The following is a 144,179-nucleotide window of genomic DNA, read 5'->3' as shown; positions in this document are numbered from 1 at the left end:
TTTTCAGTGGGCAGTTAAAGACCCCAACACATCCAAGATATTTGCACTGAACTGAAACCAGTAATATTCGCAGTGAAGACTTAATTACACAACTAAAATAAACCATTAACCCTTCTCCTGTCTTGCATGCCTGACATTTTTTTATTCCCCTTCTTAAGCATCTCCTTTTCCTCTTTATAAGATCCCTGACTTCCACCATTCTACTTCAGAACCATAAGGCTGTCTTTAAATGGAGAAGTCTTCTTTTAAGTGAAGACCAGACTTCTGGTAACTTGTTTAGTTCAGTGTTCTGGGTTTCATTATTATAAGCTTTCGAGTAAACCAATTTTCATTGTTATTCTCTCAGTGTTGTGTAATTTGAGTATATGGGTCTTCGACATTATGAAGTAGACACATACACACTGACTGATCAAATATTCAATAGCTGTGAACAACAAAACAGTTACCGGGGTCATCTTCCTAAAGTTTAAGCAGGATATCAAAAATAGTAGAGCAAGTTTGCCTACTGTTCAGACTCTCATGTTGTTTTATTTTCTGAAGTTGTATAATTATTTGAAAACTATATTTGATACTAGAACATTCAGAGTGGTAGAATCAAACAACACAACTCAGACAGGGTCCAACAGATGTCAATATTTATCTCACTTTCCAGTTTTATAAACAAATTTCCCTGGGAGCTGCAAATATAAACTGTATCCATTATAGTGATAATATTGTCTTCACTCAGTCCAATACCTGCCCTTACTGAACTAAGATATGCTGGGAGACTTTAAGGCTGTATATAAAGAATTGGATTAACAATAATAAACAGCACAAAAATTAGCAGAAAACCACCACAATACTGTTGGAACATCCCAAAAACTAAAACAAATGTTCACAAACTTTCTTTTATTCAATCAGTCCTCCTGGAGCACAATTCTTAAATTCATCAATCAAAACCAACAACAGAGAACATGACTGTATTAGTTTAAACTCACATAAATGTTTTTCTGTGACATTAAGAGATATACACTACTGCTCAACACATTTGCATTCAAAGTTTTTCACAACAGATATTGTCTCCAGTTATAAAATGTATGATAATAGTTTATTTTGCAATAATGTAGTGAGCAGCAGAATATAATCAAAGTGTATATAAATGTCAAAGCAGCATACTTAAAAGGCATATATCAGTATAGATAATAGTCAAATAACTGTAAAAAAAGTAATCCAACAATATGTGGACAAGTCTTGAACCCAAATTCAAAGTGGGAGCTCTATTCTAATTACTACTGTTCAATAACTTTCATCTTGTAGCTGTACCCACCCACTCATCCTCGATTCCCTGGGCTTGTGTGAAGGATGCCAGTTCAGCTAATTAGAATTTTGTAAATAATCCTACATCATTTGTAGATATTAACATGATCCACAGGCTTGCCTTACAAATGTAAGAAAACTATATGTTATGAGTAAACTATATGTTATGTGCTGAGCTTCAAAAATGTAACCACAGTGCACTCTGCTGGAGAAGAGCAAAAATGTATATGGACTGTATGCCTGTGCAAATGTACGTTTTCATAGCAGAAGTTGGGACATACGAAGTTAACTTGCAAACTCTGAGAAAATAAAGAATTTTATGAGGATGTTTACCAGAAGTAGACGACAGAATGTCTTCAGCCTGAAATTCATTCTATTGTTTTAGATAGAGATAATTATAGGTTTCAAGGGTAAAAATATTTAACAGTTTTATGATTCCCAGTTCCAGGCAAGCTTCTAAGAGATAATTATTCTTGAGACTGAGGAGCAAACTTTTAGGTTTCTGTTGCCCTGGGAACTATAGGCACAGGTGACGAGAATGATGTAATCTGAGATAACCCAGCCAAAATGTTTGATAATAATTTGAGAATTATCTCAGGGAGAAAGTCAGTGCATTTTTGTATTTTGTTCTGGACCTGTAAAATTCTCATCTATATCTGCCTGGCTTTGTAAGTAAGACATTTTGGGCATAGTATCCCTTAGAGATAGATAGGAATATAGCAAGAGAAGTCTAGATGATTTCTATATTTATGTGAGGCTGTTTTGCAATGTTATTTTAAAATATTTCCTGTGATTCTGAACTCTGTAGTCACTGTGTTGAGTTAATGAGTATTGTCTTGTGCTTTTATTATTGATTACTAAATATATTTAAACCTTTTAATTGTGGCTGGTTTGTGTAGAGAAACATAAGCTCTTAGTGTACTTGCATATATATTTGGTGATACCGTACAAGCCATTTCTAAATAGCTTTCAAGTCATAGTCACAGTTACCATTTGGATAATAGTAACATTACACAGTAAGATTGGGTACCCTTTGGTAAGGGCTTTATAGCAGCTGATAAGGGTGTTTGGTGGCAGGTAGCACTACTGTATAGTCTGGCCAGAAGGAGGCATAGCTAGTGAGCCTGAGCCAGCCTTCCCCAGTAGTATCTGTGTGTTTGTATATAAATCAAATCTCAAAGTGTGTGTGTCAGCTACTTGGGCAGGGACACAAAGCACTGGTTGGACAGAGAGGATGCTGGAGGTTTTGGCTTGACCACTCAGCTGAGATCTTAATACTATAGCTGTGCCAGTGGGGAGTTTTACTGGGGATGTGGAGAGAGAGGGAGAAACCAGCTCCAGACTGACTGTAATATATATGTGTGCTCTTAAGGAAAATTGTACTTTGCTGTGTGTTTACTTGTCATCCTCCTAATGTGGGACCTAGGGTTAAATGTTTTAAATGCAATTAGTGGGGCCATGTAGCATATAGATGTCAACGGAGGCAAGGTGGGGAACAAAAGGTGGGAAAGCAAGTAAGTAGGAATGACAAAATGCCAACAGTAGGTTGTCTCAAGAGACCAGGGTACCAAACTACCATCTGGCAGTTGTCCTGATAGGGAATGATTTTGGTAATGCAGTACCATGTGTTCATGCAGTTACATGCAGTCAGGCTTTGAGAGAAGCATGTGTGTCTGGAAGCCTGGGGAGACCCAGAGAGACCACACACTTGCAGCCAGTACTGGTGAGGTGGTTACTTCAGGGAGGGAACTACCCTGTAGCACTGAGACTGAAGGTGAGCCACAGCTTCTTGTGGGTACTGATGGTCCCCTAGACAGAGTGACTGCAAGGGTAGAGGTGAGTAGTGGTACCCAGGCTGATAGTGAGGCACCACTGTCAGAGGACAGCAGACTTCCTGTGGAAGGGGAGCCAGTAAGGGTTAGAAAGAGAGAGTTGAAACAGGCTCAGCTCTCAGACCCTACATTACAAGGCCCGAGGCAGGTAGCTAGTGAGGTGCCTGATTCTCAAGGGAAGGGGGAATCTGTATACTGGGACAAAGGATTACTGTACAGAGAGTGGACCCCTGAGGGAGGGCTAGAGGGTGAGAGGATACAACAGTTGGTAGTGCCCAAAGCCTACCATTTGGCACTTCCAGCCATAGCCCATGATATTTCTTTTGCAGGTCATATGGGCATAAAAACATATAAAGAGACATATTGTGCAGACCTTTTACTGGCATGGGGTTTCCAGAGATGTAACAGGGTACTGTAGGACCTGTGAGCAGTGCCAAAAGGTAGGCAAGGCAGAAGAGAAGGTGAAAGCTCCTTTGATTCCTTTGCCTGTGATTGAGGAACCATTTCAGAGTGTCACTATGGATATTGTGGGGCCTCTGACAACCCCAGGTTCCACAGGGACAAAGTATATCCTATTGGTAGTAGATTATGCTTGATATACCATGAGGCAGTGGCTCTGTCCTCTACTGAGTCAGAAAAAGTGGCAAATGCTTTGTTAGAGATTTTTAGCATGGTAGGTTTCCCAAAAGAAATACTGACTGACAGAAGTGCGAATTCCACATCAGACCTGCTGGCTTGTCTGTAGAAGTACTGTGGGGTGAAGCACTTAAAGATCACCCCCTACAATCCCCCAACTAATGGCATTGTTGAGAGGTTAAACTCTCCACTCAAGACAATGCTACAGGCATTTGCAAACCATTTTAAGAGCGACTGGAACAAATATTTGCCCCATCTGTTATTTGCTTACAGAGCGGTTTCCCAGGAATCCACAGGTTTTTCACCCTTTGAGTTGCTGTATGGGCATGGGGCCTCTAGACTTAATCTGAGATGAGTGGGAGAGTGAGTGTTAAAGCCACAAGGAGTCTGCTGTGGCATATATCCTAAACCTCAGGACAAGGCTTAGGGAACTCATGGCCCTGGTCCAGGAGAACCTGGCAGAAGCCCAACAGCCGAAAAAGGTCTGGTATGACAGGAATGCTCGAGCTAGAGAGTATGCTGTAGGGAAGCAGGTAATGGTTCTTGTTCCTGTCAGACACAACAAACTGCAGACAGCTTGGGAGGGACCGTACAAGGTGGTAAGGAAGGTCAGTGATGTTGACTACATGGTAGAACTGCTAGGCAGGAGGCATGGGCACAAATTGTACCATGTTAACATGACGAAATCTTATCATGATAGGAAGACCCTTGTGCTGAGTATTTGCAGTGGATTGAAGGAGGTGTCTGAGGGAGATCTGTCTCAGACTGACACCTCAGTGGAAGGGGTAGCAATGTTCCAGCAGCTATCTCCTACCTAAGTTCGAGAAATCCGATCAGTGTTACAGGAGTTTGAGGACATGTACACTGTGAAACCAGGGTGTATTCATCTGGTGCAGCAAAGACCCCAAAGACCTATTAGGCAGGCCCTTTATAGGGTGCCTGAGAGGGCTAGAGTCTGAGAGAGGAGATACAGGAAATGTTGGAACTAGGGGTAATTTAGGAGTCCAGCAGTCCCTGGGCCTCCTCAGTGGTGCTGGTGCCAAAGAAGGATGGCAGCATCAGGTTCTCTGTGGGCTACAGGAAATTAGTCACACAGAGTAAGATGTTTACCCCATTCCTAGGACAGATGATGCCCTAGAGCAGCTGGGTGGGGCTAGGTATCTTACCACCATTGATCTTACCAACCGTTACAGGCAGGTGCCCTTGACTCCCAGTGCTAGAGAAAGGTCAGCCTCTGTGACTCCATTTGGCTTACATGAGTTCACAAAGATGCCCTTTGGGATAAAAAATGCCCCAGCAACTTTCAAGAGGTTGGTGGATTATATCCTAGTAGGAGCAGGAGATTTTGCCCTTGCTTACCTAGATGATATTACCATCTACAGCAATTCCTGGCAAGAGCATCTTCAGTATGTCAGGGAGGTGCTGAGCAGACTACAGAGGCCAGGGATGACCATTAAGCCCAGCAATTGAAAGGTTGGTATGGCAGATGTCTCCTACCTGGGACATAGAGTGGGAGTGGTAAGATCAGGCCAGAACCAGCCAAAGTGAAAGCCATTCAGGCATGTCCTGCACCTGTTACCAAAAAGCAGGTTAGGGCATTTTTAGGGACAGCAGGGTACTACAGAAAGTTTGCCCCCGGTTATATTACCATTGTTGCTACCCTCAAAGACCTGGCAAAGAAAAACAGGCCAGATAAGGTAGTGTGGACCCCAGCATGTGAACAGTCATTCCAGAAGCTTAAGGAAGCTTTGGGAGGACCCCCTGTGTTAGCCAGTCCAGATTACAGCAAAGAATTTGTTGTGCAGGTGGATGCTTCAACCATGGGGTTGGGGGCTGTACTTAGCCAGATTTCTTCAGAGGGAGAAGGGCACCCAGTGGTTTATCTCAGTTGTAGGCTCCAACCTAGGGAGGAATGCTATGCAGCTGTAGAAAGTAATGTCTAGCCATAGTATGGGCACTGCAGAAACTTCAGCCTTATTTTTATGGAAGAAAATTCACTGTAGTTACAGATCACAATCCCCTAACATGGTTACATTGAGCTAGCCAGCAAAATGCCAAGTTACAAAGGTGGAGTCTAGGACTGCAAGTATATGATATGTCAGTGCAGCACATCAGTGGGGTTAGCAATGCCAATGCAGATGGGCTCTCAAGACAGGGAATGTAGTAAGGTATTCCCAGATAGACTCAACCCTCTCAATCAACATTTCTCAAGGGTCACTTGGAAAAAATAGCTTGAGTTCTCAGGGGTGGTGAGAATTGTGAAGGCTGCCAGCCCAGCTAGTTAGAATTTTGTAAATAATCCTATGTCATTTGTAAATATTAGTAAGATCCACAGGCTTGCTTACAAATGTAAGAGAACTATATGTTATGACTAAACTATATGTTATGTGCTGAACTTCGAAAATGCAACTACAGTGCACTCTGCTGGAGAAGAGCAAAAATGTATAGGACTATATGCCTGTGCATATGTATGTTTTCATAGTAGAAGTCGGGACATATAGAGTTAACTTGCAAACTCTGGCAAAATAAATAAAGAATTTTACGAGTGTGTTTACCAGAACTAGAAGACAGAATGTCCGCAGCTCTAAATTCTTTCTGTTGTTTGAGACACAGATAAAAAGAAGTTATGTGCTCACCATAACAGTCCATGTTTGTTGTCCATGATCTTGCCTTCTTTCTTGCTGGTTGCGTTCTGAGCTGAAAATCGCCTCCAACTCAGTCGCATTCTAAAGCTCAAGAGCTTCCACTGCTTTTATTATTTATTATTAAATATATTTAATCCATTTAATTGTTTCTAGTTTGTGTAGAGATATATAAGCTATTAGAGTACTTACATATGTATTTGGTGATACCGTACAAGCCACTACTAAATAGCCTTCAAGTCTTAGTCAGAATTACCATTTGGATAATAATAACATTACACAGTAATATTGGACACCTTTTGGTAATGGTCTTATAGTAGTTGATAAGGGTGGTTGGTGGCAGGTGGTACTACTATATAGTCTTGGCAGAAGGAGGCATAGCTAGTGAGCCTGTGCCAGCCTTCCCGAGGAGTGTCTATGTGTTTGTATATAAATCAAATCTCAAAGTGTGTGTGTGTCAGCTACTTGGGGAGGGACATGAAGCACTGGTTGGTCAGAGAGGGTGCTAGAGGATTTGGCTTGACTACTCAGCTGAGATCTTAACCCTATAGCTGTGCCAGTGGGGAGTACTACTGGGGATCTGGAGAGAGGGAGAAACCAGCCCCAGACTGACTGTGATTTCTGTGTGCTCTTAAGGGAAATTGTACTTTACTATGTGTGTGCTTGCCATCCTCGCAATGTGTACGTCCCTCACTGGTGTTAGTGATGAGGATTGAGGCTCGTTGATTACTGAGCCAATGCAGGGGCATCACACCTTGTACCATCCAAACAAGATTTATTATTTCAGATGCCCAACTGTCTGTTCTCTATCTCTGGAAAATTCTCTACATTGCCTTGAGAAAGCACATCCTGTAGTTTTCCCTTAAGTTGTTATTTCTGAATGTCTCATGCTTAGCCTGAATGTTATCTCACCAAACTTTTCTGTTCTCTTGATCCGCCCTTTTAAAAATTTAAACTTTTTTTTTTATACAACTAAAATAAACCATTAACTCTTCTCCTGTCTTGCATGCCTGACATTTTCTTATTCCCCTTCTTAAGCATCTCTTTTTCCTCTTTATAAGATGCCTGACTTGCACCATTCTACTTCAGAACCATAAGGCTGTCTTTAAATGTAAAAGTCTTCTTTTAAGTGAAGACCAGACTTCTGGTAACTTGTTTAGTTCAGTGTTCTGGGTTTCATTATTTTAAGCTTTTGAGTAAACCAATTTTCACTGTTATTCTCTCAGTGTTGTGTAATTTGAGTATATGGGTCTTCGACATTATGAAGTAGACCCATATGTGTATATATATATATATATATATATATATATATATATATATATATATATATATATATATATATATATATATGTATGTATGTGTGTGTGTGTGTGTGTGTATATATACACATACACACTGACTGATCAAATATTTGATAGCTGTGAACAACAAATCAGTTACTGGGGTCATCTTCCTAAAGTTTAAGCAGGATATCAAAAATGGTAGACCAAGTAAGTCTACTGCACGGACTCTCATGTTGTTTTATTTTCTGAAGTTGTATAATGATTTGAAAACTATATTTGACACTAGAACATTCAGAGTGGTAGAATCAAACAACACAACTCAGACAGGGTCCTACAGAGGTCAATATTTATCTCACTTTCCAGTTTTATAAACAAATTTCTCTGGAAGCTGCAAATATAAACTGTATCCATTATAGTGACAATATTGTCTTCACTCAGTCCAATAAGTGCCCTTACTGAACTAAAGAAATACTGGGAGACTTTAAGGTTGTATATAAAGAATTGGATTAACAATAATAAACAGCACAAAATTAGCAGAAAACCACCACAATACTGTTGGAACATCCCAAAAACTAAAACAAATGTTCACAAACTTTCTTTTATTCAATCAGTCCTCCTGGAGCACAATTCTTAAATTCATCAATCAAAACCTACAACAGGGAACATGACTGCATTACTTTAAACTCACATAAATGGTTTTCTGTGACATCAAGAGATATACACTACTGCTCAACACATTTACGTTCAACATTTTTCACAACAGATATTGTCTCCAGTTATAAAATGGATGATAATAGTTTATTTTTCAATAATGTAGTGAGCAGCAGAATATAATCAAAGTGTATATAAATGTCAAAGCAGCATACTTAAAAGGCATATAGCAGTATAGATAATAGTCAAATAACTGTAAAAAAAGTAATCCAATATGTGGACAAGTCTTGAACCCAAATTCAAAGTGGGAGCTCTATTCTAATTACTACTGTTCAATAACTTTCATCTTGTAGCTGTACCCACCCACTCATCCTCGATTCCCTGGGCTTGTGTGATGGCTGCCAGCCCAGCTAGTTAGAATTTTGTAAATAATCATATGTCATTTGTAAATATTAATATGATCCATAGGCTTGCTTACAAATGTAAAGAGAACTATATGTTATGAGTAAACTATATGTTATGTGCTGAGCTTCAAAAATGTAACCACAGTGCACTCTGCTGGAGAAGAGGAAAAATGTATAGGACTATATGCCTGTGCAAATATATGTTTTCATAGTAGAAATTGGGACATACAGAGTTAACTTGCAAACTCTGGCAAAATAAATAATGAATTTTACGAGTGTGTTTACCAGAACTAGAAGACAGAATGTCTGTAGCTGTAAATTCTTTCTGTTGCTTGAGACACAGATAAAAAGAAGTTATGTGCTCACCATAAGATTCCATGTTTGTTGTCCATGATCTTGCCTTCTTTCTTGCTGGTTAGGTTCTGAGCCGAAACTCGCTCCAACTCGGTCATATTCTAAAGCTCAAGAGCTTCCACTGCTTTTATCATTTATTATTAAATATATTTAATCATTTTAATTGTTTCTGGTTTGTGTAGAGATATATAAGCTCTTAGAGTACTTACATATGTATTTGGTGATACTGTACAAGCCACTACTAAATAGCCTTCAAGTCTTAGTCAAAATTACCATTTGGATAATAATAACATTACACAATAATATTGGACACCTTTTGGTAATGGTCTTATAGTAGTTGATAAGGGTGGTTGGTGGCAGGTGGTACTACTATATAGTCTTGGCAGAAGGAGGCATAGCTAGTGAGCCTGTGCCAGCCTTCCCGAGGTGTGTCTGTGTGTTTGTATATAAATCAAATCTCAAAGTGTGTGTGTGTCAGCTACTTGGGGAGGAACATGAAGCACTGGTTGGTCAGAGAGGGTGCTAGAGGTTTTGGCTTGACCACTCAGCTGAGATCTTAACCCTATAGCTGTGCCAGTGGGGAGTACTATTGGGGATCTGAAGAGAGAGGGAGAAACCAGCCCCAGACTGACTGTGATCTCTGTGTGCTCTTAAGGGAAATTGTACTTTACTATGTGTGTGCTTGCCATCCTCACAATGTGTACGTCCCTCACTGGTGTTAGTGGTGAGGATTGAGGCTCGTTGATTACTGAGCCAATGCAGGGGCATCACACCTTGTACCATCCAAACAAGATTTATTATTTCAGATGCCCAACTGTCTGTTCTCTATCTCTGGAAAATTCTCTACATTGCCTTGAGAAAGCACATCCTGTAGTTTTCCCTTAAGTTGTTATTTCTGAATGTCTCATGCTTAGCCTGAATGTTATCTCACCAAACTTTTCTATTCTCTTGATCCGCCTTCACTTAAACTGTATGAAAAATGTGAAATATAAAATGAAGGTCCTTTATATGACTACAGTTTTAGACATATGTAAAGTCTATTGTACTATATTTATATGAAGTCTATTCTAGCTAATTCTGCTTATACTTAATGTACATTAAGTAAAAACTGATCTTACATAAACTGTAGTTCAGAAGACAAACGTACACCTGCAGAAACAACAGCAATGTTTATCTGTATAGATCACCATCCACACTTACTACATATGAAAGGCCATTCTCCAAATTAGCACCTTCTCTGTAGAATGATATTCCAGAGAATATCAGGAATCTCAAGCATTTCCTATCATTCAAGAAAACCATTGGAGTCCATCTTTTAAGTATAACAAATGTAATTGCTTTAGTAACATAAGCTAATAACAAATATGGTGTCCAGTAGTGGCAAGGTCACTCTAGCCATGCAACACTAAGCTGAAAATGTTAATCTTGGATCTTGGCTTCCTACCTCCCCCTCATTAGATGTACACACAAAAAAAGAAGAATTGTTGGCTTCCCACACCCATCTGCCTTTGCTTCTATTATAATCTGCTCCATATACAGTAGTTGACTCAATACAAAGAACTGCTACATGCAAGAAATTTACCCCCTTTTTTTCCATGTAATTGTATAGGGCAATGGAATAAAGTTCCCTAAAATATAAAGCAAAATAACGTCCTTACCCACTTCAAATGCAACCTAGATACATTGATGAAAAGCCATGAAATAATCCTGGTCTGAGCCCTCAAACCATCAATAAATGTAGAAAAAATTAGATAGTAGTTACTATGTGTTGTAGGGTACAGACAAAATAAGATTGTGAGGCTAGGCTACAAATTGTCTAGCAGATCAAAAGCCAAGGATGAGCCTATCAACTTAAATAAAAGCATCTGTCAGACTAGACACATTGCACTAATTAATAAGCCAATGGTATTGTTGAAAGGTCATGAGTATACCTTAATTCTGTAACTAGGTTCACGACAAACACTTTACAGTGAAAGATAAATATTCCTCTTCCTACATAGTGATGGTAACCAAGTACAGTTGCATAAGTAACAATATATGTTTGAATGATCATTGTTGTAGTAGCTGGATAAAATCATAGGTCTGGTCTCCAAACCCTTGATAGCTTTAATGCCAACTGAAATAGGGAGGCTAAGCCCAGAAAAGGTCAATATCCTCACTCTGGCAAACAAAAATCATGCAAAACATAAGGAGGGTGGAGGGAGGGAGCAGTTGCTACAGCAGTGATCATTCAAACATCTACTGTTATAGCTAAGTTCATTTACACAACTGTACCATGCTCAGCATTTGATCACTGTTGCAGTAGTCTTAGCTATATGGGTAGAATGCCATAGCGTATAAGGGTCAGATAAAGGAAGGAATAGGGTCCAAGAGACTCTGGAGAATGGTTCTGATAACACCTGCTCTTGACCTGGGAAAGGAATCAGGTTTGTAGCACTTTAGAAAAGTATGTACAATGGATTAAATTGGTGCGTCTAAAATACATCTACACTTCACCCCTTTCCAAAAAGATTACAGATGAAGCCAAGACTCTAGTAGAATGTGCATTGCCCCTGCTTGGAATTGACATGCTATGGGGAGAATAACAAAAGGATAGAACAAAGGACAACCATTTGGAAATGTTCGGTTATGATACAGGTTCATAGGTTCATAGGTTCATACTAGGCTATCTGCCCAAGGGCATTTATAAGCCTAGCCCATAGTTATTTGGCTTTCGCCACCCCTTTAGTTTGAAGAAAACTATGCCTATTATTTTGCTGTGCCTCTGTCAAGCAGTGACACTGAAGTAATCCCTGGGGTATATCTGCGATCTCCCATCCATTGGTCAAGATTCCTCTTGAACAAGGCCAGCGAGGTGCTTTGCCTCACATGTACCGGGATTTTGTTCCACAGCATAGGGAGTCTCTGGGTGATGAATCTGTCCCTCCAGCATGTTCTATTAATAACCGTGTCAAGGTTTAAGTCTCCCGCCCTTGTGGTTCTGAGGGATCTAGATTTTTTTGAGGTGAAGCATATTCACCAAATCTGGGTTTGACATGGCCTTATATGTCAGGCACAGGTCACCTCTGAGCAAGCGGTATGAGACTGAATAGAGCTGGAGTTCTTTCAGTCGGGCAGCATAAGACATCTTGTGAGACCCTTTATCCTTTTGGTGAGGAACTTTGGGGCCTTTCCAGCTGCTGCAGGTGTCGGGTCAGATATATTCGAATGGGGCATTGTACTCAATCATAGGTCTAATGAGTGATGAGTACAGGGGACAATGACCTCCTTGATCTAGATGTGAATCCCTTCATGATCAGGTGGGCAATGTAGAAGGTTTTCCTAACTACTTTAGCAACATGAGTGTCAAACGACAGGCTACTGTCAACCTGGGTCCCTAGATCCGTGATGACTTCTTCTGTGCTCAGTGGATTGCCACCTATATGGTAGCTATGGGTAACCTTGTTTTTCCCGAAGGGTATGACTATGCATTTCTTGGCATTTAACTTTAGGCCATGGCTCTGGCACCAGTTATCCGTTTCTGTGAGGCCCTTCTGAAGGATATCTGTGTCAGATGTGTTTTCGACTATGGTGCCCAGTTTGCAGTCATCTGCAAACTTTGTCAGCCATAACCCTCCTGCGTTTGCTTGTACTTCAGAAAAGTAGATGCCGAACAAGAGTGGACCCAGGACTGAGCCCTGTGGGACACCACTTGTGACAGGCTTTGAGTCTGACATGGCTCCAGCAACTCTGACCCTGTGTGTTCTGTCACTTAGCCAGTTTGCAACCCATCTTGTGATGTATGGGTTTACATTCAAGCTGATGAGTTTTTCGATGATACCTGAGTGGGGTATTGTGTCGAAGGCCTTTGCCAGGTCAAGGTAGGCTGTATGGACTGCCTTTCCCTCATCAATGGCCTTGGTGACTGTCTCGAAAAAGTCAACCAAGTTTAAAAGGCATGATCTGCCTTTGACAAAGCCAAACTGGGTTGGATCCAAAGTCTGCAAGTTCCCTATGTCTTTATTTATGAGTTCCATTATGATCCTCTCCAGGTTGTCCTTTTTTCTTGACTTCAAAAGAAATGAATAACTGACCAGAGTTACTGAAGGTTTTAGTCCTCTTAAGATTATATCTAAGTGCTCTGTGTAAAGCCAGTGTATGAAGAATTGGGTTTCCTCCATTTTTAGGTTCTGGAAATAAGACAAGGAGATGAATAGCATGGCTTAAAGAAAGCTCAGATACCACATTATGCATAAATGAAGGATTAACTTTCAAAGAAACCCTATCGTTGTGAAAAATTAGATAAAGTTAACCTGCCACGAGAGCTTGTAACTCAGGCACTCGTATTACAAAAGTCAGTACAACAATAAAGCTGTTTTCCATATTAAGATCCTCAGGTCTGCTTGATAAGCTGGTTCATATGGAGTAAAAGTTAGTTTTTTTCAAAACAAAATTAATAGTCCAAGGAGGAACCACTTGTTTTCTTGGTGGACAGATATGCAGAACCCCTTTTAAAAACATCTTGACATGGAAATGCATTGACAGAGGAGGATCCCTGGGCAGAAGTGTTAAAATGGAAAACAAATAAACAGTGATACAGGAGTAAGAAAGGCTGAGGAATAATAATGCACATGAATATGGTCAAACCAGAGAAATACTAGCGTTAATAGGGCCATGGTTCTAAGTATGGCACCAACTAGAAAATCTTTTCCATTTGTTGATAAAGTATTTCCAAATAGCAGATTTCTTTGCTTCCTTTAATATTTTCTGCACATCTTTAAGAAAAAAAATATGCCTAAAAGTATGTCTCTCCCTGGCCTCCACTGAAAATTGGCTTTGTTCCAAGTCATACTTTTCTGGTAAACAAATGTTAAATAAATAAACAAATAAAGTAAATAAAAGGTATAACAACTGTATCATCTAGGCAGCTAGTTGAGGTTATTTGAAGTTGGGGTGTATCAAACACCCCTGGTATTGTGTGAGCAGGTCAGGTATGTAAGGAAACGTGATATCTGCCCTGGCTATTTCCAAGAGAAGGATGAACCACTTTTGCCTGAGCTAGAAGGGAGTCATCTCAATGATCTTTGTAGAGTCTTTCTGAATCTTTAGAATGACCCTGGATTTCAATGGAAATGGTGGAAAGGCATACATGAACATTTCTGTCCTAGAAAATGAGAACACATCTGTTTTCCAGGCCTGCTTCCAAGGAGTCCTGGACTAGAAATTTAATAGTTGATGGTTATGACTGGAGGTGAGTAGATCTGTCTGAGGTATTCCCCACAGCTGGATCAAGTCCTAGAAGACTCCCTGATTCAGTTTCCTTTTATGAAGGTCTGTCCTGGTACTGGTCAGACTGTCTGCTACAATGTTTTGCTCAGATGGACTGTACAACACCTGTAGAGTGAGATAGTGCTGAATAGTTACATCCCAGGATGCCCCCATGTGTTTAAGTACCACATCAGTGCATGACAATAGATGTCAGAGAGACTTGTGTGCATTTGTACCTGCCAACATCTCTTGTGTGTTTTGATTTTTTGTACCAAAGACCCTGCACTTTTACCCTCTGAAGAAACAGATCTCAAGTAAAGTCTGAGGCACATATTCTTACAGACTGTAATGGAGCTGTAATTGAAAAAGAATGGGAGACCTAGAGTAAAATAAAACTGATCTCTCCACAAAAGCAGTATCCTTTTTAGATGTCCCTATTTGAAATGTCGGGGGGGGGTACTGATATTAGGACATTACAGATTTTAGGTACCACTGGATGTTTTTCATGTAGACTCAGGCTAGAGGAATCATTAGTATCATAGATGCCACGAATCCAAAAATCCTGAGAAATTCCATTGCTGAAGTTCTTGACTGAGTGGAAAACTCAGGGATAGGACAAGATACAGATTTACTTTTTCCTGTGTAAGAAAATCTCTTTGGACTAAGGTATCTAGATATCCCAGGCATACACTCCTATAGGAAGGAGTCTAAGAAGACTTTTAAATGTTTTCTGCAAACCCACTCTGCAAGATAGATCACATTTATAAGATGACAGACTCCTGATAGTTTGAAAAACACCCTAAAATACAAGCAATGAATCTAAATAAGGAAAAGACTGACTACCGTGCAATTTGCAATAGGCTATGACTGGAGTGCAATGGTTTCTGAAAACCCTTGGAGTAGTAATAACCCAAAGGGGAATGCCAAAAACTCCACACACAGAGAACCTTAAAATGCTTGAAATCGGAAGCTATAGGAATATCATAAACACCTTTTAAGTCTTGAGTTGCAAAAAACTGATGATGATGATGTGAAGGGGGGGTTATCATTAATTAATAATTAATAATTTATTTTTATATTTTGAGATGTCCTTGTGATTTGTTTTATATTGAGGAAAGCAAACATAAATTTAAAACAAGATTGTAGGAACATATTAGATGTATTGAACATGGGAAGATGGAGAGTCCTATTGCCCAAAATTTTGAAGCTTTTCATAATTCTGATTTTTCTGTTTGCAAGCCTCAATTTAAGAAAAGGTTTGTAATTTTATTAATGATGAGACCTTTAAAAATAAATTATTGTATAAAGAATTCATGCACATTTTAAAATTTGGTACTCTGTCCCCTAGTGAATTGAACAAAGAAGTTAATTGGAGTGCTTTATGTTAATTTGCTTGATTATGTAATTATTTGATTGTTTGATTTTTTTGTATTTATACAGTTGTTTTTTAACTGGTTTTTACTCCTGAAAGCCTTGTTGGCCAAGGCACTAGAGTGGTGCAATAAATGTCTTTGGTCTGTATTGCTGGTCTAGTGTTTATTTTATTTTATTTCTATTTTTGTGGTTGCATCTGTAATAAAAACTTTCTCCAATGCTGGAAGAACAGAAATAGTGTGAGGAATTTCTAGTTGTAATAAATGATAACATTTTCTCAAACAATCTGGAATGTCTTCATATTCCTAGTGAAACATCTAGTTCATCCTAGATATGGTTTTAGAAAAATAAAATTATTCCAAGGGACAGTCAGAAGAAATACTCTCCTCAGAATCAGTTACCTATGGAGAAAAAAAACAGACGTAGTTTCTTCACAACCATTTCCCTGTTTATCACACTTGGAATCTTTGGAAAATAAAGAATTCATTTTTCTTTGACTAGAAAATCCAGACAGAGAAGGGTTAACAGTCTAAACTTTGCCTAATAAATCATCCCTGTCTAACATTAACATAGACAGGAGAAGAAATGCTTTAACTTTCTGCTTCTTTTTAGCAGAAATCTCCAACAAAGTAGGGATATCACCCTGGTGAATGGGCATCCCAGTCTGGCTAGGAAGAGTAGCATTCCTCACTCTTTACTCTGACAACAACAAAAGTGGTTCTCATGCCTGCCAAGAACACTCCAACAGCAGCAGAGAATATGTCTGACCACCAGTCCATGAAGGCTAAGGGACTACATCAGAGGAAACCAAATAAGAGTATGGATGTTCTGAGGAAACGGGAATGGACACTCAGAATCATCCATCTATGGCTGGGGCAAAGTAGTAGCCTGTTGAAAGGGCAAAAGCTGTCTGGAATTTTTCTTCATTTTGTGGCAAAAGGATAGGAGAACCAAGGAACCAGTAAGCTGTTCCATAGTAGAGCTAAGAATGAAGGTTGAAGTCCAAGTATAAATGACATCAGTAGCAGTCAGTAAAAAAGGATTAAAATGTAGTATTTTCACTTCAGAATCAATATAACAAGTACTACATACACCTACCCCGGTCCAGGAACACACTTTATAGAAAGAATTTACTCACAAAAATTAAGAGTAAACATAAAAATAACAAGTTTAGAATGAAAGTAATATAAGAATCATTGTCTTCCATCAGATAGAAAAGTTGCAATGGTCCAACAAAAATTTAAATTCCAAGCATAAAACAAACACGTTTACACCAGAAAGTACAATTTTAGTCATACAATAAATTGTGGCAGTTTTTTTTAGCCAAACGTTGATCCACAAAAACCTCAAGAAGGGTGTTATTGAACAGTAGGAGAGTTCTGAAGGGCTGCAGACCCAGACTGGATGATTTTATTTAGCTCTATTTGAGTTCTCAAAGGTCTGAGTGTATGGAAGGTACCCCAAAGCTTAACAAGCAGGCTGGATGTTACATACTATGCAAGATATAGCCCATATAGCTAAGAATACTGCAGCAGTGATCAAATAATGAACGTCACAGATTTCCAGGCGACCATTTCTTAGTGATCTTCACCAATAATACATGGATTGACTCTACTGACGCTGTTCAGGTCCTGTTTGTTGCTAAATTTCCTTCAGTGTGCTCTGTTCCTGATGTTGCATTACCACAGAATTTCTTTAAAAGCAGTTTTGACACTGTCCATACATTATTAATGACATTAAAGAAAGTCTGACACTGTCTGTCCATTACTAATGACATCAAACGTCATTTACTAATAAAACTGTCAATCTTAATTAGCATTAAGGGCCTTTCCAATTCTGTGGCCTACTTCCTACAAGGCTGCACTTGTAGCAACAAACACAGAGAAACTGTACACAGTGCAAAATATAACCTTGGCATCTCCATGAACAAAGATTTAAAGCTTGGACACCACCTTGCTATTTGCCAGAGTAAGTCATCTGAAAGTCTAACATTCTATAACAAAGTTTATCTGAGACAAGAGGGTAAAAGCAGCTCAGGTAAAAGTAGGGCCATGTCAGAGTTATGGTTGGACACTGAAAACATAACCAAATAATTATAACATGACTTTAATCTTTTACATCCAATAACTGCTTTAAAACTTAAAAGAGTAAATAACTTGCCGTGCCAGAACTCTTGCCTGTGCAGTATCTTAACATGGTATGCATTAGGCCAGTATTTAAGGTTATCAGACTACAATAAGCCTGACATTTCTCAGTGCAGCAAAACATTTGGTGTCTTTTCAGTGTCTTTTATATGCCTCTTATATGTCTAATGTTTGGAGTTCTTTCAATGCTTTAGGCACTGAATCATTTTTTATACATTATAAAAACACTGAAAAGCTAGTTATGTTAAGTATAAAAGTCTAAATCTGCCAAAAGCTTTATCCTTTGGAATTGAGAGGGCACATAAATCCTTGGATTCACACTCAGGAAAAGGAAACACTCCTCTCTTATCAGTAATAGTAAAATGTATATCAAACATAGACAAAGATCAAATATTAAAAGCAAATGCTTAAGGTATTAAAACGAACCTATTAATTGCAGGACTTAAAATGCATCTACCAGATGGAATTAAAATCTATGACAGTCTAGAAGAAGCAATTGAATTTGTTCAAAAGAAAGATATTATCAGCTCCACAGAAGAAATACATTTAAATGCCACATCCTTAATGAGGTAAACAGAAAATGATACATGGAAAACAAACAACAAATCAAAGAGCCTCAAAAATAAATGATTTAAATGAAATATATTATTTTTGGTTCTGTTACAGTTAAATCATTCTAAAGTGCACTGAATTTGCATTCACATACATTACAATGGTCTTTGTAAGTATGAAATCCACTTATTACTGAATATAATTGTAACAAATCTAATTAAAATTGCATGAATAATTTTAGTGAAGGATACATTATATGTTTCATGTGTATTACCCCATCTCTTTTTCCCTTTTCCCTGAGTGTTTCTTCTTTGTATCTGTCATTTTCTGTCCGAAAAATAATACTAAATTAGAATGTTAATATTAAGTTAATAGTAGTAATAGAAACATCTTAGATGTCTTAATGGCTGCATCATTTATAACTGGATTGACAAAACAGTTCCTTATGAGTTATTCAGTGCTTATGGGAGTAACATCACTAATTTGACACAAGTAGATACTTTTCATTAGAGCCAAAATGCATTAAATAACTTAAATGAAAAATTTCACAAATAAGATAATGATATAAGAGTGAAGAGACGCTGGAAAAATAATGGTGTGATTGATAATAAGACACATTCAAGCTCTTAACTTAGGCTTTGTAAAACAGCTTGGTTTTCTGTTAAAACAAAACATGTTATATTGAAAATGATAAACGAGACAATCCCATGTTTTCAGAAGGCTATTTATAGAAAATACTTACTTCTTGATTTATTATAGCGCGGACACTTGTGGCTTAGTGAAGCTGTGCTTGGCAAATGTAATGTCATGACATCATTCAGTAAGATACAGGAGATACAAATAAAAACATTAAACGTCAATCGTACTCTTATGTTGGTAGTATGCACAGTTTTACTTAACTTTTAAAAGAAGATTCACATAAAATAGCTAACTAAACAATATCAGTCCATATTTAATCCAGTTAGCAATGGAATTGCAAATACTAATAAAACAGAGAAAGTTAAATAAATAATTCCTGTTTTTCTTTATACTGACCTACTGGACATATTTTACATACTTACACTGCTTATTAAGATATTTGAGCATTGTCTGAGGCATCTGCACATTAGATGACAACATAGAACAATAGAGTTCTGACATCTTAGAACATAAATGTTTAGTTGAAAAATTATTTATAAGTTGTCCTCAGTATTGGCATATGTCAACTAACTGGAAAATCTTAAATTATAAATTGAGCGGACAGATGATCCGCTGTGGCGACCCCTAAATGGGAAAAAGTTGAAAGAAGAAGAAGAAGTAAGTGGAAAAATAGTTATGAATCAAAATAAGTTGAAAAATACAGGATTACTTGGTAACTAAGAGGATTCCTTACTATGAGCATTACTGGAATTTAAATTTTAATACAGTTAATGTCAAGGAAAATAGTTTAGGGCATATATAATACTGATTACCAGTATTCATCTGGAAAGTAACAAACAGAAACACTGTAGCTTTCAATATTATCAAACCACAACAAGCAGAAGTAGCTATATTTAAAATATCTTTTAAAATAATATTGTTCTTGCCTAGAAAAGTAATTTGCATATATTGAATGACTGAGACTCAAGCAAAGTAATTTCAGTTTATACTTGAAATATATCAATGCTCGTTAAAAATAAATAAATGAACATAAATAAAAGTAAAGAGGAAAAATGTAGTATTGATGATTTCAATATAATTCTTTAAAACTATGAAGTAATGAAACAAAACACAACCCTAATCTAATAAGACAAAGGGCTAGTTTCGGTAAAGCCTACATTGATCGCACATAGTAGCATACTGATTTGTATTCAGTAAGGGACTCTACGGAGAGGAGAGCCATGCAAACAATGTAAACATTGTGACATGCTAATTACATTATAAACAGCTGAACTGTATGCTAATCAAACCAATCCAAGATGGAGGAGCTATTTAACAAGCTTTAAAGCAATTGTGTAAACTCAGTGTAGGGTTTGGCCTATAATTCCAAACCCTATTGGAATACAACTACAGAAACTGCACTGGTGGGACAGAATATTAGGCAATGCTGTTCTTCTACATGTGTATGTGCAACAGGATCAAGTCTATGCTGCTGCTGATAGACCTTGGCCAAGAAGGATAAGGCTACTTAGACCCTATTAAATGTTTATTGTCTGCATGAGGAAGAAATAGTAGAGCACTACAAGGTGGATGCAGACATACTACAGAAACCCTGCAACCTCTGTTGTCCTCAGTTAAGAACAAGGGCAAATGGGGAAAATCAATACCTGTGGAGACTAAGGTATGTGTAGCACTAGAATGTCAGCTACAGGAACCTTCCAGTGACCAAGAGGGGACATGCTGAGGGTGTCACAGACATCAGCATCCAGGATACCACATCAATTCCTGAATGCTATGTCGCAACATGCCATTGATTGCATACATTTTCTCCTTATCCCCAAGGACAGAGCTGCAACTATGCAGGATTTCTACCCCATAGAACACTTCCCTAAAGTCTTGGGTGCCACAGAATGCACACACATTGAGATCAAAGCACCACCCATGTAACAGGAAATGGTCTATACAAACAGAAGGACTTTCACTCCATTAACTGCCAGGTCATGTGCAAGGCTAAGGGAATCTTCTGAATGTGTGTGCTGACAATCCTGGTGGTTACCATGACTCCCATATCTGGCACAATTGTCAGCTGTACCAGAAATTTTCCTGTGGCAATATCCCACAAGGTCATTTACTGGGGGAAGGAGGGTATGCACTTGAACCATGGCAGATGACGCCCATCAGAAATGAACATATGCACACTGAAGAATGATATAAGGAGGCACATGTTTAAACAAGAAATATCATAGTGCATGTGTCGGGCTGCTGAAGTCATGGTTCTGATGCATAGATACATCTGGGGGCCCTGCAGTATGATCCCAGTACCTGTGCTGAAATTCTCCCTGTGTGTGCCATCCTTCACAATATTATACTGAGAAAACTGCTTTAACAAGAACACCAAGGGGAAGGGGCACACATCTCACCACTACTAGCAAGGTAACCATAGCCACACATAGATGAGGACTCAGAGAGGGATCCACCAGCTGCTGTGGGTGTAGGTAGAAGTAGACATGCATAATATGCCCTTACCCTGGCCAAGAGTCAATGGATAGCACAAATGCTGGCCACCTAAGGGGTACAACTTATATCCTATGCACATACATACAGTAATATTGTTGCCAGTCAAGGATCACAACCTTTACTTACCCATCTAATGACTTTGTACTGCTAGCATCACACAGAGTCAGCCTAGAATTAAAACAGTTGTAACTGCAGGATTATCAAGGTAAGTGTTGAACCTGGAACAGGAAAATAAATGGGTAGAACCACAAATGAATGGCAGATCCTTGCATACTGTTACTTGCTAATGTATCTAAGTAGAAGGCATATGAGTTTTACAGCAATGACATCAATATGTGACAGGACTTTCTTAGATCAAGAGAAGCTTGCTTTTTGTCAACTAATAGGCCTCATGCCTCAAAGATACAAACAATACAATGAACTGGAAGAAAGCAGTCCAATTTTCAAAATAGCATAACAAACACACATATATATATTAAGCACTCAGTCAGCTATGCACCCTATGCATCAGAAAAAAGACAGATATATCCCTGAATCTAAAAGACAGAAACAAGGAGATGGCACAGTTGTCATCATTTGCACAGGGTGTTGTTTGGGGACACAGGAGGCCAAGGCTTACACAAAAGTTAGTGAGTGCATGTGAGAAAGAAAAACAGGCAGGCAGAAATTTAATTAATTATCAAATGGCCATTGAGATAGAATGAGCTGCAAGCCTCACAGATGACCCATGTATCTGTTGGTCATGGTGTGTGTGTGTGTGTGTGTGTGTGCATGTGTGTGTGTGTGTGTGTGTGTGTGTGTGTGTGTGTGTGTGTGTGTGTGTGTGTGTGTGTGTGTGTGTGTGTGTGCCTGCATGGGCAATCAAGGTGAAAATATGTGTGAGTGTCTGCAAGAATGCAGTTAAGTTTTGTGCTAGCTGTACAGCCTGGCATGTCAGACAGGTGTGAGCCCTGCATAGCAGACGTAACAGTTTATTGTCATCACCCCAACTGTGAGAACTGACAATGCCAAGAGTTGCACTGGCATATCCATGCCCATACCCAAATGCGACTGAGATCTGCTGGATGAGTTGTCCTCACAAGTACACCCAGGACAACGACCTCTTGGCCTACCATGTCTGAGTGTAGACGTCTCAACCACTGATGCAGCAGTGAAAGTAGTGACACGATGGGAGTGGGATCAAGCATGGCACATTGGCTAACACAAGATGATGATGCTCACCTATAGCCTCATGGATGCTGTCCCCCTCCCAGCAGGTATCACAGACACTACCCATCCCTTTGTGTCACTCATCTCATCCATTGAATCAGCCACATGGCGGAGGCAGTCAAGCACATCAGCCTGTGCCACATCTACAGCCCTAAGTATTTCCTCAGAGGCTGTAGTGGAACATGCCCATGCATCCATGATGGCCATAAACTTATGCTGAGTGGCAAATAATGATACACCAGGATCAGGTGGAGGGTGGAGAGCAGGCCTCATGTGAGCACTTGTAATAACCCTCCAGTGTGGCACCTTGCCCAAACTTTGGCTATGGCCTGAGTCAACTGGTACTGAAGCCACAGCAACCAAACTACCCTGATCAAGTGTCTCACCCTCTACTTGTCCAATATCTGTGGGCTTAGTGGAAAAGGTATGTGTAGGGGTACTGACTGTGTCTGACAGAAATCTAGGGGTGGCTGAATGTCAACCTCAGCATCACCTTCAACTTCTCCACTCCCATGACTGTGCCTCTGTTTGGCCACCATCATCATCATAGCCTAATGATACCTTGACATCAGGTGCTAAGAGTCCAACATTTCTGCTGTTAGGATGACCTGTGTTAATAAACAACAAACACAAGAGCAAAATTAATACTACACTAAATATTGAAACAATTTATATGATAAACTGACACTATCCCACTATTGCAGATGGTACAGTAATACAGACACTCATTACCCCCACCTCACACATACAGATAAATGCATGTATCTCATGAATGGTTATCAATAAGCAAAATAACATTTGGTTACCATGTGCAGATGGCTCCACACTTTGTAGGGAGGATGGTCCTGGAAAAAATGAAGCAAGAGATGGATGCAGATTAAATATCACAATGGGAATATCACAGGGGAACAGTGAATACATAACAGCCTATATGTCCTGTAAGAATAGTTGTAACAGAAACTTGGCTGACATCTCCACCCACAGCCCATGTGTAATGAACAATTGTCATATAAGTCATATTAATAGGTGCAGAAAAAAATCACCCCAGGAAGTATTACTCAAATTATATATTTTACTATACAAGCAAATCTAGAACTTGCCATATGTAAGTTTACCTGGAAGTTGATCCTGGGTCATAGTTGTCCTCCCAGACAGATCAACACCAACATCAAGCACATGTTCGTATGCAGTTTCCACTGAGCTATCTGGACCTCTGTCAGTGGACAGGAACTCTTCATTTGGTGTTAGTGAGGGCTCAGTAGCAAACCCCCATAGCCATCTATTCCCAGGCAACTGCAAGTGCTCTCTTCCAGGCTCATGCAATCTTATCTGTGGCCCAATGATACACCTTATCATAATTATTGCAACAGAGGAAAAGTCAGACTTTTGCCTTTGTGCTTGCATTAAATACTGCGTTCTGTAGATAGCTAGGTAGGCATTCTAATCTCACAGCTGTCAACATTTCTGGGTGTGGGTGGGTTAGTGTTTAGTTAGCTGTCACTGTGGAGACAGTTTTACAGCAGAGTATGAGACACTCTTCTTATAATCTTCTCAATAAACACCAATGATATCATCCTCTATAAAGTGCACTCTGACACTATTTAAGTCAAACTTGTGCTGTAGTACTAATGTTAAATATGGTGTTCTCCAGCTTTAATAGCTAGATAGTTAGGGGTTCTACTATCACAGCAGTTAATCTGAGTGCGTGTTCATACAAATAATATTTTGGAGAAGATTTTACACTGAGATGTGACTCCACATCTATGTCAGACACCCCTCCAAATATCTTCTCAGCATACAATGATGCCATAAATTTCTACAAAGTGTACCATGACAGCAGTAAAGCCAGACATATGTGGTGGTACTAGTCTTAGAAGCTGGTTTCTTATTGAATCTAGCTTCTATACCTACACAGGTTTAATGTTCAAATCTGACCTCAGTCAACTGCTGCATGTGTTGTTGGTGGCATATTATGGTCATTGTATGATCTTTTGAATCGATTTTCATTTGTCTCCCACTCTGGTGAACCTTGAACATAGCTCCAAGAATAAAACATTCCCTTTTTCACTCTGTCCATATAACATCCTTTCAGCAGAAGACTAAAGGATGTCATCATCTCAAAGATGCATACACACATCATAAAGCAAAGTCATTCCATGAACCTCTGCAAGCCAGCTGTAGACATTTGGATGTGGAATTGCTAACTCTGTTCTGGGGTGGTACATAAGCCTCATATGGATAGAGCCAGAATGTAATACAATTAAACACTTTGACGGAAATGCATATACCCTTTTCATCTTCAATCATATAGATATAGCAATTGTTGTTTAAATGCCATAATAATGGCTAGAATTTTATGTGATGTTGGCCATTACCCTAGTAATGTCCTATGACCCTATACACATTGCACATGTCAATGTCGCTGTTATCCACATGTGCTACGTTGAGGTGTGGGCACTTCGTAGTGCTACAGCAGTGTATTCCAATCAGTCATTTGAGGTAATGTATCAACAGCTGCTGCTGTCATTTGATTACATGTTCCTTCCATAATAGCTAGATTAATATACCTCATGACAACTGTTGACATGGCATGATGCTATGTATATTGTTGCCTTATTAAAGCATGTATTTTTATACTAGAGTATACCAACATTCTACTCAGTTCTCATTCAATCATCACAGTGACACTTGCAGTATGGCACAAGTGTGGATGCATATACTTACCATGATTAAATACTTTGTGAGATTCATTAATATGACATCATACTGATTACATGGGCACAAATTACTTTTTCAGCCATATATGTACGTAAATCAAACCAGCTGCTTTACTGAACATCTATCGGTTTTCATTGAGAAACACCTTAGGCATGTATTGAATAATAATATCTTTGTGTTACGAGATTCCAAACAATTTCTTATTGAACTTTATGAATGTATTAAGCAGCAAAGCTCTGTAAATGATTGCCTGTTTGTCACATTTGATGTCCAATCCCTTTTTACAGTTATTCCGAATGGACTTGGACTTACGTATGTCTCTGCATATCTTAGACAATATAGTGACTATTCAGAAATTATGATTGACTTGATTGTTCATTTTCTAGAACTGGTTCTTGAAAATAACATCTTTATGTTGAAGGATGTTATTTATAGACAATGTGATGGCATAGCTATAGGCACACCATGTGCGAATAGCTACGCCAATATGTTTGTAGCATACTGGGAAGAGCACGTATTATTTCAGGAGGTGTTATTTAAGGAACATGTAGTTTTTTATCGACGGTTTGTGTACGACCTTTTTCTTTTATGGAAGGGGACGTCAACATAGTTGACATCTATGTACACCATCATGAATGATTTAACTACTTGTCTCAAATTTACTATGCAACACTCCAACCATAAAATTGAGTTTTTAGATCATTATATTGAGAGGTTACCCAGTGGCCTCATAAATACAGGTGTCTATTGAAAGGCATGTCATTGCAACATGTTACTTTTGAGATCTAGTATGCACCCACCCTTCATATTTAGAAATATTATGAAAGGACAGGCCATTGGGGCCTCTAGATTAAATCCTATGGATAGTGGGTTCATGAATGATTTGGAGAGTTTAAGGAACAGATTATTAGTTAGAGGGTATGAAATAGGAGAGGTGAATCACTATTTGGAAGAAGCATATAAGTTATGCTCAACAGTAGCAATGCCATACTTTGGACCTGTTTGTGCTAGTAATGGAGTCATAGAAAAAAGGATTGAGCCTCATGTAAGGTTTTCTACGTTTTTCTCATCTGACCATTTGAGGTCAGGGAGATTGTTAATAAATATTGGAGTGTCTTGCAAATTATTGAAGGTCTTAAACAGATAGTTGGGGATGTACCACATTTTTTGTTTAAGAACAAAAGTAACTTAAAAAGGCTATTATGTTACCCTAAGCCTGATAGACTTCCTAATAAGACAGGGTGTACAAAACTTTGTGGTCAATGTAGTTTTTGCTCGCTCATCGATGGCAGTACACAGTTTTTTCACCCAGATCCACACAAGACATTTTATATGAGAGCTGATGCGAATTGCATGACTGCACATGTAGTATATTTAGCTGTCTGTAAGATCTGTTCCTCCTTCTATGTGGGCAAGACCAACCGCCCACTTCGAGTTAGGATGAGAGAACATAGATATCATATCAGGAAGGGTACGTTACATAATGCTCTAGCTAAACATGTTATCCAGCATGGTATTGACCATGAATTTTTATTCAGGGTGCTAGAAGTTATCACCCCAGATAAGAGGGGTGGTGACATTATGTCATATACTGAAGGTAAAGAAAGTGGCTGGATTATTTTATTGAGAGCTGACAGAGGATCAGGTCTCAATGAAAGGGCATCAATTAAACCTAATCTGAGACAGCATAGACACATAAAATAATTTATATACTCTATGTATATATGGTTGTCCTATTAATATACTGTTTTTATATTCATATATATATATTTTTTTATATTCTCTTTCTGCATTTATATTTTATGTACTTTGGTGTTTATGTAAATGTTTTGTGTCATATTGATATGCATTTATTCTCATTTTTCTGTCTTTTAGGTTTATGAGAGTTATTTATTATAATTTTTATCTATAGGCATTGTCTTTTTAAATGGATTGGTAGGTTTAATTTAATTCATTTACCTTGATTGGTTAATTAATTTTACATCATATATATTTTTAATATGGATCTGATGAAGCTAATGTAGTGAAAGTGCTCATCCGTTTACAATTGAATAAACTTTTGTGGATTTTACCAATATTGATTGGACTCTACTTGTGGATTTTACTATCTGGATATTCTTGAATTTTTGTATACTGGCTTGAGTCCTTACTTCTGCTCTTGTTCCGCTTGTACATTTGTACACATCTCTTACATTTTTCAGCCATATGTTGTAATGCTGTTATGTACACAAATATATAAGTGGTTCAGATTCACTTTTAACCTTGATGAATTCATTGTATGCACAATTGTGTTGCTGTTCACAAGGATTATTCAGGTGCTGCCGAGCAGAATTGTGTGACTGTCAGTATTTGTGTCAGTAACTGTTCAACATGAGCCACATCCACTTCATTTGTAATGTGTCCATATATGGTATCAGGGCACTCACAAACAATAGTCGATGTAATTGCGTGACATAGGTAGGATTGTATGGGTGCTGTCACAAATCATTGTTTAAATAGTTATGAAATATTATGGGGAATACACAACTAAAGTGCAGAGTTGTTTATGGATGGCACCACCCATACTCAACTTAGGAAATAGACAATCTGCTAGTTGACAGATTTGGATCAAATGTCACCCCCCCCCCGTACACACCGAACATCACCCAAAGTATGTAAGCAAACATTACTCAGCTTATTTTCTGAAGACAGCAGCTCATCTGTGCAGTCTCTAATTCTAAAAACACAACACAGCACAGCATCAATGAGCCCTGGCAATATACCATGTAAGCCTTTTCAATAACTTAAAACCTGGTCTAGAAGACACAGATGGATCCCTACATAACCAAAGCCTCCAGACAGGCTATGTTCTGACTGAAGAGTATACATTAATAGACTTTCATCTGAGCAAGGGGGGGGACCATCGCCTGACCCAGGGAATTACAGACCCCAAATCCTGACTCACCTCATCTGTAAGGCAATCAAAGGCATTATTATGGACCTTATCAAAAAGGACACAGGCAATCACCCCACTGTATACCCAACCCATTTTTGATTTGTTAAGGATACATTCATGTCTGTTAAATCTGTCTGACTTCAAGAAGGTTGCCAACGACATGGATGGGGGAAAGACTGTGTATCCTGCCTAATTAGACCTGGTCAAGGTGTTTGACACAAATCCACAGTCAGGTATTACAGAGAAACTGTCTCAACTGGTCATAAAGACATACGTCACCAGGTGGGTAGCAAAATGGATCACTGACAGGGCACAAACTGTCAAACTGCATGAACTGAACACTAGCAAGAGGCCAGTGACCAGGGCCGTACCACAGGGTTCTGCACTAAGCCCTTTCCTGTTCAGTATTTACTTCTCAGAAGCCAAGGCAAACTTAGACAGCCTTTGTTTTTCCAACTTGGTAGACGACTGCAAAATATGGACAATCATTGAATCCCCAAACACTATTGATGTACTGCGGAAAGTATTAATTAACATAAATGATTGAACTTAGAGCTATGGAAACACACTAAATGAGCACAAAAACATAATTATTCCTTTTTGGAAAGCAAATACTCCAGCTAATTACAATATAGGCATCACCCCCCCATGAGTACGCCCAGTGTACATGATCTAGGTAGTCAGTTAGTAATCTGAACTTCGAATAACATGTGTCCACAGTAGTAACAAATCCCTTGTATGTGGCACAATTCATAAGCATGGGCAGGCCATCCACAAAATACATTAATATGCCATTGTACCTGGCCCTCATCATACCAATAAATGAGTACAGTGCACCCTTTTGCATGTACCTCACCACACATCTGCAACAGCTAGAGCAACCTCAGAGCTTTTCTACAATGAAGATACATAGTGTAAACATCAAATCATATGCAGAAAGACTAAAAGACTATCACTTTATTGTATCTCCAACAGACTACTAAGGGTTGATCTGTGTTTGGCCTATAGGCTACCATCCAATCTGGCCCAGATGGAAATGTTATACATTGTTAAAGCAAACTGCATTTGGGTTATTCATTCCAAGGATGTTAATTTAGCCTCTGACATAATAAATCATGTTGGAAAGATAGATACATCTTACAGATACTACCCCTTCTCTGCATCATGCTTGCCATTCATGTAAAGAAGGGCTTTCCTGACCCTCTTCAAGTGCACGCTAGATCAATGGATGGTTAATCATGATTGTTTTCTTGTTTTTGTGCCCATGTCCCTCATGGATAGAGGCAGTTGGCATTATATAACATAGCATAAGCACATACCTGTGTGAACATTCTTCACACAGCTATTGAAAATTGTGTAACTCATGTTAAATATAGCTAGGCTTTTATAGGATCTTGAAACTTTAGCCTAGTACTCTCCTATGCATCTATAAACCTATGAAGTATAAATTGTATCGTAGGTACAGCTATAGTGTGACTGTACAGCATCATGGACATGGCAGTACATCATGGCATACAACTATTTAATAGTTTGCATGAACACACATATATATATATATATATATATATATATATATATATATATATATATATATATCTACATGTCAGGATTTCATGGTGGAATAACATTTTCCATGACAATGTCAGAGTGACAGTGACTGCATTCATTTTAGCTCTGGTGATTACTGTGGCTTTCCACATAATCCCACAGAGCAAGTTTTACTGTAGGTAAACAAGTCTTAATGTTTTATATGCCTTTATGTCACTTTACACAGTTTCCTGGCAGGCAACTATGTTGCTGGCCATGAAACCTCACTTGTATTCATGTAAGCCCTATGTGCAGCATGCATATGTGAATAGCATTCCTGCTTATCAAGCAAACATGTAAACTCCATGTAGGCAGTGCTATAAGCCTACACAGATTTTTATTGAATTCTAGGGTAAGACTTAATGAATTATACATACTACTTCTAGCTATAAAGGTTAGAAAATATTATTAAAAATTGCAACAAATAATATGTGGTATCTTTTTAGAAAACAATATAATAATGTCAAAAAATAGTATTAAATCTAATTAATACTCTGACTAAATAAACATATATAAATATGCTAATTGTACTGTTGAATGCACTATTTTATATAAGTAGAATTTAGCATGATAGAGGTAGCAGAGGAGTTATGAACACCACAATGTCACACAAAGATGAAAAACAATTAAGCTGTGATTAACACTCCCTACCTGTACCTATAATTTTATAGTTTACATCAAAAGAAGTACCTTACAGCAGAAGGAAATTTGCACTTTTGAACTTGTCTATAACTTTCTTTAATTCATACTAGCTTATTGGATAAATGTTTAATTTACAAAGCTGAATCAGTTACATATATTATATACTTGTGTGTTTTATATATATGTGTATATATATATATATATATATATATATATATATATATATATATATATATCTGTAGTGAATTACTTATATGCATGGAATTGTATAACAGAGCTGTATAATTCTGAGTAAAATCATATATGTGCAAAGATAATATTCTCAATCTGGCTATACCAAATCTACAGATTTCTCTAACAAGAGTTATCCTCTTTCATGATCACTATGGATAAACATATTCATTATGAATTACAAAGTTTGCTACTCGGGCATTTTCATTCATTGATGCAAGATGGTAAAAGATGATGAAGATGAGTTGAGGTTTATGGAAGATAAAGGATAGATAACTGTGAAACTTGAATAAAGAAAATAGTAGAATGGACATGCTGTAATGGCAGAGATGATTAAGAGGGTAGAATAATATCTGAGGGTTACTGATAATAAGAACTAGTGTATTCAAGGGACCTCAAAATATAAAACCAGAGCATAATGTAAAGGCAATGCATGTATCATATGAATGTAAAATAGTTTTCCAGCTTTAGCAATACCAAAGAAACCCATTAAGTAAAATATTGTGAAATATGTGCTTATATAATAAGTAAATGGGATACTTACAAAGGAAAGGTTACTAATATACCAGTCAATAACAATTAATACATATATTATTAAATATATAGCATTGTTGCAAATCATATTATATTTATTTAAATGTATAATTTTACTCTTTATAGTTATGGATTTGTTGCATTAGAAAACCATATGAGAAGGAGACAGCATAAATATTAATGTTAACTACAAAAAGTCAACTGTTAAGTTTGATTGTTAGATAGTGGAGATTTTCTATTTATTAAATGCAAGATAATATTTACAGTATTTAAAGATAATATAATTAAACTAATAATAATTCAAAATATGTTACAGTAAAAAACACAAGGTATTAGTTTAGATCAGTAAATACTGGGTGTACAGATAATTTGTCTGTGGTTTAGATAGATTAGAAACTTTGTATCCATAGATTAGCAATGTTATAAATATAATGAGTTTATTTTATTTTAGAGGTTTACTTTTAAAGTTAAGTAGTAGTATTAATGGATTAGTATCAAGAAAGGAAGATAAAATAATTTCATGGAGAGGCAATGATACAAACTCTGTAATAAATATGATATATTCCCTAACAGCAAAAGTTGAAATTAGCGAAGATCTCAAATTTGTCATATTTATTAATAACCTTGTAAAGCAAAGGTATGAGTTCTTTAAAGTTAATAAAAATGAATGTTAATTGATTAAATAGTGGTAATAGAAAAAAGCATTACAAAAATAGTGAAAAACAAATAAAGACAATGCTCCCTTTCTCCAAGAAACTCATGAAACTTGTTTAATAAAAGAAAATACACCCTTAAATAGTGTAGAATATAATATTTTAATTGCACCTAGTTTTGAAAAAAGAAGAAGAGTTACTGCCATTCTTTGGAAACAAGTAGAAGTGATGCCCAAGGTATTAGACATTTTTTTGTGATCATAAGGGAATGTTTTTAGCAGTAGTCATTCAAAATACTAACATGATTTATACACCAGCTATCTCCTACTGGATTCCTTATTTTGGTTCAAGTATGGTCAAAAATTATTTGGAAATATTATAAAATTTGTGGAAAGGTAGTCTCATTATAGTAGGAGCTTTTAATAGCATCTTGGAGAAACAAGATCCAAGCAGTGAAAAAAAATTAAAATTACTAGCATTTGCAAAAGTTTTTAATAAATGGATAATTAATAATAATTTAATACACTTAGTTGCAACTGCAGGAAATGATTCCTTTTCTTATACTCATTATTCATATGTGCATGGAGCTCGAACTTGTATTGACAAACTTTCTTTCTCTATATATAGATAGATAGATCTCATAAGATTTTAATAATAATGTTGAAGCATTTAAAAAATATTCTATGCTCATTATCTGAGCGCAATGCCATAAGTATAAATCTAAAAACGGAGCCTGTAAACTTTTAATTATTAAATAGAATACCAGCCTACATAATAAGTTTAAAAGATTTTAAAACCTCCTCTTGAAGAAATTAGAAACGTTCTTGAGTTTAATGATAATAATGAAGTCAATAAAGTGTTTTTATTGTATACATTAAAAGTCAACATAAGAGATAAAATGGGTAAATGGTCATATAATAAAATTAAATAATGTGACAACTCAATATTCAAGATAAATTGCATAATGCTAGATTAGAACAACAAAATAAAATGTTAATAAATAAAGAAATAATAAAGTCATTGACAAGACAGTATCAAAATATATTATATCATAAAGTTGAAATAACATTGGGAAAATATCAAAAATATATAATTATGCTATGTATCCTAAAAAATAAGAATAGACTAGCAAATAGAAGGAACAGAGAAGGTCAGAAAAAGAAATTGATAATGCCAGTAAATAAAACGAAAACATCAGACATTGTTGAAATGTTATCTATATTTAAAAAATACTATGAAGATTTAAATAAAGATGAAAAGGATATACAAATGTAAAATTACTTAAAAATATGAATAAGCATTTAAATGAAGAACATATAGAAAGAATATAAATTGTCAAAGAAGCAATAAAAAAGCAAACCTGGTAAATCTACATGATTATGTGATTTAAATGCTGAAATTTCCTAAGCATTTTAAATATCCCAAAACTCCAAAATAATCCATCCTTCATAGACATTTATTTTAATTTCTCTTACTAATAAACATAGAAGATAAAATGATTAGTCTCATCATATAGGTGAATTTATATGTGATCATAAAGGAATGTTTTCAGCAGTAGTCATTCAAAATGCCATTATATATACGTAAAAGTATATGTATATAAAATCTTTATTATAAACTATTTACAATACTATCCACTAGATTAGAAGACATCATGAATGGATTTATTAACAAGGATCAAACAGGATTCATAATACATTGATAACCCTTTGATAACAACAAAAAAGTAATAGTTATTGATTTAGCAAAACATTTAAAGAATACAATGCATTAATTAACTTAGACATTGAAAGAACATTTGATTCAGTGAACTGGATTATTTTATTCAAAACCCTACCACTTTTTGGCTTCCCAAAATCTATATCTATATCTATATCTCTCTATCTATATCACATATATACACACACACACACACACACACACACACACACACACACACACACACACACACACACACACACACACACACAGACAGTGGATATAAAAAGTTTACACACCTCTGTTAAAATGCCAGGTTTTTGTGATATAATAAAAATGAGACCACAATAAATCATTTCAAAACATTTCCCACCTTTAATGTGACCTATAACCTGTACAATTCAATTGAAAAACAAACAAATCTTTTCGGAAAAAAATATAAAAAATAAAAAATGTACAATACTCTGGTTGCACAGCCTTAAACTAATACGTGGTTGTGTGTGCATACCCTTAAACTAATACTTTGTTGAAGCACCTTTTGATTTAATTACAACATTCAGTCTTTTTGGGTAAGAGTCTGTCAACATGGTACATCTTGATTTGACAATGTTTGCCCACTCTTCCTTGCAAAAGTGCTCCAAATCTGTCATATTGTGAGGGCATCACTTGTGCACAGTCCTCTTCAGGTCAATGCACAGGTTTTCTATTGGATTTAGGTCTGGGCTTTAGCTGGGCCATTCCAAAACTTTAATTTTCTTCTGGTGAAGCCATTCTTTTGTTGATTTGGATGTATGCTTGGTGTTATTGTCATGTTGAAAGGTGAAATTCCTTTTCATCTTCATCTTTCTAGCAGACGCCTGAAGGTTTTGGGCCAAAAGTGACTGGTATTTGGAACTGTTCATAATTCCCTCCACCTTGACTAAAGCCCCAGTTACAGCTGAAGAAAAGTAACCCCAAAGCATGATACTGCCACCACCATGCTTCATCCTGGAGATGGTGTTCTTTCGGTGATGCAAAGTGTTGTTTTTGCACCAACCATACCTTTTGGAATTGTGGCAAAAAAGTTCAACCTTGGTCTCATCAGACCATAACACATTTTCCCACATGCTTTTGGGAGACTTGATGTATTGTTTTGCAAATTTTAGCCAGGCCTGGGTATTTTTCTGTGTAAGAAAAGACTTCCTTCTTGCAAACCTACCACATAGTCCAGACATATGTAGAATACGGAAGACTTTTGTCACATGTAGTACACAACCAGTACTTGCCAGAAATTCCTGCAGTTCCTTCAGTGTTGCTGTAGGTCTTTTGGCAGCCTCCCTGACCAGTTTTCATCTTGACTTTTCATCAATTTTGGAGGGACAGACAGTTCTTTGCAACATCACTGTTGTCTCATATTTTCTACACTTTTTGATGACTGTCTTCACTGTGTTCCATGGTATATCCAATAATGTGGAAATTTTTTTGTACCCTTCTCCTGATACCTTTCAAAAAATTAGATCCCTTTGATGCTTTGTAAGCTCTCTGTAAACCATGGCTTTTGTTGTAGCAGGCAACTGAGTAAATGTCAGGAAAATCCTACTAGGACATCTGAACTTTATTTGGGGTTAATCAGAGTCTCTTTAGTTGATGGCAGGTGTGTACACAGGAAGACGGAATGCTGTAATTAAATCAAAAGATGCTTCTACAAAGTATTAGTTTAAGGGTGTGAACACACAACAAAGTATTAGTTAAAGGGTGTGCACACTTATGCAACCAAAATATTGTACATTTTTTATTTTTTATATTTTTCCCCTAAAAAATTTGTTTTTCAATTGAACTGTATAGAGTATAGGTCACATTAAAGGTGGTAAAATTCTGAAATGATTTATTGTGGTCTCAGTTTTTTTATATCATAAATCCTGGCATTTTATATCCACTGTATATATATATATATATATATATATATATATATATATATATATATATATATATATATATATATATATATATATATATATATATATATATACATACTAAAGCTTTTATCAAAATTGGATTGTTTATTTCTCAAGACTTCAAAATTAACAAAGGAACAAGACAGGGTTGTGGGTTATCTCCTTTGCTTTTAAATCTAGTAATACAAATATTTGCTAATAGCATTAGACTAAATACAACTATGGAAGGTGCTGTTGATAATGAACATTTTTAGTCTAAGATACAAATGTTTGCAACTGATATTCTATTATTGTTAGGAAATATTAATAATTCAATTGATAAACTTAATAAAGAGGCTAAACAGTTTAAGCTAGTCTTAAAACTGGAATAAATTTAATAATAATGAAATTGAGATCACCTTAATATACCAACAAGTAAATCCTATTGCTAAAATTAGTATAAATTTGACTGGAAGAAAAAGTACTTTCTTAGGAATAATAATAATACAGGCAGATCTTAATCAAATTATTAATACTAATCTCTCTAAAAGTATTGAAGGGATAATGTATTAAATACAGCAATAAAATATCCTCTTCTTCACTTTTGAAGAGAGACGTATACTTAGAAAAATTGTTATATTACCTAAATACTGTAAATATTGCAGGCAATAATTATACAACCACATAAAGTATTAGTTAAAAAAAGTTAGAAAAATCATTAATTTAAATCAAGACCTAGCACTGCATACATGAATCACATTAGATTATGGGAATATGGAGGAATAACTTTCATTGATATAGAATCCTGTGCTTTATCAACAGTTATGAATATGATCTCATTCTGGTTGAACGCTTATTACTCAAGTCACTGGAAAACCTTACAGGAAGATATACTATTAAAGTCAATTTATGATTCAAATAAATATGAAATTTTTAATAATTTTATATGGTTATTGAAAAACTTATTAGAATGTAACTTAAAGATGAATTAGAGTTTATTTATATGATGCTAGCATTACTTTAGAAAGTACATATTTAAATCCCTCTAAGCAAAAAAAATGCATTTACACTGGTGAGTTAATAAAATCAAGATTTACTTAATATGATTATACTAAAAATAAGACTATATTATACAGGAATGAGTGTTTAGGCAAAGGAATAATAATATCAGTTGACCAGTTGTTAAGAAAGTATAATTTGAATTATTCTTTTAGGTCAATAGTTCACTCCATACAAGGGAATGAAAATATAATTTACATTATTTAAATGAAGATGAGAAAAACAAAATTCCAAATTATATGAATATTTTTTTTATTTATTTGAGGTGAAATTATATCTAAAAGGGACTTTCTAAACTTTACAAAATCATTATTAGTAGCAATAATAGTCTAGATAAAAATTTCTGGAGATTCATTGAATTGATAGGAGTACATGACTTGTTAGAAGAAAAAAATAAAAACATAATAGTGAAATCAGTAGAATTGACTTATGTAAGTCTATATTGGAACCACAAACTAATAACCCTAGATATTCATATCCCACCTCCACCCCCAGCACAAAAGACCACAGTGAGAAACTTCTCAAAAGCCGACTTTACACTCCTTAGGACTGAAATGGTATCCTTCAAGCCCCCTGGGCCAGTGGAAACCACAACCCACACTGCTGAATCCTTCACACATGCTTTCTACAGATATCTCCAAGAATGCATGGATCATGCAATCCCAAATAAAACCAAGACCCTTTCCACCAAAGGCAGGCATCCTATCTGGTGGACCCCAGCCATAAACAAACTTTATAACAAGAGAAGGAAGCTACTGCAAGACAGAGCAAAATCCCATAAAGGGAAGGCATCTCTGATCAGCACTAGCAAAAAAACTATGATCGCTCATAAAAGCATCAAAGGCCAACTTTGAGAGAAAAATCGCTAAGGACACTGAAGATAACCACAAGGCCTTCTTCAGTTATGTTAGAAACCTGGGCGGAAGCCCTCAGATATGCTCAGAGTTAGCTCATAATGGCAAGAAATACACTGAACCCACAGATATTGCCAACATACTGGCAGACAGGTTCAGTGCAAATTTCTCCCCTCCCTCACCCCCAAAAGATGAAGTATTTATCCCAGCTGAATGCAACCTCCCTGACATCTCAGATGTCCAGGTGAGAGCTGCTCTCAGCAAAGCTAAAAATACAGCATCTATGGGACCAGACGGTATCCCAGGTTGCGTGCTACGTGAACTCCTAGAGGAGCTAAACCCACACATAAGAATGCTGTTTAATCTTAGCCTTACTACAGGATATGTCCCTGAACACTGGCATACAGCAACAGTGGTCCCACTCCACAAAGGAGGCACCTCTACAGACCCTGGAAACTACCGCCCCATAAGCTTGACCAGCCTGGTCTGCAAAGCTATGGAAAGGATCATTATGGAACTCATAAACAAAGACATCGGGGACCTACAGACAATCGACCCTACCCAGTTTGGCTTTGTAAAAGGCAGATCCTGCCTTTTGAACCTGGTGGACTTTTTTGAAACAGTCACTAGAGCCATCAATGAATGCAAAGCAGTTTATACAGCCTACCTGGACCTGGCAAAAGCCTTCGACACAATACCCCACTTAGGTATCATAGACAAGCTCAACAGCTTAAATGTAAACCCGTATGTCACAAGATGGGTTGCAAACTGGCTAAAAGACAGAACCCACAAAGTCAGAATAGCTGGAGCTATGTCAGATTATAAGCCAATCACAAGTGGAGTCCCACAGGGCTCTGTCTTGGGACCCCTCTTGTTCGGCATTTATTTCTCAGATGTGCAGGCAAACATAGGGGGGTTGTGGCTGACAAAGTTCGCAGATGACTGCAAACTAGGTGCCATAGTCGATACACCAGCTGACACATGCATCCTTCAGAAGGGCCTTACAGAAACAGATGACTGGTGCCAGAGTCATGGCCTTAAACTAAATGCCAAAAAATGTATAGTCATCCCCTTTGGGAAAAACAAAGTACCCACAAATTACCACATAGGTGGTAATCCATTAAGTATGGAAAAAGTAATCAGAGACCTGGGGACCCAAGTTGACAGTGACCTCTCATTTGACGCCCAAAGTGGTTAGAAAGACCTTCTACCTTGCCCACCTTATCATGAAGGGATTCACATCCAGATCAAAAGGTGTCATTGTACCCCTATATTCCTCCCTTATCAGGCCTATGATTGAGTACAATGCCCCATTTGGTATGTACCTCACTCGGCACCTGCAGCAGCTGGAAAGACCCCAAACGTACCTCACCAAGAGGATCAAGGGTCTCCAACATATGTCATATGCTGTCAGACTAAAGAAGCTCCAGCTCTATTCAGTAGCATTCCACCTGCTCAGAGGTGATCTGTGCCTGATGTACAAGGCCATGTCCAATCTGGAATTAATGGACGTGCTCCACCTCAAAAAATCCAAATCCATCAGAGCCACGAGAGCTAAAGATCTAAACCTCTGCACAAATATGAATAGGACATGCTGGAGGGACAGATTCATAACCCAGAGGCTTCCCGCACTCTGGAACAGGATTCCAGTCCATGTTAGGAAGAGCCCCTCACTGACTCTCTTCAAGAGAAATCTTGACGAGTGGATGGGTGATCGTAGGTTTACCCCGGGGGTCATCTCTGTGTCATTACTAGACAGAGGCACAGTAAACTAAATTTATTTTGTACACTTTTGTATCACTACATGGGGTGGCGAAAGCCACGTACACTATGGCTAGGCTTATAAATGCCCTAGGGCAGATAGCCTAGTACTATACTATAAAACTATGAAACTAAACATCGTCACATGGAGATACATTAACAAAACTTTTATTACACCTTTTAAAGTATCAATATTCAGAAAAAACTGAGAACACATAATGTTGGAAATGCAATAGAATAATTAGAATTGACTGGATTCATATGGTTAAGGATTGTGAGAGGTTTTGTGGTTTCTGAGAAGAAGAAAATATATTTTTAAATGAATTTGGACAGATAACTGCAATCTCACAAGAGCAATAATTTCAGCAAATGCTCCAATTCCTTATGTAACCGGTATGTAATGTTTTGGAGTTTTCTTGCAGCAGCCAGAAAAAAAAATATCATCAGAAATGGAAATCCAAAGCAATGCCTCTTTTCAAAGATTTCTTGGACATAATCACTAATGTAGTAATGAAAAATAAACTAAGAAACTGAGGTCTTGAAATAACATAGTGAAAGCAAATTGTTGGTACAAATTGGAGATATTGACTGATAAATGTAATGGAAATTAATAATGAAGAAATACTTAACTGCTATTCATTGTGCTTGAACCTAGTTGTTATTTAAGATAAGAACTTTAGCAATATATTCCTTTCTTCTGAATAAATTATATATATTTAAATTAAAAAATCTTGGAGAAAATAGTGTGAAAATATTTAAAATTGCAGGAAAATTGAGGGCCTTGGTACACAACCCCACTATACTGTAACAGTTTATTATAATATATGCTGCAACTTGCAAATATCAGATAGTTTACTAGATGTGTTGCCATGTGTTGGTGTTTTCATTTTGAGATTTCTTTTTTTTTCATAACACCTCTTCAAGGCTGCTAAATGTCACAAGTAGTGCAACAGATAAGTATTAAGCATTCTTTTGGGTACCCCACATTTCATGGAATACGAAGGAAACTTACTCCTCTCTGCCTGCTCTGCTGTAAAATAAATTTTGTAAAGGAATTAGTAAACTACTGCCCCCCTCCTTTGCAATATATTTAGATGTACAATTTCATTATAAACTCTGTAAATGCAAATAACATAAATTGCCACAAATTGGGAAGAGAACATAACCTTCATGAAAATGATCATTAGTAAAGATGCAAAGCCAGTCACTTTGCAACTCCAAAATTGAAGACTCTGACAACAGAAGGAGCATACACCCTTCCCTTACAGATACTTTGTGCTGTAATGCCCACTTCCCATTAATTTCCTGTCACAGTACATAAATCACCAAATAAGATGGTGAGGTGCCACCACACTCAATTCAAAAGTAGCCAAAAGCCGCATAACATCTTGCCATTATCACTAAAGTTAAAACAAAGGAAGCATACACCTTTCGCAATATTTTACAGTCTCAAAGCACCCATCACTATAATTGTCAAATTCTGTACTCGATCCACCAGAAAATCCAGTTTAGTTACAAAGTGTTTATAGCACTGTTCATCCAAAAACCAAGTTTCATCTCACCACTTAAACATCTTTGTGGTGATGGAGACACAGAATAAAAAGCATTCCACAACCTTCTCCCTTGTTAATCTATCACACATTCAAAGTCATGCCATCTATATAAAACACTACACTATACTTCCTTGAAGAAATGGCTATTTAAAACTGAATCCATATAATATCACAAATAAATTAAAAACTTAACTAATATAATACTGTAAAGATTTCATTTTTAAAACACATGCTAAGGATATAGAATCCTTTACTCCATAGGGGCCAGTTGTGTTGGTGTTTAACTGCCACTGCAGTTCTTTTACCTCTAATATGATTTTTCGTGGTTCCCCCCCTTATCATCTACTTCAATAGCATCAATAGCAAAGAAACTAAATGCATGATCCCTGTATTCCTATATATATTTCCATAATGCATGATCCCAATATTTCTGTATATATTTCCATAATGTATGACACCTATATTCCTGGATATATTTCCATAATGCATGACACCTGCATTCCTGTATATATTTCCATAATGCATGACTCCCCTATTCCTGTATATATTTCCATAATGCATGACCCCTGCATTTCTGAATATGTTTCCATAATGCATGATCCCTGCATTCCTGTATATATTTCCATAATGCATGATCCCTGTATATACTTCCATATTGCACAATCCCTGTATTCCTGTATATATTTCCAAAATGCATGATCCCTGTATTCCAGTATATATTTCCATAATGCATGACCCCTGTATTCCTGTATATATTTCCATAATGCATGACCCTGTATTCCTGTATATATCTCCATAATGCATGACCCCTGTATTCCTGTATATATTTCCATAATGCATGACCCCTGTATTCTTGTATATTTTTCCATGATGCATTACCCCTGTATTCCTGTATATATTTCCATAATGCATGACCCCTGTATTCCTGTATATAGTTCCATAATGCATATAATGCATGACCCTGTATTCCTGTATATATTTCCATAATGCATGACCCTGTATTCCTGTATATATCTCCATAATGCATGATCCCTGTAGTCCTGTATATATCTCCATAATGCAAGACCCTTGTATTCCTGTATATATTTCCATAATGCATGACCCCTGCATCCCTGTATATATTTATATTTCCATAATGCATGATCCTTGCATTCCTGTATATATTCACTTCTTTTTCTCCTACTAGTACCTAACACTACCTCCTTCCAAACTCACCCCCCTTCTTCCCTACTCTTACCCCAAAACTTTCCTTTACTATTACAATCTCCTCACCAGTAGAATGTTCAAGAACTACTGCTGCGCTTTTATCTCTCCTTCACTGCTACCAAGAAACTTCCTTACTATCTCACGTTCTCTTTACTGTAAATACTATTTTTCCTGGTCTACCCTACTTCAATATACATAGCAAGTCAGTATTGTATATAATCTGTAATCAGTTTTATTATTGTATACTCGCTTTACATTGTTATGTATTTTTTGTGTACTTGCATATGTTTTTTTTTTTTAGCTTGTATATGTTTTGTAACTATGGAGCTTTTCTCCCCAGATCTCCACTGAAAAAGGGCCTCAACCCAGATGGGCCAACCCAGTCAACAAATGTCAAATAAATAAATAAATACATATTTCCATAATGTATTTGCTGATCATTCACCCTGATATCATGAGGTCAAAAATTATAAAAGGAAATTACACATTATTCTACTAACTCTGATGAAGCCCCAGTATGTAAGGGATGAAAGTGCTTAGTTTTTTATGTGCCTGTGATTTTGTATATATATATATATATATATATATATATATATATATATATATATATAGTAGCAGTCCCAAAAACAAGTCCCAAGACAACGGGTTAAGTGAGCAACTAATTTCCAATAAAATCCCTATGAACCAAGTAGAAGGCAGCTACAGCAAACAGTAATAGCCAGACGACTCCACTCTAAATGTAAAATGTTTAATAGGCGTAAGTGCTTTCATAACATTAGCTACTTCCTCAGATGCATAAAAACAACATATCAACATTTCATATAAATACATCAAGAGCATATAAGAAAACCAATCATATCTCACATATTTCCCTCCATTTTCTAAAAACCAAAAAAACAATTAAGGTTTAAAGAGACAACAGCTAAAACATCAGAAAAACATATTGTGAGAACTTCATACATTAAAAATCATTAATAAACTATTATGTCACATTGCATAACATAAAATACTGCATCTGAACATCATAGTGAACACATATGTTTTGTATATATAGCCCATGTGGTTTATCCTGTCTATACATAATAACTATTTTTTTTAATTTTCCTTCCCTTTAATATAGGTTTTTGAGGTGTTTGTACCCGGGGGAAATGAGTACTTAGGAACACTTGCATTTGGGAAATGTAATTATTGCACATTCATAGATGAGTCTAGATATTTCAGACACCCTGATACTGGATATCTATGGTATCTTAGGTGTAACGCTGACTGTAACAGGAAAAATGTGGTGCATATTGCCTATTGCACTACTTGTTTTAAATTTTACATAGTCAAAACAAACCATAGGTGAATGGAGAGAATTAGGGATCGGGACTACTGTACAAGGACCAAGCAGGAGTACAGGAGAGAATTAGGGATCGGGACTACTGTACAAGGACCAAGCAGGAGTATAGTGCCATAGCAAAACATACATTGGCTGAAAATGGGAGTCATCAATTTAAGTTCCAAGTTTTGCAAGTTTTACAGGATAATCCAAGAATAGGGGATATAACTAATAGAACTGAAACCTATGAGTTGAAATGGATCTTACTCATGAGAGCCCGTTGAATGACATGGTTCCTTTGAAACCTATATTAAAGGGAAGGAAAATTAAAAAAAATAGTTATTATGTATAGACAGGATAAACCACATGGGTTATATATACAAAAAATATGTGTTCACTATGATGTTCAGATGCAGTATTTTATGTTATGCAACATGACATAATAGTTTATTAATGATTTTTATGTATATGTTGATTAAGGCTCATGTGACTACACCAGATTGAGGAACGCTTTTTATTCTGCGAGTCTCCATCATGACAAGTGTGTTTATGTGATAAGATGAAACTCATTTTTTGGATGACCAGCGCTAGAAACATTTTGGAACTATGCTAAATTTTCTAGTGGTTCAAGTACAGAGTTTGACAATTATAGTAAAGTGTGCTTTTAGACTATGAAGTATTGTTACAGGTGTATGCTTCCTTTGTTTTAACTTTAATGATTATGGAGAGAAGTTATGTGGCTTTTGGGTTACCACTCAACTGAGTGTGGTGGCAATTCACCATATTATTTGGTGATTTATGTAGTATGGCAGTAATTATTGGGGAGTGGTCATTAGAACGCAAAGTACTGGTATGGGTTTAAGCTCCTTCTTTTGTCAAGATCATTAGTAGAGGTGTTAATGTCTGTTTATTTACATCTTTTCTTTACAGAAGTTATATTTCTAGTTCTGTTCAACAAGTGTCAGAACAAAGCCAGAGAGAACACATAGTCAGCTATGACTTCAGAGTGCCTTATCAGAAAGCAAGATACTTTTCTTTAAGTGCTTTTGTATATACAATAAAAAAATGATATCATCTTCCACTGTAAATATTTATGTACAAATACTTGTAACATGTTGTCAGTTACAGGACTAGCCAGTTGGAGGTATGAACCTTGGCTCTAAATGATTGTCACTATTGCAGTGACACCTAGATCCCATGTGCAAAAATAAGAAAAAGGATGTAGATGAATGGATGGACAGATGGATGAATGAATGCAGTTAGGTTACTTAAAGTTGCATGGATCTACTGAATTTAACTCCCTTAAACATATTCATTATTTTCAGCAAACAAATTTAAATCTACATTTAGAATTAAACATTCATAGCAAAGAAACTCAGCCATATAGACCAAAACCTAGTACTCACTGTCTCACTCAGGTAAATGGGAAAATTTCCACATCTTCTGACACTTTTTTGTTTAATTATCTTTGCACTGGAAGAGAAAGTTCTTTGAGTGAGTTTCAACTCAGGACTCGCGTACTCAAACTCTAAGATATGAAACCACGCACAGAATAAATAATTTGAAAATTGGCTTACTATGGCTCTCCTTACCATATACTGGAACATTTTGTTAAACTTTTGCTATCCATTTTAGATTTACTTGAATATATAAATTGTTTTAACATTTTTGGTTAAAATATAATATCATAAACTGATTTAAAAAAATACAGATTTTGTAAAGACAGCAAGATGCAAATTCCACAAAATAAGGAAAAATTGCAGGCAAATTTTTACATTATCCATGATCACGAGCAGAGTCTAAAAATAAACTTTACTTAGCAACTCTCATGCTAATGCAAACTCATCTTCTCAATGTAACTGTTGTGACTCACCTTTTAAAATCCTTCATTCATGTCAGTTAAGCCTGAAAATTTGGGTTGTTCTGAAAACTTTATTTAATTCTCATTTTCCATGCTTTGAAATTAATTTATTTTGCTTTATTTAATTAAAACTCTCTGTCTGTTATGCTACCTGGTAATAATGGTGTCACTAACCTTTGCTGTTGATATTTTATCAACCCACCTTCTCAAAGGATGATAAACCATAAATCGTACTGACAACACTAGTTTAAGTTATTGATTATCATCATTGAAAACTGATATTCCAAACCGTGCATACTGTTAGGAGTCAGCAGTCAGCATGCCCATTGTGAATGGATCATTACCAAGTAAAATAAGTCCAGGAAAAGGATTGGGGAAACAGGGTTTAATTTAACTGCTTGTGTTGCAGCTGCCCATAGAGCACAGTCTCACAGCCAGGAATCTGGGTGTCTGGCACCTTGCATTAACCGCAGCCATGCTTATACTCAACTGCATGCTCAAGCAAGGTGCAGCAGTCATTGAGAGGGAGTAGAGATACCACGTCGATGTGCAACAGAGTTCAAAAAAGGCAAGTGTGGCAACTGTGGGAAGGGTGTGGAAGTGAGTGGGAATTTGTCTAGGTTTAGGGACTGATTGGTGGATTTAAGGCTAGGATTAGAGTTAGGGAGCTTAGTTAGAGATTTAGGTTAGGGAGATAAAGAAAGTTTGAAGGTTAGGGAGTAAAGGAGAAATTTAAGTTTAAAAACAGTGTGGAGAAATAAGATTTAAGGAGCAATTATGATGTTAGATTTAAGAAGTGGTCATAGTATTTAGGATTAGGGCACAATCAGCGATTTAAGTTTAGGGAATAATCACAGTGGCATACCAGTTAGCATTGTCGCCTCACAGCAAGAGGTTCTCTGGATCGATTCTCAGCTGGCGTTCCTACTGTGTGAAGTCTGCATGTCCTCCCTGTGTTCTTGTGGGTTTCCTCTGGGTGCTCTGGTTTCCTCCCATGTTACAAAGACATGCGTCTGGAGATTTCTCTCCAGGCCTCTGCTGAAAATTGGTTTGTTCCAAGTTGGACTTTTCCCGTAAACAAATGTTAAATAAATAAATAAATAAATAATCAGTGAATTTAATGTTAGTGAGCATCAGGGAAATTTATGTTTTGGGGAAAAAGCAAAGGAATTTAGAGTTGGGAAGTAACCACGGAATTTAGGGTGATGGAGTGAGCAGGGAATTTATGGTTAGGGAATGATCACAGAATTTAGAGCCAGGGGGCAATTATGGAATTTATTTTAAGTTTGCAGTGATTGTGATTAGGCTTAGGGAGGGAGAGGATGTTTTAGGATTGTAGTTAGGGAGGGAGGTATGAGTATAGGGTTAAAGACTGGGTGGGAATTTTATGTCTAGAGGTAGGGTTAGGCTTATATACTGGTTTACCAGGATTAAACAAGATGGAGGTTGGGCACTTACCATTTCAAATGGCAGTGAATATGTCATCCTCAAGCTTATGACATATGAGCACTTATAGAAGACCTGGAGAATATCATAAATAGAAACTCCCAAGTCAAATAAAACGTATGGGTAACTAAGTAAAATAATGTAATAAATTACAGGAACATACTCCAATGCTTCCCACACCATAAATTCTGTAGCAGTTACTAAAATAGCACCAACCCAAAGTATCAGCAAACAAATTTTACAGAGTAATAATGATAATGTGATCATTACAGAGTAATAATGATAATGTGACCGTTACAGAGTAATAATGATAACATGACCGTTACAGAGTAATAATGATAATGTGACCGTTACAGAGTAATAATGATAATGTGACCGTTACAGAGTAATAATGATAATGTGACCGTTACAGAGTAATAATGATAACGTGACCGTTACAGAGTAATAATGATAATGTGACTGTTACAGAGTAATAATGATAACGTGACCGTTACAGAGTAATAATGATAATGTGACGGTTTCCTGTGTAGCAGCACAAATTAAACAACAGCAGTTTTCATTCTACAAAATGCACAAAAAGAGATATATAAAAGAAAAGTAAGAAATTTAAAGCAAACATCATTTATACAGAACCCTAACCTAAACAATACCCCACAATTTACAAAAAGCACATTCCAACATTAACTTTTGACAACTCTACCAAAAAAAACATACTCAAGAGGAAAGCAAATGTAACAAATGAATACACTATCAAAATAATGGTGAAATACTCCACTGTAAGTATTACAGTAGTGAAAATGAAGAAAACAAAATATAACTATATTGTGCTATCTCCTCTTGTATATGTTCTGTGGCTAGAGACTTAAAAAGGAGATAGGCCTACATAGAAGTATAGCAAGGGTGGGGCAAAGAGGGCAGTCTTCCTGGTGCACAGTGATAGGGAGCATGATTTGCAGATGGTGACTGGTCAGTTGTGCAGTGCCAGCACAAAAATTAATTCTGATACTACTTTTATTGACAAGGACTGTACTGCTTCCCTCAGCACTTTAATGTGTGGTAGAAGCTGCGCAAAGCCTCTACTTACAAATGTAGCAAGTAGTTTTCTACACTTTTTATAAGTACAAAAGACCCACTTCTTTCTCCTCAACATTTGAATGAAGGGTGGTAATGAATCTGAACCTAACTAAGGAGTGCTGGATTGAGGAACAAACTTTTTTTTATTTGATCCTCAATGTAACGTTGAGGGGTGCCACATCATAGGTTCATAGGTTCATAGGTAGGTACTAGGCTATCTGCCCAAGGGCCTAAGTAAGCCTAGCCAACAAGGTTTCCTGGCTTAAGCCACCCAAGAAAGTTATTTTCCTGTGCCCCTGTCGAGCAGAGCCCCAGAGGTGATCCCCGGGGTGAATTTCCTATTTCCAATCCAATCATCAAGATTTTTCTTGAAGAGGGCTAATGAGGAACTTTGCTTGACATAGATGGGTAGCTTGCTCTAGACTATGGGAAGTCTCTGGGATAGGAATCTATCCCTCCAGCATGCCCTGTTTATTGTGGTAACAACGTTTAGGTCCCTAGAGCATGTAGCTCAGAGGGATTGGGATTTCTTTAGGTGTAGCATGTCCAACAGCTCTAGGTTTGACATAACTTTATATGTTAGGCAGAGATCACCTCAGAGTGGGCAATATGCTATAGAGTAAAGCTGGAGTTTTTTGAGATGGTCAGTGTAGGGCATCTGTTTGTGGCCAGTAATCCTCCTTGTGAGGAGCTTCTGTGGCCTTTCCAGCTGCTGAGATGTCTTGTGAGGTACATACCAAAAGGGGTGTACTCTATAATGGGTCTAATGAGTGACGACTAGAAGGGAACAATGACCTTTTTCCTGGATGAGAAACCTTTTGTGATGAGGTGTGCCATGTAGAAGGATTTCCTGACTACTGTGGTGATGTGATTATCAAAGGAGAGACCACTATCCACCTGGGTCCCAAGGTCTCTTATCACACTTTCGGTGTTAAGTAGACTACCACCTATGTGGTAGCTCATGGGTACAGAGTTTTTACCAAAGGGGGGACAATGCACTTTTTAGCATTGAGCTTGAGGCCATGGCTCTGACTCCAGGCATCTGTCTCAGTGAGGCCCTTCTGTAGGATGTCCACATCATTTGGGGACTCAGCTATGGCTCCTAGTTTGCAGTCATCTGTGAACTTTGTTAGCCAGAGGCCTTCTGTGTTAGCTTGTACTTCAGAGAAGTAGATACCAAACAGGAGAGGTCCCAGGACTGAACCCTGTGGTACTCCACATGTCACTGATTTTAAGTCAGATTTGGAGTCTGCAATTTTTACAGTACGGGTTCTGTCAGTGAGCCAGTTGGCAACTCGTCTTGTGATGTAGGGATTTATACCTAGTTTAGTGAGTTTAGCTATAATTCCAGAATGGGGGATGGTGTCAAAAGCCTTGGTGAGGTCAAGATAGGCTGTGTGAACCACCTTGCCCTCGTCTACGGCTTTGGTGACTGCCTCAAAGAAGTCAATCAGGTTCAGAAGGCATGATCTGCCTTTCACAAACCTGAACTGGGTGGGGTCCAGAGTTTGAAAGTTACCAATGTCTTTCTTTATGAGTTCCATGATGATATATTCCATGGCCTTACAGACCAGGCTCATCAGGCTAATAGGGCAATAGTTCCCGGGATCAGTGGTGGCTCATGGAGTAGCACTGGGTGCTAGCAAGTAGCTGCACATCTGGTGTCAAGTGGATGCCACATCATGGAGTAGAAATGGTTGTTAGCAAGCAGCTGCACATCTGGTGCACAAAAATGAAGGGACAAAGAGCAAAAAACAGGCACCATAACTAAGAAACCATAAAATGATTCATTCTAAAAAAGGAATTAAACTTTGACCTAATTAGTGACAGTGAACTGGATTAAATGTTTAAAAACTTGCCACTGAGAAATTTTCATCTTTCAATCAGTAAACAAAGTTGAAGTCTAGCTACTCCAGTATACACATTTGTGCAGGAAACAGACAACCTGGAACTGCCCTAAACCTGGTAAAAGGTGTCTACAGTTAAACAGAATAAAAGGAAGAAAAAAGTTCACCATAGCACTTTTAGAAATAGCAGTAGAGCTACTAAAGATAAAAGCAGGCTTAGGGCATTTGCCATTTAGAGCAAGTGACAGCAAACAAGTATGTCATGATCTACATGCATGCAAACACTTTTTATACATTTCAAAGAAACTATCCAGAACACTATAGCCATACCAGACAAACTCAGATGTTTCATGCTTGAAAGCCCAAACAATTCCTTATATTATGCAAAAGTCCTCTACAATACCTTCAAAAACTGACACTTAATAGCACAGCACTGTTCCCACACAGACATCCACAACATAAATATTGATATACAATATAGCTAATGTGAATAAATTTTATACACAAAATGTTGTCTGAAATATGCATGGAAGGAAACCTACCCCAAACGTTTACATGCCACTCCTTCAAGCTACTGCAGTGACATTGTTTTCAGAATTATGAATGCAGGAAGGACAAATATGGCCTTTATAAAATACAGAAGTTATGGGAAAGAGTAGTAGAAGCTAGGCTAAGAAGGGAGGTGATGATTAGTGATCAGCAGTATGGTTTCACGCCAGGAAAGAGCACTACAGATGCAATGTTTGCTCTGAGAGTGTTGATGGAGAAGTACAGAGAAGGTCAGAAGGTGTTGCATTGTGTCTTTGTGGACTTGGAGAAAGCATATGACAGGGTGCCTAGAGAGGAGTTGTGGTATTGTATGAGGAAGTCAGGAGTGACAGAGAAGTATGTAAAGTGGTACAGGATATGTACAAGGGTAGTGTGACATTGGTGAGGACTGCAGTGGGAGTGACAGATACGTTTAAGGTGGAGGTGGGATTACATCAAGGATCAGCTCTGAGCCCTTTCTTATTTGCAGTGGTGATGGACAGGTTGACAGATGAGATCAGTCAGGAGGCCCCGTGGACTATGATGTTTGCAGATGACATTGTGATATGTAGTGAGAGTAGGGACCAGGTTGAGGAGACCCTGGAGAGGTGGAGATATGCTTTAGAGAGGAGAGTAATGAAGGTCAGCAGGGCTAAAACAGAATATATGTGTGTAAATGAGAGGGAGGGTAGAGGAATAGTGAGGATGCAGGGAGTAGAGGTGGTAAAGGTGGATGAGTTTAAGTACCTGGATCAACAGTTCAGAGTAATGGTGAGTGTGGAAGAGAGGTAAAGAAGAGAGTACAGGCAGGGTGGAATGGGTGGAGAAGAGAGTCAGGAGTGATTTGTGACAGACGGGTACCAGTAAGAGTGAAAGGGAAGGTCTACAAGAGGGTAGTGAGACCAGCTATTTTATATGGGTTGGAGACGGTAGCATTGACGAAAAGGCAGGAGTCAGAGCTGGATGTGGCAGAGTTAAAGATGTTAAGATTTGCACTGGGTGTGACTAGGATGGACAGGATTAGGAATCAGTATATTAGAGGGTCAGCTCAGGTTGGACAGTTTGGAGACAAAGCAAGAGAGGCGAGATTGCGTTGGTTTGGACATGTGCTGAGGAGGGATGCTGGGTATATTGGGAAAAGGATGCTAACGATGGAGCTGCCAGGTATGAGGAAAAGAGGAAGGCCTAAGATAAGGTTTATGGATGTGGTGAGAGAGGGCATGCAGGCGGTTGGTGTGAAAGAGCATGATGCAGAGGACAGGAAGAAATGGAAACAGATGATCCACTGTGGTGACCCCTAACAAGAACAGCTGAAAGAAGATGATGATAAAATACAGAAGCAAAACATCACTATGATCCTATAACTAGCCATTTTAAATTACTTCAGCACATGGCGAAACCTGAAAACCTAGGTGAACAAAATATTTAAAAAATGCAACATAAGACATATATAGAAAAATCAAACTTTAGAGTAAAAGTATATATCTACAGTATAAGCATAAAATAAATGCATATGTGTACATAAACCCAACATTTTATTACAGGTACTACATCAAGAAGAACATGACTCACCAAGTGAAGACCCAGAAAAACATAAATAACAGCAGAATATAAGCATACAATAAAAGAATAGATAAAAACAAGAAGAAAAAACAATTTTTTTCTCATAGGTTCATAGGTTCATACTAGGCTATCTGCCCTAGGGCATTTATAAGCCTAGCCAGAGTATGTTGCCACCCATTTTAAATTAATTTTGCTGTGCCCTTTTAAAGTTAGTATACTGTGCCTCTGTCTAACAGTGACACAGAAGTGATACCGATCTCCCATCCACTCATCAAGATTCCTCTTGAAGAGAGTCAATGAGGGACTCTGCCTAACCTGGACTGGGATTTTATTCCAGAGTGAAGGGAGCCTCTGGATTATGAATCTCATGTTACATTCACTTTTTAATGTATGTTATTCAAAAACAGGCACATAGTAATAAAATAAATACATAACTTCAACAAAATGTCAGAAAAAATTAATACATAAAACAAAATTAAAGCATGCACCTTTGTGCAATAAAGTGGAAGAGAGCACAACTAAACCCCAAAACCAAACAAAAATGAAAAACACATGTTATGACATGCTGCTGTACCCAGCAATGTATTATTGTTTAGTAAAGCTGCTATATCTATCTGTAGCAAATATCTGCTATGAACTTTTTGACAACCCTATCTTGATAACTTCTAGTACTGAAGTGAAACTTTGAAACATCCATCTAGTATATAGGTAAAACATAACATAATGCAATCTGCTTTCTATAAATGTTATGATATAATCAATAGTTGTACTTATCTGTGATTTTGTTTTTATGATATTGTGGCTCATGCCACTAATAGCATATTGAATGACAGCAAATGCTGAAATTGGTTGTTATAGCCACCTGAGATCTACTATGAGTCATAGAGTTACATGTGAATGACATTATAGCTAGACAAAAACAATTGGTCATAACCCTGTCCAGAGAAAAGAAAAATATTTTCCATAAGTCTAGCCTCATCACACCTCCCATGCATATCTATACCAACCCAAACGTTGCACAAACCTGAAGAAGGGAGATATATTCCAGAGAATTATTCCTGGCTCAGACCGAGAAACCATGCAGTAAGTTTTACTGGAAGACAATGGTGATGACTTCATTATCTCTAAGTTAAAATCACCCAGGTGACATCTCAGCCACTTTAAGCTTGATGAGGTGTGGAAAAGTTAGCTAATGCCAGGGGCCAGGAATAGTCATTCCTGTATTTTGTCATATAATTAAATTAAAAATAAATATTTGGATGATAGAAAGCATTCATAGGTTCATAGGTGTTTACTAGGCTAACGACCATAATCTAATTGCTAATATTTCCCATGCCTGTTGCTTGCATTGCATTCTTTGCTTCAGAGAATATTGAAGCAAATTAAACTGATATTAATACACTGATAAACTTAGGCCAGAATACACATGAATAATGCATGTATATATCTGACCATATTATCAATCACTCTACCATTTTCTTATTTACAATACTGACTCTGAAATATACATTTATCATACTTAAAACAAGTTGAGGTTTACGTAGGTGAACTCCCATACTTTACAGGCAGAGAACTTCAGAAGCCCTATTTTTACTTCACATTTATAAAACTTCACCCTGGAAATAGAAAAGAGAAGCAAAATGACCTTGTGAGAAGCTGGTAAAAGTTTTATGCTCCTTAACTTTGACTGTTTTATACTTTACTTCATTGACATTGTACCCTTCATCATTAATGTTTATTGAAATGGTTTGTGGCATTCAAAATTATTTTTCATTAAAAATATTTCTGAACTGAGGTAGCTTCTACTTTAAGTATCTTCCCACAGTAGTGCATTTTTGCATGTGTGTGTGTGTGTGTGTGTGTGTGTGTGTGTGTGTGTGTGTGTGTGTGTGTGTGTGTGTGTAAAACATCGCTGTACATTACCATAATTAAGACTTTGAACAGACTTCTATGATGCATTTTTGAATACAAATAATAAGGAACTGTGCATTTAGTTTTACTTAAACTCTATTAAGATGTTTATATGTGTTCCTTCTCACATGGTAATGTGTTGCATTTCTTTCAAGTACTTTTAAATGCCCTTTTCTGTCATTTTATTCAGTTGAGTTTAAGTTTGCAGCAATTGCTTGGTATCCAAATTTGTGCAGGGAAATATCCTGCTAGGCTGGCAAACCAAAATGTATTAGTTAATGTTGGAGTTAAACGCACTGTATATATAATTTCATTAATGCAATATACATTACTTTTCCACAATTAATACTTTTGTATCAGCTTTTTAATCTGTTGTAGACTCCATTTGTACTACATGCATTACTATTTTTTTCTGCAATTACAATATTTCAACAAGGTTTATGCAATACTAGTAAAAATAAAGCAGGTATACAGACCTGTTCCGCAAGTTCCTGGTGACCTTTTCTGATTGTGACAGGGAGGTTAGCTAGGATTCACAATGCACAACATTAATTTTCAAATAGGTCACTGCATGAGGGCACACATCAAAACACCTATACACACATATTAGGCATTGAAATGAGCTGGCATACTTAGCAAAGCATCACATAATTAAAGAATAACATAGTACAAATAAATCGCAGCACTAAGCAGATGTACGATTGGAGCAGCGTGATGATGTGCCATCTAGACCATGTCAATGTGCACTCATGCACACAATGTAGGACCACGCAGCTGTATTTCACACTCATATGGTACAAGGATGGCAATACAGCATCCACCAGATAGGCCAATTTGGGAGCAGATATCAGCATGTCAGATCAGTGCCATCATATAGATAGAAAGAAAATGAGGTATTTATGAAAATGGGAAAAGGTAGGACACCAAACAGATGGAAACTCACATTGGTAGTCATGTGGCATAAAAGATGGAGGTGAAGGAAATTATTTTTTTCATGGGGGAAAACCCCAATTGTAAGATATTCACAATAAGGGTAGGAGGGGAAGGTAGTAACAGACAGTTGTGAATGCGATAGAAAGAAAGGGAGAGAAAGGCAGGTAGGGAGATTGTGAACAACCATAAAACACAGATTCAGACAGATAAACATCAGCAAACACAATGGACAAGCACAGACATACACAACATGGAAAAGTAGTGAATAGGCATGTCGGACAAAGAATAAGGACTAGGGAATGAAACAATAGAGGGCAAACACCAGCATGGGGACTGGACACCATCCGGGTTTTGTTAAATGTCAGGCTAGTATAGGGATTAAAAAGCCCAGGCATCACTCATTTGGCTGGCTAATGTTATAGCATGGTTGCTGTCCTGATGGCTAGATGGGTGGGGCCTCTTGGTTACATACCTCCTGAACCCACTATAGAAGGCATTGCATGTTGCCAAGACTGACATCCTGTTGCTGCCATACCTTGCTAGCCTCTAATCACTACAAGTGATACTTGGCAGCCAGAGCATAACCCTCAAGACTGCTTTGAAAACAGCAGCCTTCACCCATCTTCTGAAAAGTGGCTACACAGGATACCAGTGACTTCTTTCAGGTCATGACCAGCAAGGGATCTGTCATCCCCTTGCTGAAAAGCAAGGTTGGTGGTCACTAGTAACATAGCACTAGAGGGATTGGCTGGTGCAGATCAGTATGAGTATGGCTTCATACTGACGACTGGACATGCAGAAGGATGAGACAACCGGAAAAGTTATTACAACTTATGCTACAAACACAATCACTGTCATTACATGCACCAGCACAGATATCATATACACCCTTCTACTGGGAGAGTTGGTCTTTTCCTTCTGCAGCTCCTGGCCATAATAAGCTGTTACTTCTCAAATTACAGAAAAAATGCACTCTTAGGTATTCATATGCAGTGACCTTACCCAATGAGCCAATGCATAAAATAAAAATAAATGTAAATCTGTTAAGACAGTAGAAGACAATAGCACCCCAAAGAGTCTGCCAGTATATGGCACTCTCTTATCTATGCCTAACATATCCTTACAGTATATAGAAGTATCTCTGTCTTTAACCTACTCTTACAGTCTATGGAAGTCTCTATCTCTCTCTGTTCCTTACCTGTCTTTACAGTATATCTCAGTCTCTCTCTGTCTTTGCCTAACCTATCCTTACATTATATGGCAGTCTTACTCTCTCTCTCTCTCTCTGTGCCTAATCTACCCATACAGTATATGTCAGTCTGTCTCTCCTTCTCTCTCTTTCTCTCTCTCTTGTCCCTAACCTACCCTTACAGTATTTGGCAGTGTCTCTCTCTCTCTCTCTTTGTCCCTAACCTATCCTTACAGTATAAAATAGTTTCTCTCTCTCTCTCTCCCCCCCTAACCTGTGCCTCCCAGGGTGATACCACCTCAGACCACTGTATGGATACTGTATGGAGGCTGGCAATCTTAGGAGAATGTATGATGCCAGTGGCATCACTCACCATCCCGGCATGTTTATGTCAGGTATACATTTAGTGGATTACGTCATCATGCTGGCCCAATAAACACTCCCTAAAGTTTATATTCGGAAAGGACAAGAAACTTGTGGTCTCCCTGGCATACCACACTGAGCTGTAGATTCACGGTGCCTGAAGTGACCATGGCCACTTATTCAGTGTTATTTGAGAAGGAAAATGGTACCCCATTTGCACAAATGCATGCTTGAGGATCATGTGGTGTACAATGTAGTGCTGAACTGAGGGAACACTGTATGTCCCTCATGCTGCATTGTGGAACACATGCTCACTTTCTGATCAATGACGCTCATCAGAATCAGAATATGGTATGCCCCATCAGGGTGGACACTCAGTGCTCCATAGCTCTTTATCTTCCCTGACACTGATCACATTAATCCTCAATACCACAAACCAACACCGTGGCTCCTGATATAAGTCTTGTTGTGGCAGTTTGACTCCTTCCATGGGAGCATATGAGCCTTGACTTCATATAACCTCCTATATTACATAGCTTTTGATACTACACCATCTCATAATGTTGCAGTCACCTGGCACTGTGTCTCACCCTACTCTAAAAATGATGATGACTATGTCCTGCCTACTCTCTAAAATATATGGCCAAGGTGATGTCTGATGCACATCACCATTGCCATGGTGATGTCTGATGCACATCACGGCCATTCTGTGCACTGCATTCCATAGCTTTGGTGAGATAACACATGCATCGTTTTGTGCTGTATCGTCTGTGTCAAGGCCCACAGTTGATATGCTGCTGCTGTATGCTTTTCCCCTGACACTCCATCTTACCCTTCTGTTGTTGGCATGACTGGTAAGGAAAGCCTTGCTAAGAAGTTCACCTCCTTCTTCATCTGTTTTATTCAATGCCATGTTGTGTAGCATGGATACACTACAAATATCTTGCTGCTGATGTTTGCATTGCACTGCACTGCAGTGGCCATCTTGATGTGTCTAGGTATTGGAATAATCCCTTCACTGGGCCGAAGACACACTCTGCTATTTTATGCATTTCTGTATGTGCCATTTGCCACATGCTCTACGGCTTGCAGATGGGGGTAATCAAACAGTGCTCTATGGCATATCTGACATCACCTGCAACACACAACAAACATTTAATATGTAGCCTGGTCCAAGTTTTCACAGTACCTGTATGTATAGACCTGACAAACAAGCATGTGTGTGAGACAACCAACTAGATGACCCCTGTAGGGAATCATTTAAATGAAACATTTGGCCTATTGGTCAGACTTGTGCCAGATATGTAAATTAGGAGAACTGCCTGGGTGATGCAGTAACAAATAATTCATAACATTTTTAGAATTACAGATCACCAGACAGTTATGTTAGTGGAATCCTTTCTTGTTAATATACTGCAGTCTCACTAGACAGGTGAGGACTTGATGGTCATTTGTGTATACTCTTGTTCACAGCACCTCAGAGGAACAGGTTATGTTCTAAAATGCTTAGGTTCATAAGTTAGTAAAAAGCTAGCTGTCCTTGTGGGCTATTTTTATACCTAGCCAAGTTCCCTTAAAGGGGAGAATTAAACACTGTAGCCTGTATTTATGAGCTAAATGCCTTAACCATTATACTAAACCCTGTTACTGGTTTTCTTTGTTGTTGTCACTGAGAACATGCTATGCTCCTCCACATTCTCCAAGTCCTTTAGCATAACATCAAGGAAGCGGTTCAGGATTCAGAAGATTGATACCTGCAATATCCCAATAGGTCACTGAAAGGTTCTTAGACAAAATATTAATGCCACATATTCCTAAGTATACACTTAGGTTCATAGGTTCATAGGTAGCTACTAGGCTATTGGCCCTAGGGCCTATATAAGCCTAGCCAATGGTACCCTGGCTTTTGCCACCCAAGAAAATTATTTTCCTGCGCCACTGTTGAGCAGAGCCACAGAAGTGATCCCCGGGGTGAATTTCCTATCTCCCATCCAATCATCAAGATTTTTCTTGAAAAGTGCTAATGAGGAGCTTTGTTTGATATAGATAGGTAGTTTGTTCCAGAGTATGGGAAGTCTCTGTGACAGGAATTTATCCCTCCAGCATGTTCTGTTTATTGTGGTGATGAGGTTTAGGTCCCTAGAGCGTGTAGCTCATAGGAATTGGGATTTGTTTAAGTTTATAAGTAATATGGTTCAACAAGGTTCCTTACAGTCCCCTGTGGACATAGAAATAGTCCACAGTATCTGGGTCTGTGAGCTGATATGTCAGGTGATGTCTGTGCCTCCTCTTATGGTTAGGATAATCTCTGTTTGCAGCATGGTGGTGACATGCTCCAGTGACGGCTGATAACACATGCCGCTGAGCGATTACTGCTACTGCAAATCCAGTCATTGTTCCTCTCCGTGTACACCCTGATTCTAAGTGTATAAAATGGGTATGCATCGCAGCCCACTGACCCCATTTAATTTATTTGTGAATAAGTCTATTGTTTTGGGTGTCATCATTTGGATATACCATCTGTCTAATTTGCATGTATTTCCTCATTGTCGTGGCATTATGCTCAGCACAATAGCAGTGCTCCAATCAATAACAACTTAACAAGCTATTATCAAATACAGCACACATATTCATTCTCAGAAACATTTAGTAATGTAACATAATGTGACTGCATTTGCACAGCAACACAGCACTGTTGTTATACTCAGATTCACTGAAACAAACTGTTCCATATTACAGTGCTTGCGTGATTCTTGATACATTTCACAACCATCACAGCCACATTTCATTGAATTTAACATCTCCTTTCATGTTACTTCACAGTTATTCATTAAACATTGGCATGTGATGCAAAACAAATTTATGCAATGCTGTTTTTCACTTGTTGGTGCAAGGATATTTTCCGAAAAATGTTAAGTGAAATATTTAATCTCTTTTAAATATTTCCATATTTCCTCACAGTTAGAACGTATGTTTTTATACTCAAGACAAATGTCTGCATTGTTATTCTCTTCTGACTTACATATTTATTGCATTTATGGAGTGAAGTTACCTTTTAGTTTTCTCCCATCGGTCTAAAAAATATTTGATATCAAGTACGTTTTCACTGGAAACTCCAACTATGTTATCTGCCCATTTGGAAGAATAAGAATTAACAAATGTATTTTATTTTTTATGATATTGTTAGACAGCTGCATCTTATGTCTGTATGCTAACTGACCTAAAATTCAATCTGCCCTAGAAAGGTCTGGGTTCCTTAAAAATGGCTAACGGCTACTTTTTATTGGTTTAGAGGATCAAAATCATGCGGAGTGCTTAAACATTAAACAATATTAATTGCACTGCCCGTGCCAGTCTTCTTTTTCAGTGCTGTAGACTTTATCTTATGTGGGAAATTGGGTTCTTGCTGACTCACTGGCAACAATTTCTGTGAAGAACAGTTAATTAAATAAAATACAATGAAAAACAACATTTTTTCTGCAGTCATGCAAACCATGGCCATGATGGTAAATGATAAAGGGCAGGATTCACGAAGGCTTGCACAGAGTGTAAGAGACGTGCAACACTCCATGCAAGCCTCGTGATCCAGGAAAAGCCCTAAGCTCCGTGTAAGAGACCAGCTAAAACGTCTCTTACACGGACTGGGCGTGGACATGCTAAATACCTCACTTGCATCCGAAAGGTATACAAATGAGGTATATTAGCGATCCACGAAGCAGAAACCAGTCCGTGTAGGAGACGTTTTAGCTGCAGAAATGTACTCAGTTGACAACTGAGTACATTTCTGCAAATTCCACAACGGAGCCATGTCAGCTCCAAAAAAAGGTTGCATATGACTCAGGCAGCATGCCAATGGCCAAATATGTGGCCATTGGCAATACAACCCGATGCCAAAATGATATAATTATTAAACCCAGCGCAGCCCCGCGCAAACGGGCTGCGCTGTATAAAAACATAAAAAAGAAGGTTATAAACCCACAAATGTGGGTTTCATGCAATACATGGAATGACAATGCAGGGACCAGCAGACCAAAACCAACATGGCCACCGTGTAGTGGTTGCTAAGGGGGGAAGCTGAGTCTAAGACATGTAACTAAGCATTAGTAGGCAATCTCATGTAAATGAGGGTTCGGATACTGAATCTCACAGTCACATAGAAAATGAGCACAGTCTGAGTAGTGTAAGAGATACATAAGGGGGAGGAATAGAGTAGGAGATAGGTGACATCACAGGGAGGAATGGTAGAAAGAAATGCAGTTCATTGGAGGCCAGTGTAACATGACAGATGACAGGCACAGATCATAGAAAGAGGTGTGCGACTAGATAAGTCATGGAAAGTCAAGAAATGGAAGGTGTACACTGTTACTTACACCAAAGTTTCTTGCTGGGTGTGCATGCGCACGTGTGCGCGCCATGAAGTGCGAGTAGGACAGTGTGCGCGCGTGTAAGGCAGTCTGAGCATGTGGGAGCATGTTGGGAGATGTTTAACACTGTTTGCGTGGGTGTGCGCGTGTGTAGGGCAGGTTGAGTATGTTAGAGGCTGTTGGCAGACGTGTAACAGTGTTTGCGCGGGTGTACGCGTGTTTTAAGCCAAATAAGTAGATTCTGAACCATGTAAGCACGTGTGCGCGCGTGTAAGCCACTGTGAGCGTGTTTCAGATAGTATGCACGTTGCTCCCCCCTGAGGAAACAGAGAGGAAAAAGGAAGCAACAGAATTAATAGGAAGCTAGCAGGGATAACTGCTGAAGCTAGCAGGTGAAAACAATTAGAAGCAGGCAATTACACAGGCAGAATAGTAGCCCAGCCCAGCACTTAAAACTCTGCAAACAGCAGTGCAGGATGTTTCTCTCAAGAGACACTGCAAGACAGGAGTAAGCTAATAGAAGTGAAAACTGAAAAAGCTTCACTCAGACCAGAAATGTTAGGGGCTGCCATAGCTGTCATAATGAGACATAGGCGACTTGCTGAGGGTGGTGACAATGCAGATGGTGCCAGACAACCCACAGTGAGGAGACGGAGAAGAGTGTACAGGCCCAGGGTCACCTACCACGGGTTACATGAGCTGGAGATAGTAGAGTGCTATAGAGTGGACAGAGAGCTCCTGCAGCAAATTGTTGAGCTGTGCAGGCCACGCCTCACACACAGAACCAACAGAGGGGAACCCATCCCAGTGGAAACCAAGGTATGTGTTGGCCTAAGAATACTAGCAACAGGTACCTTCCAGAGACCAACTGACGATATGATGGGGATATCACAGGCATCAGCCTCCAGGGTACTGCACCAGTTCCTGGATGCCATGTCAGCACATGTCGGTGATCATGTATAGTTCCCCAATGCCCGTGAGGTATTGGCCAGCAATATGCGTCTCTTCCAGCAAATAGCGGAATACACTGAGGTACTGGGTGCAATAGACTGCACACACATATGCATCAAAGCACCAGCCGGTGAGCGGGGTAGGGCCTACATTAACCACAAGGGCTTCCCCTCCATCAACTGCCAGGTCATGTGTGATGCCCAGGGCATAATAATGAATGTGTGTTCTGGCTGCCCTGGGAGTTATCACGATTCCCAAATCTGGCATTTGACGCAGCTGTACCAGACATTTGCCAATGGGGACATCCCACACAGACACCTAGTGGGGGATGCAGGTTATGCACTGGAGCCGTGGATGATGACTCCCATCAGAAACGCACACACACCTGAACAGGAACGCCATAATGAGGCACACGCACAAACACGTAATGTAATAGAGCGTGTGTTTGGGCTGCTCAAGTCACGGTTACGGTGTCTGAACACATCTGGTGGAGCCTTGCAGTACACACCAACTACATGTACCCAAATTGTCATGGTATGTGCTATGCTACATAATATGATCTTGTGAAAACAGTTGCAGCAGGACCAGCATAGGGCCGGGCCAAACAGCCCCTCACCATTGCCAAGGCCATCACAGGAAGAGCGTGACTCGGAGGAGGAACAACCTGAGCCTGCCCCAGTAGGCAGAAGGAGGCGTGCCCAGTATGCCCTGGCTTTGGCAAAGAGGCAATGCATGGCACATACACTGGCTCAGTAGGAACCCTGGGAATGATACCCCTCTCTGACTCACTCATATAGTAACAGGGATGCCTAACATGACACAACCTGCTCTCAAACATGCACAGGGAGTGTAGTATGTGCATCCAAAAGAGGCAGCCCTGCAGCACCACCTGAGGCATGATTGCCATGTGTTAAGCAATGTAACACCATCTAGTACATGCAAACATGAAGACCCTGCCTAACATCTCACCCTCACCAAGCATGATGCCACACTATGAAGACAAGAAGATCAAGTACAATAATTGGCTGAAGTAATGCAGTCAGTCAAAGGGGAGCCAATGTGTTTCAGGCTGGGAAGATATGTGGAGCTTGACATGATGCACCACCTGCTAGGGGTGGCGTGCACCTATCATGCCATGCCCCATGGATACCGGCAAAGGCTGTCAGTACCCACAGCATGCCCTGAATAGGTAAGTCTCAAAACACAAACCCACCTTCATAGGTTCTTCAAGGGATAGGAACCTAGATGTAATGCTACCCAATGACAGATGTATAAACAGCAAGATGTGTGCAGTGTAAACGCACACAGTAAGGAGAATGTAGGTACCAGTCCTGTAATAGAGAACTGGGCAAGGCTCACATCAGCAACCTAACACTACCAGGTCACACCTCATACTGTGCTGTTCAGCCGCAAAACATGGAACAAGCTACAAAAGGAGGGTGACTAGCAATAAATGGCAAGGATAACCACACCCCCATGTTGGTACCACAACAAGAAGCAGCATGGAATAGCCATGGTCAAATACCAATGGCTAAAACTGCCTCGAAGTATATAGCCTGCTGCAGACTACTGTCCTAATACCAGGAACAGCACCTGGCCTATGTCGGAATACATGAATATATCAAGCCCCCCAAACCACATTATATTGCTTGACTGAAAATACCCAGACATACACCGGTAGCATTGTACTAGCACCAACACAGTAGGAGAAAATTACCCAGATTCCATAAACCAAAATGCCCAGGAACAATGTACTACTCCCACAAGAGGGGTAAGCATACTGGATGTGATAATCAGCAACATGTGCACTGGATGGCAAGATGAGAAGTGTACCCCTCACTGGTAAGACCAGACCATAGAGTAATCACACTGGATATACACACCCTGACCCCAGTCCCTGGCCAGAATACCACAGTGAAAAACATGTGTAAAGTATAGGTTGCAGCCCTCAAAACCGATGTTGAATCCACAAAAGGCCCTGTGCAAGTGCAGAATATGGGACACACCACAGAACATGTTATACAGGCATTCCATGAACACAGCCAGGAATGCTTGGAGTATGCAATCACAAATAACAACAATACACAATGCCATACATGCAGGCATCTGGCATGCTGACCTCCAGCCATTACCAAACCATGCAAGAGAATGAGGAAGTTACCACATGATAGAGCAAACATAAAAAGGGAAGTAATCACTGACCAGTAGTATGGCAACAACATATGTCCACACATACAATCCACTAAGTCCAGCCACAACAAGTATAATCTGTGAATCCAGAGGCAATGTGACGCCAGTACCAAGTACACAGACAACCACAACACCCCCCAATAAATACAAACATATGTGATAGATGCATCCATGTATCCAAACCAGAGGTTGAGCTCCAACAACTCAGTACTGTCAACACTAGTCAGGAGGAGAAGGTAACCACATACACCACAAACCCAGTCCCACATAGACCTACCACAACTGTAAACCAAACACATAAACACAGACAAATATTCTCGGAGGCCTTAATTACAAACACACCACACCAACAGAAGCCTCCAAAGTAGATCACAAGCAACCACAACCTTCAAACATAGCACATGCAACGAATAGTACGCAAAGCTGGTGTGCCAAACAGTCACAGGCCAGAAGGAGAAACAACATGCCTGATACAGTCGTAATAGGTGTCTGTATAGGCAGACACACAGCTGTCCCACTCACCAGACTGAACAAGGGAAAGGGTAGAGTAAGCTGCTTGTAGGCTGCCACAAAATGCCACATAACACAAGTACGCAGGTCACCCCATGCTGGTGTGAATTACCTGAGATGTACCTCCCTGGTCAACATCAAAAGAGACATGGATGGTCCCTCTGTGTATGTACCCCAGGGCGGGATGACACCGGCTGTGTGCAGCATCCAACCCTCACCAAGAATGATGCCACAGTACAAACACAGAATGCTCATGTTTAACAGCTGGCACAGTTACAGCTGTCAGTCCAAGAGGGTCTAATGTGTGTCTGCTTGAGATGTCAAGCATGACAAGCCATGCTGCTGTTACAGGGATGGCTGTCAGCTGTTACCCGTGTGCGTCTGCATACTGGATAAGGCCTTTGCCACCTCCATAGAGCCATATGTAGGCAAGGCCAAAAAGACTACCCACCACCCTAGAAAACATAAGTGGTAGGAAACATAAGGGTAATGCTGACCAATGCCAGATGTGCAAACTGCAATATGCATGCCCCTGAGGCACTTCCCATTATGGAGAACATTGATGTCTGTCCAGTGACAGAAGCCTGCTGCAAGCCTAGTGATAGCACACCAGCACTACTAGGTTATACCACATATCATGTGTTATGGCCCCAACACCTGCACCAAAACATCAAAGGAGGGGAAGTATCCATATGCAGCACAGACACCCATATTGCCAGGTAACTGACAATGCACAAAGCAGCGGACACCACCCATGTGCACATAACTGTAGTCAAAACTGCTGTACAGTCTGTAGCATGCGACAGACAACACTCTCACACACAAGAACTCCACCCAGACATCCGAAGACACTGGACAGTATGAATGTCCTACCAAATACCAGACAAGGTACACACAAAGTACCACATAGGTGTCAAACCATTATGTATGCAAGGAGTAATCAGGGACCTAGGGACACAGGTCGACATTAATCTGTCATGTGACACCCACAATGCCAATGTGGCTATGAAGACTGTTGATACTGGACACCGTATCATGAAAGGATTCACATCAACATCAACAGAGGTCACTGTGCCGATGTACTGTTCCCTTATCAGACCCATAATCTAGTACAATGACTCATATGGGATGTACCGTATGTGACACCTGCAGCGGTTCGGAAGACCTCATAGTTACCCCACCAACAGGATAAAGGGTGTGAAATATATGTCATATGCTGCCTGGCTGTAGACACCCCAGCTGACTGCAGTCACACACTGCCTACACAGAGGCATTGTATGTCTGTTGTACAAGGCCATGTCCAACACAGGAGTAATGGACATGCTACACCACAGGAAATCAAAGCCATTGGAGCTGTGAGAGTCACAGATGTCAACCTCAACGCATAATTAAATAAGATTTGCTGGAGGGACAGATACATAACCCATAGGCTCCCCACACCCAGAAACAGGATCCCAATCCATGGTAGGCAGAGCCCCTCACTAACACCCCTCAACAGGAATATTGCCAAGTGGATGGATGACTGTACATGTATACTGGGGGTCCCCACTGTGTCACGACCAGACAGAGGCACAGTGAAGAACCTCATAAATGGCCATAATTGAACATAGCAAGGGGTGGCGAAAGACACACACACTCTAGCTAGGCTTACTAATGGCCTAGGGTGTCTAGCCTACTATGAACCCATGAACCTATGAAGATACAAAACGTACAGGACACTAAGGATAATCACAAGGCTTACCCAACTGATGGTAGGAACCATGTTGGGCATCCACAGATATGCTCTGAATCACACAGATATTACAAACAACATACCAAACACACACACATATTGCTAACATACAACCTGTCAGGTGCAGTGCAAACACCCCCTCCCGATGCAAAATACCTATCTGAGCAGATGGTCCCCTGACATTGCAGATGCTGAGGTAACAGCCATCATCTGCAAAGCAGAACACACAGCAGCAAAGGTATGTGATGGTGTCCTGTGCTGAGGCCAACATGGACCCCAAGAATAATGGAATGCCAAATCACACTACTGCCCAATGTCAGCCTTACCACAGGATATGTACCCAAAGAGCAGTGTACAACAACAGTGGTCCATCACAACAAAGGTGTTGCCTGAATGGATACTCCAAACTACCACCCCAGGATCCTGACAAGCTTGTTCTGCACAGCTATGGAAAGGATCAGTATGTACCAGACAGAAGGCTATTGTGGACCTACTGATACTGGACCCTACACACTGTGGCTGTTGTAACTGCAGAACCGGCCCCTAAACATGTCTGACCCATTTGAAGCAGTCATTAAGGTCATTGATGAGGGCTATGTGGTCCACACAGCGTAGCTGGACCGTGCACATGCTTCTAGACAATACCATATGTGTTCAGTATGGATATGTTCACCAGCTTAAATATACACCCCTATGTCAGTAGAGGGGTTGCAAAGCAGACCAAGGACAGAACTGACATGATCAGACATGCCGCATCCATGTCAGACTATAAAGCGGATATGAGTGGCATCCCACAAGGCCTGGTCTTGGCCCCCCCACCCCCGTTCTGTATACATGTCCCATAGGTATAGGCCAACATGGAAGGACTATGACTGAGCATGTATGCAGAGGAGTACAAACAGCCCACCATATCCGACCCCCAGCTGACACAAGCAACCCACAAAAGGGCCACCTACAAACAGACAACTGTAGCCATAGCCATGTCAGCAAGCTAATTGCAGAACTGTGTATAAACAACCACTGTGGATATACAGTAAGTGCCCACAAATTACCACACAGGTGTTAACCCATGAGGTACCTAACATGTAATGTGAGACCTGGGTACAAAAGGTGATAAATATCCTGCACTGGGCAAACATGTGGCTGTAGTGTTCGCAGAAACATGTACCATATACCCACCCAAACATGAAGGTTGGCAGATGTAGATAAGGGGAACTCACTGTAGCTCTGCAGCCATCCTCCATCAGCATCACAACTGACTACAATAGCCCCTGTGGGATATACTGCAGCAGACACCTCCATCAACTGTAAAGTCCACAACAGTACCCCACCAGGGGTAGCAAAGAGCATGAACAGATGCCATGTGTTGCCTGAGTAAACAAACTGCAGCCCCACACACCGCCATCCTTCCCAGCTACAGGAAAGCTGTGCCTGATGTATGAAGCCATGTCCAACCTGGAATGAATGAACATGTTGCACCTTGTACAATCTGAATGGCAATGAGCTATGCACATGAGAGACCTGAACCCCAGCACTGACATACATAGGACAAGCTGTACAGAATGATCCATAACACAGAAGGCACCCTCACACTTCAGTAAACTCCTGGTACAGGTCAGCCAGAGAGCCACATATCGACATCCCTCAAGAGGCATCCTGATGAGTGTATGGGAGATGGTAGGCTACCCTGGGTATCACTGTTATGTCAGAGGTAGACGGAGGCACAGTATACTAACCATGACATATGTAATGGCAAACTCCAGTTACAATGTGTGTCGAAGGACAAACACACCCTGTGACTAGCATCAGAAATGGCCTAGGGAACATCGCTAGTGTTTGCCAATGTCCACCCATGTTGTGGAATACACTAGCAATGTTGGACGAGCCTGGTGTAGGTAGTCCATATCTGAACATATTGCAACATGGTCATATGTGCACAACTGGCCCCTACACAGTCTGTTGTGCTCACTATGAAGATGTCAAGCAGTCATAGGACTAAAGCCCAGGATACTGTCCACCACAGTATAAGTACCGAACCAGTACACTATATGGTACTACAGTGTTAGGTCATTATGAAAGTATGTTGAGAACTGTCTGCAAAGTATCCCATGCAATCCCTGCAGGCACAGTATAATCCCTGTTGTGGCAGACATGAAGCAGTTGGCCAGTTAGTACACAACATGACACCCAACACACAATCATTAACGTGCGATATTGTCGAAGTTCACACACACACAAATATGTGGTGGACTTCAGAGTGCAACATATGGAAAGCTCACACTGGGCATGCTCGCACACTTTGATAAATGAGGCATATGTCAGACAACATGCCATGGAAAGGCTGAACTGGGCATGCTCACACACTTAGGCCATATCTCCGTTTAGCAGTTGGCCACACATATCTGGTATTTGTACGTGTCAGTCCAGGAACCAACCACAACACAGCAATCAGCCCAGTGCACACAGTAAATGACCACAGAGACATAAGTGATATAGTGGATCGCCGTCATATGCAAACATCTTCCACAGATAAACCAAAAAAGCATTGGTATCCACAAAACATCACCAGTAATCCAAGTCCAGCAGGGTGCCACAAGCCAAAGCACACCGAACGTACTTGGAGGGGATAAAGGTGCTAACCCAAGTATCGGAGGAACATTAACGGACTTAGGGGCTAGACCCAAAACCTCACTTGCTAAAACAGGTACTGTGCAAAACCATACAGTAACCACTTACGAGTGGTTAAGAAAGGATGTTAACTTTAAAATAGATGGACACAATCACCAAAATGTTGTTAATGGTGATTCTTATTCAGTGAAGATTGAAAAATTACATAAACTCATGCTACAGTATAGAATATGTATCATAGAAAATGCTTATTTGCATGAGTGTTTAGTTAAAGAAATAGTCCCGAAGGGACTACGCATTTGTAAATACCCGAATAATGTTCAGATTGGAACTGTTTTTATGAAAGTTTAGTTAAGGCTTTCAATAAATGTGGACTAGAGATTGTACAACTAATTATTGAGGAGAATGAAAGGAAAGTGAGTGCTTTAAATAAAGAAATCGAAGAAATTGATGTTTGTATTAGGAATGATTTAATTTTTAACATAAAGGAAGAGAAGGAGAAATATTTAAAAATAAGAAGGGATATTGATGTTAAATGTGATGAGGTGATGCAGCGTAAAATGAATAAGTTAAAAAGGGACATTCAAGAATATAATAATGACATTAGTTACCCTAAACCAGTGTTCAATAATTATTACAACATTAATAAAAACAAAAACAAAAATAAAAATTTAAATGATTATCAAAAAAATGATTCTAGGAAGAATATTGTAGATAGAGAAGAAGAATATTGGTATGATACAGAATTTCCACCTTTGGTAACTAAAGAAATGCAACAAGAACAATATCAAAATAGGAGGGGAAATTTTCAGAACCGGGGGGGGGAGAAGGGGAAGAGGGAGATTCTTCTTTTATTAGATACCCCCACCCCCACTATTCATAGTGTAGGCAATGATATACTAGAGGAAGAACATGAATGAATATATTTTCAAAGAAAGAGCTAAAAATAGTTTTCAAGGGTTTGCTATTTACAACTTCAGTAATGTATTGCTCACTAAAGAACATTTCAAGTTATTGAGTAAAGGACTAAAATATATACCGGAAAAAAAGGGAGATATTGCCAGAACTATAATGGATATAAAGTTGTTTACTAGGAATATTAATTTAACTATACTTGCATCTAGAATAGTATTTAATAAAGAATTGAAGGAAAATACTGATTTAGTAAGGAAATCTACATATAATCCTCCCTTACTTCCACAAATTAAAAACTTTAAGATGGTTATGGAAAAGGAAATAAGAAAAATGGACTATGGGAGTAAAGTTAGATACCATCAGAATCTAGATAGAGATGAAAAAGAAGTACTTAGGGAGCTCACTATGAATAAAACAGTGAGAGTCATGAAACCGGACAAAGGAGGAGGAATAGTGGTAATGGACAGAATACTCTACGAAGCAAAAATGTGTACTATTTTAAATGATGATAATAAATATAGTGTGGCCTCTAAATATGAAGTAGAGATGGCACATAAAAAAATAGAGGTATTAATTCAGGACTTATTGTTGGAAAAAGTTATTGATATCAAAACAGCTAATTATTTACAAGTAAAGAAACCAAGGGTAGCCACAATATTTGGCATACCCAAAATCCACAAGGACCAAGAACCCCCCCCCCTCAGACCCATTGTTTCTGCAGAGGGAGCAATGACAGTTCCATTGGCCAAATTTATTGACAAAAAGGCTAAACATATATGGGTAAAGAACCAAGTAATATTGAAAGACTCTTGGGATTTCCTTAGGGAACTTAAATCCCAAGTTTATAATGATGAAATCATTTTTATAACAATAGACATTATTGATCTATTCTCCTGCATCCCTCATTTAGAAGGGATGGATCTTTTTGAAGAGAGTATTTTTATGGATAAGGAGATGACACAGGAAGACAAGATAGCAACGGTCATTTTTATGGAAACTGTGTTGAAAAATAATTTTCTGATTTTCAATGGTGAATATTATAAACAGAAATCCGGAGTCTCTATGGGGGCTGCTTGTGCTCCCACATATGCTAATATTGTACTATCTATATGGGAAGAAAAATTCATTATAAATTCAAAGTATAAAGAAAACTGGGTACTTTACCACAGGTTTTTGGATGATATAGTGAATTTCTGGATAGGGGGTGAAAATAAATTCCTGGAATTTATGGAATACATGAGGACCACGACTAGTTTCTTGAAATTCACGTATGTTTTGAATAGAGAGGTCTTAAATTATTTGGATGTAGAAGTTTATAAATTTGAACACAACTTCGAAACAAAGGTGTATAGAAAGGCAACATATGTGAATTCTTTTCTACACTTTAATAGTGCACATCCCCTTCACAGTAAGAAAAATATAGTCAAAGGACAATTTGTGAGGGGATCTAGAATGACCAGTAGGAATGAAGATTTTATTATTGAAAGTGAGAAACTAGAAAATATGTTTTTGGAGAAAGGCTACCCTATAGAATTTATTAAGGACATTAGAAGTGAAGTGGAAAGGGGTAGAGAAGGTAGATTCCACCCCATTAAAGGGCTAGAAGAAATAAATAGTAATGATGACAAAGGGGAAGGAACTATTATGACAAGAGAAACCCTTCAAAGAAGACTGGTGTTAGAGTATAACTCCTTTAACAAGAGCATAAGGGGAATTCTAAATAGAGAATGGGAGAAATTTTCAGCATTCACGGATATGGAAGAGATTAGGAACATTGTACCTAAAATAGTATATAGAAATTCCCCAAATGTTCGGAATATGTTAGAAAGAATAGGGACCACTGAGAAAACAGGACCCAATCGACAGGTAGGGACATTTAAATGTGGAAGATGCTCACAATGTGCATTTATTATTAATAAAGGAGAAATATTTTTAGAATGTAGGAAAAGAAAGTTAACTAGTAACAACTATTACAGTTGTGAAACACAAAGAGTTGTTTATCTAGTAACATGTCAGAAATGTCAAGCATTCTATATTGGAAAAACCGAGAGATCACTAAAAAAGGGAGTGTATGAACGTACAAATGACATTTCAAAGGGAAGAGAGACTAATGCACTATTCAAGCATACTACGGTTTGTCAAGGAGCATCTTTTTTATTTTTTGTACTGGAACAGGTACATGTCGATATTAGGGGAGGTCCATGGGAAGATTTGTTGGAAAGTAAGGAGCTCTGGTGGCAGATACATCTGGAAGCAAACAGAAGTCCAGGTTTTAACGATCACTTATCTATAGGGGCCATACTGAGACTAAAATCAAACAAGATTTAACTACTAGTCATAGGTTGAGTTTTAACTTTAGATGGCACTATTGCACTTTTAATATTAAGTCACCATATACAGTATAATATATGGTGATTTATTATTACCTCTATTTTTTCTTTGATAGGTTTTCATCATGAAATGGTAACAAAAACACTGATGGTTAAAATACTGATGGTTTGAGTATAACCATCGGGAGGGCACTTTAGCACTTTAATTAATCAAGTATTTCTGAACTAAAAAGCTGCTATTTAGGTTTAATATATATATTTATATGGATTTTTTAATATTTTAGAACATATATATGCATGTTCATTGATTTATGGTTTTTAATTTGTGTGCATTTTGAAATGTTATTCCACCTAAGTTTTTATGTAATAATATTCATCGATTATTAATATATGGGCACTGAACGGTGACCTATGTCAAGATTTAAAGGTTTTGTTTACAAACGCTGCATATCACTAATTAGTCATGACAAATATTGGCAAATATATATTTCCCTTCTACATACAAATATACATTTGTTATTTTTAGAACAGTTTTTTTTTTTTTTTGATTAATATTTATAGAATATTTTAACATCTAATTGTTTATTTATTCATTCATTTACTGAGTTCTATTCATCAGAAGTTTTTAACAAAAAGTTTTTTAAGTGTTCAATGTGTTTAATGTTTAATATTAAGTAGCATCATGAATATTTAGATGCAATGGACAAGCTGATTTGATATTTTAAATTTTTATGAAGGTTTTTTATTGGTAACAGGAACTAATTGGAAACTTAAAAGGGTTTTTAAAAGGTTGTTGAGTTAAGTAATGTTGTCTGATGAAGTCTCACTTTGTGTGACGAAAACGCGAACGTGAATGTAGATTTGAAGAGCGTTAGCATGTTTTAGCGGTTTTTGTGAATACATGGTTACTAAATTCATCTCGCAGCATTAATTTCTATCTTTGTGGTGGAATCCTTTGGCTTGTGGCAACCTGCTGATCTTCCACAGATACACAAGTTGGTCATAGGAACAGGGAATGCTATGGCAATAAAGACCTGCAAACAGTAGAACAGCACAAAAAATATTGCGCATCCGACAATTGAACATATGGGTGTAGAGGTCAATACTAGGCTTCTTGCCCCAGGGAATGACAGCTCAGCCAGAGTGTGCTTGGCATCTGCATCCCCAGGATAGTAGGCTACTTTGCCACTGTAAAGTAGGTCACAGAAGGCAACATGTGAGGCTAGTGAGCTGTGCCTCTGTCAAGCAGGGGCACCGTGGAGGTCTCAGGGATTGAATGTGCTAAGCCACAGCCATGTTGTCGGTGTGTGCTGTGAGAAGGTTGCTGAGGATCTCTGACAGTAGGTGTCTGTCAATAACAGACTGAGGGGAGCCCTATCTGCATTCTCTGGACGATTCCACTGTCAACACTGTGTTGTAATGAGTATGTGTGAATGAAGTGCCGTGCTGGAACTGTCCGCAGATGTCCTCCCTCTGTGGGCTACAGCTCTGCAATGTATTAGGTCACTCTGTCTGTTGAACGCATATATGGCTGGTGTACAGCTGACAGGTGTCTTGTTGTGGAGCAGTCATGGGTATATGTGGGATAGCATGACCAATGCAAACTGTACACATGCTCATAGGATGCAATTGTCAAGGATTATGCTGAGTGGCCAGTATAGTCCTCCAGCATGGGTCCTCTGAAGTCATCCACCCCAGTCTACACAAGTGTAGAGTCTGCTTGTGCTAAACACAGTTTGTGTGCAGTGACAACCTTGCCTGGGGGTGGAGATGAGATATGGATGTCCAGGGAAATGTGGGTATGGTCAGATATCAACAATGGTGGTCTATCTCTGGTGTGGAACAGTGAGTACCCATGTTGCAGATGGACAGGTGCAATATGTATTCACCCATGTGGCTGTGGTGTGTGGTTCTGCCATAGCACATGGACCCACAAATTGTAGTGGCTGTAGGGTAAAGTGGTAGAGGCCTGAGTAGTTCTCACACACAATATGCCTGTACCTGATGTTAACAACTGGAATGGTGTATGTGAATACCTGCATATCCTGGCACTGTTCCCAAGGAAGCTAAGTGTGCGTCCTGGATGTGGGTGTGGTGTTCTGGACTGGTTGTGTTGTGTGTTACAGGTCCTGTGGTCCCAAAGCATGGTATAGAACATAACCTGCCAGTGCGATGTGCATATCTGACCCTGACGTAGGTGGCTGCAAATGCATATATATGCTATCCCCCACCTGACAGGTAGTACTACATCTACATACCTCTGTAAAAATAAAAATGTCAGCACTCTAGAAATACTACAGGTGCAGAACAGATGCCCAGTAATTCTGATAGCGTGCTCTGCTAATGTGTCTCCCCTCAAGTGTCATAATATAGTTAAGTAGGGGTTCAAATCCTGCAAACGCTCCGTGTGTGTGTGGGTGAGTGGGGTTTGTGTGTGTGAAAGGCTGTAAGAGGGAAATGTCCATTTTGGCAACTGGGAAAACACACTACAGGATGCACATTCCACTTACTAAACACTGATGATGTCAGCACCCTATAAGTACAGCAGGAGAAGAGCAGCCTCCCAGTAATGCGAATAGCGTGCTCTGCTAATGCGTCTGTCTCGAGTGTCATAACCTAGTTAGGTAGTGGTTTGAATCCTGCAAATGGCAAGTGTGTGTGTTTGGATGAGGGGGGTTAGTGTGTGTGTATGAATTTGTGTGAGGGAAATGTCCCTTTTGGCAACTGGGAGAACACACTACAGGATGCACACTCCCCTTTCTAAACACAGATGATGTCAGCACCCTATAAGTACAGCAGGAGAAGAGAAGCCTCCCAGTGATGCGAATAGCGCGCTCTGCTAATGCATCCGTCTTGAGTGTCATAACATAGTTAGGTAGTGGTTTGAATCTTGCAAATGGCAAGTGTGTGTTTTTGGATGAGGGGGGTTAGAGTGTGTGCAAATTTGTGTGAGGAAAATGTCCTTTTTGGCAACTGGGAGAACACACTACAGGATGCACACTCCCCTTTCTAAACACAGATGATGTCAGCATCCTATAAGTACAGCAGGAGAAAGGACACCTCCCAGTAATGCGAATAGCGCACTCTGCTAATGCATCCGTCTTGAGTGTCATAACATAGTTAGGTAGTGGTTTGAATCCTACAAATGGCAAATGTATGTGTTTGGATGAGGGGGGTTAGTATTTGTGTGAGGGAAATGTCCCTTTTGGCAACTGGGAGAACACACTACAGGATGCACACTCCCCTTTCTAAACACAGATGATGTCAGCACCCTATAAGTACAGCAGGAGAAGGGAAGCCTACCAGTAATGTGAATAGTGCAATCTGCTAATGCGTCTCTCCCGAGTATTGTAATGTAGTTAGATAGGAGTTTGAAACCTGTAAATGGCATGTGTGTGTGTTTGGATGTGGGGAGATTGTGTGTGTGCATTTCCGTACAAAAAACATGTTAATTTTGGCAATCAGGAGATCACACTACCTGATACACATTACCCTTTCAAAATACTGATGTTGTCAGCACCCTATAAGTACAGCCAGAGAAGAAAAACTATCTAGTAAACTGAATAGTGCGCTTTGCTAATGCGTTTCTCTCACATGTCATGACTTAGTTAGGTAGGAGAACGAATCCTGCAAATAGCAAATGTGCATGTGTGTGGGGGTAGTAGTGTGTGTAGATGCAAGTGCGAGAGAACACATCCTTTGGGCAAATACTACAATACACCAGATGCTGCATACTCCCCCAGTAAACACAGTGGATGTCACCACACTATCAGCACAGCCAAACAGGGCTAGTTGGCTAGTAATGCCAATAGTGTGCTCTGCTACTGTGTCTATTACCATTGTCAGAGTACAGATAGGTATGTTTTGGTAACCCACAACTGCCACGTGTGGTTGTGTCACACAGTATGACCTTGTGTGGGTCTTTGTACATAACAATGCATACCATTGCCTAAACCAGCAATGGCATTGCACACATGATGTATGTGTGACACATACACATAAATACCTGTGACCTGCAGTAGTTACCATGTCTGACACATGCCTCGAGTGGATAAATGGTATTTGAAATGTATACCAATATGACTGTGTCTTACTGTGCAGGGTCCGCACGTGGTATGTCTCTATACAGTGTGGGTGTCTATGGTGAAATACCTACAGCAGGGGATACACATCTGGTCTGGGCCATATAGTGTACATGTAGTCGATGTACAGGTGCTGCATGTTCCCACCTGTTGTGGTAGTGGTAACATGTCATTCCACTGCAATTCAGTGACCACGTGCTGTGAACCCTTCAACTAGTGTGTTGTAGCTACAGTAATGCTCACACACAATGTTTGGCTGGATGCAGTCCAGCCATATAAACACAGTTCTTGAAGCGGTCTAGGATTGTTATAGGGGGTGATAATATTTGAAGTGCAGGAGTATTGTCTGGATTATAGAGGATTTTATAGGCCATAATCAGTTGGTTATACTGTATTAGGCTGGGTATTGCAAGCCAACCAAGCTGATTTAGATTGATGCAATGATGTGTCCTAAAAGGCAGCCCAGTGGCAAACCTGGCAATGTGGTTGTAGCAAATTGAGTGTTTGTTAAGGACAGACTTGTTCATATTTGAGAGTAGATGCATACAGAAGGGTTGAAACAAGGTGTGAGCGAGCTATGGCACCTTTAGCTGGAGGGACTAGGAAGGCTTTAATTCTGTAAAGTGACCCTAGTTTTCTATTGATGGCTTTGATAATTTGGTTAACATGTAGGTCACATTTGAGATTATTGTCTATGATGACACCTAATAGTTTAGTAGATGGGTCAGGGGAGATTATTGTGCCATCAGTTGATGTTATGGTAACGGTGAAAGCGGTAGACCTACGTGTTGGTGAAATAACAGCAGTTTAGTTTATTTGGGATTTAGGATCAGACGATGTTCAGAAAGCCAGTTTTCTATTGTATTAAAGGTGGTCTGGGTAGCTGACCATAACTCTACTGGAGATGTGGCTGAGCAGATCAGAGTAGAGTCTTCAGCATATTGGATACAGCTGACTTTTGGGATGACAGTATAAAGGTCGTTAATGAAGATGGAGAACAGCACGGGCCCTAGTATAGAGCCTTGTGGTACTCTGAGGGTGTTAGGTAGAAGGGTAGAGAGTTTGTTCTGCCAGAGGCCAGCCTGCAGTCGACCATGCAGGTAGGATTGAAACCACTGGAAGGCTCCAGTATCTAGACAGTGTTTGCAGGGTGTGGAGTACAAGTTGGTGATCAACCATATCGTATGCCTTGGAAAGATCCAAAAAGAGGGCTGAGGATATATGATTAGTGTTGCAAGTATGGTTTATGGTGTTAGTAAAGGCTAGGAGGCCTGACGTAGTGCTGTGATGAGGACGTAAGCCATGCTGAGTGTCTGCCATAATGCGATTTTCGATTAGGTGGTGCATGATTTGTCTATGACGAAAGTTTCCATAATCTTTGCAAGTGGAGAGAGTATAGCTATTGGCCTATAATTGGAGAATTCAGTAGAGCTGCCTCCTTTGTGAAGTGGGATTACATATGACATTTTCCAGATGGTTCGTTTGATTACCTTTGAGACGGGGTAAGCAATAGCATCATCTGGTTATGATAGGTACTTGGCAGGGAGTTGATCAGCAGAAAGTGTAGTGGGTTTCACTGTTTTAATCAAGGTACGGAGAAATGAAGTGGCGACTGGTTGGCAGCTGAACGCAAGTAGGTTTCTAGGGGTGCTACTTTCAGGACCAGGGGAGCTAGGAGGTAGATGGCTAGCTAGGGCCTGAAATGTCTCAGTAAAGAACTGGTAAAAACTATCAGGAACATCTTCAGGGGTATTATCAATAGTAGCAGCAGGGATTGGGGTTGATGTTTGTCCAGGATGTAGTATATATGACATGCCACCTGACAGGGTATGTTATTACTGGGTTCAGAGAGACCAGTCCCCAGACTGGCTGTGTGGTGGCATCCCACACATGTGTTGTACGTTCCTGGTCAAGGGTGATGGCTGACTGCATACATGTGGCAGCTGTGACATTGACACATGACTCACATAAACCACAACTGGACCATAGAGGCGATTCATAGGTTACCTTTGCACATGCTACCCTAGTAGTGTGATTGCCATGGTGAGTACCAACACATAGGGCCAATGGGGAACAACATACTGAAGGTGTGTATGTGTGGGTGTACCGCTACTGTTTCATAGCACTGACATATATGACTGCACACGTGGGTAAATGCCAGGTAACACATATGCAATGTGTCACAGGCAACGTACATGCGTACAGGACAGACAGTGATGTTCTGTCATGTGTAAAGTTGACATACATATCGTACACTATGCAGATGTCACTAGAAGTCTACAGAAGCACTGTAACTCTGCATTGCAGGTGTAAGCAGTGTTCCAGGGAACCCCAAGCGAACATGCATGCAAACAAAGCTACAGTAAACAGGGCTGGAAGTAGTGCATTGTACAACAAAGAAGGTAACAATAACAGTAAGTAACAATGCAAATATGTAGGCACTATCAACATGTACCCAGGAATACACAGCGCAGATGCCCATGGTAGAACTGATATTATGTCATACTTATTTGTGATTTGGATTACATTGGTACTGCACACATATCTACATGCGCGAACATCCACATGGCATAGTCATTGTGGGCAACTTGACACCATTACTGTACATGTCCACCATTGCATATCACTACTTGCGTTAGCTTTCCCCCTGTGCTACCCATGTATGCGGCTATCTGTTGACAACCTTACCACCGGCATGCAATTATGTGAAGCTGTTATACTTTGGTATGTACTATGGGTGCAGATAACAATTCAGGACATTCATAAGTTACTGCAGCAGGCATGCTGGGATAAACACACAGTCATAGCAGCACACTGTACTGTTACCAACATGATACTATTAATACACTTCTATGTAGTCACCCTGTGCATCAGCAACGTGTTTACCTGTTCCCGCAATGATGTTGGAGATTGCAGGAGGTGGCACAGTGTCATCATATGCACAGGGTGTGGATTAGGTATGCCTGAGTCAGTCACTGATACCACCAATTGACATGTGTGTGTATGTGTGTTGGGGAGGGTCAGCAGTACAGGGTGGGGCAGTGTTGGTGCAGTGTGTGCGTGTATGTGGTCACCCTAGGTGTTAACATTTCGCATGTGTGTATGCACGCACACAGTTCCACCTCTTGGCTGTCATATACAGGGGTTTGTGGACAGCCACAGACTGCACCTGGCAGGCCATACAGATCAGTGTCTGTGTGCACGGACACAGTACCTGTGCCTGGCAGGGGTGCTACTGATCGTATTCAGTACTAAGCCAGACTGGGTACTGTCATCAGAAGCGGGAGTGTGTTGACTGGACACAAGTCCCTGTTGGGACTGTCCAGCCATGTGCACGTGGTCTCCTGGGGCGTTCCGATGACAGCACAGACCCAGCATTGGTGGGGCTGCTGCTGGCACTATGGGGGAAGCGCGAGCCTGTTGTCGTCCACGCCAACTGCCAGCTGCTGCTGCTGCCGGCATATGGCCACGTTGACTCTGCAAACGCCCACCATTGCCCTGGCTCATGGACATCTGGTTGTGGAACTGCTGTGATATGTCCCCAAAACGTTTGTCTATGACATCGGTGAAGTTACGGATAGCATCCGCAATGTCACGCATACTGTCTGTCATGGCTGTGCGACATGCTCTCAGCTCCCTCAGACCCTGTCTGGTATACCTTTCCATATGTGACTGTGCCTGCATGACAGTCCAAAACATAGCTGAGGTTGACAGACCTCTTTGGGCACGTCGGCCAGAGGCAGTACACCCACGGATGCTCTCACAAGAACCCATGGGCAACTGTCTGTGTGGTACCATCGGAGGACCCTGCCCATGGCTGCTGTGTGGGGATGCATGTGCCACAGGTACCACATTACCCTGGTCTATGCCCACTGTATCCTGTCCATCACCTAGGGACAATGGTGACAAAGGATGTACTGGCAGGATGACTGTGCGCAATGATGGGGTTGACAGCTGTGTACTGTCAATTGGCTGACCAATGGCAGACCCTGACACACTTTCCTGTACCATTACACAAATATCATCATTACCAGTAGCCATGGCACAGGATTCAGGTTCCCTGCTGTAGGTCACCAGAGCAGCCCCAGAACCTGTGAGAGGAAGACAGGAAACACAATTTACAGTCTCCAGACATTGTTACCAGTGATGCACTTCTACACACATGCACACATGCACACATGGATACATGCACACATGCACACATGGACACAGGCACACATGCACACATGGACACAGGCACACATGCAGACATGCACACCTGGACACATGCACACAGGCACACATGCACACATGCACACAGGCACACATGCACACATGCACACATGCACACGTGGGCACACGCACACGTGGACACATGCACACATGCACACATGCACACGTGGACACATGCACACATGGACACATGCACACATGCACACATGCACACGTGGGCACACACACACGTGGACACATGCACACATGCACACATGCACACTTGGACACATGCACACATGGACACATGCACACATGCACACATGGGCACATGCACACATGCACACATGCACACATGGTCACGTGTACACATGCACGCATGCACATATGCACACATGCGCACATGGACATAGGCACACATGCACACGTGGACACAGGCACACATGCACAGATGCACACGTGGACACAGGCACACCTGCACACATGCACACATGCACACATGGGCACAGGCACACATGCACACATGCACACCCCGCAGTATACACACAGAGCACTACTGAGTTACACTACTGTTACTAGCATTATCAGGACTATTATAGGTTATGTTAAACACACTCACCAGCATGGATGGCCTGCCTTGATGTAACCCTGGAGGGACCTGCAGAAATGATGAGATTAATGTCAGTGGACACAACTGTGCCATTGATATTGCATATGATACAGTGTACAGAACAGTCAAGTGTACATATAGCATATTACCTGCACGCTCCATGTCGTGCTGCTGTGTGGAACCAGCCTCCATCATAATGCAGGTGTACTGCTGTTGGTGTTCCGGGGCTGGAGCCACAACACTTAGGAGTAGCCCCTCCAGTCTGGTGAGGGGGGGGTGTGGCCACCCTACCTCCTGTGGCGACCTGTTGCCTGTGGATATCTGATGCACGCTGACGGACACTTTGGATTAAATCACTGCAGTGATGTCATACCTGCTCATATGTCCTGTTATTTATGCCAATATCATTTACCCTACGGACAAGGTCTTGCCACAGTGCAGCCCTCTCCTGCTGATTCTGACTGGTGCGGGAAAACAGGATGTCATACTCCTGCACCAGGCTCTGGTGGATCTCCTGCCTTCCGCCACAGAGTAGGCGGGTTAAGCTGACATGCCATCTCCCTGGAAGAGAACACAAACAGGATATCAGCAGACCATGTCAGCAATATATGGCACACATACTATACATGATACTCATGTGTAGTGATATACTACTACTCCCATATGTTGCATGTGTGTGTGTCGTGGTGGACACACAGGTACATGGCCAGATATCAGTGCTCAGCCAACACCTGTGCAACAATACCTGCCACATTCCACACAACATAGTAGCATGCCCCATCGGTCAGCACACACTGACAGGTGCAATGCACAACCTCACTCTGGGGGTTCATCCCAAGGTACTGTATGTGGGACACCGTCCACTATTGTGATGTGGACAGAAGTTACTCAGCCTGGATATACATATCCCACCACCACCACCAGCACAGTAGACTACTTTGATATGTATGTGATTAGACAGTTATTCACTTGCTGGGACTGAGATGGTATCCATGCAGCACACTGGGCCAGTGGAAGCCACAAGCCACACTGCTGACCCCTTTGCAAATGCTTACCACAGACATGTCACAGATTGCATGGAACTTGCACACACATTTCTAACCCAGACCCTATGCACAAAGGTTAGGCATCCTGTCCGGTGGACTCCAGACAGAGGCAGATCGTATAACAATAGCAGGAGGCTACTGCAGGACAGAGCACATTCACATTAAGGGAAAGCATCTGTGGTCAGCACTGGTACTACGCTACGGTCCGTCATAACAACGGCCACGGCCTACTCTGGGAGGGAAATGGACACAAACACTATGGGTGACCACAAGGCCTTCTTCAGTTATGTTACACATATGGACCACATGCCTCAGATATGCTCTGTGTTAATACACACCTACTTGACATTCACCAAACACATGGATATTGGCAACAATCTTGCAGACATGCAAGCCAGAATCTTGCAGACAAGGCTACCCATTTGCTCCTCCTCTGCCTACTTCCACTTATTACTCTCCTATTACCAACCTCTCCCCTCACTTATATCTTCTCACCCCCTAGATACAGACCTTTCCCTATTCATCTCTAGCCTTTCTCACTAAAGCTAGTCCTTCTCCTTATCTTGCTAACTAAACTGACTTCCCTCTTCTCTTAACATGCCTAACCCATGCCATTGTCTACTACTAATCTCACTGTTCACTTCACTTACCACTACCTATTTCCTTACCTCCTATGAACAACCCCTTCTCAAAACACTTTTCATATCATCCAAATACACTACTACATTATTCCCTGCTTTAGGCACAAGCTTTAACAATTCCACATATAACCATAGCTACATCCATGCTAAATATCATCGACTTTTTCATATAAAACACTCAATTCTTAACAATCGAAAGTTAATTGACTATAATCCCAAACTTATCCAATATCATAACCTCACTGTCCTCCACTCCCTTATAGATGGAGATATTCATCCTAACCCGGGCCCAAAATTCCACTCATCCTTCTCTAACAGTAATGAATCTCATTCTATCCCCCTTCTATCAGCCCAATCCTCTAAAACACTCTTAATTGCCCATCTTAATATACGTAGTATCTGCAACAAAACTACTCAAGTTCATGCTCTCCTAGATGCTTACCACTTTGACATCCTTTGTTTAACTGAAACATGGCTTAAACCAACAATACCAGATACTGAAATTATTCCCCCAGGTTACAATATTATTCGACAAGATCGCATCAAGAAAAAAGGTGGTGGGGTTGCAATTCTTTATAAAGCAGGATTACAAATCAACAAAATAAACCACAAACTTCATTCTGATGGCAATACTGAAATAATTATCTCAAAGCTACAACTAAACAACCAAAAATCACTTAATATCATCTGTACTTATTTCCCTCCAGGTAACAATCACGATAAACTAGAAGACCTATTAAGTTGGCTTTCTCTAAATTATCCACAAGAAACTATATTACTAGGAGACGTTAATACCGACTGGAATTTATGTAACAGTACCAATCCATCCTCTCTGATCAACTTAAATGGATTCACACAACTTATCAATTCCACAACTAGAATAAACAAATCCAATAACAAAGAAAGCATTCTTGACTGGATATTAATAAATGGTCCAGAACAAAACTATAAAACAGGAACCCTACCTGATGACCTTAGCGATCACTCTCTAATATATATAATCAGACACAAAACAAATGTTAACATTTCTCCCCCTGTTAGAACTATACGCAGTAAAAAACACTTTGACCAGGAACTGTTCCTAACTGAACTTAAACATTGTAAATGGGAACCCCTTAAGTCCCTTCCAATAAATGAAGCAGTATCCTACTTCAATAACACCTTCTTAACAATCCTAGATCATCATGCCCCAATTCGCACCATTAGAGTGAAAAACAAACCAGCAGCATAGCTCACAAGTCAGACTAAAAAGCTAATCCTTTCCAGGAATAAATCTTGGACCAAATAGCGTACCACAAAACTCATAACTGACCAGCAAAATTTCAGGGAACAAAGAAATCTAACTAAAAAAGCAATCCTACAGGACAAGAAAAACTTCTATATCCAACTCCAACAATCTTCCCTTCAACAACCTCAGAAGTTCTGGACCTCTATTAACAGGCTTATATCCCCTGGTAAAGTAGATACACCAGCTCCACTTAGCACCAACTCTGATGACCCTACAAAAATAGCAAATGCCTTCAATACCTTCTTTACTACAGCAGTGCAAAACTTAGCTAATCAACAAAATCCTGACACTGCCAATTTGACCACTACAAGCCCCACCCCCCCTCCTTTCCACCTAGAACCTATATCTATCACCTTCATCCTCTCCTTACTTCTAAAACTCAAACCTTCTACCCCCTCAGCTGACAAATTACCCAGTGAATACCTACAACTAGGAGCCTCAGCCATTGCTTACCCAATCTCTATATTAATTAACAGAACAATTAAAGAATGCACTATTCCATCAATCTGGAAAATCTCACATATTATTCCCCTTCACAAAGGTGGTGATTCTACTGAATACTCAAACTACCGACCCATAGCTCTTCTATCTCCACTCGCGAAAATAATGGAGAAATGCATCCATAAACAGTTAATTACCCACCTACTCCACCACAATCTCCTAGCATACTGTCAACATGGCTTTCGTCCTTACCACAGTACAACCACAGCCCTGCTTTCTTTTACTAACTGTATCAACACAAATAGAAACAATAATTCCCTGTCATCTGCACTCTTTGTAGATCTTTCTAAAGCCTTTGATATGGTCAACCATAAACTTCTTCTCCACCTTCTGAAGTCCCTAGCTCTTGATAAATCTTCCCTGAGCTGGTTCACATCCTACCTGGACAATCGTAAACAAGCAGTTCTCTGGCAGAATCATCTTTCTGAACTCCTTCCTACTTCCTTAGGTGTCCCACAAGGCTCTATCTTAGGCCCACTTCTATTCTCCATTTTTATCAATGACCTTCACCTCTCTATTCCCTTCTCTACCTGCATTCAATACGCCGACGACTCCACAATTATTTGTTCTGCATCATCCCAAACTGAACTGCATTCTTTCACACAAAAATCTTTCTCTACAATAGAAAAATGGTTCTCTAAACATTGTCTTCTCCTCAAGCCAAAAAAAAAAAACAAATTATTGCTGTTCACACCCGCACACTCATCTCCCCCTCTGCACTTTACTTTGGAATCAAACAATGGTACCATCATTTCTCCAGACACTACTACCAAACTCTTAGGAATCACGATAGATAATCAACTTAAATTTAACACTCACATAAACACCATAATAAAATCTACCAACAAAAAACTTGGATCCTTGTATAGAATTAAACAATTTCTAACACCTTTAGCCAGAACTACAATAGCAAGAACTCACTTAATCTCTACCCTATTATATGCCTCCCCCATCTATACTAACTTGTCCCAAAACAATCTTAACAGACTGGCTAGATCATATAATAACATTGCCAGATTTGCCACCAACTCACCATATAGAACTCATCACTGTCTAAACCTAAAACAACTAGGCTGGCTTGAGTTACCACACCTTCTACAATTCAACCAACTAATTATAGCCCATAAGGTCCTTTATCAACCAAACAATACCCCTATTCTCTCTACCCTCATTACACCATATTACAACCTGAAAAAGCTACGCTCTACAAACAAAATGATGATACAAACTTCTTTTTCTAATAACTCAGCAGGAGACTCTCTATTTACTAACTTTGTTGGGAAAATATGGAACCTCCTACCAATTGACCTAACTGCTCTTACATCTCTCCCACTATTCAAAACTAACCTTAAACATTTTCCTCTCCAACCACTGGTTATGTTCTTGTAATAACCCTGACTAATTGCTTTTCTATTGCTTTTCTTCCTCTGTACTACCCTGTCTCCTTCTAAATATTGCTTTTAATCTTGACTCTTTGAACTTCTTCACTCACTGACCTTTCTACTCTAAACTGCCCTACCTAACCCATCTACCTACCAAGCCTATTATTAAAATACTGTCCTATCCTGTAGATCTCCAAACTAGCCTCTATATAAATATCTTCTCTCTATTATAATGACTTACTTAATTGGAAGATAGTGAAATCCCTTAAATATAATGTACTAAACTTTTGTTTTTATTTATGCTTTTGTTGTTTTATAAATGTTTTATTATACACGTACTTAATGTTGTTTCTATTTTACTTGTGATATTAAATATTGTGTAAACTTGGAGCTTTTCTCCTCAGGCCTCCACTGAAAATGGACATGTATCCAGTTGGACTAGCCCGGTTAACAAATGTAAAATAAATAAATAAAAATAAAATGTTCAGTGCCCGTATCCCCCCTCCTTCTCCCCCACCAGTTGAAATATTTATCACAGCTGGATGTAACCTCCCTATCATCTCACATGTCCAGGTGAGGGCCAGCCTCAGCAGAGAAGAACACACAGCATCACTGTGACCTCATGGTATCCCTGGATGTGTGCTACCTGCACTCCGAGAGGACATACAACCGCATATAACACTGATAATTTATCTTGGCCGTACTACAGGATATGTACCTGGACAGTGGCATACAGCAACAGTGGTCCCACACCACTAAGGGGGTACCTCGACTGACCCTGGGAATTACCACATCATATGCATAATGGGCCTGGTCTGCTAAGATATGGAATTATGCAGTATGGGATGCATATGCAGTGATATCGGGTACATGCAGACACTTGTTCCCAGCCAGTGTGCCTTTGTGATGGGCTGATCCTGCCTTTTGAGCCTGGCTGACCTTTCAAAGCAGTCACTACAGCCATTGCTGGGGCAACGCACAGACAACTGCTGCCAGGATCATGGCCTAAGACTGATTGACATGTAATGTATGGTCATCCCCTTTGGGTGGAACTACGTACACACAACATATCACATGGACATACCTATGGATACAGACCTATGACACATTTGGAGGGTTCACAGTATGCACACTATTAACCTGCTACTTTGCAATACCTGTGTTTGTCGCAGCTGGTTGCATTACCATTGCCTCTGCTTGCTGCTGCTACTGTCAGTGCTGACAGCTTCGGGTGACAGAGTCACAGTGTATAATTTTTTATTTTTTTTTTGCTCTCTTTCTCTCTCTCACTTCTCGCTCTCCCTCTGTCTGCTTACAGACAATGCAATGAATGTATTGCATGTGTGGAGTGTTAGTACTGGATGCTTTTGTAGGTATCTGCATAGGTCCATGTGATGGCCTCTGCACCAGTTGTAAGCCATCATTTGCTAATTGCATACAGCCAGTTGTGTACTGATTGCAGTTCTCACTGTGATTTCAGGTCAGTGCTATAAAAGGGTATGTGGGATAGGCGTTGCCCTTTCAGATTGTAAGGGCGGGGACCATGCTGGTATGCTGTGGACAGTGTTCTGTGAGTGTAAAGGTTAGTATCGCTCTCATGATTCAGGCTGTGTTGTATATTCACATTTCTCCATTCCTCTCTCATGTTCCCTGTAGCAAGTGTGTATGCACAATGACTCCTACAACTATATATAGATATATATTTATATATATATATATATGTACATATGCATACATTTATATATGTACTTTAACTGACATTATTATCTACAAGCTACCAGCTAGCATGCCTGTTTCTGTTCACACACTACTATTATGGAAATCCAGTAGTTTTGACAGTAATTCTAAATGACATGCTTTGTGTACTACACGTCCTATATTCCCTTTACATTCATCCCTACTATTACATGTTATATTTATTTTAGCGCAATCTTCTTGTATAAGAGTCATGGCTTAGTGGTAGGTCATACAGACTAGTGTTTCCAAGGTCCTGGGTTCGGGACTAATAGTGGGATTTTATTTTGCTTTTGAACTGAGTACAGGACCTGTCAATCAAAGTGACTAAGGCACTTTTAAGCAGTTGTAACCGGGTTAGCTGGCTTGAGCGAGCTCACGACATGCACTGGCGGTTAGCTCACAAGACACAAGTGCACACCCGCTTACAACCACTTAACGGTGCTTACTCTGGCAAGACACCGCTATTTTCTTTGAAAGAAAAGAAAATGGGGAGACAGGAAAGTGGTGAAAAAGGGGTCACAAAGAGGGTAAGACAGTAGGGAAACAAGCTTGGGATTTGCAGGAGGGATGTAGGTAAGGCCCATAGCTGCCCATTTCTTCATCAGCAACAGCTGTGCATATGTATGTAATTTGGTGTGACATTTGAAACCTTCCACCCCTGAGAGAGGTGTCAGGACAACAATAATACTTGTTGTACAGCCAATTGTAATTGATAGATTACATGTCCAGAAGACATGTGTGCGGAATGGGCAGCTATGTATGGGGCGTAATTTTTTTGTGGGTACAGATTGCCCTTTTTTTTTTTTTTTTTTTCAGGTGAGAGTGGTATGTCAGGTGAAGGAAGTCGGTATAGCTGGGGAGGTAGGTTGGGTAGGTAAACAGACAAGACAAACAAGACGCATACAGGGGCGGTGTATGACATGTGTGGGGGGGGTTACACAATTGACGGGGACAGAGGTTTGGATATCCAGAGCCCATGAGCCCACAGATGGCAACAGTGGAACTGATATCCCCACCCATAGGCAGTTGCCACTGTTCCTTCACTGCCCAGGACGGGGCTGTGCTGGGGGCTGTGTAGGCCGGGCAACAGGCATGCCCGTTAGTTGTACCACCCGTGCCTCAAGCTGGCGTAGGGGCTTGAGAACAGAGTCCCAAATCTCCCTACGCACCACAGTCCGGATGCTACTTAGGGTGAGTGATGGTTCTCCTCCGGCCACACTTGCAGAGGGGGGGGCAAGCCCCATCCCCTGCAGCGCTTCCACCCGCAGGTGGCACAGGGCCACCAGAGGAGGGTCCGGACTCGGCACTAGTGCCAGCTGCACTCGCCAGCTGAGGTGGGAGAGGTGGGTCCGCTGGAACCCGCCTTCCCTGTTGTCCTATGTTTTGCATTATGTCATGACAATTTGGGTTAGTGACATATAATACCATTCACAATTAGTTGTAACAGCATGCATTAGTATTCCCATTAACCAAACAGCCAGATATTCACACCACTGAACAGCGTGCATAACACATGCATAATTTGAACAGAAATACACAGTCCAACAACATGCAGGGTTAATTGATGGCAACAGGCCATCAGGTTTGGATGTATGAACAGGGCAGATGCATCAACGGACATGCAAATATATATGACCCAACAGGACAAACGTCCAGGGGTGTTAATTGTGATTGCACATACCATTTTCACGTGGAATGGGTTACATGTGGTTATAGGGTGGGGTAAAGAAAATAATATTAACACCTTCGAATAACAATACATATGCTGTACATTTCTAATAGCTACAGTTATATACACACTACTGTTCTAACTACAGTTTCCAATATGATAACTATTTCAACTTGGTGATAGGACTGTTACTGCAACATCAATATACATTTTATTGTTCTTCATACACATTCATATCTAGCTTTGTTCAGCTACATCATCCTGCTACATTTGCTTTATATAGCTGTAGACAAGTGTGGATGTTTGGTATATCAGACAATCATCCTATCTGCATATTGCAGACTGAGAGCAACATATCCAGATTTTGGGATACACATTCCAGATGCAGCAACACTTTGAACAGATTTCGCTGTTTGGTTTTGATTCTCACATGCATTTCATTCTATCTTGACTGCAGTATACTTTATTCAGGGGTTATTACTACTGTATTGCTGGATTCATGACACTTTCTCACACTCTCTCACTTGTTTTCATTTTACTATTCAGGATGGTACTTACTTCTAGGCTTTATTGACATGTTTTACCTGTAGTTATTACAATCCTTTCCAGCAGTCTCACTTCTGTCATGTTTCAGTATTTCAACAGGGATATATTTCACACATGTGATTTCATCATCTTCTGCAGCTATACTTTCAGCCTGCTGCAGGTTGTGTACTATTTTCTTACAGGTAGGGCATTTTTATTTCAGAATATATGTCAGACAGTTTCATTTTTCGGTTTAACTTACAGGCTGAAACACACTTTTGCAATCAAGCAATACTTGCAGAGACTTTCACACTGTTACTTGCACATTTTATTCCTTACTGACTACACTGCACTCTTTTGCTGACTGTCATACTTTTATATTTCTTTACAGTTACTGGTAGTGGATTACTGACCTGCCTAGTGGCGCAACCGCTCCAGCCTATCGCCATAGGCTCTGCGGTTCGCAGAACGGACACCTGCAGCTGTAATATAAATGAAGTAATATTGGAATACACATCTCCATAATATCAGCTAGTTTAATTTCTTACATACATAATTAAATGTAACTTACTCAGTAGTGGGGCGTTGGGTGTTTGCCGGGCCTCCTGGATCCAAAGGTTCAGTTGGTCCTGCTTGCGTCTCTTCAGGTCTGCATGGTGGTGACGGACCTGCTCACCAGTCCTTGGAATCCCTGTGGCACTGGTGAGATCATGAGCCAACTGGTCCCATGCCTCGGCCCTGTATTCTCCCCAGAGGATCTGGCCCTGCATGAGTTGAGCCTCATGATTATGGACTAGGAGCCAGACCATGTACCTGGACTCCTCAACGCCCCACCTCTGTGCTCGAAAGCAACTACCCTCTCCTACTCCTGTCATTCTGCCTGCAGGTCAGTTCTACAATCGTTTATGCTGTGTATTCCCGCCTATGGGGCTTATATAGTCCGTTTTTCCCGCACATATCTGTGATTGGCCATTTTGGAATTGTATCAACTTCAGTAAACCTGCATTGTCATGCTCCAGTTTGTATTCATTCTTATATATTAGCTATTATTGCGTTTAAAGGTACTGCTGTCATGGCTTAGTGGTTCAGTACCTTGACTATGGTGTATAGTATCCTGGGTTCGACCCTGGCCACTGCTTTTTATTTTTCATGACTGTCTAGACATGGGTGTGTCTGTGTAAAGGCAGTTTTGATACGGCTTGCTCAACGTTGCCCGTCGGTTAGCTTGTTTGCGCGGTGCCTCAGGCTTTAAGCCTCATTTGGCTATCGGCACGCATCTTACGCTCAGCTCAGTTAGGGGCACATAGATTTAGTGTGTTAAACCACTGCTCAGCTACGGGCACTCATTTTGCACCAGTTAAACCACTGCTCATCTACGGGCAGATGCACTCACTCTGTTAAACTGTAGCTCAGCTATGGGCACATCTGGCATTTTTTATTCTTTTGTTACCTCACATTTCTTCAATATAAAGGGGCTATTTCATTACATTTTACATAAAATGTGGTTTTATGTGTACATATTTGTCAGGGACTTGTTTCCTGCTTATTTTGCTAAAAATAAAAAAAATGGTGTTGTGGGGGCTAGAACCATGAATGCCTGCTCTTTAGCCAACATCTCTACCGCTACGCGATTGCTTCCTGGCTTATTTTGCATATTTAGTTCTTATATGCTTTCCCACTGACTGCTAACTGTAGCTGCGCTACGGGCACGCCCGCACAAACAAGCGCACTCACGGTTAAACATTTTTACAATTTAAAAAATAAATATAACATGTTTATTTATATGTTTTCTGTTCATAGTCTGTGGGGGCATGTGTTGTGTTCTGTTTATTCACATTTCCGTGGACTCTGTCATGGGTGTTTACTTTGGGAACTTTTCCTCTTCTGGGGGCGTGTCCGCTTACAGGGCTCGGCCTACGGACACGCCCCCTACTGTCTTACATGGACTGTGTTGGCCTTAAGTGTGATTCAGCATGCTCTCATGAATATGCAGAGCATGCTGACATCACTCCGTTTAACTGTAGCCTCCATGTATGAGTTATAACTCTTACACGGAGGCTTCGTGAATCCTGCCCAAAGTCTAGTTCATTGAAAGTGGCGTTCAGTTATTGTTATTTGAGCAGGCAGACTTTGTAGAATTCAACACTGATCGCTTGTCATGTTCTCAGGACTTTTTTTAAACTCTAGCCTTTATAGAAATTGTCATTAGTCACCCTTTATGTTCCTTGGAAACATTACGTCCACACCAACCTTGTAATAAGTAGGGTACACAGTAGAAAAATAAAAAGTGAATGTGATGTCTAGCATAGAAGTACAAATATAAGCCACAAAAAAAGGAAAGCTGCTTTATACATTAAGACAGGGAAAAAAACTAAGTGGGCAACCCCACCTGTGTTCAGAACTGAATTACTTGGTGAAAAATGTGTAGCAACTGCGTGAAAAAGTTACAGTTCATACAATAATGACACAGCAGAGCTGCTAATGGTGTCATAAACAGTCCCATTATAAATGAGACAGATGTTTGAAACAGAACACCATTTTTATTCTAAGTGCTTATTTAAAGTAGTGTATTAGGTATATGGTGTATTTAAAGAAAAGAGGAGTTGGGGGAAGGAAGCAAGTGTAAAGGTAATAATCACGATAGGTAAGAGTCAGGGAGAGAAGAAGAAAAACTAAAATTATAATTTAACACATATTAGTAATACATCAAATAGGAAAATGGACATATGTCCAGTTGTGTTTATATTACGGTCAAAAACTCAAACTGTTGACAGGGTAATAATCGACATGAAAATGTCGAAACCCTCGAACATTGGACACACACAAAAAAAATAAATAAATAAAACACCCAAACACAACACAAATTTCTCTATGCATGGGGGAAAGCCCTCTTGCACCCCGCCACATCCCTCGCTACTTAAATATACCAACTCCGAGATTGCACTACATTGCAGTAAACTTATGGAGATTTCTATTTACACGTGAGATGTCTTTCGCTTTTGACGTTTTGGTGCCGACAATATCAGCTTCGATATTGTCGGCCTTCGACAGGGTGAAGTAGACCTGTCCAGTTAAACAAGATACATGAAAGTGAAAGAGAGCGAATAGAAAGGGAGAATAGTCACTTGGCTTTATTATTAAAATGGTAACTTTGTTTAAGAGGTGAGCAGTTAACACACATTCTTAAGGCAGTGAACTATTAAGGGGCCTCATCTTATAGTCCAGAGCTTTTTTTTGTTTTTTACCTATTTGTTTACTGGGTAAGCCCATTCTTCAGATTGCGACTTTTCCAGGGCAGCCCAGGAATATTGACTGGTTAAGTGACTTGTCAAGAGTTGGAAATGAAGGAAGAAGGAATCAAACCCTGTACCATGGGTACATCATGCAGTGCACAGATTTAGTGTTCTGCACCAAATGCAAGACAGTTTGATTCCTTTGTTTGTTTGCTTAGTTACTCTGAGCAAGTCATCCAACCAGACTAAGTCTGAAAAAGGTCAATGTGGATGAGTGTTAATTAAGCAAATATATAAATGCACTGTCATCAGCTGTGATTTCTGTATGAACAAAGATGTTATCCAGATTCTGAAAACAAGGAAGGAAAAAATATTTTTGTCAGATAAAGGTATGGAGAAGAAATTCAAACATATTTGAGGAGGAGGAAAAGGGGTAAGTAGGAAAAATGATCACGTGAGCAGGAGAAGGACAAGGGTCTGAATGATAAGCTTGGAAGTATGGGAGCAAAATGGTAATTTGTCCCTTAAAACAAAATGAAGCCACCAAGCCACAAAGAGTGTGTGTGTGTGTGTGTATGTGTGTGTGTGGCGGGGGGGGGTGTTCTTAATGTGGGGAGAATGGGCTGAAAAACAGAACCCATTTAAAATTACTTGCTGGAAAAAAAAAAAAAAGGTAGAAATGTGAAACCGTATTTCATCTGCTGAATGCAAACTTTTCAGAACACTGCTCTTTATTGTAAACAGAAGTTTATTAACACTGCATGAAGCCATGATGTGTTTCTCACATTTGAAACAGAACATTTCCAGGTAAGTAGATAATCAGTAGAAACGTAAAGAAAAATCAGATAACAACAAAGCTTGTGCTAATTAGATATACAGTATTTATTATTTGTTAATTAGGTTAACAAAATGAATCAGATAAACCTTTCACAGCCAAAGTACATGCCATATGGCAAGCAAGAAATACTTAATAATCAGCTAAAATATATCATCAAATAGAAAAAGTCAGAACTAAAAACTTAACTGACAGGAAATGACGAGTCAGCACACAGGTAAATCAGCATTAATAAATGTCTAAATCAGGCATCAGTACATTTATTTATATTATACATTTTGCAAATTGAAAAGTATCTACACTATGTAAACAAAAATAAAAACAAGCTCATCGATGGGAAAAGCCCTTTCGCTTTTTCACTAAACCTATGGATATGTGATCAAATACAGTAACGGAGGAGACAGTACTTAAGCAGATTACAGAAGCAACAGACATATTGTGGAAGGCAAGTTAGTGATCAAATACAGTAACGGAGGAGACAGTACTTAAGCAGATTACAGAAGCAACAGACATATTGTAGAAGGTAAGTTAAAGAAGGAAGTGAAACTGAGGGTAACATATGACAGATCATCTGCGTAAAGGAAATGTTTAAATGTGGAAATATTAAGGTAGGAATAAGTTACAGAAAGACTGACAGGATATAGTCAGGTCCAGTAAATCTGGAGACTGAATAATCTAAGATACTTGGTGTAGTGAATAAATGGAACATAAGCAGGTTCGAAAAGGACAAGCTTCTAATTGCGAGCTAAATGTGGAAATGTAAGATGAAGGTTTATGTACTAATGTACCAGTGCAGAAGAGACACCCAAGAGATATTAATGAAGTGGTAGGAATGGGAAATGATGGAAAATGAGACAGATCATTGAGGAGAGTGAGATAGAATGAAACTGAGGTCTCTGTGAGACTCAAGAAGAAATAAGTAACAGCAGGAAATGCACTATAAATAATCTCATATCATGTTATGCCATGCCATGACAAAGCATATCCTATACAATCATATCTTATCCTACCATGTCATAACAAAATATGCAGGCTTAGACAGTTGTTAATTCTGCCTCCTTAACACAGTATTTAACCTTCATGATGATAATTTTGTGACTCCTTTTACATTGCAAAAAGTGCCAAACAACTCCAAAGAACAAAGTAAAAATGAAAAAGCAGCAAACCAAAGACCAGGAAGGAACCAGACTCCAAAACTTATAAGCTTTTGTTCATTTAATAAAACACCATGAACTTCATCAGAATAAATACAAACACTTGAAACCACCCTTTAAATTCTTGCATACCTCTCAACTGTGCAGATTTTTGCAGAATGTCCAGATTTTTGCCTCATATTTTTTGTCCGTTTTTCATAAAATTGTGGTTTTCTGACAAATTAGTGGCAAATTATTAAAGGCTGAAGTTAGAAAATAATGACAGACATTTGAGTTTCAGACTTCATACCCTTCAGAAAATTCATGCTAATGCAAAACCTGTTATTCTATCAACTGTCTAAGTTTGTAATGGAAGAATTTAAAAATGTCCCTATTTTTTGGATTTTGTCCCACTTTTATATATGGCTTTGTACAGATTTCTTGCTCTAAGCGGTTGAGAGATATGAATTCTTGTCATGTGCAAAAAATCATCCAAAGACAAAATGCTTCAAATAAATTATTTAAATAGCCACTGTGATGTCATCAAAATTTAAAAATACACTACAGATTTTTTTAACATTGCATATGTATAAAAATATGAAAATGTATGTATATAATAGTCAACAATAACAAACTACTACACAGTGTTTCATTAAATAAAGCCCATTTGTGAACAGCTTGGCTCACTACATCAAAGCCTTTGTAACTGAAGAAAACACTTGATGTTAATAGTTTCAGCCTAACAGTAAGACGTTGTCCGGTTCGATTCTCAGCAAGAGCATCTTCTGCGTGGAGACATGCATGAATGGGCGTACCTTTGTTGAAGGTTGTGCGTCAGGGCTGGCAACTCAGCACGTAAAAATCTACTGCCAATCATTAGCGGACCAGAGTTCCGCTGTGGCGACCCCTAACCAGGAAAAGCCGAAAGACACAACAACTATGTAGTAGTTTGTTATTGTTAACTATTATATACATACATTTTCATGTTTTTATACATATGCAATGTTAAAAAATTTTGTAGTGTATTTTTAAATTTTCATGACATCACAGTCGCTATTTAAATAATTTATTTGATGCATTTTGTCTTGTGATGATTTTTTTGCACATGACAAGTATTTTAAGGTTGGTTTCAAGTTTTTGTATTTATTCTGATGAAGTTTGTGGTGTTTTATTTAACGAACAAAAACTTATAAATTTTGTGGTCCAGTTCATTCCTAGTCTTTGGTTTGCTGCTTTTTTATTTTTCCTTTTACATCACAGTTGTAATTTTGATAATGAGTTCCGTACTACTGTTCTCTCACAGTACCGGGTTCTTAGCCTGTGGTTTCTGCTTAAAGGTATAATTCATTTTGTCTCTGTGTACCTGATACTTTTTGTAAACACAAGACATTTCAATAAAAATCACCCATGAAGTTCTTATAAGCACAACTCAAATGTATTTATTTTCTTGATTTATTACATTTAATAACCAGGTAGATGGAATAGTCCTCAGGCACTTTTCAGCCACAACCCAGGCCCAAAGGGCAGCAACTGAAGTAATAGTGCAAAACAGAAAAATGGAATAAATATCAATATATTCCAGCACTTCTAGGATGACAAAAAATGCCAATTAAAACAAGTTACATATATATATATATATATATATATATATATATATATATATTAAAATAAGTTACAAAATATATAAGGAAGCTTGTCAAGTCATGAAAAAAATAATGCAAACTAAAGAACATTTAAAAGGATATTCATTTCTTTATTATTGCCACTCAGAAGTTATTGGTCTTTGAAGAATGAAGGGTAATTAAAAAGCAAAGAAAAGAAAACTTTTCTCACACTATAATTGTTGGTTAGCCTTTGCATTTTGACATACTATAAAGATATTGATAAGTATGTGATATTTTTTTTAAGTTTCAATACATCCTGCAATTAAAGCTATGGGAACAATTCCAGACTATTTATTTAGTTCAAATAATGTACCTTGCCTAGGGTTGTTTTCAGTTGCATATTCATCAATAAAAAAAACACAAATGCAAATAACATCACAAGAAGATTGCACACTATTTCTGCAATGAATGAGTTTACTTATTTCATAAACATGATTTGAGATGAAAGCTGAATGTTTTGCTCTAAAATAAGTCCCTGCTGGAGTTATACTCAGAAGTACTATTTAGGAATTTAAACACAAACACAGTGCATTTCACATAGTATGTAACAAAATGACAGGTGTTAATGGGTTTGCAACTAGGAAAACAAACAGTTGTGGAACCAGACAGGCAGGTTATGAACTATAAAGTCAGTGCTTAATTTTACATCCCCTGACACTCCCTTATTTCTCTTTTAAATAAAACTCTACAGCATATGTTCCTGAAAGGCATACATAACAGCACTGTTATTCTTTGTGATTTCAATTTCAGTGCTATTGGGAAAGACTTCCTCACTCTAAACAAAATGTTGCAGCTATTTAGGTTCATAGTTTCATAGGTAGGTACTAGGCTAATGGCCCGAGAGCCAAAGCAAGCCTACCCAACAGTGTATTGGCTTTCGTCACCCATGTATTATTAAATTCCTGCTCCTCTATCGAGCAGTGCCCCAGACATAATCCCAGGGGTGAACTTCCTATCACCCATCTGCTTATCAAGGTTTCTCTTGAATAGTGCTAATGATGAGCTCCACTTGACATGGATGGGATTTTTGTTCCAGAGCATGGGAAGTCTCTGAGACACAAATCAATCCCTCCAGCATGTCCTATTTATTGTTGTGGTGAGGTTTAGGTCACTAGAGTGTGTAGTTCAGAGAGAGAGTGGGATTTCTTCAAATGGAGCATGTCCAACAATTTCGGGTTTGACATAGCTTTGTATGTCAGAGGTCTCCTCGAAGCATGCGGTATGCGACCGAGTAGAGTTTGAGTTTCTTGAGTTGGTCGGCATAGGGCAATCGTTTGAGGCCAGCGATCCTTTTGGTGAGGAACTTTTGGGGCCTCTCAATTTGTTGTAGGTGTCTTGTGAGGTACATCTCAAATAGGGCATTGTAATCAATGAGGGGTCTTATAAGTGATGAGTAGAGGGGAATGATGACTTCCTTATTTCTAGATGCAAACCCTTTTGTGATTAAGTGGGCCACGTAGAAAGATTTTCTGACCACTGTGGCAATGTGATTATTGAAGGAGAGGTTACTATCCACTTGGGTCCCAAGGTCTCTTATCACACTTTCTGTATTAAGTAAACTTCCCCCATTTGGTAATTCATGGGCACAAATATGGGGAGTAGCCATGGGCACTCCCTGTGCTAATTCTTGCGCCAATCTGGTAATGCATCAATGGGAAAATCGATTCCTGTTTAGTAGTGATTTCTTTCGAGACGTCGTATTATACAGACGTTTCGTGGATGACATACTAATAATATGGAATGGAAGTGAAGATGTATTCTCAGAATTGGTATCCTACATGGAGTCCACTACTGATTTCTTACATTTTACTGTGGAGAAATCCATTAACAAGATAGATTTTTTGGATATTACCATTATGAAGGAATCAGATAATTCTATTTCGACTACCATATATAGGAAACCATGTTGGAGAAATGCATTCTCCATTACAATAGTATGCATCCACGACACATATTTCATAATGTAGTGAAGGGACAGTTTCTAAGGATATCCAGTCTGTGTAATAAGGAAGAAGATAGAAAGTTACAGATAGACCTAACAGCGAACTTATTTATAGACGGGGGATACCCTCCCATTTTTATAGATGAAATAAAATCTTCTATTTTTGATGAAGAAATAAATACCAGAATGAAGCGAAGGACTAATATACAATTCCCCAAGATGCAACAGAATGATATGAAAGTAGCCTTTATAACCAGATACACAAATGATATTAGTTATATCAATAATATCATTAGAGATAATTGGAAGATCCTGTTATTGGATACACAGGTGGCACAGGCAGTTGGTGATAGACCTATGTTTAGGTACAGGAACAGTAAAAGTCTGAAAAGATTGCTATGCACTGAGAAGATAGGAAATATTAGGTTAGATATTAGACAAGTGATGAGAAGTGGGACATATCCTTGTAATAGGTGTAATATGTGTAAATTTATCTCTAAGATCCAACCGTTTACAGTTCCGGATCTAGACTACACCTTTATACCTTCATTTTATGCAAATTGTGAGTCAAAGAACTTAGTTTACTTAGCTACATGTGAAGCCTGTAATGCATATTATGTAGGATTAACATCCAGAAGGCTTAAGGACCGTATTTATAATCATGATTATGATATAAGAAGGAATATCTTAACCAATGCTTTAGCTAAGCATAACTATATGTTCCCTAACCATCATTTCAGGTTCAGGGTATTACAATTAGTATATGATAATAAGAGAGAAGGCAATAAATAATATGGGTTATCTTGAACTGATAGAATTGAAGTGGATCTTGAGATTAAGGGCACATATTGAACCAGGGTTGAATCAGGCTCTAACTATTAAACCAGTATTAGAAAGACGCAAATGAAACGAAAATGAAGTTAAACTAGACCAGGTTAGATTGGATTTATTAAATGAAGATGCCTTATATATATTTTTTGTTTTTGTTTTTGTTTTTTTAATGGACTTTAGTATAATAATGAAATGCAATGAGCTATAAATAAGCTTTATATTATTATTTAAACATAACTACTATTATAGCTTTCTCATACACTAATGTATACGTGTGTTATTATTGATATATGCTTTACATCCATATATAGTCGACATGTAGCATAGTTTTAACATTTGTGAATTTTAGGATATCTATTATGATTTTCAGTAAAATATAAGTTTATATTTAATGTTTCTCTTTGAAGGATGTTCTGAATAATGCATTTTCATACAGATGCTAGGTATTTATATATATACATGCACTTTTGCATTTATATTTCTTAATAAGCATGACAGATATTATTGTTATTCATATATTTCATTGTCATTTATTTATGAATATTTATATTAGAAGTTTACAGTTTCCATGCATTCTTGTTATAATTTAGAACTATACATGACATCGCATTAGAAATGCAAAAATGTGTACTTTACACTATGTTTAAGAGAGCAGAAGCAGGGGCATGACTGACTCATGAATAGGTTGTTCACAATGCATATTTTAATTGCTTTAATTGTTTTAAATTAATCAATTAACCAATGAGGCTTTTGATATAAATATGTATGAATTTGAACTGTTGTTTAAACCTGAGGAAGCGTACCTTTGGATGTACGTGAAAGCGCTAGTTACTCATTAAAGACTTTTGTATTTTTACATCGTGGTGGCTCCTGAACATTCTTGTTGTTGCTGCTATTTGTTTTTCTTGTTGGGAGCTTTTGGATGGTAATATTTTGGTTTTGGCTGATAATTCATGGATACCTTCTTTTTGCCAAAGGGGATAACAATGCATTTTTTGGCATTTGGTTTGAGGCATTTTTTGGCATTTAGTTTGAGGCCTTGATTTTGATGCAATGTGTCTGTCTCAGTGAGGCCATTTTGCAGGATGTCTATGTTGGCAGGGGAACTCGATAATGACACCCAGTTTGCAGTCATCTGTGAACTTGGTTAGCAATAAACCCTTGGTGTTTGCTTGCACTTCAGAGAAGTATATACTGAACAGGATGAGTCCCAATACTGAACCATGGGGTACTCCACTTGTCACGGTACTCCACTTGTCACTGCTTTGAAGGAGGATCTGGAGTCAGCAACTCTTACCGTGTGGGTTCTATCCATGACCCATTTGGCTACCAATCTCATGACATAAGGGTTTATGTTAAGGTTGGTGAGTTTATCAATGATTCCTGAATGAGGAATAGTGTCAAAGGCTTTAGCAAGGTGCAGGTAGGCTGTGTGGACCTCTTTGCCCTTGTCTATGGCCTTAGTAACTGTTTCAAAGAAGTCTACCAGGTTTAGGAGACATGACCTACCTTTCACAAATCCGAATTGGGTAGCATCCAAAGTTTGGAGGTTACCTATATCTTTGTTTATGAGTTCCATAATGATACATTCCATGGCCTTGCAGACCAGGTTTGTCAGGCTAATAGGTCTATTGTCCCCGGGATCTGTGGTGGTACCTCCTTTGTGGAGTGGGATAACCATTGCTGTGCACCATTCTATGGGCACATAGCCTGTAGTGAGGCTGTGGATGAACATGGATTTTAGGTGGGGGGCTAGTTCATTTTGATGTTCATGTAAGACGCCTCCTGGGATATTGTCCAGTTCCATGGATGCTGTGTTTTGGCTTTAGAGAGTGCCATTTTTACCTGTGTGTTTGTGATTGCCAGGGCTTTACAACCATCTGGTATAGTTATAGGCCCTTTGGGGGGTGAGGGGGGAGTAAAGTTTTCACTGAACCTATCTGCCAATATGTTGGCAATATCAGTTGGCTCTGTATATTTTGTGCCATTCTGTTGTAGCTCGGTGCAGATCTGGGTGTTGCCATGGAGATTCTTGACATAGCTAAAGAATGTCTTGTGGTTGTCTTTGGAATCAGTGGCAATTTTTCTTTCAAGGTTAGCTTTGGAGGATTTTATGAGAGACCTTAGTTTCTTACTGTGGCTCATCAGTGAGCTCCTCCATACTTGGGTTTTTACTCTCTTGTGCAACAGTTTCTTCCTTCTGTTGTAAAGCTTGTTAATGGCAGGAGACCACCAGATCGGCTTCCTTTTTTGGAGAATAGTGTCTTGGTTTTATTGGGGATAGCACAATCCATGCACTCATGTAGGTGTTTCTAGAGTGCATTTGTGTAGGATTCAGCAGTCGTGACTGTATTGACTGTGTTATCCATCTGCAGGGGCATTGCAAAGTTAGTCACCTCATTCTTGAGAAGCATGAAGTTTGCTTTGGAAAAGTTTTTTACGATCATTTCCTTGTGTGGGGTGGGGTCGGGTGTGGATATCTAGGGTGATTAGCCTGACCCAAATAACAGAAGCTCTTATGTAAACCAGTACAACAACTGACTCTAGCTCCACACTACCTACATAGAAAATAGGTGCCTTCACGCTGAAATACTCCCCAGTGCTCTGAGTGACCATTCACCCATTAAATCTATCTGGCCATTAAGAACATAAAAAACTCCTCAAATAATTGAAGGAGGATCTTTCCCTAATAATAAGCAAGAAATTCTCAACATCAGCAAAGTGCTATAGATTGGACTCTCCTGTATGCCTGACAGTGCTCTGTGTCATCATTGAAAAAAGATAGTTGTGTCCAGTTGGCTTACCTGGTTAACAAATGGATTAAATAAATAACTTTTTCTTTAATTAAATTCACGTGAGTTTTGTGATGGACCAGTGCTGTGGATGTGTTAAGTAACTAATGTTCAATTTTTCCATTACTTTTCTCTCTCCAAGACATAATACAGTAATAAAACTAACCAATTCCTCTCAGGTACCATTGGTGTACCATAAGGCTCTATCGTTGGTCTCCTCCTCTTTACCATTCTCACCAACACCCTCCACAAATCTGCAAAACAGGCCTCCCTAATACAGTCCACAGATGACTCCACACTCATCTGCACATCTGACAACATAGCATACCTCCAAAGAATTACTCAGGAAGCTTTACCAGCAACAAAAACATAGCTTTTTAACTCACAACTCATGATCAGTCCTAAAAAAAAAAAACTACAGATTTTTCCCCAAATCACTCTCCTATGAAAAAACAAAATGTAAAGTCCTCTCCCTTGATAATGCAACCATTAAAGTCACTTCACATAGCAAATTGTTAGGAATAATAGTGCATGATAATCTTATATTCGACCTGCATATATAAAATTCCATAAGAAAAATTCATAAAAAACTAGGGATGCTTTATAGAGCCAAAAACTTTCTTACTGATGCAACTAAAGCTGCACTTGCCTCTACTTATCCCCTTTCCACACTTCCTTATGGTGCTCTCATCTGTACTAACCTTCAGTTATCACACAAATCAATACTATAACAAAGTTGCTAAATTTGCAGGACCCACCAAAAAGCCTAAACTGATTAGAAGAATCCCTGTTAACTAACATGTGTACCTTCTTACCACCTGTAAAATTATCCAGAATCCATGTTCTTGTCAAGCACTAAATAGCATTCTACTCAACAATGTTTGTAGTAGGTCATTATGATGCAGTGACCAAAAACTCTGGGCTGTTCACAAACCTATCAGATCTGTTGGGCATTGGCTGCACTTGCTGACAGATCTTTATCTGTATCCATCAAGTCAATACTCTCCATCCCATCCTTCAAAACCTTTCTCAAAGACTTCCTAGCCAAATACTGGCTCTCTTGTTGCTCAAAACCAGAATAAACTATATCCCTAAATATGGAAAATACCTATTCATACCTTACATCTCCTTTCTTCACTCACCTCCTTACTTCTGTCAATTTCTCTCCCCTGGCTTTCCCTGTAAATAAAAATTTTTCTCTCACATCATATGCATTTCCTGTTTGCATTATACTAACTTAACTTTAATTTTTCTATAAACTGGCTAATACATCTCTAAGTAGTAAATCATTGTCACAGAACTTGCATCTAGTCTTAATGTTTCATATTATGTCTACATTGCTATTATTATTTAAACTGTATTTAGTTTTTGTATTTTTTAAAGACTGTAACATTATTATTATTAAAATGCTTTTAATACTTTGGAGCTTTTCTCCCTGGGCCTCCACTGAAAATGGGCTCTTACCCAGTTGGACATTCTCAGTAATCAAACGGCAATATATGAAAAAATAATAAAACTGTTATTATTTTAATTCAGCACAGAACATTCATTCAGGGGCCAAAATTTCCAAAATTTAACTTACAAGAGCTGGGTAGCAAAGCACAATGACCAGATTATACAACCTGTGGCACGGACGGTGCAGTGGTGCAGCAGTAGTATTGTCACCTCCCAGCAAGAGGTTCTCCAGTTTGATTCTTGGCTGGGTTGCATTCTGTGTGGAGTCTGCATGTCCTCCCTGTATTCATGTGGGTTTTGTCCAGGTGCTCTGGCTTCCTCCCATGTTACAAAAAACATGCATCTGGAGTGTTTCTCCCTGGGCCACTGCCGAAAATTGGTTTTGTTCCAAGTTGGACTTTCCTGGTAAACAAATGTTAAAAAAAAATAAATAACTTCAGGGACTTCATTAAATGTTAACAAAACTCAAGATAAAAGTTAACGGCATCTTAGAATAGATAACATACAAAGTATATATCTTCTCTAGGCATATAATACTTTTTGGTGTGTAAGTGAATGACCCATTAGGAAGCACACTGCCCACACACTTCTTTTTTTATTTACTATTTTTTTTTTAGATAATTTAGGGAAAAAAATTCACATTAAATTTATATAGAAATTGCATTAACACACAAGAATTAACAATCAACAATAGATAATAAACACAACAAGATTAACAGTACAACGACTATATACAAGGTGTCTACATGTATAAGATTTGCAATAAATCACAGTTTTAATTTGAATTAACATCATAAGTGAATGAATGTCTTTTTACTTTAATAATATTTTAAGTTTCATCCATGAGTTTAGGGCAGTGATCTTTCTAGTGATTTTTCCCTTTAATTGTCATAATCTCTATCTGAATAGTTTCAGTTACAATATTGTAGAATTCCTTCATAGTTAGTATGACATTTGATTTCCATTTTTTATCACCTTTCTTAACATTTGTAAGAAGAGTCCAGAGAAGACAATGATCGACTCTTTTAACACAAGGGGGTACTGGAGTATTGAACAAAAGTAATGAATTATTTAGATGAAAATTATCAGTAAATAAAGCCCGTAAAAAGGAGTTAACATAATTCCAAAATGGTTTAATGATATCACATTCATAAGCTATATGTTGCCAATTGGCCACTGTATTTAACTTACATCTCCAGCATATTTTTTTTTATACATCAATTGTATTCTATTAGGTATAAAAAAAATGCTCTGTGTAAAAACTTCCATGATAAAAGTTTCCATCTTAATGATGATGAAGTAAAGGTAGAAGATGTGAGTATGATTTTTGTCCTTATCATTATGGTGGTACTTATTAATGGAAACAAAATAGTCCTAGTATTTATCATTACAAAACTGAATATTATTTATAAGTATCTTATAACACAGACATTCTCCAAAAGGGTCTTACTGAGACAGATACCTGGTGTCAAAACCATGGCCTCGAGCTAAATGCCAAAAAGTGCACAGTCATTCCCTTTGGTAAAAACATAGTACCCACAAACTACCACATAGGTGGTAGCCCCCTAAGTATGGAAGATGTAATAAGGGATCTGGGGACCCAAGTAGACAGTAACCTCTCCTTTGACAATCACATTGCCAAAGTGGTTAGAAAATCCTTCTATGTGGCCAACCTAATCACAAAATGGTTTGCATCTAGATCAAAGGAGGTCATTGTGCCCCTACACCGCATCACTCATCAGACCCATCATAGAGTACAACACCCCATTTGGGATGTACCTTACAAGACACCTGCAACAGCCGGAAAGACCTGTACCTCACCAAGAAGATCACTGGCCTCAAACAGATGCCCTATGCAGCTTCACTGAAGAAACTCCAGCTGTACTCGGTTGCATACCGCCTACTCAGAGGTGATCTCTGCCTGACATACAAGGCCATGTCCAACCTAGAATTGATGGGCATGCTCCACCTAAAGAAAACCATATGCCCTCGAGCCACATGCTCTAGGGATCTAAACCTCACCACAACAATAAATAGGACATGCTGGAGGGATAGATTCCTGTCCCAGAGACTTCCCATGCTCTGGAATAGGATTCCAACCTACATTAGGCAGAGCTCCTCGCTAACCCTCTTCAAGAGAAACCTTGCCGAGTGGATGGGAAACAAAAAGTATACCCCGGGGATCACTTCAATGGCTCTGCTGGACAGAGGCACAGGGTACTAATCTAAGGGGGCGGCAAAAGCCAACACTATCCGGCTAGGCTTATAAATGCATTCAGGCAGATAGCCTACTACATACCTATGAACCTATGAACCTATATTTTAGAGAGGTACCCTTTCTCTGACAAATTTAGATGTATAGATAATATTAAATAGTCTATGAGTTTAAGTATCTCATTTCTAACTGTGTTGCATTAAAGAAAGTCTTCTTTCCATTGCATATCTGCAGTTTTGTACATCAAGCCACATTTCATTATCCAGATTAACTTTATTAATAATGCCCACACACTTCTGACTTAAACTGGCTGAACGTACCTCTTAACCTCTTAGCACAAGAAATCTGGACAAAGCCAAACATAATGGTGTAGGACAAAGGTCCAAAGTCAGGGGCATATTTGAAATATTGCTCTTGCAAACTTAGAAAGTTGCTAGATTAATAACTTTTTATAAGGACACATTTTTCTGAAGGATATGAAGTCTAAAACTCAAACGTCTGTCATTATTCAGTGACGTCAGTCCTCAATGATTTGCAGGAAAACTCCAAATTATATGAGAAAAAGTCCAAAAAGTTTGAAATTTTAAAAAAATCTGGCAGTTGATAGGTATGGGGCTGGAAAATTATAACATATCATTCCTGTAGTATATTTCTGAAGCTGCTCTGCCAACCCAAGCAAACAAACAAAAAATAAAACAAACAAAAAAAAATGGATTCTGTTTAAAAAATATTATCACGGGCAACATACAACAAATCTTTATACTGCTATCTTCACACAACAGCTGCACCACTTTCCAGACAGTCTTTTATTTATTTCTTTATTTCTTCATTTGCTTTTGCTTTTGTTTACAGGGATAGGCCACTGGGCCAACAGAACTCATTTTCAGTGGAGGCCCATGGAGAAAAGCTCCATGATAAAAAAAGATAAACATTTAGAGTTAGAAAGAAGTTAAAAATAACAATAGGTTTGTAAATTACATTACAATCAATGACACAGGAGTAGAAAGTACACGTTTAAAAACATCACAATTATAATGTTACAATTTTATACAATCAGTATAAGCTGTTACAAGGTATGTATTTGTTAGTAAGAGTTCTAAATACAGTGGTGCTGTTAAATACAGGTAACTAGGAGAACAGTATGAGGGGAGGAGATATTATGGGGGCTTAGTGCAAGTACATTTCTAGCATGAGGAAAAGTGAGAAAGGAGAGAAATGTTAAAATGAGAGGGGATTTGAACTAATCTAATGGTTAGAGGTAAAGCATTTTAATTTTTAGCTATTGCATGAGAGTAATTTAGCTTGTCAGGAGGAAGATTAGGTTTATGGACATGTAGTAGTTTCTGATCCCCAACATTTGTTTCCATAGAGTTAAGTCACAGATAGCTATTTACCTTATCTTGTCTCCTTTCTTCTTGTTCTTTTGGCTTTTCCAGGTTAGGGGTCGCCACAGCGGACACCTGCCCATTCATGAATGGCACTGGAGTTTTACAGTGTCGAGTTGCCAGCCTGGTGCCCAACCTTCCACAGAAGGCACACACATGCACACACTCACACCTAGGGCTAATTTAGAGTGTCCAATCCACCTACATCATGTCTTTGGGGTATGGGAGGAAACTGGAGTACCCAGAGGAAACCCATGCGACCACAAGGAAGACATGCAGACTCCGCACAGAAGGCACCCCAGCTGAGGATCGAACCAGAGAATCTCTTGCTGTGAGGTGACAATGCTAACCGCTGCACAACCGTGGCCACCCTCTTATCTTGTCTCCTTTACTAACTCTATTACACATGTGCAGACTGATTGACCCATGCAGCAGTTTATTTCTGCTTGCTTTGCCCCCTTCATACTCCCAGCTCCCTACCCACTTCATGATTCATTACCTTTGTACCAGCTAATTGCCTCTCGCTTCTCCAATGAAATCCTACCCATCTTAAAGAAAACTGACATTACTTTTACTTCTTCTTAGACTAAGCACATTGTAAACAATACTAAACGTTTCCAGTTCTACAAAATTCCTTTCTGCTACACTTAGGAAGATAAATACAAGGTAAATCCGAAACAACCAAAGAAACTAAATAGTCTGCCATAAATTTACAACAGCTTGTGCCATTAACTTCACACCTCTCTACATTACTCTGACAATAACCTAAAATCTCAATTATTCACTATGGCAATAACACCCATTCACCTGCCCTTTTGATGAGGTGTTAAGCCCAGGTCCTATCTGCATGGGCTGATGGTGGCTCAGGTGGATGTAAAAGATCCCACAGAACTTATCAAACAGAATAGGGGATGTTCCTGCTACCATGGGAGCATTTCCCCTTGTTAGTATGAATGTTGCTTTGTCTCTCTCCTGCAATGAGGCCACTGACCTAATGGAACTAACCCAGTCATGAAGGCATACCTAAGTTTTAAATATGTTCTTCTAAGTCCATGCGGCATCAATAGCCACTGTAGAAATCCAACAACTACCTAAATACTTTTTTATTGCAAACAGAAAGTAAAAGTTGCTAAGAATCAGTAACTAGTAATGTTAACGTACAATTGTTATGACTGTTGCAGACTGCCAGCATTAAACTTTATACAGGTATTGATAATAATGTTAATAAATAGCAACAGAAAAACCTATTTCCGTGAAAGGAAATAATATCCCTGGGAATATTGCTTATATGACCTTCCTGCTATTCACGCTGCCTTCAGTACAGTGCAATACCATACACTGCACCAATCATCCCAAAACAAAGAAATTACGAATTCTCTTCTTTGCAACACTGCACAAGTCAGCCACACTTTCTTTAACAACCAGTCTAACAATCCCCTTAAGACATCCTCACAGCAGCTATTCTCTTCAATACCATACTCTTCTCGGCTTTTCTACTGCATAACCTACCTCCCTCATCATACCATCATCAGAAGTTCTAAAACCCTCTGTAAATTCACCCCCTATTCTGATACTACTACTGAGAGGTAATGTAGAATGTAATTCAGGCCCTCCATATCCTTCCTGTCTCCTCTTAAATGCACAGTGCCTACAAAACAGCACAGACCAAGTAAGCAATTTTCTGTTGCAATATTGCCCCAACACTGTAGCCATAACTGAAATCATGGATCAGTGAAGGACAGCCCACACTTACATCACTTTTTACAAACAATGTAACAATAACTTAGATGCTACACCTGGACAAAGACATGGCAGTGAAACACATCTAAAAGCACAACCAATACATCAACGTAATGCTCCCTTACATATTCTTTCTAACTGTTTACTAATCAGTTGCCTCATACATAACAAAAAATACTATACCTGGCTAAGTAGCTTACCTTCCACCAATAGTTACTGCAGATAAACTTAAAGCCATGGCTTGTGCTATTACCTCCAACTTAAGTCATAATAGCAACTTTATAATACTAGTTGACTTCATCTTAAATCTGCATAACATAAAACAATATATCACAGGCATTCTAAATGACTATAGCTGCACACAGCTAATACAAAGGGTCTATATTAAATCAGCAAATGCCTAAAAAAGTGAACGCTGATTTATCGACCCCATCTAAGTGAAAGCTTACAATCCCGAACACTCGGAACAGTGATTTTTTTTTCCCAGGAAAAAAATTGCTGTTCCACAAAAATAAAAATAAAAACTTCAAAACATTACATAAAGTGGAGGGCTTTGCCCCCACACCCTCCAATATGGGCCCCCCACACCCCCTACTTAAATATACCAACTCCGACATTGCACTACAGTGACAAAAATGGCAAAGTAACAGAGGCAGCCAAGCAACTTCTTTTCCAGGGAAAGAAATCGCTTATATGCCATTTCGCTATTTTGCTGTTTTGTGCTTTCAAGTCTGATCAAGACGCATTTGAAGGATTGCATCTTCGATTACATAATAGGAACCCAGTACAACAGACTACAAGACCCAGACTCACTAGCAGCTGTTTCTGTCTTTTAGATCTTATTACTTACCACCCTATACTTGTTTTTGACATCAAAGTTCTATCATGAATCACCAATCTTTGTCCAGTCACCTTCTCCATACAAAATCATCCTTCAGAAAAGTCTTCATTAGTTAACCAGCTAGACTGGTAATTTAGACTCACTGAAAACAATCTTGAACTAGCTGTAGAATTATGGACAAATACAATTCTAAACCTACAAAATCCATGCTTCGCAACCATTACTCACCAACACAAAGCAAAAAGAAATAACTGGATTATACGTAAATTAAAATCACTATTAGAATTGAGTGATATCACATGGTATGAATGGAAAATCAACCCCAAATCAATCAGTCACTTGTAATAACAGTGAACACTACACTATGCTAAAATTAGAAACCTCTCAATTAGATGAGATAAATTCCAATGCATGAAATCAAAATAACGCACAAATGTCACTAATTAATTCCTCCAAATCATTTTTTATTGGAGTCAACTGCATTATAGCTAGGCAACCACAACCAACCCAACAAAATTCAACAATATCTTCTGCTCAGAATGTACTAATCTGCCCGCTCTTAATAACCCAACTAACCCTATACTACTCCAAAACCTCTTTTCTGTATTCCTCTTTTCCATGTTAAACATGTCACATCCAAAGATATAGAACCTCTAGTCCATCAAACAAAAGCTTACACACCACCAGGCTTGATTGCTCTCCATCTCTGGTTTATTTTCCACTGTGCAGACTCATTCATGCAACTTCTCAAACACATATTCAACCTGTGCCTAATGCACAAGACGATGCCTAACATTTGGAAAACACCATAATTAACTTCTTTCCCAAGCGATCGAACCCTAACAGAACCCTTCATTGCAGACCAATCTCAATTCTTCCTATGGTTGGAAAATTTTTGTAAAAATCATATATGTACAACTATCTGAATACTTAAGAACCTTTAACCTCCGGTTTCAAAAACACATCTTCTGGTCAGGTCATATCACCCAGACAGCCATAGGGACTGTCTCTCACAGATGAAATTCTGCTAAGCATGGACACAGGTGTAATTTTGCTAGACCTGTTCAAGCATTTAATCTAGTAGATCGCAACATTCTTGTACATGATGTCATGTTCCTTGTTAGTATAGTGGTGAGTATCCCTGCCTGTCATGCAGGAGATTGGGATTTGATTCCCCGATGGGGAATGGGTAGTTTTTATAGGATTGGTGGTATAGTGGTGAGCATAGCTGCCTTCCAGGCAGTTGACATGGATTTGATTCCCAGCCAGTTCAAGAAGTCTGCACATTTAGGGTTGGGAGGTTGTAGTAATGGTTAAGGTATTTTATCTTACAGACACATGGTATGGGGTTTGATTTTCACATATGGCAGCTGGCTAGGCTTAAAATGGCCCACAGGAGTAGTTAGCCTAGTACTAATCTATGAACCTATGAATATGATATTGCAGAAACTGGCTTAAGCTCAGGCACCCTTCTATGGTTTCATAAATATTGAACTGAAGTTTTTTGTCAAACTACACTCCTCTGTCTTAACATACAGTTAAAATTCAAAGAGGTGTAGGACAAGTTCCCCTTCCTTCTCTATATTGATCAACAAACAGCCTTGCGGCCTGCCCTGTTTCTCCATATTATTGCACATTGACAACATGGCTGTATTCTGCTTAAGTCACTGTCCCAATACAGCTCAAAAAGAACTACAGTCTGATTTCCTCACATTTATCTAATGGTTCAGTATAAAAGACTCCTTCTTAACTCTTCCAAAAGAAAAACAGATTTTTTGAGAACAAAACAAAAACTTAACAAAATCCAAGCTGCATTATACATCATAGACCCCAAGAACACCCACATGGAAAACAATTGGCTCTTTCAAATACCTAGACATCTGCTTGACCCTACTCTTGACTTCACTGCCCACCCAAATAATACTAGAAAAATGAATAACACACTACTTTTTATGTCCACAAAAATATTCCCTTGTTCTTATTAAAGCAGCTAGGACAGCAATAGGCAATGGTATATGGCCCACCCAGCAATAGGTAATGGTATATGGCCTACCCCTAGTAATATCTGCATTCAAATGTAACCTCACAATAATCCAAACAAGCACCAAATGAACTATGCAGATTTACCACTCTCCCTCTAAAACAGGAACACAACTGTAAAACCATTGGAAGAGCTAGCTGGCTGTTAGTAAAACAAAGACGAGACGTTTTCCTATGATCATAATTTTTAAAGTTTATAAACAATAAAACATCCCCCAAGCTGCAAAACTAAGAAGACAATCATTCTCCTATGGTTATAGAAACCAAAGACATACCCGCATTACTTCCAGCACAAAACAAACTCAGTTGCACTGACTACTTCTTTTCTGTCGTGCCTCCAAAGTTTGAGAATCTATTTCCTCTTGCATCAAAGACACATCCTCTTACCCTGTATCCCACTCCTGGTTAAAATCCTACCTCAAGACACTTGTAGATGGATGTATGACATTGGCATGTAACCTCACATGATATCCTTCTCCTAGCCCTACATTATTAATAAAATGTTTCACTACTATTTTTTTTATTTCCCTCTCACCATGTTCTTTTTTATATTGCCTTTACTCACTTCTTCACTCCATTACCTTTAACACAAGAACAATAAATAACTGCATTGTGTTCTATTACTCATACTTGTTTTTCACGTTATAGTCAACCACATTGTGTTATACCATGTATAACTGGGACATCATGCCAGTTATTTCACAGTATTTGTACCCATCTTCAGGTTAAGACTGAATTGATCACGTGACCACTGTTCTACCTCAGTAAACACATTTTAATTAAAGTAAATTAAAATAGCACACTGGTCATAAAAAGATGTGTCGTTCACCCAGTTAACAGCAGAGATTAAAACTGATAGCAATATGTCCATCTAAGCTTCAAAATGTTCAGCATATGCCAAGGCTCTTCCACGAATGACAGGATAGAGATTCTACAAGCTAAGTAATTAAGTAAGTAAATACAGATTTAAATAAATAAATGAGCACAGTTCAGAGAAGTCCTGTATTTGAAAATATAACTTTTTTGCTTACAATTGTATATAAGGAAACAGATGCTGAACCAGAAACTTCTTGTTCCTAACACACAGTTCTTTTCATGATTGCCTGCATCAATACCTTAACCACATTCTGCTTGCACTAGCTATGGGAACTGGTGAATAATAACTTAGCTATTTCAGCTCTGAAACCATTTAACCTCAGAAAAAGTATATAGCTTTGGTCCTTACTCTGAAGTGGAAGAAAAGTTAACATTTGTCAAGTTTTAGTATTATGAAACACCTTCTAACCTGCCTATATCAAATACTTTTGCTTTGTATATATAAATAGACATGCTTAGAGATGTATCTAAACTCTTTAAGATGTAGCAGGGCAGTTTGTGTGATGATACAGCATTAAAAAAAATGCCATTTTAGTTTAGCGAAATTTGATTTGTTCAATTGGATTTTATATTCAATTTTCTTGTATTGTATGATTTGGAAATTGACAAAAAGAATAGTCTGCTAAAACATCTGCCTACCTGTCTGTCTGTCTATCTATAAATCTAGATATATCTAGCTCTCTGTCTTTGTAGTTGTCAGTCTATCACTGCATGGTTCAATTTAAACAGGCAAAATTTGGAAAAGACCACATGTTCTTCTCTTTTTAAGAAAGAAACTGAAAATATTTGACCGGAGATTTACCACAAAACATATTTTACAACTAGAATATATTAATAAAGATTTTTTGCAGGTCAGCAAGCTCTCTCTTTCTCTCTTTTTGGCCCCCATCTACTACTTCTGACCTCGATACCAGGAGACCTTTTCCTGTTTCATCTGCAGATCAACTAAAAGATACACCAGCTATAATCTGAGATGACACGAAATCCCTCCTTACCTCCCACTAGGAATAATTACATGGTTTTATATACAACTTCCCCTGTTAGCACCTCAGATATGGAAATCCCTCCCATTATACATGCAGTCATTTTCCTCTAACTACTAATTATGAAACCAGTTAAAAAGTATTTGTTTCATGATGGCTGTTATAAATTCCATATAAAAGTGAGCAGAAATTAAATCCTGTGGACTTCCTTCTGTGCTCTCATAATCTGCATACTATACTCCATTTTCTACATATGATGTATCACCATCTCTTCCTTTCTCATTTTACATGCCTGTCTTTCATGCTATCAATCTATATTTGATTATTATTGAATATTTTGAATTACTAGTGAATATATTTTTTTAACCTATATAGCTTGCATTTTAGTTAAAATGCTGTTGCTTTTTATTTAAAAATATTCTTTGTTACTCCACACAAAGAAGACATCCATTTGATATTAAGTCAGCTTTTTTAACATCTATCTTTTGAGCTTTCCTTGGCTGACCCTGGAAATGGTTCAGTGGGATCAGTTTTCTGCTTAAAAACTGCAAATTAAATAAAAGTAATACATTCTCACTCAGAGGTAATATAACTGTGTAGTAAAGAAAATATATTTGTTACTGAATAAAATCAAATGTTTCTCTCATAGTCTGTGGTTGTGTGATCTTGGCATGAGAATATACTAGTAGGCATGAGTGTAGGCCTGTAGGGGGCGTGGCCTCCATATATGGACAGTGCATATGGTAGTCTCATGGAAGAATATTTTCAGTCAAATGTTTTCTGGACACTTCTTTCTACCCCAAAAAGTATTCAGTTTTCTGTATGTATCAACCAGTAAAAACTTGATTCGTATGTAGAGTGGTATGCAGAAAAGCTTTAGAGATAACTGCCGAATGCTTTCAGATGGGATCTTTGTTAATATGCTCAATCACTGTTTATTTGTTAAGTAGCCTGCAGTTTGATTTAAAGGGAAACCCAGGAGCAGTATTGTGTTCCGACTCACTCAGCAATCAAATGGAAAACAGTGACTTGATGCTTCTACTTTGAGTAGATGAAAGGGAATAGCCAAACTGCATTTACTGAAAAAAAACTGCTAAAATACATTTTTTATTTATTTTTTTGCAGGGGGGCAAGCCCCCCACCCCAAACTTATATATACTAACTCCATGGTTTCACAAACTTAAAGAAGGGGGAAATTCCATCCAGAAGGGTATCGCTGTTAGTGCAACATGCCAGGGTTAAACCTTGTAGCTACTAGAAGCTCGAGCATTCAGTCTTATAGGTTCATAGATTAGTACTAAGCTAACTGCCCTTGCAAGTCATTTAAGCCTAGCCAATTATCCCTGGTGAGACTCAAACCCTGCACCTTGTATTTGTAAGGCAAACACCTTAACCATTAGGCCACCCTCCCATGGCCATCTGCCAGTGGGTTACCTTACTCAAATTCTGGACTGCAGGATGAAGTTTATTAGCAGTTTATAGCTGTAATCCCCTGTGCTAAAGAGTTAGACATAGTTAAATTAAAATGACTTTTGCATGATTTTTTTTCCATTTCTTACTGATGTGTCATTATATTTTGAGTGTTGCTTTTTAAAAGTTAGAAAACGGTAGCTCAAAGAACATTTTATGCATAGAATATAAATAAAATTACAATGTTAGTAAGCTTTTAGTTGACATCTATAATGTGAAAATATTCTTAAATCACAATCTTTACATGTTAAAACTATGTTCAGCTAAAGTTGATACGTTGTAGGAAAAATTCCAAATATGTATTATTAGATTTTCCTAAAAGGTTACAGCAGTAAGGGTTGATTGCAGCTAAACAAGAGATCATTGAAATGTATTTTGAAAGAACTAATATATAGGAAAATGTAAACTGAATGTATTATTGGAAGGATAACATTGTCAGTTTGCTAAACCTTTGGGTACAAATAACAAGACAATTACTAATGTTTTCTTTAAAAACATTGGAGTTTGCTGAGGTTAGGAAATATATTAAAACCCTTTATTTCTAATAATTAAAAATAATAGGCAATATGCTTCAAAAGCACTTTCCAGCACTCAAGAAAGAAATGCCATCGCTCGTACTGTACACATAAATAAAGCTTGGCTCATATTCCTGTACGGATTCTGAGAAACTGCTCAGACTGAAAACATGCAGGGAAATTGCTCAGATTGAAAATTTGTGGGGAAAAGGAATTTTGTGACACCTTAGAGCAATTTATGTTTTAACATTAAACAGCAGAGTATTTTTTTCTAAGTGGTTAATTTATGTGGCAAGCTACAGTTTTATATTTCTGATCTATAGTTTTACAATTTTATAAAAGTTCACTCAGAATGTTTAAATGAAAATAATTGAAGAATAAGTCAACATAGTATGAACTGAGAAACTATATAGATTCTGGTGTTGTGGTTTTATATTTGAATAAGTTTATTTCTGCTTTCTTACTTTTTTATTTTACAGATGCATGTCTATATGCATGCACACACATGCACGTTTATGTTTTGACACCTGTGCATATGTTTAATTTAGCACTAAAGAACATTTAAGTTAATTTGCCTATGTTTGACGAAAGGTGCATGTGTCATTTTCTGTTTTTGTTTTCTGAATGCCATGCAATTTTTATTTTCTGTTATATATATAATTATACATGTTTTAACTGGGGCAGTATTTGGTCCACATATGTGCATTTCTTTACTAAATTGTTGTATAGCATGTTTATACTTGCATGGGTGATACAGGGTGGACTTAATTTCTATAATGTGGCAATAATGCAACATACTGTTATATTAAATAAAGTGCTCTTAACTGTAGTCATTGTATATACAGTTTAAATAAACAAAATATGATTAGATATAGTTCTTTACTTTCTTTTTTCCAGGTCACTTTAAAAAAATAAGCCACATAATTATGCTAAGGACAGCATTAATTTTGACTTAAACTTCATTCTTCAAAGAGGACATATACATTTGTAAATCTTATGTTGTGGCACATTACATTTGCATTTGTTTGGGTAACAGAATAAATATTTGCTTTTTGTCCATGACAATATGTTTAAATGATGAATAACTGAAAATAAATATGGACTGAGAAACAGTAGGGAATTTAGTATTTTGGTTTTGCAAAATATCTTAAATTGTTTTTAGATAGAAAAAAAAACATATTAATCATTTTAATCAAATATACTTTATTTAGTGGAGTGTTTCTGTAATGTAGTAAATGTTTTGTTGTTGTAATGTAGTAAATACAATAATGAATTTATTTACGTACAAATTGTTTGGCTGTTTCCGTATGTGCTATATCCCTTTTTTGTGATTTTTACCTTTAAACAGACATTGTGATATAAATGAAATATAAGCATTGTACTGTGACTGGTTCTTTTATCTATTTATGTGTGATACAATGCTATAACTATGTTTCTGTTTCAGCATATGAATAAGGTTTTGGGACAAAAAACAGTCTTACTTAATAGAAGTGGCAAACAATGTCATGGGTGCCCTTAGACTGTTCTGAATTATTTTTTTGTTATATTTTATCACCAAAGTAAATGATTGCTTGTTCTTAGCAATAGCAGAAGTTTAAAAGTGCAACAGGATAACAGTTACCAGAAGAATGAAGCAGAGAGTTCAAATCAGTGGAATGCTATATCTTTTGGCATTTATTTCTGATTTTTCTTTAACTGTAATTTCTGGCAAGCAATTCAATCAAAGACTATGATATCAAAATCAAGATTTTGCCTTTGTTTACCTGATTTAGTTTCTTCACAGAAAGATTATATCAGAGATCTTAGACTTGGTAGTGGTTAGCAAAGAGACAATTTAATTCCATATCTAGATTCACGTTTCTTCCAGTTTAAATCATTCTTGCTTTGATAATAAAGGTAAACTGATACTGGTGAAAACACTGTTATTTATGATCAGCTGTAAGTGTTATTTTACAGAATTTATTGTCAATAAAATCAGTGCAGTCACCAAAGCAACAAACAGTACAGATGAAAAGCCAAGCATTTATAAAAACTGAAACAGAACCACATGCTAATGTCTGCCAAAAGCCATAATGTTTTATTAATAAAGTGTCTAAGTTTCCGAATCTAGCTCACACTTTAGTGTCTGTAGAAACAAGAAACCAAACATTTATATTTAGTGCTGAAATTAACTTCCAAGCCATTTAGTACTTTCACAGTGATATGTAGTATCTTATAAATTCTTACTTAGCAACAAACAACATGAGTGTACATGTTCTAATTTGTCGGTAAAAGAAACTATTAGATAAATAATAACAAATGAGTAATTAACTATAAATGTTTTGCACTAAACAGTGGTCAGTCTGAATATGTTGAGCAATATAGCTTAAATGAACAAATTAATTAAATCGTGTGCAATAAATCATCGATTATATAGCCAGCGATTTAAAAATATGTTTTTTCTTAGATCTTTTTGCCTCTTTGTTTTTCATTCATCGGGTCCCCTCTTTAGTGGACTTGAACCCCTTCATTCCCTCATGTTGTGGGTCCACCCTGAACCATGGACGGGGGACCATCCATGGAGGATATCACTGAGCCGATTATAAAGGTTGCCTGTGCTCTCAGTAGCAACCTGGACATGATCAATAGCTTCAATCTCATGTCTGGTCCTGAGATAAAAGTTCTGCATCACAGTGGAGGCTCAGCCTGCCTTTCTCATGTGAATACATACTTGTGCGCATTCAATATGAGGGCTTACATCAAGGATTAGCTTGGTGAACTCAACAATTACTCCCAAGCCAGGATTTGCACCATCTTGCCATTTCCCCAGGGTGGGTACTTCCATCCTCCCTGCCATCTCTGACAAGCACCTTAACTGATTTTCAAATGAGGGTTGCCTGGGCTGAAGTTAGTTCTTTATCCCTCTGCACCTGAGATAGTATATTAGCCGTACAAAAATTAACCAAGTATGGCATTCATACATGTGTTTCTGTAGCCTTATTAAGCAGTAGCAAAGCATAGATTTCTGCATTATTTATGGAAGGTATAATAGCGAGGACACTATTGATAATTGTTTAATTACTTATCATTCAGAATGCTTGTCATTAATCTGTCCTGAAGGTTGAAGCGCAGTAGGTCAGATCTGCCAGGAATGTCACGACTTAACTACTAAACTGCCACCTATATGTTTAATAAGAAACTATCGAGCCACTGTTACTGCCTTGTCATACTACTAGTTAGCTCGCTCATTAAGTTATACGTCCTCATCAACCAGTGTTAGTATGTGAATGCTATTTTTATTTTCTTTGAAAACTTGAGGTTACTATATTTAAGAGAAGCAGGACAGAGGCAGAGTTTTAAGATAGTGACACTGACACCATAAGTGAACTGTAAAATTATGGTCTTGTACTCACTCTGGCCATATCATCTTATGCCTTGGATGCAAGGTGCTTATTCATATTTTACTCCATGTGGGATTACTATCTGGTCATGAGGGCATAGTTTGAATGGCCAAACTAGTGCTCACACCATGGTAGAAAATGTGAATTACTTTTACCATTCTGGACCACAGTTAAAAAACTGGTCTCTGGACTAGTCCACCTACCCAGTATAAATAAATAAATAAATAAATAAACAAACCATGGAACATTATTAACACAATTATTCAAAAATATTTTACCTTTTTAAAATAATACCGTTGTGTGGGACTGTTTCTCTTCCATCTTTATGTGCTGAGGTTAATGAAGTAGATTCATATTGTGTTACACAGACACATGCTATCACATTACCTGGTTTGCATACTGTTTGCACCACCATTTCTATCTGGCTATTTCCACTTTGCAACACTGCAAGAATTTAATATCTTAGAAGCATGTAGTCACTTAAACAGGTAACAAGTGGGTCTGCTTAAGTTTTATACACAAAACTGCCTTGAGTTCAGATTCATAAATCAGTCTAAGTTAAAATGTTAGCACATTTCAGTAGCTTACCTGTTTCTTCAGAAGTGTGGGTACTGAACTTGTTGGATAGACAGAGAGTTACCTCTTGACTGGAGCACATCACAGTTCATTGGAAGTCATTATTGTATTTATGTTTTTATGTAAGAACAAGCATATAAGCCTGTCTGTATTTACATAAATGTAATATTACATTATCTTGAATAAAAACACATTACCTTAATTTTTCATACTAGTTTAAATGTAAGAACATTCCACAAAGCAGACTACATTTTTTCACAGCTTCAAATTTAAGATCTCAGCACTTGTAAACTGATATCAAAAATATGCCAGAAGGTATTAAAACACTTACCTATGCTAATTACCACTTTTCTTTGACATTGTCTACCATTTCTTATCCTTCTACTACATTGATTTTTAATCTATTCATTCTCTTTCAATCTGAGCTAAACATCTTGATAGGAGCACATTAGTTTCATATAGTCCTGTGTTCTAGTCCGAGATTACCCTCTAGTGGCTAAAATGGTGATTTATAATTTTATGCATTTTAGCATTTTTGTATGGGCCAAAAATACATAAAAAGTCACGGAGGTTAAGTTGTTTGAATGAATTAGCATTTTAGTTAATTTATCATCTTTTCTGTTTCTTCTATGTTGTCATTTTGTTTATTTGCCTAATTCTATATGAATATATATTACCTTAAAAGATAATATTTCACTTTTTACAGTTGTGTTTCTTTTTTAATGATGGTGTGTTCCTAGTCTTTCACTAATTCAGCTTTTTTTCCATTGGAAAAAAATTGTGAAGGCAAACCTTTTATCTAGTGCATTCTCAGCCAAACATACCATTTAAGGAAATAATTATTTTTCAAAGTAATGTTGTGTAAGAATTTTTCTTTAGCTATGTGTATGTATGTGTATATATATATATATATATATATATATATATATATATATATATATATATATATATGGATCTAGGACTATTGAATAAAAGTTCAATAGTCTGAATCCACAATAACTGAATGCACTTTAACAAAAGCGCTTTCACCAAAAAAGCGCTTTCGTTAAAGTGTGTTAGAAAAAAAAAACAATAAATCTTCTTTGCAGGGAGGCAAGCACCCCTGCACCCCCCGTGTGGGGGGCTATGCTCCCCATACCCCCCACTTTAATATTCTCACTCCAACATCGCACTACAGTGGGGAAAAGGGAACTTTTCCTTATCCGCACCATAGTGCGACCGGCACAAAGAGCATACTTATCCGAAAGTGCTGCTTCGGTGAACAGCACTTTCGGTTAAGTATGTTCGGTGATTTCTGCTTCAGCAGAAAGTGCTGTCGGGGATCTGTACGAATCCCATATGTGTGTGTGTGTGTGTATATATATATATATATATATATATATATATATATATATATGTGTGTGTGTGTGTGTGTGTGTGTGCACGTATGGCATAGCATAAAAAATTATGATTGGGTCTCAGTCATATAATTGTTTAATTTCTTTTTTTTTTACTGGGTACAACATTGATCCAAATAACCATTTTCAGGTTCAGTTCAGGGTTATAAAACTGCATCAAAAACCTGGTATGTTTGCAAAAGTTGATAACTGGTAACCAAAACACAGAAGTCAGTAAGTACTATTTACAAATGTTATACAGATGTAATCTTTTTGGAACTAATACATAAACCAACATGCAGAAGTGGTTTAAATACTATTGACAGATGTTATGCAGTTGGAAGCAGAGGCATTAATATATTTACATAGTGATTATTACATTGTTGCGAAAAATGGAACAATTAAACAAATGTTGAAATGTTAAACATTTAAAAGTATGTCCCTGACAAACAAAACATGTATGCATAGAATGTCTAGAATACAGAGTAACAGAAAAGGTCATTCTAGGGTAAGCTATTCAAACAGAGATGTAAGTATAAAAGCCAAGGGGGGGCAGGAGAAGATTGGATGCAGATGGGAAAGGTTGTATACGGCATAATAATCCTAACCATTTTGTTATGTGTTTGATAAATAAATTCCAAGAAATATATCTTGGCTGTAAATATCCAGAGATAAACCATGAAACTTATTTCTCAAACACATAAAAAATGGAGATTGATGTCCTGGTCATAATTTCTTGTAATACATAGGGAGTTTAAAGAAAGAACAAAAGGCATGAAGGTAAAGTGTTTCACGCTTAGCACTGACATATAGATGACAAGAATACATGAAGTACATATCAATCAACAGCTTTGAACACTTTTGCACCCTTCTCTCTGGCACACTTTTGTGGCAGCATAAAGTGTGTTACAGCTTTTAAAGCTGTTACACATTTTTTCCAGTATAGTCCTTTGATGGTCACAGTCTATGCGGCAGTGAGAGATTTTATAATAATAATATTGTGATGCATGAACCCTTCTGTAATAACCTTATTATAGTGGGGTTCACCCATGTATTTAGTTCTTTCTTTTGAGATTATTGTAATTTGAAAAAGGAATTCTAAATATCAAATGGTAGTTTATTTATTTATTTATTTATTTTGTTTTACATTTGTTGACTGGGTTGGTCCAACTGGATATATGTTCATTTTCAGTAGAGGCCCAGGGAGAAAAGCTCCAGTGAGCACAAATATTAGTTATTGTATATGACTGATTCTAAAAATACAAGTACATCACACATTTTTATCAATTCTTTACATTTCTTTACATTGCTGGTTGAAGAACATTTATACATGAACTGAATTGGGAAATAATTCAGGTAGATGTTTGTAATGACATGAGATTAATATATAAAAACACATCAGTTATAAGCTGACATCTCTATATCACTAAAAAGCTGAAATCTAGCATATCCTGATATTTGAAAACCAGTTCTGGGTCACATCCAGTGAAGCAAATTCTTTAACTATGGCACACACTACACTGTGTGTAGAATTTACTGCAAGATGTGGAAAGCTTCTTTCTGTTTCTTAGCTTTAGATTGAGTTTTTAGTTTCTATTTGTACAGTCATAACTTCACAGATCATAAACTGTTAAAAAGTGTATACAGAAAAAGCATCTACAAAAAGAACAAAGGAAAAATGGAGTGGGAAACAGTACATATGCAAATACATCAGGAAATGATATATTTAGGGAACATATTATTGGGAATAATCCTTGCAGGAAATGCACTGGTAAACAATATGTGCAGAGCAAAAAAAAACATTCTTTTTTTTAGATAAAGGGAAATTACTTCTGGTGAAGAATTGTAATATGTATAACCCAGGTGTAAAGTGACACACCTTCCTGGAGACACATTTAGGAATAGGAGCTGCTATCTTGGTGCTTCAAAGAAGCAAGTGTGAGATAGCTAACAATGAATCTAGCACACTGAGGTACAATTATTCGCCTGGTGTACCTAGTTATGACTGGAGAGAGAGGATACTGGTCTTGGAAATATGTAGTATCAGTTTAGAACAATTACCAATGTGGTTCATCATTAACTTATAATAAGGATCGGTCATGGGTGGTACAGTAGTAAGGTAGTTTGGACTGCTATATCATACTGCTTGGTTCACAAGTTCAATTCTCGGTTGGGCTGACTTCTTGGCAGATGTGAAATGCACATCTCCCAGTAATAGTTTTCTCCTGCATCTGAAAAAGAGATGCTATTATGTGAATCAGTGATGATCAAATTGACTGTAGACATCTGTGTAGTGTGCGTGAAGACCCATTTTTCTTACAGTGGGCTAGAGACATAGTTAGGACTAGTTCCTGCTTTATATCTATTTCTTTCCAGAAAAAATGTCTCCTCTTCACCCTGAACAGGATAAAGTAAGCACTGAAAATAGACAGCTAGACTGATTGATGTGAACCAGGTAATACTGAAATCTATGAATTTCAGGAATTCAACTTTGATGGAATAAGTTAGTGCCTCAGAGATAGTCTGTAGCATGAATATTGTCAGGAACAAAAACAGGAGTAACCAGAAAAGAATTGTCACATACCCAACTAGACTTTGTATGAAAAGTAATGTAAAAATCTAAAAGAATGGGAAATACTTTTGCTGCTGAAGCAAGGTGACTTTAAAGGATATCAAAATACTTACAATTTTCAGGAAGTCTAAGCAACCCTTACTTGCTATTCCAATAACTGGACCCTGCGCTCCTGTAACAAAAACCTAGTAAACATCACTAAAAGTAGCAATAATGCTGGTGACTTGCTGTACTCAAACAGTATCGCCAAAATCTGGAACTTCCTACCCATCGATATTAGATCCACCTCCAGCACCACCTAGTTTAAGAAACTCCTAAAAGAACACCTAACATCTACCTGGCTCTGCTCATGTGCTAACCCTGGATAACTTCCCCTCACTCAGATACAACCTCTAACTGCACTTCTATCCACTCTATAACTCCTGTAACCTCCTTCTCTCTTACCTATATCCCCTTGTCTTCCTCGCACTTCTAAACTGTATTCTGTCATGTGACATATTAAATGTACTGTAGAGGCTTAAGAAACTCTAAGATATGCTGTACTGTATTTGTACTTTATTTATGTGTTAATCTCATCTCTCATGTATATATATATTTTGATTAATCTCCTATGTATATAAATTGCTTTACTAATAAGCTGTATAGTAAACGTTTTCTTTGTTATACTAAACACAAATTAGTAAAAATGTACTTTGCTGAAGCTTTTCACCTCAGGCCTCCACTGAAAATGGATGCTGCTATCCAGTCAGACCATCCTGGTAAACAAATGTTAAATAAATAAATAAAATAAATAACCTAGACGGTGGAAGAAAATAATGCATACCAATTAAAGCAGAAGGAATCTGACGGTGAAGTAAGAAAAGATTGGAAAGATCAAAATAGAAGAAAAGATACCATCTTCCACTAAAACGAACAATAAAGACTTGTATTGCTATGTAAGGGGGCCAAAGAAGGACAATATCATCCACGTTACTTATGGAAATAGGCAACGAGTAATGTCCCGACATGTCCTCGTTCTGCCTGCTTTGAGTAATTCATATACACAAAACACAAGTGCTAAAAACTACCATGGGAACGTAAGGCTAAGCTTTACTGATCCTCACAAACCAATGGTCTGGTAAATACCTATGAACCTAGGAGCCTATAAACCTAAAGGCAGGCATAGTGAAACAAAATTAAATGGATAGGGGTTGGGCAGAAAGAGGGTGGCAAAAAGGTAGAAATGTTAAACAAATAAGTTTAGTTAGAATACATGAAGGAGGGAAGAATCAATAGTGCTACCCAGGGTTAGGTGATTGAAGACAGATGGAAAGATTCTAACAAGGCATAAGAATAACGCATACAAGACACTGAGACTTGAAGGAAAATGCTGCAAATCTCTTAAAAAACTTAGTAAATGGTAACACCTCAAACATCGTGTTTATAAAGACATAGGAGTTGTATACAATTACTAATGACAGAAAAAAGAAGTGATGTGCTACCCTCCATCTGTATAAGTAATACATAGTCTAGCAGTTGGCGAGCTCTTACTTCACTGTAATTTTATGATGCAGTGCCTTATTTTGTAGGCTCTTAGTCCATGGTCCTGGGGTCCAGTTGTTGCAGCTGACAACTGTTTTAATGGAATGTTTTCACTGTGACAGTGTGGATATTTCTAGATAATCTGATTTTCTCCCACCCCCATTTTTTATTTGACTGTTGAGAACATTTCTTTAAATTTTTTTCCCATGTTCTCTCTTGATAAAGTCATTAACTCAATAAGAATAACTTACTTAATAAAATAAAATAACCATATGAATCTTCTATTAAAGGGAGGAATCTGGAAGGCTGTGGGCCCTGGCATCCAAAGCAGGCTAGATTCACAGCAGGAAAATAATGTCAGAAAAAATCTAAACAGAGTTTGATTAACTATGGCATTAGATCATAAAAGGGTGACAAAAGTGCAATTTCTAGCCTTTAAACAGGCATTACAATGCTATATACAATATTAACAAAGATGTAAGGCAGCCATGGTTTAATTTCTCTAAATGCTTATTTTTTTACATACCCTGATGAGAATTGACCCAATTTTTAAGCCAGGGCATAATTAATATTCATGAAATCAGTTTTGGTTCAGTCTTTGACATTTGATACGAGTGCTGTTATCAGCTCCACAATGTACACAGAATTACGACTTTTTGCAGTTCATAAGGGTTTACTTTTATAAGTAGCATGATTAGATATGTCTGAAGATTTGTTTTAATTATCCCATTTGTTGCTGCTACAGCTGAAACTATCTGTCTAGCTTTATTCCACATAGTTCTAGTTTCTACTTCTAAGTCCTGGTATTTTTTAAATTTGTCTTTCCCTTCATAAGATTCTGTAGTCACTTGATATAGCAATTTCAATAATCAAAGCTATTTCTGTCTTTTTCTGTTGAACTACAATATCAGGTCTGTTTGCTTCTACCTTTTTAGCTGCTGGTATGGGATGTCTGTCAGTTGTCTTTTGTTGTAATGCTTACAAAGTCTGCAATGTAACAACCTTGTCACACTATTTTTTCAGTACACAAGCCCACAGCTATGAATGTATCAGACCCTGCAACAAGATGTGTATCTATTTCTAGTTCTGTACCTCAAAACCTGCATTTGTCTGTTTCTCTTAGATTTTCTAGGATTTTATGAAACATCTGGTATGTTCCACTATCTAGGGCTGACAATATCAACCTTTCATCTTTTGGTTTAAATTCACCCCATCTAAGCCAGTCGCATGTTGATTCGTGGTCAACATGAGGCTGGTCGAGCAGATTTCTATACTTCTTGCTATAATTGGATCTTTCCATTTATTTATTTTTTTATTTTTACCTGATTCTGTTTTTTGTATTCTTTCTTCTGCCTTTTTTGCACTTTTTGCTGTCACCTGGTTTTTATCCGTGTTTGGGAGGATTTCCATGGCTGTTTTTTTTTTTTTTTGTTTTGTTTTAAGACTTCGGCTAACCTAAGAAAATAGGTCATCTTAGACTTATTTTGTTCATGTTTTAGAATTTTCAATATGTTTGGATTTGATACTGTCAGTAAATACGTATGCAATCCTACAGTCACTGACCTAAATGTATAGTCCTTTTAAAGGAGGCCCATGTCTCTATCAGACCGAGGGATATATAATCTTGGCAAACACTGGTTCTTGTATATCATTTGATAGGCATGGAGCAATTTTCTTGTTTTCCTTTCAAGCTTATCCAGCTCTTTTTGTGGCCAGTCAATCACCACAAAACTATAAGTTAAAACAAGAAGTGCAAGTTGATTTATTCCTAGATATCAAAGGAGTTTACAGTATTAAATTTAGTCTTCTATAATATTCCTTACTGAGCTTTGTTCTGACTCATTTTTTATGCTATATCCCTGCCACTTCATCTATTCAAAAATGTTTGCACAAACCTTTTTTTCCATGATATATATGACAGTTATATATACACATATATCTGTGCAGCCATTAGCATTGTCACCTCACAGCAAGAGGTTCTCTGGTTTGTTTCTTGGCTGGGGTGCCTTCTGTGCAGAGTCTGCATGTCCCCCCTGCATTCTTGTGGGTTTCTTCTGGTTTCCTCCACAACCCAAACACATGTGTCTGGGGCATATCTCCCTGGGCAGCCACTGAAAATGGGCTCTGTACCAGTCAGACTTTTCCAATAAACAAATATAAAATTAATATATATCCTTATTTATATATATCAGTTTTGTCTTTGTGGGATTTAATAAACAATGGTCCCACCATGTGAAGGTACCCACCAAGGCTTGAGGATGATTTCAGTTCAAAATAAAACACCCCTTTCCTTTTCTATTTTTGTGCCGATTTCATTTTTCCATCCAGGCCCTTTCATGACATATCATGTCAGAGAAATCTAAATAGAGTTGGATAACTATGGCATTAGATCTTAAAAGGGTAGCACATGTGTACTTTATACATGCATTGCAGTGCTACAGACAATATTAATTAACATGTAAGTCAGCCTAGTAGAGGCTGCTGCCATCATGCTTTGTGTAAGACATTGGCTAGGACGTACGGCATGGAGTGAACAATAGATAGAGTCGATACAAACGAAAGCACAGTAATCAGTGGGGTACTGCAGGACTCATTAATGACATCAGTACTTCCCCATAGCTTTTTTGGTGGCCTTGCAGTATGCTTGACAGTATACGTCTGTCATTTGGCAAATGAGACTGAGTGATGTAGCAGGGCCCCCCCTCCCCAAAAAGGTGATAATGATGAGAATAGAGTAGAATGATCTAAGCCACGGTGGATTACATTCATTGAAGAAATATAGAGTAACAGACCTGTACAACTGTACATCAATAATCCTGCAAGCATGCACAGATCCTATTCATAAGTAATATTCCCAAAGTAAATAGTAAAAGGGCTCAAAATCAGAAAGCATTGCGAGAAAGCAGGCGTCGGAACATGAGAAACAATTATGCATCTTTATCAGCAACTAATGAGGCATAATAAATGCAAAAAAGAACAACACACACCAAATGCCTTTGCTTGAAACCAACAAAATTGCAACAAATATAATAATACAAGAAAAGAAAGAATTATGAGATTACTAGATGAAGATGCCAACTATACACAAGAAAAGAAAGAATTAATACAAATTATGTTAAGGCTAGTACTTGAAAACAATTTTTTTTCCTTTAGGGATAGGGTTTACTGGCAAAAGAATGGCATTGCAATGGGAACATCGTGTGCCAATAGTTATGCCAATGGAGTAATGGCCGTATGGGAAAAACAATGTATAGAAAATGGAACATATAAACAGAATGTATTATTCTTTAGAAGGTTTGTGGATTACCTTTTCCTGGTATGGAAAGGGTCATTGGAGCAATTAATGGAATTTGTGACTTATATTAATAATTCCGCACCTTTCTTAAGATTTACATTAAATTGGTCCCAGACTGAGATCAATTTTTTAGATATTAGTATCATAAAACAAAAAGATGGAGAAATTAGTACTAGGATGTATAGGAAAAACTGTCATGTGAATAAATTATTAAGTAAAGATAGCATGCACCCTAATTTTGTATTTAAAAATGTAGCTCATAATCAGTTATATAGAGTATCGAGATTAAATGTGAAACAAGATGATTTTAATCAGCAAATAGATATGGTGAGTACTGAGTTGGTGGAAAGAGGCTATGATAAGGAGTCAGTATCAAAAGATGTGGTTAATATAAGGGAATTTAGAAAAAACAGAGCAAAACCTTATTTTTCAGAACCTCAAATGCACACTCAGAGCCACAAACAAGATTGAGAGTACAGTTAGGATGTGTATGAGTTATTCTAGAGATGTAAAGAAATATACAGATGTTTTTAATAAACATTGGGACTTTTTGACTTCATATAGCTGTGTGGCAAAATTTTTAGATAGACGTCCAAAATTTACTTTTAAAAATAAAAAAATCTCTAAAGAGAAGACTATGTACACCTAAGGATCTGCCACGAAAGGTTGAACAGGCAGGAACTAAACCATGAAAGAACTGTCAGTTCTGTGGAATAATTAATTCAGAAAAAGAATTTAAACATCCAGATACTAAGGAAACATTTTATTTAAAAGTTAATGCAACCTGCAATACATGTCATGTGGTTTATTTGGCACAATGTCAACTCTGTAATAAATTCTATGTAGGTAAAACCGATAGGCAGCTAAAAAATAGAACAAGGGAGGACATGCATTATATAAAGAAAAAAGTTTATTTAATGCATTGGCTAAGCATGTAGCTGAAACAAATGATAGGCACACTTTTAAATTTAGAGTTTTAGATAAGTCCATGGTTAATAAGAGAGGGGGTGACATCAGAGCCAAAACTGAAGAAATAGAAGCAAACTGGATAGCCAGATTGAGGGCTGATGTAGGGCATGGTCTAAATGACCACATTTCCCTTAAACCCATTTTAAAGAATAGACCATTGCATAGATGACCTTGCTGAAAAAGCTTAAATGTTTTATATTATGTCGCTTATTAGAGGATTTTTATACAATGTATAAATGACTTATGTCTTTTTAAATGATTAATTGGTTAGGTCATAGGATTAATAATTTTTTGATATAAATAGGTGTTTTTACTTACAAACAGGCACACCTGAAGAAGCATTAGTGAAAGCGCTTGTGTATTTTGTTGAATAAACAGCTGTGACTTTGAGAAAACTGGAGCCTTGTCTTTGCTATTTTATGGTGATAATGAGGCATAATGTCATTTTACACGAACGGTAAAATTTCATCTAGAACACTGTGGGCTTTTCTACAGACCTTTCTAGTTTAATGACCTCTCCACATATAAAGCTGTTTAGCTGCAGATGACATAAATGGCTCTGTGTGTACCTCTAAACTGTCCAGATTTTCACAAAATGTCCAAATTTGTGCCTCATGTTTTTGGTCTGTTCCACATAAAATTTGTGGCATTCTGGCTAATCACTGAGAACTGAAATCATTAAATAATAACATACATTTAGATTTCAGACTTCATGTCCTTCAGAAAAATGCATGCTAACACAAATCTTATTATTCTAACCTATCTGCCAGGATGTTGGCAATATCCGTTAGTTCTGTATATTTAGTGCCATTGTGCTGTAACTCAGAGCAGATCTGAGTGCTGCCATTGAGATTCTTGACATAGCTATAGAATGCTTTGTGGTTGTCTTTAGAGTCAGTGGTGATTTTGTTTTCATAACTAGCTTTGAAGGATTTTATGAGGGATCTCAGCTTCTTACTGAAGCTGACCAGGGAGTTTCTCCAATCATGGGATTTTACTCTTTTTTGCAACAGTTTCTTTCTTCTGTTGAGTTTGTTTATGGCAGGGGACCATCAGATTGGCTTCCTTTTTTGGAGGATAGCATCTTGGTTCTGTTAGGGATTGCACGATCCATGCACTTATATAAGTGCTTATAAAGTGCATTTGTGTAGGATTCAGCAGTCATACTTCTACTGCCCGTCAGCATGGGTGTCTTGAAGTTTGCCACTTCTGTCTTAAGAAGCGTGAAGTTGGCTTTGGAGAAATTTTTTTCTGTGGTTTCCCTAATGGGGGGTGGTTGAGGGATGTGGATGTCTAGGGTGATTAGCTTATGGTCGGATCTCACCAACGAGGAATTGACCTCTGGTGTGGAGCACTGGTTGCCCATGTTGGTAATAACCAGGTCTAGGATACAGCTGCCCCTGGTGGGGGTGTGGATAAGTTGATCCATGGCATTGGAATTTATGAATTCCAGAAAACGTTGAGCACGAGAGTTGGTACATGAGTAGTTTTCCCAGTTAATGGTAGGGTAGTTGAAATTGCCCATTATTAGGGTGTTAGGTTGTACCCTAATATTTTCCAGTGTATTAAGAAATGAGGAGTGGGAATCCTGGGACATGGTGGGGGATCTGTAGCAAGCTACAATTTGGATTGCGGTCTTGCCCAGAGTTAGTTGCACTTGGATAATCTCGGATGCATTATGCTGAGCAACTAGCCTGGAGGTGTGGATATCTTTAATGAATATGGACATGCCTCCGCCTTTAGTGTTTCGGTCCAGGTTAGGTGGCTGAAAGGTGTGGTATGAATTATAGCCTGGTAATGCAGGGGTACTCTCTGGAGCCTTGAACCAGGTCTCTGTCACTGCACAGACGTCGATGTTCTCCATTTTAAGGAGTGCCTCGAGAGAGTGCATTTTGAGGTTTAGACTTCTAGCATTGAGTAGCAATACCCTCAGACTTCATGTCCTTCAGAAAATGCATGCTAACACAAATCCTATTATTCTATCATCTGTCTAAGTTTAAAAGAGCAATACTTAAAAACTGTTACTATATTGGGGCCTTTTCCTCCTATTATTTTAGGCTGTGGCCAGATTTCTTGCATGAGGAGGTTGAGAAGTATGGCTCTGAGATTCTATCAAAGGGAAGACCAAATAATCTTAGTAGGGTTTTAAGAAAAGGATGCAAATGGGGTATGGGATCCATTTAAACATGTTAAATGAGCTCATCACATCCAAGTGGGCAGTGTATTTATAGGTTCATAGTTTAGTACTAAACTAACTGCCTTTGCAAGCCATTTTAAGCTAAGCCAATTATCCCTTGTGAGACTCAAACCCTGCACTTTGTGTTTGTTAGGCAAACACCTTAGCCATTAAGCCATCCTCTCAACCAAGCTTAAAAAAAAAGAAAAACAGAGAGTGATGTATTAGAATAACCCACAATTTGAGGATATGAGAACAGAAACAGGGTGACTCAAGGTAGTTATTTGGAAGGTTTATTTCAAAGAATGAGAAATATTTAACTGAAAAAGCCTTCCTGAAAATGTTGTAGGATTAAAAACAGGGATAAATGAAGCAATATATGGGACAGACATAAGGCCATTTATATGAAGGGATACACTTTATGCATTCAGGTTATTTATATGTAAACAGGTGGAGGAATACAGGTACAGCCATAAGTCCATTAATATGTAGATAGGGAGAGAAATGCACTTTAGTGAGAAAAAGATAACGTGCATGTCTTCTGATAGGTAAAGGGCAGTGTGGGCATGTTTGCTGTAGAATCCATGCAACTGTATATCTATGATGCATAAAACCTGGAGTTGTTTCAGTAGTATAAGGACTACAGCCATAAAGGTTGCATAACCCTCAGAAAGAAAAACACATTTCCCCCAAAAAATTTATTTTACTTTTTCTTTAAGGATTATTGTCCACTGAAACAAGAATAATTTTAAACTGCTTTTTCACTCATTCCCAAGTCACACAGACAGCATGAATTTAAGGTTTACAAAATATTAACATTAAATAACACAACAGTGTAGGTATCGGAAGGAAACAACTGTAAGCATATTCACTACTGATAGTGAAACAACTGTAAACATATTCAGTACTGTAATGGGTGACTGGCAAAATACTCGAAAACTCAAATACTGGGTACCATAAAAGGAAAACTGAAAGGTTTAGACTTGCTAAATTAAAACATTTCCTTGTCAGTGTAAACATTCCAAAATAAGCTCTTGACATTTCAATTAACAAATCTTAAAACTCAGTACTGAAACAATAAACTAAGCAGACCATAGCAACGAGCTTTCAGTCAATTAACAGCAAAGTAGCCATCAAAAATCTTACATGGATATCTGGGGGCTCAGATTTTAAAGCTGAATAGAAAAGATGTGGGACTTCATAACCGTTACTAATTAAATGTTTCTAGTTCAGTTTAGCCTCAGAAAAAAAAAAAAAAATATATATATATATATATATATATATATATATATATATATATATATATATATATATATATATATATATATATATATATATATATATATTCATGATTACAAAGATGATATGAGCAGGAATTTTGGTCTTGCTTTTTTAACAGGGAAACAGGCCAAAATTTAGAAGGCATACCCTTCCTTAGTGGTGGTGGTGCTGCAGTAGCATTGTCACCTCACAGTAGGACACTGTTCGGTTTGATTCTCAGCTAGAGCATCTTCTGTGTGGGAGACATGCATGAATGGGCGTACCTTTGTTAAAGGTTGTGCATCAGAGCTGGCAACTCGGTACGTAAAAATCTACTGCTAATCATTAGCAGACATAAGTTCTGCTGTGGCGACCCCTAACCAGGAAAAGCCAAAAGACAGACACACACACACACACACACACACACACACACACACACACACACACACCCTTCCTTAGGCCTAGATTATTTAGTATGATAATTATTACTTCATGGGATGAAAAGGAGGGCAGCACTGCAGCAAATTATACAGGGAGAATATTTCCTTAATTCCCAAGGCTAGGAAGTTTTCCTTTACAACTGAAGGCTCTAAATCATACTTTCTGCTGAAATAATGCAGAGCAGGTTAAAGGGATAATCTGAGTGGTTATTAAAGGTAGATCACAGTATACGATGCTGCCATGGTAACCATTGGAGGACTTTTGGATTACTAAAGGTACATTGATTATCACAGCATGACTGAGAGAAATAGTTTGCCTTCGTGCATCATTTTAATTAATAGAAATGTACTCATTCAATTATTTCAGACCCTACATTGTCACCTAAACATGCCCATTGCTATGTCAGCTGTTCCTTATCAAGGTCTTCAATTTTTTTTTTGTTGTTTGAGCCAGCTATCAATTGCTTACTGATGCAGAGGTTTAAACTGTGACTCCATCCTCTTTATCAGAAATATCTTATAGATCTCTCCCAAAATAAGTGATTCATGAGATGGTGTTATTTAAGCTTAACAACTGTATAAGAAATATAGACTTACAATATGTGCAAGGGGAGATCTTGTTTTCTTTAGAATGCTAATAAATGTAGTAAATTGTCTTGGACTATGAGAAAAGCTCAAATGAAGAAATATTGCAAGATCTGTGCAGGAAGCTTGTGATTATCATGGTCCACTTTTGGGGGAGGTATTTTAGATGAACGCAATACAAATAACAGATAAGAATGAAATATAACAATGGATAACTTGTAGTGCAAATGAATTAGTAACAGCATGGATCGCTTGACTATAGATTAACGTCTTATGTTACATATGAAGCTCACCGTGTATGTGATATAAAAGTATTGTGTGACAGCATAGTATGAAAAGCATTTCCTTATTGATATTCTACTATCTACCCCTTTGGAAATTCTTAATCATAAACCATAAGTCATCAAAGGAAGCAAGATATGATGGTTGTAGTTGAGCTCTGCAAGGATATTATAATACATGGGAAACAGTCTGTGCTATTCCTGAGTGGAATATGTGTGGTAATGAAGCATATGGACACATGGAAATCAATATAGTGGACACATTTGTGACACCTCCGACATCCCTCTATGGTACAGTATATGCCAGATAACAATAACACCTCCTAAATCTATAAATGATGAAACAGTAACAGTAATGTAATAGCATGTTTGGACTAGACTTGGGCCTGTGGGTGTGGACGCAGTCCCTAAGGGTTGCTAAACTGCTCTTCTTTACCTTTAATGACTAAACGACTAGACGTTTGTTAACAGATTGGCGCACGAGAATAGAGTATGCTCCTCCTCATGTGAAGCCTCGTGATGCATTCTTAAGGGCTATGATGAGTCAGATACATGGTACTATGACACTATCTTAGCATTGTTTTAAAAGAGTTGTGTAAAATTAAAATGTTCGTCTAACAGAAATGAATAAAGTGTTTAAACTCTACCCTGTCTGGATGTCTGTGTCAAAACTTGTCATTAGACAAGTTTGATTTTGTGTCTGTCCTTTATTAGTTAAAAGAGAAAGCGTACTACTTCGGAAGGATGAAGAAAGGTCTGGGCTAAACATTGATGAATAAAGACTGAAGTGTCATATTACTACAGGGCATCTATAGGCTGCCTCACTAACTACAGTATGGTCACTATTCTCCCATCGAGGAGAGTAATATACACGGTATGTATGTACTTTGATTCCTTTCACCCCCATTTGTCTGCTGCATGACTCTCAATAAGTCAGTTATCCACACAATGACACAGTTGTGTCCTGTTTTAACAAATGTATCAAGTAAAAATAAAGGTAGTAAATAAAGTATAGAGAAAAGCACCAGACGAAAAAGTTTTTTTAACACTGACAGCTCTTACAAAACAACAGTGGGCTATACTTTGGCTTGTCTTCATTTTTTTGGGCTAGAGGATATAGATGTGGAATTTCACTGGAAATTTTTCTACGGCCTTCAAGTGGACTCATCAAGAAACTTTGGAAGTTAGGCCTATAGACAAGGAAACTAGTTGTACAGAGACTGTCAATATTAATGTTAGTAAGGTTTTTAAGAGTATTTTTGCACTATAGCACCTAATTTCAAAAGCTGCTGTTGATGCAAGCAATTAGAGAATGATGACAGACGATAGAATGGCACCAATACTCCATCTATTAGTGATACAGGTAGGCAGTATGATGGCAGCTGATAGAATGGCACTGATACTGTGTGTATTAGAGATACAGGTAGGCAATATGATGACAGCCAATAGAATGGCACCATGTGTATTAGAGATACAGGTAGACAGTATGATGACAGCCGATAAAATGGCACCGATAATCCATGTATTACAGATACAGGTAGGCAGTATGATGACAGCCAATAGAATGGCACCAATACTCCATCTATTAGAGATACAGGTAGGCAGTATAATGATAGCCAATAGAATGTTACCAATACTCCGTATATTAGAGATACAGGTAGGCAGTATGATGACAGCCAATAGAATGGCACCGATACTCCGTGTATTAGAGATACAGGTAGGCAGTATGATGACAGCCGATAGAATGGCACCAATACTCCAGCTATTAGAGATACAGGTAGGCAGCATGATGACATCTGATAGAATGGCACCGATACTCCGTGTATTAAAGATACAGGTAGGCAGCATGATGACATCCAATAGAATGGCACCAATGCTCTGTGTATTAGAGATACAGGTAGGTAGGTAGTATGATGACAGCCAATAGAATGGCACCGATACTCCGTTTATTAGAGATACAGGTAGGCAGTATGATGACAGCCTATAGAATGGCACCAATACTTCGTGCATTAAAGATACAGGTAGGCAGCATAATGACATCCAATAGAATTGCACCAATGCTCTATGTATTAGAGATGCAGGTAGGCATTATGATGACAACTGATAAAATGGCACCAATACTCTGTGAATTAGAGATACAGGTAGGCAGTATGATGACAGCTGATAGAATAGCACCAATACTCCATGAATTAGAGATACAGGTAGGCAGTATGATGACAGCCAATAGAATGGCACTGATACTCTGTGTATTAGAGATACAGGTAGGCAGTATGATGACAGCCGATAGAATGGCACTGATACTCTGTGTATTAGAGATACAGGTAGGCAGTATGATGACAGCTGAAAGAATGGCACCGATGCTTCATGTACTAGAGATACAGGTAGGCAGTATGATGACAGATGATAGAATGGCACTGATACTCTGTGTATTAGAGATACAGGCAGGCAGTATGATAACAGCCGATAGAATGGCACTGATACTCCGTGTATTAAAGATACAGGTAGGCAGTATGATGACAGCCGATAGAATGGCACCGATACTCTGTGTATTAGAGATACAGGTAGGCAGTATGATGACAGCTGATAGAATGGCACCAATGCTCTGTGTATTAGAGATACAGGTAGGCAGTATGATGACAGCCGATAGAATGGCACCGATACTCCGTGTATTAGAGATACAGGTAGGCAGTATGATGACAGCCAATAGAATGGCACCAATACTCCATCTATTAGAGATACAGGTAGGCAGTATAATGATAGCCAATAGAATGTTACCGATACTCCGTGTATTAGAGATACAGGTATGCAGTATGATGACAGCCAATAGAACGGCACTGATACTCCATGTATTAGAGATACATGTAGGCAGTATGATGACAGCCGATAGAATGGCACTGATACTCCATCTATCAGAGATACAGGTAGGCAGTATGATGACAGCCGATAGAATGGCATCAATACTCCAACTATTAGAGATACAGGTAGGCAGCATGATGACATCCAATAGAATGGCACCGATACTCCATGTATTAGAGATACAGGTAGGCAGTATGATGACAGCCGATAGAAAGGCACCAATACTCCGTGCATTAAAGATACAGGTAGGCAGCATGATGACATCCAATAGAATGGCACCAATGCTCTGTGTATTAGAGATACAGGTAGGCATTATGATGGCAACTGATAAAATGGCACCAATACTCTGTGAATTAGAGATACAGGTAGGCAGTATGATGACAGCTGATAGAATAGCACGAGTACTCCACGAATTAGAGATACAAGTAGGCAGTATGATGACAGCCAATAGAATGGCACTGATACTCTGTGTATTAGAGATACAGGTAGGCAGTATGATGACAGCTGAAAGAATGGCACCAATGCTTCATGTACTAGAGATACAGGTAGGCAGTATGATGACAGACGATAGAATGGCACTGATACTCTGTGTATTAGAGATACAGGTAGGCAGTATGATGACAGCTGACAGAATGGCACTGATGCTCCATGTACTAGAGATACAGGTAGGCAGTATGATGACAGCTGATAGAATGGCACCGATACTCCATGTATTAGAGATACAAGTTTGCAGAATGACAACAGCTGATAGAATGGCACAGATATTATGTGTATTAGAGATACAAGTAGGCAGTAAATGTCCATAAATACTACAATATAAGTTTCCTTGATCAAGTATTTGAAATAAATATCTCAAATAGCATCATCATCACCACTGAATTTCCATCCATCTATCCACAGCCCCTTGTTCCTATTTTTGCACATAGGGGTCGGGGTATCACTTCAGCAGTGAGAATCATCTATTACTTGACATCCTAGTAATCCAAAAAAGGAATTTTTTCTGGCATTTGATATATAATATGAGAGCAACTGTATGTCTAGCTCAACAGACACACATTGTAGTCAACAGCAGCTCCACGTTCCATTTCTGCCAGACAATAATATGGGCACAGTAGTTAGCTGTTAGGACACATGAATACCAAAAAAAAAAAGATGTATAGATGATATATGTGTTTAGTCTTGTAATGTAATGATATCAGAAAAACTTTTTCAGAATAGTATGTCATGACCCTCAGCACTATGAAATGTACTTAACCAGTAATTCTATGGTATAATGACTTTGCACTTTTTCTTTTTAACTCTTTGTGGATACATTCAGGCCAATAAAACCAAGCCCCACTAGCTGCAGACATGTATGTTTCAACTTTCTTATGACCTTGTCATAACATGGACATTTGGAAACCATACAGCTGAAACACTTGATGTCCTTAAGGGGTTATTTGGATATTTTATTTATTCATTTATTTGACATTTGTTTACAAGGATAGTCCATAATTTCCAGAAATGGCCTGTGGAGAAAAGCTCCACAAATAAACTTAGTTAAAATATTATACAATAGGTTACTTGAGTATCCACAGATCGGTATTTATAGGCAGGCTCTTACAGTTGTTTGTATAATACTAAAAATGTAATAGTAGAAGACTGACAGTTTCCATACATACAACAATTGAAATAAGCTTCTTTAGGGTAATGATGTTTGCTTAGACTGAGTTGGATTAGTTTGGAGTGGGTTCGTCATAAGATTAGTCCTTTGGTAACTAAGTAGAATGCTGGGGACAGAAAGGCACACAGTTTTCATAACATTACTGTTATTGTTGGTAAATTAGTTAAGGAGGAAGGTTAGAGTAGTAACAGGATGTGTAAGGAGGGCAAGAAGTGGATTAGTAAGGCATGTGCATAGCCATGATTTGTTTAGCTGTGCTTTTAGGGAGGCTTTAAAGAGAGGAAGGCTGGGAGTTTGCCTAATGCTCAGTGGGTGGGTGTTCCATAACTTGGTGATAGAGTGTGAGTATAGTGATTTTCCTCGGTTTCTGAAAGGTTTGTACATTTTGAGAAGGTTTTTATCTTTGGATCTGAGTGGTCTGTTAGGTTTGTAATGTTGTATTAGGTTTACTAGGGAAGGGCAGGTGGTGAGCCTATAGAATAGGTTATGAATTGTAGTTAGGTGTGCATATATAAGCTGGTTTGATAGTTCCAGCCAATTTAGTTCTTTTAGTGGTGTGCAGTGATGTGTGCTGTACTTGTAGTTGCAAACTGCTACTTTGTTGTAGCATTGTTCCAATTTAGTCTTGGTGGAGTTTTGCAGATTGGTAAGTATACAACCACCATAGAATAGTGAGGGGAGCAGGAAGGTTTTAGCCAAGGTGGTCTTGGTTGGAGTGGTAAGGAATTTTCTGTTTCGTAAAGGAGTCCTACTTTTTATATGTCTTCTTGCTGTTTTGTTGGATATGAAGGTCAAAGCTGAATTTGTTATCGATATTAACACTTAGCAGTTTAGTTTCATTTTCTATCATGGTTTTGTGAGCTGTGAGAGTATTAAAATGGTCTAAGCTGAGGTTGGTATTTTTGGGGTGAAAGACTATGAATTTGTTTTTTGGGGGGATTTAGAAAGAGTTGGGCCTCTGTGAGCAAGATTTCAATTGCTGTGAATAATTGTTGAGTTTTGATTAGCATTTCAGGAAATTACAAGAGGTACAGATTAAGGCTGAGTCATCTGCATACTGAATTAATGTTCCTGGGGAAGAGGAGGTGTATACATTATTGGCAAATATGTTAAACAGTAAGGATCTTAGGAAGGACCCTCAGGGGCTCCTGTAGGGTTATGTAGGAATGGGGAGAGTTGGTTAGACTACTAAACAGATTGCTTCCGATCATGAAGGTAGTTTTGGAACCACTAAAGTATAGAATTGGAGCATCCTAGGTTGGATAAGTGTGTCTAGCAAATTGTGTGAAACTGTGTCAAAAGTTTAAAAGAGGTCCAGGAATACTGCAGATACTAGATATCCTTTGTCCCTGGCCTTGTTAATTGTGTTTGTGAAGGATAATAGTGCAGTGGATGTGCTGGCCTAAAGCCATGCTGAGTTTGAGTGAGCAGTTTGTTTTGGAGTAGATATTTCATTAACTCTTGGTGAATATGGGAATAGTATTGATATTGGATGGAAATTGGATATTCCCCTATATGAATTGGCGTTATGTGTGACAGTTTCTATAATGCAAGGACTGTAGCTTCTGAGAGTGATCTGTTATTCAGTATGCTGACTGGATATGCACCTGAGTCAGCCGCGAGTTTCAGATATTGGGGTGGGAGGTTATCTGCTGATTCAAAGCTGGGTTTTAGCTTGAGTGTCAGCTTTTTTATTTTAGAGGTGGGTATGGTCTGAATGAAGAAAGTAGTGTTGGAGTTATTTTGCTAGTTATTGGCGTTGTTATGGGCTTGGTCTGTTGTGGGTGGTGTTGAGTTATTGTAGTTAGTGTGTAAGTTTTGGTGGGGGTGTCCTGAGTTAGGTTTGGTGGTGAGTAAGTCTGCTATGGATTTTATGGACTGCTTGTTAAATTCCTGAGCTATTTGTGATGGGGGGGCATTGGGTGAAGGAGAGTTGTCCTTGTTTGTTCGTAGGCGAAGGAGGGTAATTATAGAGTGCCAAGACCTTTTGGGGTTGTTTTTGTGTTGTAGCTGGAGGTTAGAGTAGTACGATTGCTTACATTTGTAAACTAGTTTGGTTACTCTGATGCACAGTGTTTTAAAGGCTTGGAGATTTTGTTGGGTTATGCTTTCATTTATTACAAGCTATGTATCTTTACTTCATGAGGACAATGCAGTTAGTGATTAAACTTGGGGGTTTTGTTTTCTTTACTCTTTTTGTTTATACTGGTGCGAAACTATGAAGTATTTTCAGGAGGGTAAAGTTGCAGTATTGTACAGCATCACTGAGGGATAAAAATTTTAGGGGTGCCGAGTTTACTTGTTAAGTGTTATCCCATGGGACTCTATTACAGGAGGTTTAAGGTATCATACAGTGAAAACTCTAGACTGGCTAGGTTTTTCCTATAGTAATTACTAGTCGGTTTGTCTGTGTGATGTTTTTACTTTGGTTTTCATAAGTTCATAGGTGATTACTAGGCTAATGGCACAAGAGCGTTTATAAGCCTAGCCAATAATACCCAGGATATGACAGTATTATATCTTAATTCCCCAGATATGGGGTGGGGTGGTATCAGGGTAGTGGATCTTTGGGAGTTGGAGCCCTGAGTAATTTTACAGACTGCTTCTGTCCATAAGGGACATAGACAGTACCCCAGGAGTGAATTTATGATTCTCTGTCCATATTCTTTTTTGAAGAGAGTAAGATATGGGCTGTGTTTTACAAAGATGGGAAGTTTATTCCATAGATGAGGTAGCCAGTTCTGTTAGAGTCAGAAATAAGCTTCAAGTCCATGGAATGCATAACCCTCATATAATTTTCCTTGTGATTATGTAACATTTTCATCAGGGCTAGATCAGACAATGTCATGTAGATCAGGCATAAGTCCCCTCTCAATAAACAGTATGAGATGGAGTAAAGGGATAGGGCCTTTAGCTGGTCTGCATAAGGCATATGTCTTATGCTTTGTATTGTTTTAGTGAGAAACCTCGGGGACTCTCCAAGTAGTGTATGTGCCTGGTTAGGTAGATGCGGAAGGGAGCACTGTACATGATTACCTGCCTGATGAGGACCATGTGCAGTGGCACTATGACTTCCCTAGATCTTGATATCATGCCTTTACTTAGAAGTTGAGCTGCACAGAAGGATTTCTTTACTACTATTGCTACCTGGTCTTCAAAGTTTAGGTTACTGTCTTTCTGTTTCTATGTTCCTCACCACTGGGTCTACTTTTAGGGATGTGCTATCAATATTATAATTTGCAGGGACATCTGATTTACCAAAGAGTATGATAATGTATAGTTTAGCATTTAGTCTCAGACCATGGTTTTGGCACCAGTCATTTGTCCTTTTTAGTCCTGTTTGTAGGAGATTAGCTTCATTTGGGAATTCAGTGATTGTTCCCAGCTTACAGTCATTGGTGAACTTAGGATCATAGGTTACTAGGCTATTGGCCCTGAGGCCCTTATAAGCCTAGCCAAGAGTTTAGCTCATGTTTAAACAAGTCAGTACCCAGAGCCCCTGTTCAGCAGGGACACAGGTGGAATCTCAGGAGTATATTTTCTGTTTCCCATCCAGTTATCAAGGTTGTGCTTAAAAAGGGATATAAGAGGTTACTAGGCAATTGGCCCTTATAAGCCTGGCCAACTAGAGTAAATTACCCCAGATGGGACTTGAACCCACAATCCCTGGCTTAGGAGACCAATGCCTTACCCATTAGGCCACTGGGGCCTAAAATGGTAAGCCAGACGCCTTCACTTCAGAGAAGTATATACCAAACAGAAGGGGGTCTCAAAACTGAGCCCTGTGGGAACTGCTAGTATTAGGTTTCTTATTGGAAGTGGATTCACCTATCCAGACGTGTTCTGACAGTGAGTCAGCTGGTTATCCAGCTGATGATGTAGGGGGTTTATGCCTAACTCAGTAAGTTTATCTCGGATTCTTGAGTTGAGTATTGTACCAAAAGCTTTGGCCAAGTCTGGATAAGCAGTGTGTACTATTTTACTCTGATCTACAGCCCTGGTGAGTTTCTCGAAAAAGTTCGTTAGACTTAGCAGGCAAGACCTCCTTTTGACAAAGCCAAATTGTGGTCTGGTCCAGTGTCTGGAGAGTTCCTGTGTCGTTATTGATCAGGTCCATGTTAATTCTCTCCATGTCCTTGCAGATAAGACTGGTCAAGCTTATGGATCTATAGTTCCCTGGATCAGTTGATTGCCCCCCACTTATGTAGAGGGTCGACTGTTGCAGTCCTCCATTCCTCTGGGACAAAGCCCATCTAGAGGCTGTAGTTAAATAGGGTTTCTAGTGGCCCTGACAGATTCTGTTTTAAGCTATTTAAAAAGAATCCCAGAATGTTGTCTGGACTCATGCAGGCTGTGTTTCTGGCTTTAGCAAGTGCAGTAAAGACCTGTTCCCTCATACTGACCCATATGGGGATGGTTATGGTTATTTCATTGGGTTATGTAGGAGGTGATGGGAGGGGGTTTAAACTTAACTTGCTGGTTAGCAGATTTGCTATAGTTTCAGGCTGGCTGCATGTGTTGCCATTCATGATTAACTTGCCACATTGCGGAGCGTTTCCCCTGAGGTTAAGAACATAATTTTAAAAAGTCATAGTTTGCTTTGGCAGATTTGACCAGCTCTCTAATTTGTTAATTTAGACTGGTGAGTGGTTTTCTGCATTGTTTTGTCCATTCCTAATTTGGCTTTAGAGAGGATTTTTTTCCTTTTGTTGAATAGCCTGTCTGTGCTAGGGATCCACCAGGGTGGTTTTATTTTTGCCAGTAATCATAGGTTTGACTCAGACAGGTACTGCCTGTTCTATGCAGCTATGAATGTGGTTGCACAGTGTTTTTTGTACAGTTCAGAGCAGGCCTCATGTCATTTGAATTTGGAGGAGCTTGGAAGTTTAATAAGCTGTCATTTAGGTTGAGGTAATTGGCCTTAGCAACGTTCTTAACAGGTTTGGAGTCTGGCTGGGGTTCTTGGTTAGTTTTAATTCTAAAGATCATTTTGTGGTCAGATCTTACCAGGAAGCAGTTAATACATGGGAGGGAGCAGCTTTCCCCCCATGTTTGTGAGTACTAGGTCCTGGATATTTGTATCTCTAGTTGGAGAGCTAATTACTTACTCCAGGATGTTTGTCTTGACAAAGTCCCAAAAACTCCTGAATAAGTGAATTATAGGTCATCATCTCCCAGTTTATGGAGGAGTAGTTGAAGTCATCCATAAGTATGGTGTCAGGCTGAATGTTAAGAGATTCCAGTAGGTTTAGGTAGGAGGTGGGGTTTTCTAGACTCATGTTAGGGGATCTGTAGCTAGTGAGGATAGGGGATTGCACCTATGCTTAGCTGGGCATGAAGCAGCTCAAGTGAGTCATGTTGTTAGACCAGTCTAGAAGTGTACTGAGATACCTCCTTCCTGAGATGAGGGGGAATTGAAATGTGTGAAAGGCACTGTAGCCTTTGATAGCTAGTGTGCTTTGCATGGTTCTAAATCATGTTTTCATGACTGCACATATACCTGCATTCTTCAGGGTGAGGAGTGCTTATAGGAGTTCAGTTTTTATTTTAACTCCTAGTGTTGAGCAATAAAACCTTTAAGTAGTCATGAGTGATTTTTGTTATGTTGGATGGTGTAAAAACTTGGCACAGTCTGAAAAAGGCACTATGAGGTTGATAACATTTTTGCCAGTATCCAGAAGCCAAGAGGTGACAAGTGCAAACCATCTTTGGCAAAGCGTTGTGGTTTGTTGATCATGTCTTCCCAGGCTGACAGATTTTGGATCCCCTTGTTGTGACACCATAAACTAAGACAATTGTTGAAGTCAATCATTTTTTGCTGGTACTGTGGCATCATCATTGGTGAAGG

At 38.5% G+C, this 144,179-nt stretch overlaps 1 non-coding gene across 1 annotated transcript; it reads right to left on the bottom strand.

Moving 5' to 3' along the window:
• Positions 1–141,967: 141,967 nt before the first annotated feature.
• Positions 141,968–142,040, bottom strand: TRNAR-CCU. The gene has a single exon. It is a non-coding gene; the product is annotated as a tRNA-Arg (tRNA).
• Between the last annotated feature and the right edge of the window lie 2,139 nt (positions 142,041–144,179).

This window comes from Protopterus annectens, chromosome 1.part1, assembly GCF_019279795.1.
Source record: "Protopterus annectens isolate FY-2018-M chromosome 1.part1, PAN1.0, whole genome shotgun sequence".
Lineage (NCBI taxonomy): Eukaryota > Metazoa > Chordata > Ceratodontiformes > Protopteridae > Protopterus > Protopterus annectens.
Note: the sequence above shows the minus strand (reverse complement) of the source record. Positions and strands in the feature narration are given on the sequence as shown.